This window comes from Aphelocoma coerulescens, assembly GCF_041296385.1.
Source record: "Aphelocoma coerulescens isolate FSJ_1873_10779 chromosome Z unlocalized genomic scaffold, UR_Acoe_1.0 ChrZ, whole genome shotgun sequence".
Lineage (NCBI taxonomy): Eukaryota > Metazoa > Chordata > Aves > Passeriformes > Corvidae > Aphelocoma > Aphelocoma coerulescens.
In genome coordinates, this window is record NW_027184085.1 from 42,034,014 (window position 1) to 42,178,192 (window position 144,179).

Below are 144,179 nucleotides of genomic sequence, written 5' to 3' on the forward strand. Positions count from 1 at the left end.
TAGTAGTATGACATCCTGAGGTATTGATCTGGTCTTGCCTGACAGTCTGGATAATTTTATTTACATGTACACACACATATATGCACGCATACATACATATGCATGCATATGACATGCCAGTATACACACACATATATTATAAAGCATAATGAACACATTGTGTAAACACAGCACATTCTGCATAACTACAGAAACTTCTATTCAACTCTGTTCCAAGCTTGAAATGGAACATGATTTAGATCTATAATAAAAAAGGTATATTACCTAATCCTTAGTGATAACACAGTAATTTCAGATTTACATATTTCAAAGATCTTTCGGGAAAATTTTTTAAACTCTACTAACATCGTTTATAAAATAACAATGTTCTTAAAGTGAAAACAACCCATACAAATTTTTAGAAGTGTTCCCTGCACATTCATGTCCAAGACTTGGAGGAAGAAAAAGCCAACAGAAAAAAAAAAAAGGACAAACAGAAAAAAAAGTCATTGTAATCCCACAAAGTAGACAACAGAAACTGTATTACCTTTAGCTGAAAACAACTCATCTTTTGGCTTATTTGCTTGCAATTTTTCTTTTTCTCATTTCTGGAGATAGATCTCTTTCTAAAAGTGTGCAGAAAAAGAACATCTTAACCACATCACCATGAACTTTATCACACCTTGAGTACACAGACTGCATCAGCCTCAGCAGACACTGAAGCCCTACAGCTTTTCAGCAGTGTCATTAGGTTCAAGAACATTCCACAAATGAGACATGAAAGGACATCTTATTCAATGTACACCACTCAAATGAACAATTAGTTTTTAAGTACATTTTTAAAAATTGCAAATAAATCCCCTCTATAATCTCAGCAGACACCCTTTCAGCAATTTTCTTGCACGAAAAAGGAGTAAGTAGACTATGCAGTGATAAATTAAGATTTCAGTTACTCTTTTCACTTCTCATCTATCAGTTGGGTTTGGTATGTGAAGTGGCACTAGTGCCAAAATGCCGTACTTTACTCCCTAAGTCTCCCAAAACCAAATTCCAAGTAGCATGATATTCTGCCCTCTCATGTGGTGATCACTTCAGCAACTGTGACTATGATTAAATGCATTAAAGAGCAATGACTAAGTAGAATATGAAGCAGCTGAGAATGATACATCCTGATGTTTACTATTCTAAATGCAGCTGGTTAAAAGCAGTTCTAGAAAAGCATTGATATGAATCTTGGTGTAGGACTATGACTACTTTCACACAGACTGACAGAATTTCAACAATAACTGGGCACCAACAACAACTGCAAATGTCATAAAAAGGTCCAATAGAAGACATCTCCAAGAGCACTTAATTGTATCATTACATAACCTTGGAATAAATAAAACACCTTTTTTTCACTACAGGTGAGCTACTCAAAAGCATTGAACTGACCAGAGCCATGCAGAAAAGCATGAAAACTTCATCCAAAAATTTAGTAAAATTACTAAGAATGTGAGTTACTTCAGTAATCTTGAAAATACAAACAGTTTACTAGATTAACGGCTAAAATTATATGTTATATAAAGTCACACATTACTTTCTGCATGAAACCCTCCAGGCAATTTAGTAAGTTGAACATACAAATGCTGAGAAGTTATCAGCTGAAGGTAATGAACCCACCTGTGTTATAACTTTTCAATATCCAACTCAGTGAAGTGAAGAAAAGTTCACTATCCACTTGAGCTCAGCAGCAACAGGAGGAAAAGCTGCTTATGTGTAGGGACTATGAGACAGCCATTCAGAAAACCAGTGGAGGCCAGGGCTCACGCATCCATGAGGTATTGTGGAGAAAAGCTTGGCTTCACCAGGAACTGAAAGAGTTGTGCCTAAATGCTTGAAGGAGGATTTGCCAGATTATACCTTTCGTAAAGAAAAGTCAGCCTCTACATGAACATTTCTGTTACAAGTAACCCTCTTGTGGAAACAGAGTTCTAAACTGCTATTTATTATGAGCACTGCAGCCATCATAACACGTCACTTAATAAACAAGACAGTAAGTGATTACCACATTTTTTGCTAAAATATTGTTTTTCCAGAACTACTTCAACATCACTCCAAAGTACCTTTAAAAATTGTCCTACTGATACTCACTTCATAATAATATTCAAACTGTTGACTTCAAAGAAGGAACTCAAGTTGCTATGACACTATCTCCTCCTGAGAAAAGGAATGCAGAGACCACTGTGACAGCAAAATTATTTTCTGTGATCAAAACTACTAGTTAAAGGCATGAATCTACACAGTCATATGCCACAGTATTTAAAGTTATTAGATGTTTTTAAAACGACATCCACAGAAACTATTTAATCACTGCTTGGTAGAAAAAGAAGCAGCTCAATAACCAGACTGTATATCAAAGTTATGCAACGGAAACTCATCAGCATACACTTAATATTTTTTTTTTCCTATTAACATAATTATTTCCTAGTCAGTAAAAATGAAAATGACATGTTAGCATTTCAAAAACACGAGAAAATGACCCTCTAGGCTTTATATGACTATCAAAACAAGTACCAGTACTTTATTTGCAAATTATTGTGCAAGAAATGATCGACTCAGCAAGTTTACCAGTCAACAAAGTGTGAGCTCTACCAGTTATAATCAATTTACATGTAATGATATGTCTAAATATGAATTTAAATGAGTTCTTGTCATTTCATGTTGATGAGCTGCTTTATCATCATAGAGATGGACAGTGACCATAGCTAATGTTGCAGAAACAGCAAAGCATGCACAAGTTTCATGAGCCAATGGTAACCCAGTATGAATAAATTTGTTTTCGTATAAAAAGACAGCCTTGGACTGCTAAGCCATGTTTATTTTCCAGTCAAATTAACAAAAATTCTTTCTATGAGTTATTTCCAGGCATTTGCTGTATATTCTGTGTCCACTGCAAATACACAGTATGAATCACAAGTTTTCTTACCTTGTAACCTAGCGCATTTCTCTTTCAATGTATGAAAAGAACTCTGAGGCCACCACAAAATAAAGAACCTTTCAATATCATCCCAGTTGTATATAAACATACATTGATAAAACTTGCAAAAGGAATATTCTGGAGATTAAGATAATTCTAGGTTCTATTACAGCACATTAGACATATCCCTGAACAACCATCTTTAATACAATCATCAAAAATTTAAAATAACTGGGGCAAGTGAAATAAAGTTCCTTCACAGCCGGCAGTGCTGATCAGATGAGATGTTAGAAAATGCAAGACAATGGCAGTTTTAACATACAAGAACGTATAATTAAAGGCTGGCCTCAAAAATGTCTTCATTTAATAGAATTAAATTAATATAATGGCAACAACTTTATCAAAAGGACACCATTAAGTGCTAAAGTGAATTTAATTTTGCTTAGAATAGTGTAAGACAAACAAAGCTTAACATTTTCTAAATGATAATCCTTTTCATTTCCCCTAGCTTTATTAGTAATATAGATATTCCAGTAGAATACTCAAGTATAATTTTTAGTGATATACAGAATCATTTTAATGCATATTTGGTACAATTTCTTATTTTTGGTGTTCAGTAGTTGCTTTTGTTTTGATAAAATGATACAGCAGATTTATGTTTAACATCACAGATACATTTTGTCTATGTAAAGAATTTACAGAGCTTTTTCAATTGTGGAATGGTATGTTTCATACATGTGAAATTTTAAAAATGCTGCATGAACCTGTGACTTTGCCAATACACAGATCAACCATCAGAAACTGTAATGAGCATGAGCTGACACACATTCCTATCTCGGCTTCGTACAGGTATGGACACATTCAAAATGTTGTAACATCTGTATGATTTGCTGTTACTTTGGTGATTGTGATATTCCAGGTGCGGATGGAAAGTGCACCTTAATGGTCCTCATAGAAGTACTTTTATCCCCCTGTATTTTAAAGGCATCAGATTCTTTTATTCTCCCTTGTAGCGAGGAGGTCTCTTCTCCTTAAATGCAAGAAGGCCTTCAATTCTATCTTTTGTTGGAATAGTCTGCAATGAGCAGAGGAACAAGTCATTACTGACACCAAAAAACAATACCAAGGAAAATATTTGCATACAAATCCTAGTTCTCCAATGCATCCAGGATGCATCAGAAAAATTAAAACTATCTAGTCAGATACAGGAATGTATCACACACTTCAAGGGGATGACATAAGGTTGATAAACAATTTGGGTGGAGAAAGAGTACCTTTTCTCCAAACAGATGAGTGCAAGAAATTCTCTAGGGTTTGTTTTTGAGGGTGGGGGGATTGCATGGTCTGAGTTTCTTGGGGTTTTTTTGGTTGGGTTCATTTCGGATTTTTGGGAGGGAAGAAGGTTATTAATCTGATTACCAAATGTCCTAAATAACCATATAATGCTGATGCTCCTATTTCCATCATAAAAAACTTGTCTCAAAGTCCACGAACATACAATTTCAGACACATCATTCCCATGTTTCACGGGCAAAGAGGTTTGTCTCAATTTTTTATTGGTTAGCACATATGCTGTTAGTGGCCTATGTCAGCTGAGTGTCCTTTGTGTTATTTCATGTTAAACCAAAACAAAGCAAAAGCAAGGCAGTCCTTGGACTGGCATGGTAGTGTATGACTGGCTAGGGGTATGGCTGGTACTGCTTCACTACCTTCACCATAACAGTACTGGTAGGGGACATGTTACTGTCCTGAACTACACCGCCCTCCTTAAACTCCTCACAAAATCAGACCAAGCAGATGGAAGGTTTAAATAAAACACCAAAAAGTTTGCAGAAGAAACCACAGAGCCATTTTGAGATGAATTTCCGCATGTTTCATAACAGGTACCAACAAAACCTGTTTTCTGTGTTTTTTCCATGTAATCATATTTACATACCTGAGCATAACAAGCTTCTTCAATTGCTAAACCTGTTACTAAGTCGACCTGGGGAAAAGAATACAATGTTTTTTAAAAGATTTTTAAAAAATTTATTATATATTATTTCCTCACAGCTAACAGAAATACTGTGTTTGTATATGCCACACACTAAAATACTTCTGCAAAGTTCTTCTACACTACTTTAACATAGAAATGCTACACTGACGTGGTGAGAGTGGTTAGTATTTCTGTAACAGAATCCTGATTTGGTAATACAGCTAGCATGCAATATACTCAAAAAATGTCTGCTCTTTACTACAAGTCATCTGGTTAGGGAAAAACCATCAGCTATCTGCACATTTATAATAATTTCATTTACTACAGGGGAAAAGATGAACTGCATGATTATTTAAAATTTTTTCTGAAACAATGTATCTTCAAAATGTCATATAAGAACAGTATGAACAAACTCAGCTTTAAAAGGATTTAAAATAGAAGAAAAAAAAAAAAGCCAGTATCTATCCTACATCATCATCTATTTTTAACACATTTAGTTTCTTTGTGAGCCGCTCTGAACAGTTGAAAAGGCTGATTTTTGCCCTCACTATCTCTTCATCTGTCTTAAGCACCATATGGTGCAGGATTCACTAGCTCTCCACTTGACCACTGGAAGGACTATGGCTATGCACCACAAGCAGTTTTCAAACGGAGATAAGCTATAGGATAGGTTATCAAGGGAAGCCATGAAATCTGTGCCATGCAAGTTTTGTAACAACAGCTTGGATGACCATTTGGCTTGGTCGGTTTTGATACAATACATCTTGTCTTGGGCCTCAAGACTGAACTAGAAATGAGCATTCAGAATCCATCTAATCCTATCATTCCTAATCCTATAAACACCTTTCAATCCTGGTAGCCAGATAACATAGCCCGTAGGTACCTTGGGTATTGAACTAAATCTTGAATTCCACCATTACTTGCTGTGGAGACCTAACAAACATACTCTTCATGCAATGGCATCTGAGTTTGGTTCTCAGGCCACCACTTACTGGCGTTATGCTTTGCTGAACTCAAATATATCACTAGTGGCTTTTGTGACTTTTAAGAAAAAAAGGACAAATTAATCTTCTTGGATTCAGATGCTACACGTGGTGTGATCCCCTATTTCTTGCACCAGATTGAGCTACCAGGTGGACTGGTGCAGAGCCTAACTTTAAGTATGAACAACTTGATGAACTCAGTCTTAGGATCTGTACACCTACAGTAAAACACATGTCCAGATGGGATTTTAAATGAGCTTTAGAGCTAGGTCAATAGTGTACAAAATGGAGTGGCAATTAGAATTAAACATGAAATCAAGCTCCAGGCACAATTTTAACACTAACCATTATTAAATTATTAAAAATAAATAATATGCCCTTCAGCTTTTAACTTTATTAGTTACTAAACACTGAGAGCTTGACAGACTTGACAGAGTATGACTTTGATCATTTTTCCCACCTGAGATTTGAAACACGATTTGTTCATAGTAGTTTCTGTTTACTTTCTACTTAATTAGCAGAGTGCACTTCTGAGGTTACTAAGCCTTTTTACAGAAATCAGCATCTCAGGAGTCTGAGATATAAAAAATTTACATTTCATTCTCATTCTTTAGAAAGTTTTCACCAAATAGACTTCGAAAGACTATGGCAAGCTAAAAAAAGTTCTAGAAAAATACTTTTACCACAGTACAACTGCTGCCAACCTGACTTCTGGCCTACTCTCATGGAAAGTACAGATCCTTACCTCCATTCCCTGATTGATAGCTAGTTTTGCAACTCTCATTGCTACGGGTCCCTAAAATGAGAGAAAAAGTTTATTCATATAGCATCAAAACCTGCAAGATTTGTACTTGAGGAGTCTGCACACCAACATTCTTATATTTGGACCATCTAGACTTTGGATTTTCACTAAATTTATAGTATATAAGTCAGATAGTAGACATTTACATCCAAACTGATAGTTTGAATATTGAGAAAAAATAAAAGTATACTATTTCCAAAAGAACCTAATTAATGTATTTGGTTTATGTTTCAAAGGTGCGGAGTGCGACCACATTTGTTACGCTTTATCAATTTCCTTCAAAACAAGGCTCAGAATGGCCACCTTAAGATACATCATTATAGGTCTTTTCAAGGTCAATCCTATGTCCCTACTATCACACAATGAAGACACGTGAAAATATGTGATCATGAAATAAAATTAATCGAGGCAAGCTTCAAACCTACAGTACACTATTGCAAAGCCTGCACTGGTTAAGTGATGACACTGTCCTGGGAGTGACTGAGATCCCCAGTGAGCAGAGGGATTTCCACATTCGCTTCCAATGTGCTGCAGAACAGCAAGACATCTTTGGGAATCATCTCAGTCCTGTGCCTATCCATCAGCATCAGCTTCTGGATGCTCAGGCCTGCTGATTTGGGAAAAGCCAAATGCTTATGAGGCAGTTCCAATAAGAAATTGTAACCATAAATCAACCTTCCAGAACCACTGTATGTTAAAATTTTTACTGTACTTTTCATTTTTGTCTTTCAATAACCACCATTAAATACCATACCTAAGATATAACATTTTACATTTCCAATGAAAAATTTTAGCTGTTACACTTGTGATCCAATAAAGTGGTTCACTAATTATTTTATTTTTCTGCTTCTTATGGATTTTCTACCTAGGACCTTTTGCTTCTCTTCTGAGGTGTTCAACAGCAACAAAGTAATCCATTACAATAACTGCTATACTAAAAAATAAAACCTGTATGCTATTTTTTTTTCTTGTTTAAAAGTTGAAAGCCAGAACACAAAATGAAAACACCGACCAGATCATGGCAAGATGAAGATTGATGGAAGTTTCTTCTTCACTATGAAATAATTAACACATAACACCATTCAATACAAGAGAGAAAACTTCTGATCGCTTGCCACATAACTAGCATGGCTTTTTGATAAATAATTTTGTGACAGTTCTCTTTAATAAAGCTGTTTCTTTTTCAGTCTTCTTATTTGGTAAAAACTAAAAACCAAAATCAAAGTTAAATTTGTTATACCTGAGGTAAGAATTCTTTCGCCAAAGCCAGTGCTCTTCTGTATGCAGCATCCCCTGCTTCATTCTGTTCTACCACATGGCTAATCAATCCTATTGATTTTGCTTCCTCACCATCTACAGTGCGTGCAGAGAAGATTAGTTCTTTTGCCAATGACACTCCAATTGTGCGAGGTAATCTTTGTGTCCCACCTAGAGTTTGTAAAAAGGGAAAATGCAACTATTAGTTTCCCATGTGTCTATACCACAAATGTAGATGCCTTGTTCATTTCAAGTGCTTTCCTTTTAAATTCCATAAACAATTACATAAACATACAGAAATTCAACTAGTACAAAGGCATTATTAAATACCTTCTTCAGTTTTTCAGACTACATCTAAATTGAAGTCAATTGCCCTGTTTCTTAGAAAGACATGTAAATAACTGAAAAGAGGTACTATTAATAGAGATTCTGTTCTATTACAGAGAAGTTACCTTACTCATATCAGCCAAAAGCCAAACAAAAACTACTTGACAGTAATTAACATATCCAAACCCTCTGCTTCTTTTCAACACTATATATTTTTATGATATAAGTCACCACCTTCAAAGAACTATACTTAGAATATATACCTTAACAAGACTGTAGTCCATTCTAATACTTGCACCTCAGGGACCATATTTATATGTAAACTAAACTAAAACCACTACTAGACAAGGTCTCTAAGAAGCCATGGTTGTGTCTTGTCTTACTCCTGCATTATTGTTGCAACCTTAAAGCACAATTACAAAAGCTAGGGAAGAACAACGGCAGGTTCAGATCAGCAGAGAAAGGCATTTAACTTTATAACAGTTAGCTGTCCTTAGCACATTAAAAACTTCTTTGACTTATCAGCATTTTCAGAAGGTCAGTAAGTGGTAACTACATTAACCAGACAAGAAGATTGCTTAGCTGGACTAACAATTAACTTTTGAGAACTAATAAACAACGAGAATGTAGGAATAATCATTATCAAAATGGAAGAGGTAGATTCAAATCACAGAAGCACATGTTTATGAATTAAAACAGTGGAAATGGCCTTTATCCAGGAGAAAGGTTTTGAAAATCACAAGGTCTACCATTTTAATATGGATCTGAAACAAATACTCAATTTATACAAACAGTCTGAAAGCAAAAATTTCTTTCCAAATAGTTATTTCTGCAAGAGCATGTTAATATATTCAAATATAAATAAATATATATTTTATATATATTCATATAAAAATACATGTATATATGCAAGAGGAATATTTATAGGAGTTGTTCATAACACTGTGCAAATGTGTGCCCAACTAACAAAATATATTCATTTCTACTAAATAATGGTGGATTAAGCCACCAGTATTTTATTCAAGCCATTCAGTTCTCTTACTGATGTTTCCTGAAAATACTTCCAATACATTTCTGAGATAAATAAACTGACGGCAAACAAACTAAAAGCTTTTGTGATATAATGATTCAGCTTTCAACTACTCTTTTTTTCCAAACCACAAGCCTCAGTACTACTATATTCCTTTCCAAAAAGCCAGATCTGCCTTTAAACGCCTTATATAATACAAAATTGCAGAAGGTTTTTTTCTGCCTTATGCCTTTCCAGAATATTAGAAGATGATGATCTATAACAAAAACAGATATATTTTCCAGGCAAAAACTGGAAGAATGAAAGAAATTATTATAACAATTCAAATAAAATTTGTAGAACAAAAACATTAGTAAAAACAAATAATGTGATGTTCTCTATGATCCTACAATGCTTGAGAGGATTTTAGCAAGACTGTCCTAATGGTCAAGGGCAACAGGCAACAGAAAGAGGAATTCCTATTCAGTACATTCTGCTAATTCTGCTAATTTTCTAAAGCTAAACCAGTGATGGTGCTAGGGGTAAAATTTTGCTAACAGCACAATTTAGAGACATTTTTCTGAAAGGGGCAAGGAATGCTCATACACTAAAGTAACCCCACACCATAACCCAAAAAACAGTACAAACCCTGAAGTATAAGCCTTCCCTTCAGCCTTGGCTTGCCTCACTAGTGACATTCATGGAGAATGACTAAAGCTGTATCTATCAAATTTATACCAGACCTACATGCCAGAAAAAAGTGAGCTGTGTTTTCAAGAAACTCACCGCTTCTGATACTGAGCTGTGCCACCACCACAAACATACATTTATTGCATTTTTTATTTAAATATTGAACATCTTTTAATTTCTCACCCAAATAACCTGTCACACTAATCAACATCTATTCTTACACACATTTTATGCACACATTGCAACATAAAAAATGTCTACCTTACTCTCCTTAGGAATATTTTAGTCACAAATTATTCCTTTCACCACAGCCATGGAATCTAGAAAAGCATCCAGTCTGGCTTTTGATTAAAGAAACCTATTTGTCTAAATCGTAAGATCTAAAACCATACAAGGCTGAATTTACTGACTCTTCATCTTCTGCTTCTTTCTTGCACTTAATTCCTAGTATTTTTCTTTACTTAATTATCTGCCCCTTCCTTTACTGTTTTATCTCTTCTATTACTGCTTTACCAGGAAATGCTGAAAACAAAGTTTCATTGAGCAACAATATTTCATAACTTTGACCAAACAATGGATATGTTTAAGCATGAAATAGTGTTTATAGATTAAAAAAACCTGTTCTTGCCAGTGTCTTACACAATAATGATTAAAGAGCAAAAAAAAGCAGACTATAGTTGTTTGGCTGCCTCCTACACTGAAAAGCCATTAAGCAGAGAAGCATACTCTTTGATTAATATTTACAGAACAGAAGCCAACAGTTCCCTGCATTGATTATATATATTCAGTAGTAGGGGTAAGATATATGCACACACAAAAGCTGTAAGACCAAATTAATCAAACGCAAACAACACACTAAAATACATCCAACACACCAAAGTTGCATCCATTTATGAAGAAAAGATGGAGTACACTGCAGATAGATGCTCTGTTTTGGTAATACACAAAGAACACATAATATCTGCCAAATATAATCAGAAATAAAGTAAGTAACACCCGGTCTTCAAAGACGTTACTTAAACTAAGGCATTTCATCTAAATTTAGTGCAGAATTTGATGGGAGAATAGTTGTTTCATCTTCACAAATTTAATGACGTTATTTCAAGGACTAGTGATCTGGTATTACTCATTGTGTTGATAAAAGTATTTAACACACAGTTGCAATGGTAATGTGTTCTTACCTGAAATGGTATATACTCAATGTCGTAATACTTGTAAATAGCATTTTTAGATGACACTAATTAATATTTAAAGTTTGTTTACAGTGAAAAGACAGTTAACAAAAGATTGCTAATTTCTGGTACAAAAACTGTTAAACAGTATTTTTTACAATTTAACAAATAGTTGATTTTGCATGAATATTTATTTACTGTCAGTAATTCATCAATTACAAAATATGTACACAACTGGTTTGAATTAAGGGAATTACGTGATAAATGCCCAAGAGTATATCCAACAAGATGAAGCAACGAGCTTACTGGAAATAGATTCATCATTCTGGCAGAGAATATCTACAGTCAGTAGTTTCTCATAGCTGACAGCACTGTCAAAACATATTGGAAAAAATCGTGTTCTGACAAAAAAAATCCAAACTTTAATTCAGTAATAATCCTGTTTATTAAGTCAAGTAAAAACCAGTCTTCCTATCCTATCCTATCCTATCCTATCCTATCCTATCCTATCCTATCCTATCCTATCCTATCCTATCCTATCCTATCCTATCCTATCCTATCCTATCCTATCCTATCCTATCCTATCCTATCCTACCCTACCCTACCCTACCCTACCCTACCCTACCCTACCCTACCCTACCCTATCCTATCCTACCCTACCCTACCCTAACCTACCCTACCCTACCCTATCCCATCCCATCCCACCCTACTCTACCCTACCCTACCCTACCCTACCCTACCCTACCCTACCCTACCCTACCCTACCCTTGGTTCTCAGTAGATTAATTTAACCAACAGGTTTCTAGCTTTCTTCTTTTAAAGAGTACTGTGCACGTCTTACATTTTATTAATAATTAGTGGTGAAACCAAAGCCTGTCATCCACAAACCTTCTAATTATTCAAGTAAAATGTATGCTTGTGATTTTTTTGCAGGAAACTCTAAGTATATTTTTCACTCTTCCATTGAAACTCATAAAAATATGGAGTGCAGAAAGCTGCTGTTCGTAATAATGAATCTTCAACAACATGTTCATGAAAAAACTAATATGGATAAAATGATTATTTTAGTATAACATTTTTCAGTCATGTTATGCTGTATTTTAAAAGTCTCTGTAACAAACATAGCTTCCACTTTTAAAGTACCTGCCATCTGTTGCTAAGTTAAGCAATTTTCAAAATATAAAACATGCTAAATGTCTAAACACTCTACCTAGATAATACTTAACACCAATTTTCCAAGAGACTATTTCCAAGATTAGGCCTTGATTCTGAGAAGTTGTACGTGTTTTAGTTAACTTAAATCCAGATATAAATCTTTATGGGCTCAGGCTTCCCCAATTTTGTCTCAGAAGAAACATGAAGAGTACTTGCCCAGCACAAACCAGAGAGCTGACTAACAACCAAAACCAGCTTAGACTGGGAAAGACACCAATACAGATGCAAAAAGAAGACGGTGAAAATGTGATGGAGAAGATAAGAAACAAAACATTATCTCTGCAAGAGGAAAAAAAAGCACTGAGATGACAAAGAGCGGGCGGTAGGTAAGGCCACTCTTACATAGCCACGTAAGTTATTGTTTGGAAAAAGACTGGAGATCTGAGGAAAGCCTGAGACAGTGGCCTGAGGTTGCCCCAGGGTCTGTAATGACTGAGAAAAGAAGTTTTTTGAGCAAGATTTCATATTAGGTTGCCCAAAGTGCTCATAGAAGTCTGGCTTGTCAGTCAAGCCAAAGAAAGCCCCACAGGCACACCAGACACAATTTCCCTAGCTGAGGTCCAAGAGGCAGGACGACTTGCTATCTGTGCCAGCCTGGCGGTGGCAAACCCCATCTCCAAAACAGCCCACTTAATTTGCAAATCAGTCCTTAACTTTCACAATCCGTTCTATTCATCTGCATCTGTGGATTGGTTTATTTAAAAATCTCTCTTGAAAACGCCTATACCAAACCGCCATGCGTGGGTGGCTTGAAGGTGACAGCTTGAATCAGAAGAATATAGTACTTGGCTTGAAGATGTACGAATGCTTAAGATGCATGAGAGGAAGTGTAAATACACTTTAAGAATTCACTAGCAGTTAAATAATTACAGCTTTTGTACTGAAAGATGAAATGGCCATGTAATTTAGAAAAACTAATTTATTTTCAAAATAAGTAATTGTCTTGTAGATTGAGAAAATAGAAGATGGTTTCCTAGCAGATGGCTGCATATGTGAAATGGATGAGACCAAAGAAATGCATCTGGAACCCAAAGTTTATAAAATGGACTCCACTTCAAAAGGGATTCTGCACCTGGTGTAAGGAGCTCACTCCACATTTCACTCACAAACACGGTACAAACAACTCCACTGTCAGACAAAATACTGTTTGAGAAGCACAGATCTGCATTACCCCCCCATGGACTCCCAGGACTTGCGGTATTACTAATGCCACTGACAATATGTCTTATTTGGTTTTAAACTGAAATTATTTGCGGAAAAAACCCCAGAAGTGCCAACAACTGTAATCTACTTATTAACTTCTACTTAAGTGTTCACAAGTGCAACTAGCATGAGCACACAGATATTCAGTAAAACCATGCGCCTTCCTATTACTCCATATAGGAACTTGGTATTTTATTTGAGGATGCATTAAGTCACCTTAAATGAAATTCAGAAGTAGATACAGATTAAAACACAAGTCTTCTTGCTGCAGATAGATATTAATGGCCCACAAGAAGGCATTTTCCAGTTTCAAAATTACACCCACACATTTATGAAATCATTACTCAGCTGTAACAACAGGTAGGAGGTTTAGACCAGTACTGCACTGTATGATCATACTTCACAAATCATGTGGGATTTATGTGTAATATTGAGTGAGAACTTTTATTTAACTTATATTTTAAATAAATAATTTTACTAGTCCATATTCTTAAATTTTTCATTTGACTATGACAGCTAAACTTCATTTAATGTGAAAATCAAGACAAGAAAAAAACAGACACAAGAAAAACTTTTGTCACTACCTAGAGCAAGTGAAAGAAAAAAAATAATTACCATGGTAGTATCCTATTTTTACTTATATTTTTAATGAGATCACAGTCTGAAATTGGGTCAATTACTACAGTTTTCAGTGGACAGAATTGAAATGACGAAACAACAAGCAAAGCAAAAAACTGACTAATATATCTGAAGTCTTCACTGCTTAAAAGCAAGTGACTTGAATGTTTTCCTCACTTCAGTGCTCTCCTTATGGAAATCTACCCTTTTATCCTTCCACACAGCAAAGAAATCTGCTAAACCTCCCAAACCAATTCCTCTTCCTTAACCCTATTCTTTCTCCTATCCTCACTACTATCAAATTAATCTGCTTTCAACTCCTCCAGAGTAATGGGGTTTTAAGAATTTATGTCTGAAATTATTCATCCCTGAAATTCTGTGACTTGAGCAGCACTAAAGAAAGGACAATTGGTGGCTAATATGATGGGAGCTCAGGGAAAATGGCAAACCCAACAAGACAGCAGGAAGACACAATCTCACCTAGCTCAGCTACCAAATCCCGAGAAGGCAGAGCACTCTCTCTACTGAAAAATAAATGCAAAATGAACTTGTACATACAAAGCACATTTTTCATCTGAAGTAAAATGTCCTCCCAGCCAAGGAAGCATACACTGCAGCTACACTGTACCTAGCCTAGTACTTAGGCTATAAAATAATGTCTACAACCATTTGTGGGGCAGTAAAAGGGCCAAACCCTTCAATGTTGGCATGCATTAATATAATAATATGCAAAGCAAAAAGGAAACCCTTCCATAAATTGGAACTTAAGATACATTGGTATAAACATTTCTGTATAAAGCCAGTTCCTGTGCAACAGTAGACCTACCCCAATAAGCACAAACTGGTATCTTAACACTTTATTGTCTGGGACTACTCAGACATTTTTCCTTAACTACAGCTCTTGCATCACCTTCTTGCCATTTTTTCATTCCCGAAAAAAAGCCCAGAAATCAATATGTGAGAGGAAAACAACAAAGAAAGAGACTAAATAAGTGATTATTCCCAGTCTTCAGCTGTCAGACAGTTAAAACAGTAAGGAAATGAAGTACATTAAGAAAACATCTTTTATGCTCCTCTTGCCTGCTGCTGTGACATAGCAATACAGGACAGAAATCACTGTTTTCAGCATGCAATGCAATATGGCTGTATGCAATGGCAAGTCTTTCCCCATAGATGGAGAAACTAGTGCTAATTATATTCTTCTGTCACCTAATCAGGCACATACGAGTTGGATTTCATGGACCTTTAAAGTTTAAAGGGTCAAAGAAATTAGACACTAATTTTGTTTTCCTTACATCCTACATCCAGATTCCAGGAAGAAAGACATTAGGAGCTATATCCACATGAGGTAATGAAGAAATGAGCCCACATCAATAGGAAGAGCTAGAAGAGCTGCCATGCATCTGTGGGGCCCTGCACTGTACTTATTAAAAAAATTACAAATATATTTTAATTAACATAAGTCATTAAGAATACTTTGTATAACAAATGCTAAGGTTCAACGAGATAGGAAGCACCACTCACTTCTCACTAGCTGGCCTCATCCTGCTCTTCAGGCATGACTATTCTGAAGTGACCAGAACCTACTGCTGAACACTTTGTGCTTCTACTTGTGGCTACAGCCCGGGCGCTGCTCCTACTTTCTGGATCTCTTAGGGCACTCTTACATGCAGATCCTTTGACTCTTCTCTGGCAGCAGTCCATCTGCTTGACTAAAGATTCAGTGCTAGTGCTCTCCCAAATCCTCAGCAGGTTAGGAACACTTTACTGAAGCCTGGAGACATCAAAAGCTCTATTACTGCCTAAGTCCTTCAGAGAACACATGGCATTTGAGCAAGAAACCAAAAAAAAAAAAATCTTTAAATAAAGGACACTTTACTCTTGAAATCTGAAAAGAATAATGGAATCTTTAAGAAAAAATGCTGAATGACAAGCCTTGTAAGAGTCCATTTGCCTGCAAGGCCAGAAATTTGATGAGCAAGCATGAACCCACATCACCTTCTTGGCCTCAGTCTCTTTTCTCTTTCTTTCTCAGATAAAATCATATTTTTTAACAGACTTACTACTTCTGTTTCATCTTAAGCCTGGGATGTGTTTCACCCTAGTTACTGCCAGCCTTCTTCCCTATCCAGACTCTGTTGTAACATTTATTCTTCTTGGAAGTAGACCACTGAAACAGCTCAGAAATAGAATGCATTTATCACACCTCCATTTTTAATCCTAGTCAAACAGGGTTGTATCTTACCATGCACATGTAATTGAAGGTCACACAGAGAGCTGTAGGTGTTCTGTGGAGATATCTGGTGGAATACCAAAAGCAAGATAAGCTTGCAATGTGTTAGCATGGCCCTTATGCCTTTTTATGTTACAAAACACAAATATGATTTGAGACAGTCTACTTTGCTATCTCAGTCTCTCTCATCTGTTTCCTTGTCATACATCTCTATTTCCTTAGGTGTTCTTAAGATTCTAAAACAACATTTCTGGTGAAACAAAAAAAAAAATTAATCTGAAACAAAACATTTTAGTTTTACACCTTGATTTTGGTTGACAATTAAGTTCAGCCATTGAACTGAATCCTCAGAATTTTAACAGTCCTACTTACACCTGAAAAAGTCTTATTAAAGTAAATTTATCCCTCCCTTCTAGCCTGTGCTTGTACTCAAGCCACGTACTATTTCACAGCAGTGAGAACCTGTGTGAAAGAAAACTCTGGTTGTTTGAACAGATAAAAATAAAATATAACCAATAAAAATTAGGCCATTAATGCAACAGTGATCTTACATGGTACTCACACTGAATGTATGGAGGGAGTATCCTTGAACAGAAGCAATTTTAGTTGTTTTGCACAGATAACTCCCCAGCGTTGGTAATAAGAACATCCTCTCCTTACTGGTTCAGAACAGAACAGAGGGTCAGGTGCAGCTGTGAGCTCAGGCTGCTGGGTTTGAGTCCCACAGATAGCCTCACCCTCCTTATTTGACTAAACACAGTCATGATCCCTTACAATACTCTGCCTGAGGTCATTGTAGCTCTCTAAATATGAGAGCAGTGGTGGTTTCCTGCAAACATGCTGAATGGGAAAGAAACAACTACTTCCCCATCAAAAATTAAGAAATGTTTTCTGCCAATATAAACTAACTACAGCTGATGCTCAAGGTACACATAAAGGAAGGGAAGGCATGGGGAGAAAGACATTTTTAAAGAAAAAAAACTGGGCAATTGAGCGTAGGGAGTAAGCCTGCAACTGCAGGGAATTAGAACAAATTATTGTAATTGGAAGCAAAGTTCCAAGTGACCCTGTGTAAAGCGCCTAAACTCCTTCTTTTTTTTGCAAGATCATCACTGTATTTCCCAGAAACTGGGCAAATAAGGACTTCCTTCAGATTGATTTTCCAGAAATGTCTAGAAAAAACTCTTAGGACCATCCAAATCTCTGTGGCCAATAAGTATGTTTCATCATTCTGCATAATCACAAAGCCAAGGAGCTATGAGGACCTCATAGGGCCCAGGATAGGAGGAAAATTTCACTCTATTCAAATGAACTAAGAAACTCCTTCTGTCAGGTACTCTTGATATTAGTGTATTGAACTAAAAGGTCAAAATTAACTTCCTTCATCCTTTTAGTTCGGATAAATCAAGTTTCAGCGCAGTCATTCATATTTCTTGATGCTCATATGCAACATAATGTCAAAATATGCATCAGGGTAGGCTTCTGAGAAACTAAATTCTTAAAATTAAAATAAAATTCCTAATTCTTCATATCTATGTCAAGTTCATTGCACTCTGTTCCAGTTTGCTTTACAGTTTCACAAAACTGTCAGAGCAAGAATTAGCTTAGAATTAGTCAAGAGAAAACTTAGATTAATTCAGTCATCTGATTAACACTGGCTTCCCAGATCTCACTTTCTTATTAAAATATAAAGAACATTAATATAGAGTTGTTAGCATAAAGTTACAATAGATTAACAGCTTTTGCTTTCATGATGAAAAATGGAGGTAAAGAAGGAAGAACAGAAATCCACTATTTCTAGAATTCACAGATTTGCAATAGTTGGCTCAAACAAATCTCCAGAGCCAGAAAGGTTCTGTGAAATAATTAAGGAAACAGTACTCCATAAATCATTTTGTTCAGCTTGCTTTGTGGTGAACTAACTTGTGCAGCTGTTCTTCTGAGGCAGACTACACAATTGCCATTTCATTTGTTGAATTTTCTGGATGCTGAAGAAAAATGCCAGACATAGAGTAAATTCGTTATGAGTTTGGAAACTATTTTTCTTTCTCATATAATACAGTCATAAATGAATATGAAATGGAAATAATTAGATTCTGTACTCCTATTCAGTAATGACAGATCTCCAAATAAGTAAACTACTCAATTAAAAACAAAGTTACACGATTCATACTGATACAAAAGATATATTCTTCATTTCCTTCAAATTTAACATTGACCATAGGTACACCAAATTTAGTGTTTTGTCTTACATTGGCCTGGTACATTGATGTGACTTACTTCACAATCATCAGCCTTGCGGCAGCTGAAAATGGGGCCAAAACAAAGTAGAAAGCTGTGCTTCAAAATCAGAGATGTCAGATATTTCATTCTATCTTTACATTATTCCTAACTGAGAAATCAGGAGATGGTTTAGTTGTGTTTTCCAAGTATTCTTCTGTGTTCTGTAACGTCATGATGGCAATCATACAATATAATTCAAATATTTCTGAACAATTGCATTTTATATGTTACAGGATAAATGATGCATAACTGTATTTTGTAGGAGTATCCTAAATTCAGTTACTGTACCTCTGAAACAAATACATTTGATTATCTTTTAAGCTTTATCAGGTGGTTTTGTTTATTCTTTTTAGTAGAAACAAAAGATTATCACGTTTGATTTTCTGTTTGTCAAAACCCTTAAGTAATTTATTATTTCTGAAAAACAAGAGTTTGGCCTAATATTTTCTACCTTCTACGCCTAAAAACTCTTGAGTAGTAATACTTCTTATACACAGAAAATGTCCACTTGTAATATCCATAAATGAGTGGTTAGGAGGGTTGCTACTTTAATGTATTTATTGAAACAAAAAAGCACTAAAAACTTGTATGCACTAACAAAAGCTTGCTTCCTACCCATTCCCCCCCCCCCCCTTAGTAACAGCTCATACTCTTACAGATCCCTACATGTAAAGAAGTGGGTTTCTTTTGACTGAACATTAAAATTTTCAAATTCAAACCAAACTGTTCTAGCAGTATAAAACAGCTTTAATATTTTCAGTTTGCTCTATATATACATATCTGTGAACAAGGGAAGTGAGATACATCAGAATCTGTTTTGCAACCTCTGCGGTCACTACTAATTCAAGTCCACTAACCACCATGCAACAGGTTAAATTGGCTTTTCTAACAGCAGAGGGGAGAAACCTAAGATGATAGAAACAGCAGATGTGGAAGTTTTAAATTTACAAATCTGATTACACCTGTTACAATTTACAAACTACACAGGAAAATACATCAGTGTATCACAAATGGACTAACGTGAGTTTATTTAGAAAAAGTAGATATTAACATTTTTGTTGATCACTTAACATTTTGTCTAAAAAGTCAGGACAATTAGGAGAGGAAGGAAGCTATTGTTTGCTTGATTTTCACCTTATTGACAAAACAAAGCTATTTATACTCCTTCACTCCACAGAAGTTTTGGAAAAAGCAAACCTTTTATCATCACCACTACCCAGTTTCCTCACAGATATACTACTGAAATCTATTTTCATAACATTCCTGTAAGATGAAGCATTATCCCCTTCATGTACTTTTATATGGAGAAATGAATAATTGTGTCCCCAGACCAGGCTAAAAATTGTAAAGGAAACAGGGAATGATGTTAATTTTACATGAGCAGGAAATAAAATATACAAAATACTGAGAATTGGATGATCAAAGAAGAACCATATATTTTATGAAAGAGAGGGTTAGTGAAAAAATGCGTCATGTTTCATAATGCTTATGTACGAAGGAGATAATTTCAGTCAAAAGGCATTATAGTGACAGTCAAACTTGTTACATTTTCGCTGATAATCAGTAGAAAAATGTGAATTCATCAGTAAGCGGAGTATTCCAACATACTTGTTTTCATTGAGCAGAACCCAGGCAGGTTTCCTCTCAAAGCAGCTCTGCTTCCTATCAGTTATTGTGTGTAACTAAGTTCACCAGACTTTTCACTCTGAGGAAGCTTAGCCAAGACGACTGTCCAGTCCCACACTGAAGGATTGGCAAGAGAACAGTTCTGCAGTGGAATGACCAAGCTAAATATGTTATGTTTAAGAAAAAAGAAGTACTAGGCTACCTGGACAGTTGGCTAAAGTATACCAAGCTCTGGCCAAAGTGAATGCCCAAGGCCATTAGCCAAAGGAAAAAGCTGGCCAAGAAGCCTGGCAGCTCTTCAAGGTTCTTCCAGTTGAGGCCCCAGAATCAATGGCTGCTACATCAGCAGCTCTAAGGCCCCATTTAAGACAATTCTCAGGATTTAGATGTGGTCTGGAAAATCTATGTATGAGGTAGAAAGGTTGCATAAATAGCTAGCCAAAAGTCTAGAAACGCACAGACTTCTTACAATTAATCTCTTACCCTTTTATTTCATTTGCTTCTTACTAATTCCTGCCTTAGCTTTACATGTCAAAAAATTTCCTACTCTCTTCTGTCATACCAGCTATCATTCTTAGGCACTTCAGTTGTCTTTATCATTCACCACAAAATGAAACAGGTTCAGTGCATTACACACAGCTTTGTTTCCCTCCTGGAATTATTGTCCATTTTGTCTCTCCAATCTGATTTCATTATGAGATTAAGTTTCCCTTCTAAGCTTAGCAGGTTAAAGTTGAAGGTTAATAACTTTCCTGAGTTCTGCAGATTTGTAAGAAACGGGCTGAGGCAGCATTTCACACCCTACTGCTCAAACTCTGGAAGTGAGTATGAAACCTGTATATGGGGATCAGGTAACAGTAAGAGTCTGCACAAGAGTAGATGTTAATTATCTCTGGCAGGAGGAGAAATAGCTAAATGCTACTTGGTTCAATTTTCTAGTACCCCCTGCAGGTTAATACAAAGGAGTAGCATTTGGCTTCAAAGTGAATGGCATATATATCCTGCCTAATTAAAATGAAAATAAGACCAAAGGTCTTTTATGTTGTTATTAATATTTAATAAAATATTTCTAGGCTTCTGTGTGAAGGGAATACCAAAGGGAGTTCTGACTGTATTTCACCCATCTCCTCAATTTCAGGAAATGATAGTATCTTCTGCACAATACCATAGTACCTACTATTATTGTTGGGATTATATTTAATAGTCTTCCTTGGTTTCAGTTTCCTCACATACATACCAAGTTATCCGGACTACTCACACTCCTCTGGTCAGGGAGATAAAATTGAGGGTTCATTTATTTTAGCTACTTCAAGTGCAAACAAATCTTCCTAAGATAAATTCAGGATTCAAAAATACAAAACTTTGTGAATTCTCTGAATTACGGTGTTATATTTTTCATTTTTTATTGCATTGTCTAACAATCTTGCACTTTATATTATTGTGCAATCAGCTTTCATTTCCCACCCATATTAATCTCCTTTGTATGAAACAATAGGGTAAGCAGATTATTACAGGTCTTATTTTTCTTAAATCAAGTGCTAAAAAAGTTCAAATCCATCTAAAAGCTAACATTTAATAAAAAATTCTCAGCAATATGATACATTTATATTACTATTTCAGGCAGTGCCAGTAGTATCACCTTTATTATTATCATATAAAATTTTCCAATATAAAATGTTGTTTTTATTTGAGCATAACCTCTCAAGTTTTTAAATAGCTCTTCCCCTTAAAAGTATTATAAACAGCCCAGCAATCAGTTCATGTTGCTAGGCTGGTCATAGGTTGTTGTTTTCTTAATTCCGTCAAAAAAGTTCAGCTATACCCAAGAATGAAAGTCATGGGAAAATGTGACTTGCTCAAAAAAGAAAGGAGAAAAGAAAAAGAAAGGAGAAGAGAAGGGAGTGGAATGGGGGGATGAACAAGAAAGCCTTGTTTTGAGTCACTCTTAACATTTTTACTTTGGAATACCGAGTTAAATTTGGCTTGACATTGGTAGCAGTGTCATTTGCAAATGACACAACATATTTGGGGAAGTTTCAGTCTTCAAAAAATTCTCATTATGAACTGCACCAGTATTTATGCCTATGAAATGAAAGAATATACAAAATAAAGCATGAAGAGCTGGATTAAAACTTTACAAGATATATTGAATACTTTTATGCAAAATTGCATCTAAGTAGCTAATTTTTTGGTGCTTCAATTTTCAACCACTTTCTGCCAAAATATATTTTACATATATCTGTATAATCTTCAAGGCACTGCCTCTGTTCCTGTTTTTTCAGGATCTGTATATAAGGAACTATATAAGGTATATAGTTGAGGAACCATATAAGGCATATTATTTTCAGCTGCAAAGGTCCTGGATTTCTCTGCTACTAAAGAGAACAGTAAAATTTTCCAACAGCAACATCAAATGCCATGTAGAGCACAGTACATACTGCAGTTAGGACTGCTGATGACAAAAGAGTAATATACTTTGCAGGATGACTGTATGGGAGCATTTTAAAATATTAGACTGATTTATATTGAAGTAAGGAAATTCAAAATTAATTAAACAAAGCAAGTTAAGTACATTCTAACAGAATCATTTGTGTTCACCCCAAAATCAACACAGCTTAAATAATAAATTTTGAAGCGACCCCCCTCTTTCAGCATACATAAGCCTTTAAAAAACACTAGCTCCATTCCAAAGTCTGTAAGGAACTGTGTTTTAGCAGACACAATCATCTCAGAATGTTCCCATCCAAAGGTTTTTGATGTACCGTTTGTCCATTTGGACGCCCTGTGCCCTGTCCTTTTTCCCATTTGCTTGCTGACTTATCGGCCCCAGTCCCCTCCTCAGTGTTACGGCTCTTTAACAGGCTTTTCTCTTCCTTACCTACTGGTTCCTTAAAACTTTATCCTTTAAGTTCCAGGATCACCTACTTTCCCCACCCCAAAAAAAAAATATAACTCCTCCCGAATTCCCATTTCTTCCCCAATTTTGCTTCCTGTTGAAGTACAGTTTCCTGCTAAAAAAGTCCTGAGCTGCCTCTTCCTTCCATACAGTCCCCTTGAGCTGTGAACCTCTGCTGGGCTGCTCTGCATCCATCCATATGCTGTAATATGGTGGGCATTGCAAAAGGGTGACCAAGAGCACAGGAAAAAGCCTGAGATTTCTGCCCTGGAGCCTGACTTCAGCCTCTCAATACAAGGAAAGTACTGCTCAGGCCTGAACAGAAACAAATAAATGTCATTGGGACGCAGCAGATAAATCAATAAATAGTATGTGAAGACTCAATTTTTTTGCTTCAGTCTTCAGTGGCAGCCTCTCCTCCCACATCTCTTAAGTAGACAGACCATAAGACAGGGACTGGGGGGCCAAAGTTCCTCCACTGTAAGAGATCAGGTTCATGACCACCTGAGGAACCTGAACATACGTATGTCTGTGGGACCTTATGAGATGCATTACAGAGTCCTGAGGCAATTGGCTGATGAGACCCTGAGATGAGATCAGTTGGTCAGAGTCTGGTGCTATTAACACCAAGATTGTGGGTTCAATGCTCATATGGGCCATTCGCTTAAGAACTGGTCTTGATGATGCTCGCGGGTCCCTTCCAACTCAGAATATTCTGTAATTCTCTAATTCTGTAGTTGCCAAACCACTCTCCATGATATTCAAAAAGTCACATCAATCAGGTGAATTCCCAGGTGGATGGGAAAAGGGGAAACAATGTACCTATCTGGGAATTACTGACCAAACAGCCTCATTTCTATGCCTGGGAAGGTCATGGAATGGATCCTCCTAAAAGCTCTGAAGCACCTGTGAGACAAGGAGGTGATTTGAGATAGCCAGCACAGCTTCATCAAAGGCAAGTCCTGCCTGACCAACCCAGTGGCCTTGAATGATGGAATGACTCCATCAGCGGACAAGGAAAGGGCTACAGCTATCATTTATCTGGACTTCTGTAAAGAATTTGACACACTCCCCTTAAACATCCTTCTCTCTAAATTGGAGAGATGGATTTGATGGGTGGACTGTTGGTGGATGAGGAATTGGTTGGACAGTCACATCCTGAGGACACTGGTTAACAGTTCAATGTCCAGATGGACATCAGTGCCAAGTGATGTCCCTCAGGGGGTCTGTATTAGGACCAGTGCTGTTTATTATCTTCAGCAAGGACACAGACATCAGGACTGAGTACACCCTCAGCAAATATGCCGATAACACCAAGCAGAGTGGTGCAGTTGACACACCTGACGGATGGGATGGTATCCAGAGAGACCTGGACAAGCTCAAGAACTGGACCCATGGGAATCTCATGAGATTTAACAAGACCAAGTGCAAGGTGCTGCACCAAGGTGCTGCAGAGCAAGCTCTGGTACCAACACAGGCTGGGGATGAACAGATGGAGAGCAGCCCTGGGGAGAAGGCCTTGGGGGTGCTGGTGGGTGAGAGGCTGGACATGACCCAGCCATGGGCACTCACAGCCCAGAGAGCCAAACGTGTCCTGGGCTGCATCCAAAGCAGCGTGGGCAGCAGGGGAGGGAGGGGATTCTGCCCCTCTGCTCTGCTCTGGTGAGACCCCACCTGGAACACTGCATCCAGCTCTGGGGTCCCAGCACAGGAAGGACATGGACCTGTTGGAGCGGGTACAGAGGAGGAACACAGGAATGATCCAAGGGCTGGAATACCCCTCTTATGAGGAAAGGCTGAGAAAGTTGGGGTTGGAAGGCTCTGGGGTGACTTTATTGCAGTGGGATTATAAGAAAGAGAGATTTAGTAGGGCCTGCTGCAATAGAACAAGAGTTAAGGGCTTTAAACAAAAAGAGAGTAGATTTATACTAGATATAAGGAAGAATTCATTTTTGTTTACAGCGAGGATAGTGAGGTACTGGAACAGGTTGCCCAGGGAAGCTGTCAATGCCCTACCATTGACGGTGTCCAAAGCCAGGCTGGATGAAGTTTGAGTTACCTGTTTTAGTGGAAGGTGTCCTTGCAAACTTTCCAAGGAATCTCATGTCCTCCTCTGAATATCTTAAAAGCATTCAGAGAGAGGTAAAGTCCACTCAAACTATTCTTTGTGGTTTTCCTTCCCTATACAGTATATACATTCCTCTCTATCATACACCCACAGTGTTGTTTCTTGCAATAATCTGACTTCTTTAGAGAAGAAACTGAACCACACAGCAATCTCTCTTCATCACACACAGCACTGCAACCAGAATCAGTGTCACAGACACTATTCTGTCAAACACCTCAACTCATATATATACTTATTTCATCATACCATTTTAATAGTGTCAGATAGAAAAAGTTAAAACAGAGTGAATAATAAGCATTTCTTTAATTTATTAAATTTAAACAGGAGATTACTTAACTTGTAGTGTACTTTTCAAAATCCATTTTAAAACACCCATGCCATTGAAACATTATAAAATCTACTTTGTTTTCTAACTACGTGTCTGTCTTTCCAAATTTAGAAAATCACAGCTGCAACAAATATATAATATATACACACATTATGCATATGCACATATTTGAGTCACTTTAAGATAGCATTACCGATTAGTTTTGTACAGAGTTCCTTCTGGCTTTCTGAAACTCTTTTTGCCAAGATGAAATTATAATTTTTATTGACATTCATAAACAAACAATGGCTTATGTTCAAAGCAAATTAGTGAACACTACACAGAGAAATGTAACATCATGTTTGCACTTGTTAAGAGCTATTACCCTTTGCATTTGCAAAGTACATCAGTGTTTGACATGAGATGTTAGAGATGCATAGATCTACATCTCCAGGAAATCAGTTGGTACCTTATATTCAAAACAATCACTTGCCTTAGCAATTTGTTGAATTGAAGCTTTACAACTTCTCACCCTCAACAGCATTACAGTTAAACTGACAGACTGCTTCAAAATGTGAACTTTTTAGACCACAAAATCATAAAAATTCTCAAATGCAAAATGACGAAATTCCAACTGGAAAACTGAAAATATGGCAACAAATCCTGAATATAATGAGCAATTCCTTTTCTGTCCTGAGCAATCCCTCAAAGAGTTTCCTCAAAAACCTTAATTAAAGGTTCACTCTTTACCACGTAGAGATTTGTGTCCATCTAAGTGTTTCACTTTCATTTCTGAAGCTGAGATATAGCAATATGCTCCAAAGCTTTGCTCTCTCAGTCAAGACAAAAATAACACATGCTAACGTCATACTTAAATATATCATGCCCCTAGTACAATCTTGACATATATTTATGTAAAAAACCCATGTACCTACTGGTATGGTAACCTTTCATGCTTGCATTCTGTATGTGTCATAGACTTTGTCAGCACTGGGGGCTTTCCAGTTATTTTATTATTAAAGCAAATGGAAATGGAAACTTAAAAGGGCAAGCTCGACATAACTGTGGGCATAGTGATGCATACATTAACAGGAGATACTAAATATCTTCCAGAACAAACTATACAAAGTGCATTTTCCTATTCAGTACAATCTGCAGCAACACAGTTTGATGATAAAATGTCATCCATCTGCATGCTTCTAAATGCTCCAATACCCTCCTGCATGTCAAACACCTTCTCTTCAAACTTTTAGCTTCTGTTGACACTTCATTAGGAAACATTTTGAAAATCCCTTTGATTTGAAATATATGCATTTTGAAACACAGAGTCTCTGGAAGGCTTTTAGCAATTCTCTCTTGGTTTTGGATATGAAGTTTATCTTACATATTTTAACTCTAGTTTTTGTACACTTGAATAACACAGAAGCCCACAATGGCAATTCAATGGGCATGCTAGAGCCTTGTTAGTCTCCTAGCAATTCATATATTGATGACATGGCTGAATTAATGACTTTAAGGCCTCCAAAATCCATTCCTTTGCAAAGCCGTGGCATACGATTTTTAGGCCGAGACATCAAATTAATCCAAACCCCCTGCTGCAGAACTAAGAAATCTTACAGACTCTACTATGAATTTAAGAAGTATACAGACTTTAGAAGGAAAAGATCTTAGTCAAGCAGCTAGGACACCTAAACAAATAATGGTGGGTATTAGCTCTCACCAGAAAAAAAAAAAGAAGAAATTAAAACAAAACAAAACAAAACAAAAAAACCCAAACCAAAACAACAACAAAAAAACCAATCTGTGAACCAGCATCTTTGGTGGTCTACAATATTTCAGTCCAATTCTGATTAGGAACTAACTATTTTTACTCACATCAGCCTTGCATGTCATTGCTCATCCCAGAGCTCAGTGAAATTGTACAAGAGTGCTCCCTTAGCAGCACAGCGTAGGTCAGGATGCTCAAGCCACACAGCTGAGACCCTGTTTGCACCGACGTTGAGGCCAGGAGTTGTGAGAATCCAGAACTCAGAGTTGTGCTGAGAAGTCTAAACATTGATGCATCTGGTCCAGTACCCGTTTTCAATTCTCTGATAAACTTGCTGCAGTTTTTTCCAATGGCACAGATAATTTCTGAAATCCTAATTTTAATTCTGACACATCATTACTTTCCCCACAATCATTTAAGATTTTTAACAGATACACTGCACATATTCATCTACTAATTACGTAAAAGCAGTTCCTATAGAAAATCAACAACTGAGAGGATATTTTAGATAGCTGTATATTATTTGCATTCTCTATCTGTCCAAGATTTTTCTTCTGGTCATTACTATCCTTGCTGTAGTGTATTTTATATATCTGAATGTAACTTCTAAAACTATTTGTATAACTCACAGATGAAACTGAATTGAAAAAGGATAGCTTTCCAAAAGTGACAGGACTAGAAATACAGAAACACCAACTGGAATTCCATAGCAGCAGACATCAGTACTTTATCATTCCCTCCTAATTCGGAAGTCCCTGACCAGGTGACTGAACAGTAAGGTTTTCGTCACCAGCTTCTTATTTCATCTCTAAAATTAACTTTCCAAAAAAAGATTTTTGTGGTACTTAAAAAAAAAAAAACCTAGTACAAGAGGCTTTTGACCTGCATACAAATAATTACACCCTGGGTTCAACCAGAAGCTGAAGAATGAAAGAGCATACTGAAATTTTTCCTTTGCTCTTGTTACATGTCAAATGCAATTTTCACAATAATTACACTGAGACTATGCTTTATTCTTTTATCACTGAAAGATCATCAGGAAGGGATTTCGATAATTAGTCTAACACACCTGTGCTTTAAGTAGATTACAGAAAGAACATGTATTTTAAAAGCTTTGAAATATAATATATCTGCTTTTAATTAAAAAAATATAATATTTTTCAGTTCGGGCTGATTATGAGGATAAGGTTAACCATTAAAAAATTAATTACTTGAACTGCAAATACAGTACAAAAGCAGTTTCACTTATTCCTACAGACTTCCCAACATGTAGCATCATTCAATAAGTTACTAAAACCATAATATTCTGAACCACAAGTGAGTAATCATACACATTCCAACACTGAGGATCAAAGCTAAAATTTTACTTTGTTCACCAGGAAGTCATCAGAGTGTAAAACTCATTTTCCTTCACCACATAAAGCTTGGAACTGTCACTGAACATCCTATATGTCTGTGAACTATTAAATCAAACCATTTGAAAGCTATGATCTGTGCCTTCTAAACTGCTTTACACCAACAAAGCAATTTGCCTTTTCAGATAAGTCATCATCTCATAAGACAATATTAGGGAAAGTGTTCTTTTTAGGAAGGGCATGATTAAATGGCTTTGGATGCAGTTACACTCAATTTAAAAACCACTGGACTTGCCCAATTTAAAACATCGATAAAAAAAAGCTCTGTACTCCTTCATACATCACACAAAATGTAAATACACAATTATTGCACATGATAAGTGCTGCAAACACAATAACATTATGAGAAAATTGTGATCAGCCCATTAAACTGGTTAGTGAGCCCTGAACTGTGTTAAACACATATCCATTACATCTACAAATTGCAGTAATTAAGCTTTCTACATTTTATTGCCATAAAATAACTCTTCATGAACAGTAAAACATTTTATAAATTTCTTTCAGTGAAATAAAATTAAATATACATTTGCTAATAAAGCCACTATAATAAGGACATTAACAGCAATCTTTCTAATTCTCTGAATTGCTGCTAAAAGTAAATTTACTCATCACAAAATGATTTACTGATTCTTTAAAAAAAAAAGCTACAAAACAGGTAGCTGAACTGGTATTCAAAGCTGCCTATTTTTTAATGGAATGTCTCCAATAATGACAAAAGAAAAGAGAAGGGAAGCTGCTTAAATACACACTCGAAATACCTGAATGCCACTCATAAGGTTTGAACAAGAAGACTTAACTTGCCTTTCTCCATTTTATGAACAGACTAAACAGAAACAACCACTCTAAAAATCAGAAAAAGGTTAATCTCATTTTACTGTACACTCTTCTATATAAATTGATAATTATTATATGGTTTTGGACTGCACTGTAGCTCTCATATTTCAGAACATACTTCTAGTATCACATTCCCACATGAGTTAGCAGGAGCTGCAATTCAATTATGGAACACAGTCAATTACTCAAGAGAAGAGACTTCAGCTTACTGAACTATTTGCTCAAAGATAGGTATTTCTCCAACTGAGTGCAGATGAAATTTCAGCAAGTCATCAAGTAAAAAAACTGGGCATGCAAAAAGCCTCACGATAAATTCCCTCCACAAATATAAATGCAGCAAATACAATGTCTCAAAGGAAAATGAGGAAAAACAACAGAATGTCAGAAAAGTGTATGTAAAGTGGAAGTGGGAACAGTCCACTTAAGAACAATACAGAAACGCCACCCACGTGAGCACAAGTGGAAGGGGAAGAGCTGCAGTTGGAAGAAGAAGAAAAGCTTCTCTAAGTATGTTAGCACCAAAATGGAACAAAGTAAATGCGGGGGTCTCTGGTGAATAAGGCATGAGACCAAGCAATAAATGACAGATAAAAGGTATGGCAAAGGACATAGAAAGCCTTAAATATTATTCAGTGCTTTCTTTGCCTTGTTTTTCATCATCAAGATCTGCTCCCTGGCCCACCAGAATTCCTGAGCATCGTGGTGGTGTCTGTGAGACTGAAGTACTGCAGACAGTAGTGGATGACTGGGTCAGGGACCAGATGAGCGTAACTGGACGTTTCCAAGTCTACAGGGACAAGATGGGATGCATTCAAGGGTGCTAAGGAAGTTGACTAATGTCATTGCAATACAAGTCTCTTCTTCTGAAGGTCACAGCAATCAAGTAAAGTATCCTGGAAGTCATTTGTATCCACAGGAGAGGAAGTGCCTGACCAAACTGACAGTAAGATGGTTGACTCAAAAGATAAGGGGAGAGCAAAGACTCTAATTTACCACGAATTTAGGGAGTTTTTGGCAGTCTACCTCAGTGTCCTTGTTGTTATCCTCAACTAGGTATAAATGAGAATTATAGAAATGATAGAAAACAACTCATCTCAGAGATACAAAGCAAAAGTCTCAGATGGAAAAAGCACAAGTGGCAGCAAATGAAATTCTAATAAAATAGAAGGAAAAAGGTCTTCACAAGGAGGGGGATCAAACCACAGAACTGGTTGGTCTGAGAGGCTAAGAAATTACTAATCTTTAGGATATACAAAATGGCAGAACAAGGCCTTGACTAACATGATCAAACTTTTAACAGGGAACTGAAGTATATGTCCTCAAAAGTGCCTGCCCAACCTAAGTTACTCTATCATTCTAGAATACACAAGAGAAGTTAATCTTACATGGTATCAGCCTTAGTCAACCTGACAGGTCCAGCTGTTCCAATAAAAAAGGTTATTACTTCTCCCAACATCCATGAGGTTGCTTCTACAACTGATCCCTGGACTCAGAATCAGGTTCTCCAGGTCTGCTGTAGTCAAAATTAGCTTGGACAGCTTAAATTGTAGCTCATTTGTAGACAGGTTTTTTTTTTTTCCTGTAAAAAAGAAGAATTTGAACAGGCTGTTCTACAAGTAGATCTAAACAGGTGATGACTTCTGGCAAGAGGGCGAGACATGGAGCTGAGGGTATGACAGTAAGCAGTAATCTCTTGACCCAGCTGCTTGTAATATGCTGACACCCTTCCATATAACTACTTAAATTGTTAACCAACCACATCAGGAAAAAGTGCATCATGACTAGGCTGCCAGAGCTAGCATTCAACAAAGCAACTGTTCTTTGTCAGGTAACACAGATACTCAAATAAGCTACTGTGAACGAGGTAAGGAGCAAGGACCAAGGGAGCAGAAAATCAAAAAAAATGCCTGAGTTTTGTCAGCATTTGCCTTACTGCCCAGAGAATCCACAGTTACAGGCACTGGCAATGATGTAATGGTCATTTTTAAAAAATGGCACTTAAATCATTCAATCATTTAACTATCAGGTCACTGTTACATTAGAATCTACAGATTCCTCTGTGCAAAATCAGCTCAGTGGCACAAGTTCTGAACAAAGCTTGTAACAAAGCAGGGGCTTAAGGGGAGGAAAGATCAGACAAATTCATGGAAGCAAAATCCCACAAGAGTTATTAAAAATATATAAACCTCATCCAGCTCAGAAAACCCTTAATCACAAAAACAGAGACTGGGAAAGTAATAAAGTGAAGTTTCATTTATAGACACTTGCCCTGTGGGAGACAAGACACGAGACTAGACAGACCTCTGGGGTATGCAATACAAGTTCTTTGGTTCTAAAGCCTCACTTGCTCAAATAAGCCCCATTCATAAGCTAGAGAATCATATGTGGAAACTACAGCCTCTACTCATCCTTGTACTTGGAAGTTTAAATTTGAGCTTATAGACTTCAACCAGTTCTTAAACTTCTCTGTGGACCAATCAACTGCTGAGGAATGCTAGACTGTGTGAACATCAGGAGATAAAATAATTAGCTCAAAAACATTTAGTCTATCACAGTTTCACTAGCAATGCAGTTTAAATTTTGTTTGATTTGAAATTTTATTCTTGTTTCAATATAAAGAAAAAAGACAAATTTATAGAATTGTAAATCTGTATCAGAAACAGAAGTCCTAATAACATCTTCATCTATGCCTTAAGGGAATCATTAAGGGATCAGACAGAAAAAGTAGACCATGAAATGTTTTGCACAATAACCTCAACTAGTAGAGATTCATAGTTCAAGCTGTATTTACTCAAGCAAGTGTACTCGTATTTCCTTTAGTAGTCACCTGCAACTCCTTTGCCAGTTCAAAACCCTTTTTCCACACTATCCCCACTGAGCTTCATTTGCATCATTAAACAACTATTCTTCAGGTCAAAAAAGGTTTGTCATAAAGATCAGAAGTAATGTACTGAGAGACTACTGGAAACAGGGTTTTTTTTCTCCACCTAGAATATCTTGGGAGTGTCAGAGGCATTCTTTCCTAGTCCTGTTGAAAGAAACAATGGGTTTAGATCATATATGTTAGTATATACAATTATCTTTAACACCTCTGCTGATCAGTGTATGAGGATGAAACTTCAGCCAATTCTTCATTCTCTAAATGTCAGTGTCTCTACTCTGTTTCTGGTCCTGACATTCCTCTCTCTGCATTTCTTGTTGACTCTACACTGCTTCTATTTGGTAGAAATATCAGTGTAATGCTTTTAGGCTTTTGTTTTATCTATCCATGAAGCCTCATTGTGTTCTGAGAGATTTAATCTGCTCTTTGAACTACAGGAGTAATTCCAGCCTCCACCATTCACTTCTCATGTTGTGAAACAAGCACCATTGTGCCTTCTTCCCTCACACACCTCATGCTGGAGAGTAGTCTTGTGGACCTCTTCAACTCAGGTCTAAAGTTTTCTTTTACTCAGTTTAAAGAAAACTGAAGAGACTGTTATCACTACTCAAACCATTACCTATCACACAGAATATTGTCTGTATCACAAAGACCATGGTCTCATGGGTTCCTTATATTTTGAAACAATATATTGCATCTTTTCTACATTTATACTTACACTTATATCGTAAATATTTTCCATCAGGAACAATCACCTTCCTCCACTTTATTATCCTACTACAATAGTAAAAATGAATGATACCAAGTAATTCTGAAAGTATTCTTTGTTATTACAGATTTTAGAAAATATTCAAAATTACTTAGTTCTATTCTTAGTGTGTTAGATTTACAGTTATCAGAAGAAAACGTTTTTTTTTTAATATAAAACAATTGGAAAACTCATTTAAATCTCTCATCTAAATACCACAGAGATAAAGTAGGACAATGATTTGGGTTTGGGGTGGATGATTTAAAAAAAAAATCATATTCAAAATTGAAGTGACTTAATGAACTTTAAAGTAAATGGCAAATTAACAGACTGCTGCCATTACATCATTGCAGAACAATTGTCCAGGTACAAATACGTAATATTTTTCCAATATGTAACACAACAGACTAATTCTACAGCACTGGCTTCATGGTATGAATAATATAATACCCAAACACTGATTCATATGACTATAAAACAAGAGGCTGATGTGGATCACAGTTCAATGAGCTTTTATTCCACTGAGACAAAGTGATTCATATAATAGACATTTTCTAAACTTCTGAGAAACTATGCCACATTAACTCTTCCATAAAAGAAGGATTAAAGTATGATACAAAGCCCTAACTGTCCAGAAGACTTGATATACAGACATTTGCTAGGGTCAAAGAAGTGCTCTAACACAAAAGGTATTTAGTAAAATCTAAACACTTTATCACTTCTCGTTCTGTCAGTCATTAAAAGACCTTTGCCTTTTTTTTTTGTTTATGAAGATAAAAAGAAACTGGGATTGTAGTAAGAGCTATTTGGGTTACACAGTCCCATTGGCTATGTTTCACTGATGGCCACATCACTGACAATGTTACATTTTTCACAAGCTTTACAGAGTTTTTCAGCTCCTCCATTTCAATATACAAGGTTTCACCTATTAGGTGTTCTGAAACATGAGAAAACACTTCTGTTGTTTAGGAGATGACTATAAATCCCTTTGAGCTTCATCCTTAACTGTCTTCAAAAATTCATATTTTATCTTTTCAGTGTGATAACTTTGTATGGTAACTGGTGCTGCCTGTTGAGACCAGGCAATTGCTTCTCCCTCATATCATTAAATATTGAATAAAATGTCTCAATCCTGAAGCTAGTGCAAAAATGTAACATCTCTGGCTTAGACTGATCAGTAGCATGAACATTTATTACAGCTAAAATGAAAAAGAACCAGATGCACGTTGTAACAATGGGAATACCACTACTAACATCCTGCATGCAATGAAAGCAAATACTTTTACTATAATTAGTGGTCTAAAAAAAAAAAAAAAGAAAAAGATAAAGAATGATGTTTAACGATCACCAGTGTCACTTCCACACCTATTTTAGGTTTGAAATGTTCAAAGGTAAACATTTAAAGAAATACAAGTACCACACAGCACTAGTCAAAACAGGCACTTTGCTAATCTTCATGAATGTTTAACTGTCAAGAATTGAACAAAGTCATTATTTATACTTCATCAATGTCAATAGAAGCTGATACTGGTCACTACAAGCCTCTGTTGTCTGAATCTATTTTCTTTCCTAGCGAACAGATACTTTGGTAGCTTACTCTTTTCCAAAGCACTTAATGAGAATTTTGGAGTCATTGTCATTTAGATTTTTCAGAACAGTTCCACAAACTGTTTCTAAAATAAAAAATTCAAGCTGGAATTATGTTAAATTAGTCCACAAAAATTAAATTTAAGGAAAAAAAAGAAAAAGAAAATTGTAGCTAGTGAATTAACTAGCTACAGTCACCTAAAAACATGAGTGTATGGATGCATGCATATGTATAAAACTCTGCACAAGGTAAAAACAGAAGTTATTTTAAACTCTTAATTCTTACATTTTCAATTAATTAAAATGTTTTTGGTATAGTACCAACCCCTTCAACACTATCCTTTATTTACATTTAGAATATTACATGAGCTGTTGCAGAATATGAAGTCTAAGGGAGTAGCAAGACATAACTTTATTCAGAGGCATTACAAATTTAAACTTTCACATATCAAAGAAAAATACAGCAGATTTTTTTATACGATCTGTCCTTAAAAGTGAATACTATTTCTAACTAAATCACAATATATTACACTTTCTTTTCTGCACGTATTACCTTTATGTAAGTCTTTACTACAGTCAAGTAAATAACCATTAGACTTGATCTTAAAAATCTCTTCCAACCTAAAGGATTCTGTATTCTAGCTTTCACTAAGCAGTCACTGAACTACTTTTCACCACCTCTACTTAAAGTAATTCAAAAGAGCAAGTACAATAAGCAGTAATCTGTAGAAAGAGCTAGGCATCCTAGGTCATGACCCTAAGTCAGGGAATGCTTGACGTTAGAGTAAATCTAAGTATTGAACAACTAAAATTACTTAGATACAGTGTAACATTATGTATACATCTTCTTTACTAACTTCTCCTGTAAATCTACATTTGGTTAGATTCATAAAAATACAACAACTATGTTATCAGATTCTACAAGTTTAACCTCAGTTAAATAGCCCATTAAAACCTCAGGTCCAGGTAGATGATAGAGTCCTTAGTTGTGTGAAATTCCATTCTAATTATTTGGAATAATTTGTATTTGCCTAGCATCACAAAGCAAGGCCAATGATACCAAGCACAGATAAACAGTATGGACTTCATAGTAGAGATATATATTCTTGTTTATTTTACCTGCAAAGTTCTATTGACAAGTTTTAATGAAGTTTCAGATGTCTGCTCTCTAAGCAGACTGAAAGTAGGAGATTAAAAGTACAGTGAAGACTAAAAGTACCTATTTTTTAATGTTGTAAACATGAACTTGAGCTAGAATAATTAAATAAGTAGATGACTTCTAGCAAGCTTCTCCATTTTCTCCAAGCTGTAGGATTTTCAGACTGATGAATTATTTCTTTGGTTACTTTCTGCTTCTGCACTATAAACTACACATATGATGCAAAACATTATGAAATAGCCTTTGCAACAACAAAACGTTGCCTACTGTATGAAGCCAGATTCCACCTAGTTTTACACTCAACAGCTTTTTTCTTCCCCAGAAAGACACAAAAAGGAGAGTGGCACATTATTGAATCAATCTGGATTTTCCTTAATCACACACTGTAAAAGATTGACTTAGTTAAGTAGAGGTTTGTAACTTTTTCAAAGTATTTGGAGTCTACAATACAATAAATAAGTCATTTTAAAAAAATCTTCCTAACATCTTAAGAAAATTATTTTGTAGAAATAAGTACCTTGCTTAACCCTGACTGTGTTCAGAAGTAGTAGATTTTAAGGTTTTGACCTAATCAGACACATACTTGATTATGAGGCTAAGAAACATGCAAATCAGCCTTTCACCAACCATTAAAAGAACTTAGTAAATCACAATAAAAGATGACAGAGAAAACTGCCAGACTGACCATGGAAATAACTAACAAACAAGTGCTGAAAATATTTGACTCATCATATGATGCAATGAAAATCAGAATAAAGCATATTATTTTTATTTTTTTGTGTAGAGAAACAAAACTTAGCAGGTCAACGTTCAAGAGGCAGAATAAAAAGCAACTTCTCACAAAAAATGTCAATGATTACTAAAAATGAAAATATCAGTCATATGGTGGTGTGTTCTATTTAGATGAAATGATATTCAAATGCAGTTAATTCTTGGGAAAAAATTTCCTCCTACACACATTCTTAAAGCTGACTTTTTCATTGTGGAAATGATTACTACTATTACACCATTTCCATATTTCTAGATTGCCATCCCAGTGACTGATGTAACTTAGTTTAATCAGACATTCGAAAATCCATGAGCTACACTGTGAATAGTTTACGTTCCAATATCCCACTTCTATGGCAGTGCAGGTTAGTCTGGAGTTATTTTACATTTCCAAGAATAGGCGAAAAAATCCCTACTTATACTTTACCTCACACATATCTGAAGATCAAAAATGAATCAGTAACATTTTTTATGCAAAACAAATTTTCAAGTTATTTAAAAATACTTTTCCCAACAACATTTTTCATAACCCATGATTATTTAAAACAAAATTACTATGTCATTATACTTTGCTAAAGCTGACTTGTCATGGCTTAAATTCTTCAAAGATATTATGTTCACCTGCTTAAATCTCTAATATAAGGGAAGTACCAGGCAGAAAAATCAACATAATCTCAACTTTTCCCCTGAAATTACTTCCATTTTAGTTGGCACTCCTTTGCCGAGGAAAGGGACAGTAAAGACTACGTATACAGTTGTGGAAACTGCCAGACCTCTTTTTCAGTAAATGTCAAAAGTCATGTTTGGTCATGTAGTCAGCCAACCAAACTCCACACTTTGTCTGTGCTTATTATTCTATTATCTATTCTACTAAAAATGTATCATTAGTGTCACTTTACAATCTATTCAGCTGTACACTAAAGATTCACTGTAAAATGCTATCTACATTCATCCTTTCAGAAACCTGTGATCTTATAATGATGTTACAGGAGTAAAAGAAGTATTCATTATATTAATAAGCATTCATTTCTCTCTGTGAGAAAAAAATCTACATCATCACACAGAGAAATGATGGATCTATGATTTTGAAAATGCACTTCCCCTAAGCTAAGTGCTTATTGATCTGTTTATGTAAATGCCTAACAGTAACACTGTCCCTGACAGAATTAGACTATGTACATATAAATAAGAGATATCATTCCTTTAAGCAAAGAAAATTTGACACTTGCATCAGTTGTGGGTTTTTTCATAACTGTTTAGTTAGGCATTCTTGATGGATTTCAGTCACAATTCTTCAGCCAATGCAGAACCTTACCTTTATCAATGGCTACTTCAGAGAATGAAAACTCTGCAGCAGCTACATCCTCGATAAGAATAAACAAATGAAGCAAAAAAACCCTCTAATTTTTATCCTGAATATCAAAACAAAGCAATTATCTCAATATTATTTTCAACAGATAACCTTTTAGTTAAGATCATTCCATACAGTCTTTGCATCTGCAGAGACACTAGACATGTGCTAAAAGAAAGATTCCTACTTGGTGTTTGGTCCTAGTTAGAAACAAACCCTAGAACAACCAACCCAACCTGGAACAAACACCCCAAGGCAACTCAGTCAGTAATGTCAGACACGCGAGAGTACAGAAATGTTCAGTTCAGGTAAACACTTCTTCAGCCATATACAAAACCTTCGACTCTAGAAATTCACCACCAATCTCAGAGTGTTTCTTAGTATAGTCTCTCTACAGTCGTGTGATACACTTTGAAATTAACTACTACAATTTGATCCTTACATCTATACCCTCACACACACTCAGATCAGAATTGGATACAGTGCTGTACTACGATGTCTCCCCATTCCTTTTTATATTTTCTGTCCTGCCTCCCTCTGGGTCAAGAATCACTGGATCTTGCGGATCTCTTGTTCCTTAAATGTGACTGTTTACAATAATCCCATTTTCAGTAAGATACAGACACTTTTAAAATAATCTCAAAACATACTTTAATTTTAGAGAGGAAAAGATCTTCAACTAAACAGCCAAATGCATCCCAACCTTAGCTGTAGCAGTACTTTACTGTTCTGCATCTATTTGTAAGGATAACTTCATTTTGCTTCCTGTTACTCAAGCTGGCTTCCTGATGTGACAGCTTAAGCCAAACTCCCTTTAGCAGCAACTCAGTAACTGCACACATCTCACATACCTTATCCTTGATTAAGCAGGAGAGCACTAAAGACCTGCAGCAAGGCTATTACAATAAATAGAAGAACATGAAAGTGAGTTTACTATCCACACCACACAGAATAAGAAGGTAGAAATCACAAAATCCGTTGTTTAAAAGATTAAAATACCTTCCTTTTAAAGACTAAAGTACAAATCATACATGTAATGAAAACTTTGGAGTAGAGGTTATTTCAGAAGTGATATGAAGTCCTATTACATCAGGAAACAAGAGAATGAAAAAAAAAATACCAGAAAAATAGCATGAGACTGCAATAATATTTTGTTCTTTGAGCAGTGTTTTCAGGAAATTCAACGATTTTTCCATTGACACATCATACTTCACAACTGTGAAGCACTACTTCCCTTTTCTATGTAAGAGGCAGGGGAAAGGAAAAAAAAAACAACCAGACTTAGACTCACATACACATTTCTTTATATTGTGCTGACAAGACGGTGATTCTGAGAAGTAAAAAATCAAAACTCAAAAGAACATATTTTTCACTGTTTTTTGATACTTCACTGAACTGCTAAAATCACAGAATCACTGAATGCTAAGTTGGAAGGGACCTCTGGTGATCACCTTATCCAATACCCATGAAAGGTCACCTAGGAAAAGTGCAGGACCATGTACAGATCAAGGAATTCTGAAGACCAGATTTTTCTAATGCAGTAGCTAGCTCCTGGATGACAGGATGAGCTAAAAGAGATCTACACAAACATGCTTAGCACTTACGGCACCTGAAAACCCTGAAACATGTAATAGTCTAACAATTATTTTATTTGGCCCACCAGAACAAGAAATTAAAAACATAGCTTTCACTGATATTCTGTCCTTGTTTTTTAAATAAACACTTATTTTCCTAGAGGAATAAATGTTGGGCGCTTGGGGGGCTTTTTTTTGAGGAGTGTTGGGGTGAGTTTTTTCAAAAGGAAACAATAGAGAAATTTTGTCACTATCATTGGTTCTATTACGTATAATCACTTCTTCTCTAGGAACAGAAAAGCATGTGTCTTTGCAGATATTCAATCATACCAAACTAAATTCAGGTTTCAAAAATTTAAAAAAAGGTATTGTAAAGATAAACTTTCAGTAAAGGCCAAAGTAAAGGATAGAGCTCTCTGATCTAGAACAAAGGTCTTGCCTAGAGACATTATGTTTGTATTGCAGGGAATCTCAGAGTATCAGAAAATCTGTACCTACAATATAGTCTGTAGTTACATTCCATACTCTAATTTAGGACACCTCTTTTACAGAACATGGAAACAACTTACTTGGGGTTTAACCCATTTTAAAATGGAGAAGCATCAGAACTGACAACATATCAGCCTTTTCCACTATATGGACCTTTGACATTTCCAAGACTACCTTAAATCCTTCTTAATTCATAAAGGCTTTTTTTTTTTCCATATGAACAATGAGTAAGGACAACAATGGCTCCTTCCTATGCTGCATGTACTATTATTTTTGTACTCCCAGTATTTCTTTCTTCCTCTCTATTTCTCACTTCAAGATTGAAGAAAAGAAAGTTTTTTAATGGCAACAGTGTTGTGCTGTGGGTGACCTCCTATTCTGTTGAAGAGATGCATATCCAGAAATCTGGCACGTCTAAAGTGTTCAGCATGAAGACTTTTGATCATCTGTAGTGGTTATAAAGCTAGCTAGGTATAACATCCTTTTGAGCAACTTAACTATCAAAATTCAGACACTCATTTCTGCCTCTATTAGCAAATCTTAGAGAAGCAGTAAGAAATCTTTCACTGCTATGGGTTCAGTCCTGGAGGAAGTGATAGCCCAATACAACTGGGTTAAAACTGTCTATTAATTTCTTCCATTGAAAGAACTTTAATGTACAGGCTATATATTGCCTTGTTCAAACTCATGGCAATTAGTACATGAATCTAGCATCAAACTTTAGGAATTTCAATAAAAGATCAATAGCTATAAGCTAATTTTCAGGCAGAATTATTATAGCAGAGAGCATATGGTCTTCAAATGACCACATTTCTCTTCCATACTGGCAGCAGTCAATTCTGTGTCAACTTTTTCTTTCTGACCTTTTTTAAATTTTATGTAAAATGAAGACTGAAATGGAAAACAAAAGAATAAATATATGAACATTTACTCTATTTTTATGACTTATTACTTACAAAAGAGTTGCTACAGTGTGATCTTTTATATACCAAAATTCAAAGGAAATTACTGGCTACAGTCATTCAACATACACTTACTAAATATTTATTCTGAAGCACACTTTTTCCTCTCAGATTTTATTTGGCATATTTACAATGGCTATGTGCAGACCTATGGTGTACCTCTGTACCTCCATGAGTTTGTTATCAGAACAAATTATAACCACATAATTGTAAACTGCCTGTTCCTTTCAAGTTAAAGAAAGAAAGAAAAAACAACAAAAAATCCAAACCCAGACACATCCATTTGAAAGAACATAAAACCAACTTGCTCTTATGTTCCATATTTTACAAGAAACTCCCCTTAAAGCCTTCTGTGCCTGAAGTCTTGTAACACCGAGATTATGCACGGGATTCAACTTAATACACCTAAGTTTGAAAAGTGCTTTTGGATGTCACAGTATCTGTACAGCTCCTGCACTGACAGCAAGCCCACAGAAGTAATCAGAGCCCCAGCCAGACATTCCAGGGCATAAGGACGCCATGTCTAGGGAACTGAATTCCACATGCTATCTTCTGCTGGCAAGAACAGCCTTCTAGGAACTGCCTGAAGGGAAAGGTTGCCTTTTGCTTCAAGGTATGAAAACTCAGAAACACTTGGGTCCTTTTGCTACTGTGCACCTTTGTCCTGACAATTAAGATTAACCTAGTTACTAGATGCCTGAATTGAGAATTGTCCAAACAGTTAGCAGGGTACACAGAGAGAAACTTTAACTTTGGCTTGCCTTGCCTCTGTTTGACTCCAGGTGTGGTAGCACTCTAAGACTCATCCAGAAAGAGGTTGGTAGAAATTATACAGAAAATATCAGCTTCCCAATCGAAGCAGCTATCCTTCCCCGATCTTTTCTAAGAGGAAAACTTCTCCATGTTCATTGCTACACTGAGACAGACTTCCACTACAAGGAAAACAGTGGGGAAGTCTGTAACCTAAGATGAACTTACCAGAATTTTTTCCTTCTAATTCCCCTAATATCCACCGAGCACCTCACTCATTCATACAGCCTAGAAGAAGTGACTTGAGAGATGTTTTAATTTTTCCTTCTGTTTAGCAGACATGTGAATTACACTGAAATATTAGATGGAATTGAGATTAAGGCACCTGAGAATGGCTTGATGATTTCGAAGGCAAGAGTTACAGCAATAAAGTCTTGTAGTGTACAGTGAAAATTCAACATATGAAATGTTCAAACCTGTGAACACTTTCAGTATTTTTAATTGGTTGTAATTCATTTGCTTTCTGCGAGACCTACTTTTATTCCAGCTCTGCTGGGAGAAGTATCACCTACTGACTCTTTACAAGAAACAGAGAGTTAAGACAGATAATTTTCCAAAGAACTTTCCCCAGTAAAAACAGGTAAAAAAGTGACCTCCTGACAGAAGAGGAGAACTGCACTTAGCATACGTTCTTGGTAAATACAAACCTTTGGCAAAAGTGCAAAAGAAACATATTTGAAACAGTCAATAAAGCAGATGCCAAGCTCAGCAAAATGTAAAAAACAGTGTCACAGTAATGACAAAAAAAAAAAAAAACAAACCAGCAAACCCTTAGCATGCCGATATTTTCAAGAAAAAGTCACACAAATGTTTAGATGGTTGAACTGCTCTATTTTATGCATCTTACAATACAGGTGAACTAGTGACTGAGGCTGAGGGATTTTCCAAACACACCAGTTTCAACGTGCCAAAACAACTATGAGTTTAAAAAGCCACAAAATATTAACATATTTCTCTATTTCTTGCTGAAACATAAAAATAAACAACCCGTCCCCCAAAAAACAATCACGTGATTCATGACCACACTATGTACTAATAACATAATAGCATAAGAACATTATAAACTACCAACAGAATTTTCCTAAAACTAGCTTAAAAATTAGTACAACCAGAAAGACTTCAATAGTATGTGTTTAAGAAAAACACATCTCAAACACAAGAAGATGTATCCAAATAATTTTCATTTCAATTACCTGGCATGAAAAACCAAGTATGTCCTGCACCTACGTAATTGACTAGATCAGAAGGTTCTTTCACATTGTCCATCTCCAGTTTTAGTTTTATGTTTTATCACATTAGAAAATGAATCACTAATAATTTACTTTGGTTTTACTCCTTTTTATTACAAAGACTTTGGGGAACAGTCAGCAGATGCAGAGAATTGAGAACACTTTAATTTACTGTCCCTTGAAAGAATCTGAAAACAAAGGAGACATCAAAAGATGCTTTGGACCAAGTCATCAAAATTTGCTAGCATTCCATATACTAAAAGACTGGATATTTTACAAAGCAGCCAGACCTTTCTTTGTTCCATGCAGGGAAATCATATAGTTAGAAGTCTGATAAAATAAATACCACAAAACAGTGGAATATGCAGTAGCTACTGCCCTTTATACAAGTCTCCATTGAAAATACTGGTTTTAGCAAGGGTCAATGAGAAAGCTCCTATTTTTTTGTCCTGTTTTGCCATTTTTTTAATTTAAAAAATGCATTTCCTATTAAATTCCAGAAAAACGAGTAGCCTTCAAATTGGACTTCATAAATTCTCTTCAAGCACTACAGAGGTGTACAATAATACTTCTTTGGACATTACAACAAGATGTTTGGCCCCTCTACAGAGTTCAGGTACACCGTATAAAGTTGGAATTTTCAAAGATACTCCACTTTAACATAAAAGTTCCTGCTAAAAAAGATCTCTAGTATTTTTCCATCCTCAAATGTTGTTAAGACATTTAAGCAAGACTCAAGGGAAAATGATATTAGAAATAAAAACAGCCATTCACTTACACCACCCTTCCAAGGCACTATGAAGAAGGGACATGTTTTCAACTGTCATTGTTCAGCCTTGGAAGTTCAGGCCACAAGTTTCATCTGAAACGAAAACTTCAGAAAAACCACTACTGATCATGAAACCTGAGACCAAAAAAAATGGCAACTCTTTCCATGTTTGCAACAGCACCGACAGCAGATGAGCACTATGCTCTGCTGTAAGTTCCACCAGAAATTTAGTATTTCAAATATCACAAGAAGTACCCAAACTCAGAAGCTCTTCAGCTGTATTAAATTACACCTCAGAATCCCTCAAAAAGACAAAAAAAATCGCCCCCATAACAAAAACAAACCAACCAAACAAAAAAAATCCCATAAAAACCTTTTTCATTATTAAGCTTTAATCTGTGCCTAAAGAACAGTTTTGTAAAAGTACAGAAAGACTGTCCCCATATATACCCAAGAGCAGGGTTTATTACTTGCAGTGATGATGCCTGATACTTTAATCAGAGCCAGCTTACTGCTATAGGCAAAACTGAATTTTTCAAGATCGTGGATTAAGGGACAGGATGCTGTGCAGCTTGTACCATGGGGAATGGTAAATGAGGAACAAGAGAAATATTCAGATCTAAAGTAAGGTAAAAGGCTCAGAGCTAGGATGCACACAGAGTGGGGGGGATCCCTGTAGAGCTAGGTTTGATGCTTCTCAACAGCAGAAACATAAAATTGAACATAGCAGCAGCATTGCTAGGAACAGCCAGCTGTGTCACTGTGCATCAAGAACTGTTTTCTGACCATTGAACCCTTCTCCCTCAATGGCAGCAGCAAGCTTTTCTCTCCAGGGCTCTGCCTCATGCAAAATAGGAACGGGCTAACAGCTATTTTGCTCTCCAGAGCAACCCACTGCCACAAGCGACTGCTTGCCGTGCCTGTGGCAAAAGACAACCCTGATTTCAACAAAAACATTGTAGAGTTGGGGATGAGAACAAACCTGAAACACCAGCAAGTTCAAATTACTAAGCTTCTTTTTATTTAACAACAGTTATATTAGAATGTGCTTTTTCAAAAAATTATTTATCATCTATAGATGTTGAATTTCTATACTTTTTCAGAGGTAACCAGACTAATTCTCAGATACACTGTTGTTTAACATGGGGTAAAACCACTACTTCAATCAGTTCTCTCTCCAATATTTACTAATTACATGTATTTACCTTTTGATTAAGTTTCTGGTTTGTTTTCATTAAAGTCAGACTCTTCTACATGATCAAAACCAAGAAACATTACATTGAACAGAAATCCTGCAATTGATCACCTGGTAGGGTGACCACGACTATTTCCAGACACTTCCTCAGCCTCTGTTAAACCAGTGACAGATTGCAGTTATTAACAGGTCAGTGAATAAATTAATTCCAGGGCACTGAAAATGATGCTCATGAAATGAAAAGTGGCCTTGCTGACATTGCATCACTATTTCTAGACAGTGTGCTTGAACACCAAATAAATCTCACAACTTGGATGAGTGCCAAAAACTAGTGACCTAGTTTCATTAGTGTGGGAAAAGACTAGCAATTGGTCCTAAGAGAGCAGATTATCAAAATAACTTCACACAAAAACATTCCATAAAGAATTTTCTTTAAATCAGACATTTTCCAATCTAACAAGTCACTGGAAATACTCTCTCCCTTGAAATCAGTCTGAGACCCATTAAATTCTAAAGTTAAAATGCACTTATATTACTCATGCTAACATCCCTACACATTTCAATTAAATAGAATAAATATTATCTTCTTTCCATCTCATTATCTCTTTCCATCTCATTCATAATAATTTAATACTATTTTAAATCAAAACAGCTTTTGCATTTTCAGTGAAAAATGTAACACTTCAGGCTTAAACAAAAAGTTTTACTAATAAAAGTAAGTCTATTTTTAAGCACACAGTAATCTGCTCAGTAATCTTCCTTGATTAAAAATTCCTTGGCTTCTCTTCAAAAAACACACTGAGTATAGATGAGCTCAACAGCTGTCAACATAATTTTTAGGAACTTACCAAGTATTGTTGCGTCTATACTAGCCCCCATTTATACACTCCAGCTGGTCCACAAGAGCCCCACTCCCAATCCTTCGCCTCCAGTAACATCTATATTGAGATGAAGACATTTTGAAGAGGGAATCTTAATAACAACGCAAAGATACTTCATCTTCTTTTCAACTTTCCAAAGCCTGTTGCTTTCTGTAAATTGCTTTCCATTCACTAATCCAGCAAAGTGCAGAAGGTAAACTGAAATACTGTAAGAAAACTATTATAGCATTGGTAAAAATCCCAGAACATTCTTTCATAAGTCAGACTTGAACATGACATAACTAATGCAATTCAATTAATTTCACCCAGCAATCCTGGTTACTGCTTACAAGTCCTTACTAACACGTGCCAATGACAAAACTGCAACTGTTCTCTGTGTGCTATGCGCAGTGAGGATCACTTGCGCAATGACATACACAAAAGGTCTAGAATTTAAAAGGATGAAACAATCCCTGAACATTTAATCTTCTCAAAATGTTGGGTTTTCTTTTATCCTCTGAATTCCCTCTGGATTCATGGCTACCAAAAAAATCCTAAAGGATGATCATAGCTTTTGTAGGCTTTACGGTGGCGAACACTCGTGTCAATGGAAATTTTAAGCAAATAATGTCATGAAGACTGGTGACTAAGTTTGGAAGGACATACCCATCATTTAAATTTCAAAAGTGCCGTGGGAGTATATGGGAAAAAAATAAACAGAAAAGAAACTCCATTCTAATTACTTTCTTCTTAATAGACCATTTAAGAGAATCAATAGAAAGTTTTAGCATCTTATTTCTTTCTCTTGAGTTATTAAAAACTTTTAAAAGTCCTTATGTTTGTATCTCCAACCTGTCTTGTTCATCTATCAGTAATCTCCTGATCAGTGTGCATCTTTTTGCACTCCTTTTTGTCTCCTACACCTTCTGTCTCTGTGTTCATGCACAACCTCTTTATAGACTACCATCCCAACTACATGTACAGGCTGCGGCAGTATCATAACCAGGTGCTGTCAACTGTAGACTTAATAAAGGGCAGGCACGGGCACAGGGGGATGCAACACAGAAGCTGAGTCACTTTAAACCACTTACAAGTGGCTTATGAGCTGTTTGATTCCAATTTATGAAGGTTGCTAATCTCACCCATCAAAATCATGCAAGTCTACTACACATACTTTTATCTCACAACTAAAATGCACATTTGGTCACCACTTCTACAGGACTGCTGAAAACTACCAAGTGATATGTAACATGATCAGCTACACGGGTTTGTATCCAGTGTCTCATCTTCACCATCTTGTACTAAACTGTGTCTATCGCTGTGCAGATTAACAAGCTTCTTAACACTACAAGGAGTATTTTCATCACTCTTTTTACACATCTCATTTAGTGACAAACCAAGAACTAAAATAAGGAGTCTATGTTTCTTGGGCTGTCAATGCAGAGAGACAGGATAGGAACTAAGTCTTTCAAAATTGCCTAGCTGGTATGAATAATCTTCTTTATTCCTTTTATTTTGTTGTGTTCCACTGCCCTGCCATGTTTTTCGTGCATATAGACTGGTAGTTTGATGATAATATACTTCTGCTTGATTATATACTAAAAGATAAAATTAGATTTTTTCCCCCACCACCTCAAGGTATTAGAAAATAAATTCCCAGCCCAGACTGAGTTGCTTATGCATTTTCATCTTCGTTCTTCATTGCTTCTTTAAGCTTAATAATTTTCTGTACTTCACCTGCCTATTTTCTCTGCCTCTCCTAAAACCCCTAAGGAGTTCTTTCTCCTTACCCCTTCTGCTACCGTAGAGATAGGAAGAAGAGAGAAAAAGCTGCATTAGTTTGTCAAATAAAGTGAGTAAGTGAAGCTGCAGGAAGAAAGGACACTACTGAGACAATATTTAATCTCTGACAATGAGCTGAAGTAGCAATGAGGCTCTTTAATAGAGGAGCTTTGAAAGTTAGTCAGAAAAGGCAGAGAACCTTAAAATTCAGAAATTATGACTATGGAAGAAGCTGAGCCTAGAAATATAAGCTCAGAATTTTTGTTTCAGCCCCTAGGCCACCAGAAGGAGTCAAGTCCTTAATTTGTCCAATATTTATTTCCAGAATGCAATTTTTTTTTTATTTAAAAAAAGACCAAAACAACGAAACTGCCAATTTTTAACAGAAAATTTCATGCAATTCTGTTTTCCATATCCAGAAAATTTTTATTTTTCTCAGGCCCCATTTTTCCCCAGAAACACCGGCTATTATTGCTTGTTTTTGCATAAGCTTAGAAATAAGATATTGAAAGAAGATAATAAAAAAACTTCATATGAAAGTGTGCCATTGGAAGTTTCTATTATGATTTTCAGTGGACAAGAGCACTTGAGATAGACACTAGGTTTTGGTTTCAGGACATGTTTGGAAAACAAAAAAGGTGGTCTTTTACAAAGTAAAAAAGGGCGGTCTTGTACAAATACTTTGTACAACTTTTTAAAGTAAGTCCAAACTTTGTGCAAGGGGAAAATCATTTCATCAAAGGCATTCATGAACTCGGATAGATCCATATGAGTGAACAGAAAACTCGTTTAACTGATTAGGTGCAAGTCTGTACACTGATAACTTTTTTATTTTAACTGGCTTTGAAGAAATATAAAGTTCCTTACCTAGAAGCATCTTAGATCATTCTTTTCTCTACTTATTTTATTCTTTTCATGTCCTCTTCCCCTGAGCACCCCAAGTGCTCAATAACCTACTTTACATCTATGTTATGAAACCTAATGGGAATTCTATTCATATTGTTACAGTTGGCCTAGACCATAATTTCTATTCAGTGTCATAATATTCTAAATATGTGGTGAGAAAAACCAAGCTGCAAAAGCAAAGTTTGGGTTTGCTTTCTTTCCAAAGCTTCACTCCACAGTTCCCCACAGTACCGAGATGGTCTGGAAAAGATACAAATGTGACAGTACAACCCATGCTCACTGAAATGGTACCTGAATGGGGCTTAAGTCTACATTATTTAAGGAGGATGGAAGACCAAATAACTTGTTGCATTTTTTTCATTTTTTCTGGCTGTCATTCAAAAATGAGCAATCCATCAATCTCACAAAACAATTTTCCAACTCACAAAAGCTTTCTTATATACCCATGATAATTATAAAAGCAATTGATAACATTGCTCAATTCATTGTAACAATGACTTTTAATAAAAACAGTATTCCGAAATTCAATCTTGATATAAAGAACAATGGCTTTATTCTCCCAAGACATCACAAAAATCTAAGGAACATTCAATCATTGGTAAGGTAAGATTTGATTTCTCCATTGGAATATCATACTGATCTCAGAACTTCTGTACTCTGCTTTCCAAGATCAAGAAAATTTCCCGTCTCTGCTCTTGCACTTCCTCTAATGCTCAACTTGGCTTCTGGGGCTTTCTTTTGTCCTTGTTTTACTTCCTTCTTCCTCTGCAGCATCAGGGGACAAACCTTAACTAAACACAGTATGTTGCACATGCAGTGCTGCTACTTAAGATACTGAAATTTCTCAAATGCCTGGCTGTTAATTCTGCTTTGTAAACAGGACATCTCCAAATTTAGGTCAGGAAGAAATGTCCTGCAATCTCTGCTAGCAGAATAAACCAGAATGTCAGAAGTGGTCCATTTCTTACACTGAATTTGACATTTCAAGTACTATTCTAAACAACTGCAGTCATCTAGGACACACACGATAGCCTTGGATACCTCCTTTTTCTGTAGGAAGCACTAGTTGAGTTTTTAATATGGATTTGGAAATGGCTGAGTTTTTAATACAGATTTGTTCCATGGCTAGCAAGCAAGGGGAAAAGGTTGCTCTGAGGATCCCTCTGCAAAGTTAAGTATTGGAGACACCTGTATCATGAAGGTACAGGGGTAGTTCGGACGACACGGAGCTCTATTATCTCTTTTGTAGGATGCTGCTACTACTCAGGAGGTTTTCTATTTATAAAAATGAAATAATTTTGTAAATAAAATTTGCAAGACATTAGTTTTATGTATGGAGCTTTTGCAGTGTTAGTATTGCAAGAAATTTTGCAGTTTTACCTCAACATCACCATTACAACTGATCCCAAAGCCAGGGACAAAATGAGTCACTTGATGAATATCAGCTTATTTTTATTTGAGAAAAGGAAACTCTAAGAACCACAATTCTCTTTAACTTACACAAGCAGAACAAATTTACCCCCCCTCTAGAAATATTCTATATATTGTGTTTAATTACTTTGAAGAAAACATGGATGTTAAGACATCTGTTTTCAATGCTATTACCAATTTTGCATTTCAGGCCATTTATTAAATACAACGCATGAAACAAACATTTAAAAAATTAATTGCAACTAGAGGTATTGAGACTTCAGATGACTGAAGAAAAATAGATAAATATTGTTAGAGCAACTAATTTAGGGTAACTAATTTATCAAATCATAATAGAATTGTTAAATGTTCAATAGTCACTATTGGACCACAGAGAAAAAAAATTAAAAGCTTCTCTTAATTGTAAATCAAGAAGAAGAAGATGCATCTTCTTGGTTCTTCCACGGTAAAAAAATTTAAGGCACAGTATTGATGAAATGCTGAAGATGCTGATTCAGGAGCTTATTTAAAACTGTCTTCTACTAGTATTTAATTTGTGCACTTTACAGTATTAAAACTCTGACACAGGATGGAGATAAAGAAACAGGAGAAGTAATAGAAGTCACAAGGGACATTACAGGCTAACTGAAAAAAATCCCCAGACTCAGACCTAACTCTTCACTTCGCATTTTTTTCCCAGTCAGTCAGTCAATTGTCACAGGACTAAGAGCCGAACTTTAAAAATTTAAGAAGACTCCTATATAGGTTTCCTTACATAATTTAAAAAAAAAAAAAAGGGTATGTAAAACCTCAGGACACTATATGAAAAAATTAAACACGGAGAAAAGAATAGGCTAGTGAAGGTAGGAATAAAGATGGACAAAAGAAAGGTACAGTATTACCCAGGTAGGATATATAAAGTCATACAAAATAAGCAGATTTTTCATTCCAAGTATGTCTGTGATGATGTACTGTCAAGAAGCACCTATATGCAGGAAAACTACACTAAATGTGGAGAAGCTTTCAAGTTCTACTTCAGACACTACCACAAACAGTAACACTTTAATTTTTTCAGCATTTGTCAAATGCTATTACTAATACCGGTGAAACTGAAATATAGAATTCTAAAGAATATCCTAGCAGTCCATTGTAATGTGCATTGGATTTCAACTTGAAATGTCTGACATTCAATTTAACCTTTACACTTGGCTGAATTGGACAACTACTGCTGCTAGCAAGAACACATTCTGTGTGAGTTTTTCACATTTGGAAATTCCCTTGACATCTTTCTCATCCAAAATAGAAATTTTTTTTCAGTTTTAAAACAAATACTGCAACAGAGACCATAAGGATGTTTTTAAAAGCAAAGAATTAATACTTTCATAGGTAAGGAAAATACACTATGATTACCTAAATCCACTTTTCATTCTTACACTGATTTTCTTCCTATGCAAAAAAACCTAGTATTTCAGCGTTCCTATCTCTTATTTTATAGTCTTGTTATCTGCAAGCACTATAATTTCTTCAAATACAATTTAAAGTCTAGAAAAACCATCAAAACAATACTGTTACCAAAGTAAGGGGAGAACACAGAAATGCTGTAATTTAATCTCTCCCTTTTTCTGTATTTTAAAGACAAAATCAGTCCAGTCTCATACATCTTGAAGCTTCAGCTTCACTTTTGGAAAAAACAGCTCAAAGCAACTTTTAGATGTAGAAACAATATATAGCTTATATACAAAGACTTTCTTAGAGACTTAACAGCTTCTTTTTGTTTCCTTTCTTTTTTTAAAAGTCTTCTTCATAAAATATGCTTTTCAACTGAATGCTCTCAAGGAAAGCATGATCCCAAGATTTATGTGCTTGGTTTTTATTTTAATATTAAACAGTGGAAAACAGTTTGGTAATGAAATAGTGGGATTTCTGGGAGGAGCATGGAAGAATAAAGGCAAAATGATAATGAAATTAACAAAGCCTTGCTAATTAAAATGCCTTTATAAACAAAACAAGCCAAAAAAAGAGTGGCAGCTTGCATGTATTGGCCTATATGCAGGCCAATAGACACAGTTTTTATCTAGCAAGATCAAATTACCTGCTTACACAAGCGTATTAATTTCAATGGAGCTCTATTTTTTTTTTTTTTTTGGTGGAAGCATAATTGTTTATGTATACCAATACCTCTACCTTACACCTAAATCTTTTGTGGAAATAAATTGCATAAAGAAAATGCAAATTATTTTTTATATTTATCCCTGTCTTTTCCACTTCTTGCTATCACAGAATACTCGCCCTTGTGCAACTAATATATCTCATTCTATTAACAGAGTAGAAAGTTTATGTATATTGTTTACAAGCATTTTATCTTCTCACAACAGATCTAATACTGAGTGGTATATAAATATGATACTAACAAATAAAAGCAGATCTGCCAGCAACGCATCATCTATCAATTCCAGGCTTAATATGACATCCATTGTGAGAATCTAGAGATAAACAACCGAATTACACCATGAAGTGAGAGAGTTTTAAAAAGTTACAAAGCAGAAAAACAAACTACTTCAAGAAACAGATGCTCCAAAAAAATTTTTGGCTAAGAAGAAAGTTGTCACTGAAGAATACTTCCTTTGCAAGTTGAGAGACATCAAAAACTACATTTAATTAGTGACCGATATTTGCACTTTTTTTAATGTCAGTTTGGGAAACAAAGAGAACAAACACAATTTTCTTGTGTAAAAAGACTCTTCCCACATTATTTTGAGTTCCTTACAGACACAGGATTACACAGAAAATAAGTTGTTTAAACAGCTTTTTAACTAAGAGATCAAAAAATAGTAACTCCTTTTAGCAATGAATAGCTTTTAGAAAAGTCACTCTGACTGGTAACAAGCATCTCCTTAAACTGCAAAGCTAATGCAGTCTAGTTTCTCATGAAATCCTGTCTCATACAAACTCATTGCTGTCCACTGAGATGAGTATTCTGACTGAAACATTATCCACAGCTAAGGCATACACAACAACTCCCTCCTGTGCGCTTTCTTTCATGCCCAAGAATAGGTTAGTTCATGCTGAAACCTTTTCATCTGAGGCCAATAAAATTTTCCCTTCATCTGGCCACCTACTTTTAATAAAATTCTAGGGACTGTTTGTTTTTGCAACCTCTACCCTGTAAACCACAAATTATACCACAACAGGCTAACAGACACCAAGTTCACAGTGAAGAAACAAGAAGAAGAGAGGGGATGAACAGACCCATACACACTCTGAAATACAATACAGCAAAAAGAAACAGTCTAAGAGATTCCTGGACTATGTGGAAGATAATTTCCTGACAGAGTTGGTGAGTGAGCCAAGAGGCCAGGTGCCCTACTGCTATTTGTGAACAGAAGGATGATGTTATGCTCAGAGGCCATCAAGGGCACAGGCAACCATGAAATGATAGTTTTCGGTTCTCAGAGCAGTAAGGAAAGGGGTCAGCAGAACTGCCACCTCAGACTTCCAGAAGACAGACTTCTGCTTGTTTAGGAGACTAGTTGATAGAATCCTTTAGGAGGCAGTCCAGAAGGGCCAAGGCTCTCAGGAAAGCTGGACATTCCTTAAGAAGAAAATCCTAAAGGCAGAGGAGCAGACCATCCCTCGGTGGCAAAAGAAGAGTCAACGGGAAAGAAGACCAGCCTGACTGAGCAGAGAGTTTTGCTGGAACTCCATAAAAAACGCAGAAATACTTAGGAGACAACCCCATGCAATGCTTCAGGCTTAAGGCAGAGTGGCTGGAAAGCTGCCTGGCAGAAAAGGACCTGGGGGTGCTGGCTGACAGCAGCTGAACATGCTGTGCCCAGGTGGCTAAGGAGGCCAATGGCATCTTGGCCTGTATCAGCAATAGTCTGACCAGCAGGACCAGGGCAGTGATTGTTCCTCTGTACTCAGCACTGGTGAGGCCACACCTCGAATCCTGTGTCCAGTTCTGGATCCCTACAAAAATGACATTAAAGTGCTTGAGCATGTCCAGAGAAGGGCAATAGAGCCAGTAAAGGGAGCACAAGTCCTGTGAGGAACTGCTGAAGGAGCTGGGATTGTTAAGCCTGGAGAAAATGAGGCTCAAGGGAGACGTTATTACTCCTTACAACCACCTGAAAGGAGGTTGGGGTCAATCTCTTTTACCAACTAACAAATACTTCAAGTTGTGCCAAGGTAGGTTTACACTGGGTATCAGGAAAAATTTCTTCACGGAAAGGTTGTCAAGCACTGGAACAGGCTGTCCAGGGAAGTGGTTGAGTTACGTGTAGATGTGGCACTTAGCGACCTGGTTTAGTGATGAACTTGGCAGTCCTTATCTGACTGTTGGACTTTATGAGCTGAAAGGTCTTTTCCATCCTAAATGATTTTACGATACGTTTTCCGTGTTGGTATAGGACCACTTGTGCAATGATGACTGGCAGACTCACCTTAGAAAACAAAAATCATCAATAATATTTCTACTCAAGTGACTTTCCCATCACCAGGTTACCAAGCTTTCTTCTCTGTTGCACATTTACACTAGTTCTCTTAATCTTGACTTCCTTACTAGAAACTGGGATGTACTTAAGAGGAAAACCAGAAAGATTTTCTACTTTTCCTAGTTCACATTCTAGCAGTTAAGCTTCTTCCATAATGCAGAAAACCGGGTTTAGATTCCCAAATGCAGAAGAATAATCCTGCTCCCTCACAACGCGAACAGCAGGTCTGTGAACACAGCTATTGTATAGAGGGAGGCACTGCTGTCACCCCACTTGGTCTTGCTATGCTGTCTGCCATGGATGAATTTTCTGAGGAGATTCAACCTGCTACAATACAGCATACTCTATAAATGCCTACTTGGTCAGGACCCTCAGCACACTTAGAAGGGACAATTAATTTTGGTTAGCTCAACTAACTGCTGCTCAAACTTAGCCTTTAGACAGTTGCAGTACATCTGTGCATATTCAAAAGCAAAATTTCTTGCACCTGGGAAATCTGTGTTAATACTGTTTGGTCAATAGACAGCATCTCACTGGGTCTTTTGATAACCACATTTCATTAAGAATGGAATAAACCATAACATACAACAAGGTCCAAAACCTAACAGTTGATATACCCTGGATCTGTATTTTAATACTATTAAATGCTAGTAACAGTCTTCTAACACAGCTCTTTGATTATAACTTTCTGGGGTTTTAAAAAAGCAAACCCTCACAGTACAAATATGTTTTTCAGAAAGCCTCAAACACCCACATTAATTATCACCCAAGTTAAAATTTTACATTTATCACATACTCCTGGCAGCTGACAGAGCAGAATAAAAACAGTGGCTTGCCATGTTATAGTTCAAAGAAGCAACTCAGTTTGTCAGCAGATTTCAGGTGTACTAGATAGCAGCAGAAATCTATGTAAGCCTCTTAAGAGCTACAGCTCACTCACTTCAGCTCCACTCCCCAGCTCTGTTTTGGCTCAGAGCAGCTTGAAATAAACTCAGAAAATACTCCATTAACCCATGAAGCTATGGTTCGAGTGTGTACATCTGTCTTCCCTACTTAAATGATGTATGCAAAATTCCTTCACTCATTCTTCACTTTCTGATGACAAAAAACATCATCAGTTACTATTTGGATGACAAGAAGCAAAAAGGGCTGAAACATTGTCACTGCTCAACAGGACTGATCAGGAAAAAGTTGTGATTAGCTCAAATACATTCAACAAAAATAGCTGTCAGAAAGGCTGATAGGAATAGGGGAAAAAATTCATCACTGAATGTACCCCAAACTGTTGTAAATTGAAAAGTCAGTGTAACAAGATTAAATCTGTCATATTTTCAAGGAGCTGAAGACATGCACCCGAACAATTATTTTAAGAGGAGATAAAAAAAAAGGATTTTTCAAACCTCAGTCTTTGAATAGCAGTAAAATATTCTGAAAGAAACTTATAATGAGACACTTAACTAGCATTTTAATGTAAGAGCACACAAGTTTGAAATATCTATAATTAACTGAAGACAAGGAAATGAGACAAAAGGTTGAATACTGAGAATATATGGAGAACTTGACCTGAATTTCTTGAACTGCAGAGTATGTTTCCAGTACTGTCCTACAGAATTTCTTAGGAACGGAGGGGATGGGAGAACAAAGAGTTAAAACTGACAAAAATAAACAACACCAATTTCTGCCTTTTTCTTCACTAGGACTTATTGCCAAGGCACATGATTTCATGACAACACCACTACAAGTAAATACATCTTTAAAATCATTTGCATTATTATCTTTATCTGCCACTAAAAAGAAACCAGGCATCAATCATAACTGTTTTCCTCATGTAAAATGTAGTTCTGACCACAGAAAGCACTGACTGAAATTACATCTCAACAATAACCATAATAATACAGCAATTGAAATTGTACAACAATTGTCCAGATTAGTCACAAGATGGGACAGTTTTATACACAAAGTTCATACCACTACTCCCATTATGATTGTTTTCACTGTTTTTTCTATGTGACCTGCAGTGGTATCCATTAGAATTGGATATAGTGCTTTCAAAACAGGTTCCACCCGTTAGAAAGAAAACAGGAGAAAAGAAACAGTATGAAGTTCCCTAGAACTTTCAGAAATTAAGGCAAAAAATCACAGGGATGCACTTTTTTCCAAGTTATTGCCCTTCTCCCAGAGCAGCAAATATCTTAACTAAAGTAGCAATGATTGATACATAAAATAAAAACAAAAGGTTTTGCAACACCTCCTTGAACATTATTTATTACATAACTTTCATTTACCTTGAGTCTAGGAAAAGCAGGTCAGCTGACCTTTCAAATATAAAAGAAGTTTTTGACTCAAAAAATCTTGGCAAGATAATACATTTTTTCACAGCTACACTTTCAGTTCTTAAACTCTTTACAACCAATAAACAAGCAGCTTGAAAGCAGAATTTGAATCCTAAAGTAGCAAATGTCATGTAAAAGTGGATCTTAATTCAAATAACTGGTTTTGTACACTGACAGTTAATCTTTTACTCTTGCCTGACCCCTAGCAAAATTATATTTATACCTTCAGGTCAAGACATAAAATGCCATTTACAGAATCCCTCAATGTTGACTTAGTTAATGAAGACTTTGTTTAAAAATATAATATACAGGTGACCCTCCCTGAAAATAAGAAAAACACTTTTAAATTAATTTTGGTAAATAATACAAGCAATGAGCCATAAAACATGCTACAATTCTTAATAGAAATACAAAAATAGGCAGAAATCCATAAAATATTCAAAATCTAATACTAAATATATATGTTATTTAGTTATCTGTTGTAGCAAAAGCAAAACATTCATACCTGCACCTGGAATGATTGCCAACTTTGTTTCAACTAGGCCCATTTTAGCAGAAGAGGCTAAAAAACAGAATGTAAAGGAGTTCTTACTATAATGTAGAGGGAAAAAAAAACAATGAAAAATACGTAATGATGACCTTGAAGTTTACTAATTAAATTTTCTTCAAAAAACTAAATAAATCACTTTTTAAAGCATTTGTTAATTTAAAAAACTTCAAATAGATTCTGATCTGCTTTTAGCAAAAAGATCCAACTACTTCCATCAAGGTAAATTCAGTACCTTATTAATTTTCACATAGGAAGTAAGCAATTATACTGAGTAACAGAGACTCGCTTCCAAATGGAAAGTACTAAAAGAGAATGGCTGTTATTGCTTAACATCTTAGAATGGGGTAGAATTCTGTATCTGATTATTTGAATTCTTGAGGTGACAGAATATTCTCTAAGGTCAAATAATTTTATAAATCCTAAGTCACTGGCAACTGCTCAGGACCAAGTTTCCATTTACTTTCCATCAACTTGCTTTACAGTTCTAACAGCTTATTAGCTCAAGGTTCCTCTTTTCAAGAGTTGTTGTCACTTTTATAATTTAATCTCTTGTGTAATAATACATTCACTTTTGCTCTTTCCCTGCATCCTGTTTAGATAAAATCATATCTCCATCTAGAGCACTTCAAATGCACAAGAATCAAAAAAAAAAAAAAAAAGAAAATAATTACATAACCCTTCAGGCAATACTGATAAAATTAGGGTCAGAAGAATCAAATAAACATTTAACAAAACCAGTCCAGCTAACTGGGTTAAGTTGCTTTAAATGAAACATTTGCAAGTACTTAGACAGGTTTCTGCTAAAGTCCTTTAAAATAATGGGTTATAAACAATAGTAAGTACAATGTCAGTTTTATAAGACTGTTGCCAACAGATGGATTACTCAAGCCATCTACAACACTAATAATTCTATATTCCACAGCAGGATTCAGACCTACCTGCCACCCGTATATCACAGGCTAACGCAAGTTCTAGGCCACCACCTAAGGCAGTTCCATCTATTGCAGCAATAGTAGGTACAGGCAGATTAGCTGTAAAAGAAAGTACCAATTAACACCAACCTCACAAAGAACATCTCCGGAATGTGATTTCATTACATTTTGCTCATTGCACAGTCATACTATGGGAATAAAGTTTCATAAAATAAACTGTGACTAAAAACTGATTGATTCATCAGCAACATTTTGGCAAAAAAAATGACTCTCCTTATCCCTCTGTGGCTGAATAGGTTAGCATGCCTTTCTCTGGCTTCTGCTAACTTTTGACATAAATCTGAAAAGTGAACTTCAAGAACACAGATATCAGAGCTAAACAAAGCCTTATACAAACAGTCCCAGATGAAACAGAGGTGTATGTATGTATGATGTGCCTGTGATGCTTTCACAACTAGAACCTCTCTGTGTCTTGACATTTCTAGACCACCACTAGCAATAGTGGCCACCACCATTGCCCCTTTTCTCCTGAGAATCAGCAGTTAACAGCTTAATAGAAGTGGGAAAGTGCTGCTGCCTGTTCTGAGCTTCCCCTCCCCCTCCACAAGCTGAACCCCTTTGTTCCAAGCACGGGCAAAACCAAATGTAACTCAAACTCTTCAGCAGTGTCTGATTGGCCGGTCACCCCGGGTCCGCCCCCAGTCGTCCCCTTTCTCCTTCTCCAAATAAAAGAGAGGACCAAGGAGGGGCCCGGCCTCTTTGGCTTTGTACCCTTTCTGCGAACATCTGTGTGCTTCTGTTTCTTTGAAAGCTCCTAATTGTGGGAATTAGGCAAGCTAAGAGCTGTATTTCTCCCTCTTTGCTTCTGCTGGTGGTATTAGATTTGCAGCTACCATTTTGCCGCTTTTAGAGCTGCTGAAATGCTGGATTGCCCGTGCTACCTCTCTAGGCTGCCCGAGGCTTTCTGAGGCATTGAACTACGAGCCTAGCCGGTAAAAAGCTGTAAGTGTACTTCCTCATTTGGCACCCAGCATGCTATCTCTGAACTCCAGTTCTGAGAGACTTTTAGGGTGTCCCGGCAGCTGTGTGTCTGCTGGAGTTAGCTCTGCTCGTCCTGATGTGCCAGCTCTGTGTAGCGAGCTGCTACTTTTTGTGTAACAGTGAGCCCAGAGCCTCAGCCTGTACCTCCCCCACACTACGTGGCGAGGGAACGGCTGGAAAGTAGAAGACCTCCTTCGCTTGTTCTTTTTTTCTCCGGACCTGCTTTCCTGTGGTAAATCCAGAAATCTGGTGAGTATTTCCCTGCTGGTTTAGGGGCTCCTGTCTTAAGCTGGTGCCGGTGCAAACTTTCTCTTTTTTTTTTTTTTATTTTTTTCCCTCCTTTTTGCGATTTGGGGCTGAGGGTTTGTGGTGCTGCATTCGTAATGGATCTGAGGTTTCTGCACACCATTGAGAAATATACTACCAAGTTCAAAGCTACCTTTCTTGTACTGGGCATAAATACCCTAAAAATCTAGTTCAATCTTTTGTACAATGGCTTTTTCAGTACTTTCCTAATCTGACCTCCGAGGACATGAGATCTTCTGAATTTTGGGATAAGGTGGGGAGAAAACTCTCCTCTCTTTGGCATTCAGGAGATGAAACAGTTTCAAAATTTTTTCCTCTCCTGTTAACTAAGTTATACTTTGCCAGAGAAAAAAGCAGTACATGAAAAGCCACTGCAAAAACCCTCTTTTAATTCCCTTACACCCTCTTCCAACCCCTGTGTCCCTGACCCTTCTTCCCCTACGCTGGAAAACACAGCTAGAGCAGACTGCTTTTCAGCTCAGAAGAGCCATCGTCCTCCTGGCTCACCCATGTTTCCTCAGCACCCTGCCTTGGATGGAAATCCGGACCCAGTTCAAGGACCTTTCCAAAACCTTTTCTCCGCTCCTTTGTCCCCAGTTTCTAGCCCTCATGTTTTAAGCACACATAAAAATCCCTTCACCCCTGATCTCTTTGTTCCCAGGGACAGCCATTGCCATGTGCTCGCAGCCCGGGAAAAAACCCCTCCCCCCAACCCTTTTTCTCTGAGTTTGTCTCCAATAATGGCAGATGCAACATTTTTTCATCCCCAAACTACACCTCTCACAATCCCTTTCTCCCCCATCCCACAAATCCCTTCTTGTCCCCATCCCCTCCCACTCCCATGTTGGAACCTGTCCTCACCCCCAACCCTGCCCCCACAGTGTCATGTTTCACCCCCCGTTCCCACCCATGACTCAAGTGCCACCCCTGCCTCCCACAACCCCGCCCCCAACCCCTCCCCTCCTCCCGCCGCATCCCCGCCTCCACTCCCTGCCCCTGCCCCTCCACTCCCCGCCCCTGCTTCCCACTGTCCCACCCCAGGTTCCCACAATCATGTGACTACCCCTCTAAATCTGGGATCCCATGACTACCGGGAAGTAATTCCTGCTGCTACTACTACATTCTCTCGTATTAGCAGTGGAGCTAACCCTGGCTGGACACCCTTTCCTTATTCTAATATTAAGGATTTATGCAAGGCAATTAAGGAGTTTGGTATGCACAGTAATTATTTTAAGAGCCTTTTAAGTGCTACTTTTGCAACTCACTTACTTGTACCTCATGATTTAATTACAATAATGCAAACTCTTCTCACACCTGGTGATTTTGTGTTGTGGAAACAACAATGGAAAATAATTTTATCTGATTTATTCCAAATTTTGTGGCAAACTTCAGACAATCACCTGGACTTTGGCAACAATTATATCACATGAGACCTTTTATCTGGTGACAATAATATGGCAAATCCCCAAAAACAAGCAATGCTTATCCCTCGTCCAGTTCTTACTGAAATCACATGTGCTTCTGAAAAAGCCTAACATTACTACCATCTCAGACTCCTACATCTCATTATACCAACATCACACAATCGCCAAATGAAAATATTATTCACTTTTATAACCGTTCGCACAAAGCTGTCTTTTCCCAGATCCCTAATCCTGACCTCCAACAAGCGCTCCTACTCTAACTGCTCCAAGTGAATACGAATGATGCTTGCAAACAAGTCATCCTCACTCTCCCTTTCCACCCAGCTCCGACTGTTGAATCCATCCTTGAAGTCTGTACAAAGAAGGTGCAGCTGAACACAGCTGTTCCCTTTTTGAAAAAAGTGGGGATGGTTGGGGAAGTTGTGGAGAATGCTATGGATACAGTGGAAACTCAAGGTAACCTTATATGCTAGCGTTGTCAGAAAAAGGGACATGTAGCTCGGAACTGCAGAACAATTATAATTGCTGATAAAAACTCTCCAAAGACTGTTTCCCCAGGTCAACAGCAGGGAAACTAGCGACTCAACGCGTCCTAACAGCTCCACATTCAGACATAAATAGGGCTGCAGACAAAGCAACTTGGACTTCTGGACTCAGGTTTAAGGTAACCTGTGATGAAACACACCATTTCAACAACAACAAACAGACTGTAATACCCGTCTCATTACAGAATGTGGACCACATTCATTGGGGACACTCAGGAAACACCTGCTGGGATAGAGGTTACACCCACACTCATGAAAGTAGATCAGAACGGGTGTTCTAACCTAATTGTACAAAGTATATAGCCACTGTACTTTATGCCAAAGGGTCAAGTCATTGCACAGGCCATTCCACTGCCCAAATACCTGCCCACAGATGGTCATATCCCAGCCACCTGTTGGACTGAGGTTTTGGGAAACAATAAACCTGTAGTAGAATGTAAGCTCTGTCACAGATCACATAAAATCAGTATCATGGGAATGACAGACACAGCTGCTGATGTGTCTGTCATTCCATTTGATAAGTGGCTTGAGCAATGGGAGTTACAATCTCAGGGCATCATACATGGGATTGGAGGTACCCAAATTGCAAAGCAGTCCAAAAACACCATTCAAATTGAAGGTCCTGAAGGACAAATAGCAACACTTCGTCCATATGTCCTAGACACCAAATTCTCCCTGTGGGGAAGGGATGCCATGTCTCAGTGGGGAACAAAAATTGATATCACCCCTAGGCATCAAAATTTTCCCTTGCGGCCGCTGGAGCAGAGTGCCAACCACAAAAGCTAACTTGGAAAACAGATGAACCAGTGTGGGTTAACCAGTGGTCACTAAAAGAAGAAAACTTAGAGACACTCAAAACATTAGTAGCTGAACAATTGGCTAAAGGAAATCTAGTACCAAGTAACAGCCCTTGGAATACACCCGTGTTTGTAATACAAAAACTGGGAAAGAACAAATATAGGCTCCTCCAAGATCTTAGAGAAATCAATAAGGTTATTGAAGACATGAGACCCCTTCAACCAGGTATGCCATCACCTTCAATGCTCCCACAACATTGGCATTTTGCTGTTCTTGATATTAAAGATTGCTCCTTTCATATTCCACTCCACCCTGCAGATGCCCCTCGATTTGCATTTTTTGTGCCCTCTATTAATCATGAAACTCCCATGGAACGTTATCATTGGTTTGTGCTTCCCCAAGGTATGAAAAATTCTCCAACTCTGCCAGGAGTATGTTGCTAAAATTCTATCTCCCATCCGTGCCAAAGGAGAGAAAGCCATCATCCTACATTACATGAATGATGTGCTGGTATGTGCTCCCAATAATCAGTATCTCGAGCAGACACTTAACATGGTGATTGAGGCCCTAGAGGCCAAGGGCTTTGAATTACAACCTGAAAAAAATGCAGAGAACAAGCCCTTGGAAATACCTCGGACTCAAAATCACAGAAACCTCTAACACCCCAACACCCGTCACCATTAATAATAACCCAAAAACACTAGAGGAAGTGCAACAGATCTGTGGGACAATGAACTATTTAAAGTCCTGGTTAGGACTCACCACAGAGGATGTAGCTCCTATTGCAAACCTGGTAAAAGGGGAAGGCATCCCCCAGATCCCTGACAGAAGAGGCAAGGCAGTCTCTCAAAAAGATACAAGAGCTCATTTCCACCAGACAAGCACACAGGTATCAGCCCTCCCTACCCTTTAAGCTTGTCATTCTAGGGAAGGTACCATGCTTTCATGGCCTCATGTTTCAATGGGACAAAGAGCAGAAGGAACCCCTCATCATAATTGAATGGGTGTTCCTTCCACTCCAACCTCCTAAAACCATCACACAGCTACAAGAACTAATGGCAAAAATTATTATGAAAGGTAGAGCAAGGCTCCGCACCCTGGCAGGATGTGACTTTGCATGCATCTACTTACCTGTAACAACTGACACATTAGATCACCTACTTCAAAATAATATAAATTTACTATTTGCATTAGATAGTTACTCAGGCCAAATCTCCAATCATTACCCAAAACATGGCATGTTTAATCTGCCATTCTCTTTCATCCCTCGAGAGATTCAAAGTAGAAAACCCCTCGATGCAATCACCATTTTTACAGATGCTTCAGGAAAGAGAAAAAAGTCCATGATCACATGGAAAAACCCAAAGATGCAAAAGTGGGAATCTGACATCAGTGTAATCCAGGGATCACCACAAGTAGCTGAACTAGCAGCTGTTGTTAGAGCACTTGAGAGGTTCAAAGAACCCCTTAATTTAGTCACAGACTCAACATACATAGCTGGAGTAACTGCTAGAGCTGAGCATGCTCTCCTAAAAGAAATCTCAAACAAAAAAATTTATTATTTGCTCTCAAAGCTAATTTATCTGGTTTCCCACAGAGAGCATTCCTACTTTGTCATGCATGTGAGGTCACATACAAACCTGCCAGGATTTATTGCAGAGGGTAACCATACAGCTGATGCTCTGGCTATGCCAGCAGACATAGTTCTATCAGCCAACTCACCAAAGCTCCCCCAAGTTTTTGAAAAAGCAAAATTGAGCCATGCCATGTACCATCAAAATATTCCTGCTCTTATCCGCATGTTCCATCTGTCACGGACACAGGCAAAAGCAATAGTGGCAACATGTCCCAACTGCCAGAAGCTACAGCTTCCACCACTGGGCATGGGAGTCAATCCCAGAGGCATTAATAGCGGTGAAGTGTGGCAGATGGACGTCACACATTTCCCTGAATTTGGGAGATTAAAATACGTTCATGTTTCTATTGATACCTTCTCTGGTGCTATGTATGCCTCTGCACATGCAGGTGAAAAGGCTAAGGACATTGAAAAACATCTTGTCCAAGCTTTTGCTGTGCTCGGTATACCTGAGGAGATAAAAACTGATAATGAACCTGCCTACACCTCTCAGGAATTTAAAAACTTTCGTCAGCAGTGGGGATTTCGACATGTTACAGGTATTCCTCACTCCCCAACTGGACAAGGCGTTGTTGAACGTTCCCATCAAACCCTCAAGCGAATGCTGCTGCAGCAATCAGGGACCACCAAATTCAACTCGCCTGTCCTCAGACTCAGCAAAGCACTGTTTACAATAAACTTCCTGAATGGCACCTTTGAGGATCCAAACCCTCCCATTTATCGTCATTTCCAGAACACCGGGAGACAGAAACTGAAGGAGAATCCAGAAGTCCTGATCCAGGACCCAGAGATTCAAAAAATCCAAGGACCATACAAACTTGTAACTTGGGGACATGGATATGCCAGGGATATACCCCTCAAGGACTGAGGTCGATCCCAGGGAAATGGGTAAAACCTTATGTCACTTCCTCAAAAATTAAGGAGGTTAAAACTGCCTCCTGGACGAGACGCCATAAAAGGGATCCTGATTCTGCACCCTCATGTAAACCCCCTACTGCAGATTTTGATCTTAATCACTTAAGTTAAGTAGCACTGTTTTGCACTCACATTTTGCACTGTATTTTGTAAATCTTCATCCTGATACCCCATACTGTAGATGTCCTAACTAACCCCCTGAGTTTTAACTGGGGAACTAGTTTAAAGACATCCTAGGTACTGTCAAGTTGTAGGGACGATAGATTCCAATTATGTTTTGCACTGTCGTTTTGTTACTGTTCTGTGCACTTGAAGTTACTAAAAGTTACAACCCAGCTTTAAAGAAAAAAAATAGGGAATTGTTGCTGCCTGTTCTGAGCTTCCCCTCCCCCTCCACAAGCTGAACCCCTTTGTTCCAAAGCGCAGGCAAAACCAAATGTAACTCAAACTCTTTAGCAGTGTCTGATTGGCTGCTCACCCCAGGTCCGCCCCCAGTCGTCCCCTTTCCCCTTCTCCAAATAAAAGAGAGGACCAAGGAGGGGCCCGGCCTCTTTGGCTTTGCACCCTTTCTGCGAACATCTGTGTGCTTCTTTCTTTGAAAGCTTCTAATTGTGGGAATTAGGCAAGCTAAGAGCTGTATTTCTCCCTCTTTGCTTCTGCTGGTGGTATTAGATTTGCAGCTAATATTTGCCGCTTTTAGAGCTGCTGAAATGCTGGATTGCCCGTGCTACCTCTCTAGGCTGCCCGAGGCTTTCTAAGGCATTGAACTACGAGCATAGCCGGTAAAAGCTGTAAGTATACTTCCTCAGAAAAGTCTTCAGTTTGACAAATAGATGCACATGCTGCCAGCACACATGACAGGCAGCACGGCTCCAGAGGCCTGTTGCAACCATGGCATGGTTTGTATGTAATTTATCATCAGTGTTCTGACCCAGGAAAGTCATTTAAAAAATCGCCTAAAGCACTGCTTTTCAGCTTCTGCAAATTCAAGTTCTATTCATCCCTCTTCACCACAAAGTTTGATAGAAAAATGCATTTTCATTTTAGAAATAAACTTGTATATTACAGTGTTAATTGTATTTAATGTAAGAGTTACCACAAGGTTTCCATTTTAAAATATACTTAAACAGTATTCCAGTAGTACATTGTTGCTACTAAAGTTTCAAAAACAGTGAAAAGCAATTCATCAGCTGGACACTTGGACGTACAGCTTGTTGAAATGCTAAACCAGCTCTTGACAGTAACAGCTTTTTCTCCAGATGTTAAAAAAATTTTTCATTGTTTTAATGTTTCAACTAACTGAATTCATTGACCAGTTCATTCAGTCTTAGCCAGAAATAGAAAAGAAAAAACTCTTCTCTCAACATATAAATGCAAGTGAGAGACGTACTTCCTTTTAAAATCTAGAAGGGTATTATGACAAAAAATTGTTAATTTCATTTATTAATTACAACTTTTCCTAGTGAACTAGCTAGTTCTAAATTTAGAAACTCTGCTACCTAGCTTACCTTTTTCCTGACAGATACAATTCAGATAACTTCATTTAACAAAAGAATCAATTAAATATTGGTGCACATCAGTATGACAATTATTATACAAGCCTGAAGTCTCTCACTGGGTAACAAAATACATAATTAAACAAAGGTTATTTTATCTGCAAATTGACCTGCTTTTATGACTAACAACTAATGAAAATCCAATTGTCTTTAAAAAAAGAACAAAAACTTAGCAATGCTTTTCAAGATTCTAACAGATGCTTTAAAACAAAGTCCCTAGGTTGCTGTTTTAGGTCATGATTAATAGTGATTATCTGAATCCATTTCAGTTTCAAAAGAGGCTACTGATTACTGTTTGCAAGAGCTCTTTCACTTAAAAGAGCTCAAGGTATCCATTTTACCTGCCATCTGCCACAGAAGGCATAGGAGACGGAGGAATAGTAGAAAAATCTGCTCTTTCTCTATTTACTTCTTCGTTATATGGAAAGGCAACTCTCATTTCCAGCAGGGCCAGGTTGCTGACAGAAACTTATAACCCTGTCAACACAACCAATTTGCCAAACAGTCTTGCAATTTTGCTAGCTGACACAGCTAGCCTTTCTCTTAAAGAAATATGCCTTTGCCATTGGTAAATAAAAAACAGTTTGCCTGAACATGAAGGCAAGGTCATTGTTAACTGCAGTTTCCAGCAGTTACTGCCTGTATGAATATTCCATTTATTAGAGACTAACAAACAGTATCTTGAGCACTATTTGCATGGCTTTTGCAGTACTCCTAGGCAGAATACTTTCCTAAGATAAGCAACTTCCGGAATTAGCTATGGTGCAATTCAAGTAGACTATTACACATGGAAATGAAAGTTACAGAATGAGTATTGCAAAACAGCGTGGTTTCGAGAATTACAGGCAGCATTCCTATCATGAAATAATAAAAATTCATAATTCAAGGGGAGAAAAAGCAGTTTCATAATGTATGTTAGAATCATCACTTCCCAAGGATATTAATGTGAAAAGATCACCTGGCATAAGAGTTGACAATGAATGAAAGGCAAAATACTAATTCCTTGTAATGACCTTGTGTGTATCTATTAAATGAATTTAAGAAATTAATCATTTTAATATGTTATTGTGAAGCATCACAAAAACTATCAAAGCAAAAAGTTAGTAATCACTTGCGATTGTAAACTGAGTTTCTAGGCTACTAGAACTTGTTAACAAGGGTAAAGCTTCTTGGAATATTAGTATTTTGTAGCATAAGAGGCACCTGATCACATTTATCTGCGTGACTTTAATGTACAAATGCCAAAACTGTTGAGCCCATAACAAAAACAGAGATGATGTTTGACAAATAATGCCTGTAGACTTAATTGAGTTGTATGCATTCAAATTTTAGGAACCATAAATTACACAGAGAGACAGGTCAATCTCCACAATGATTCTACATGACAAGGCTCGTTTGGTATGAGTGATAAAAAATATTTAAAGCTTTGCCAAGAAGCCTAGTGGCTCTATACTTTGACATTCCATATTTTTGCCACAGTTCAAATAACAAGATATAAATTTCAGGTAATTGTTGTACTACGACTCATTAGTACATGCTAAATTCTAGATGTGATACTGGTTTATCAGGGTGCAATCATGAGCTGCATAGTGCAATCGAAAAGGAATTTAAGATATACATAAAAGAAACAGAGTAACTAAATTAAATGAGAGAGTACAACACAGAGACAAGAGTAGACCACATATATAGAGAGATTAATGTTGTTAGAAGTAGTTAAAAAGGCTAAGTAATGACCAGCATTAAACCTTAGTAGAGAATTTCACTGAGTTACCATAGTACATCACAGTGTGGAATATGAAGGACACAAAATAGTAAGGTAGTTCACACAATGAATTCAGAAAGGATTACTTCACACATCTATTCTAATGTGAAACATGCTGCTTATTCTGTAAATACACTTCTATTCTGCATATATAAGACATCTTAAGCAAACGCCAATAGTCACATCCTAATGTAACATCAGTGCTTAATTATATTACAGAAAAATAATGTTGTAAGTACAGTAAAGAAATAGAAGGGTCCAATTCAGTTTATGTTATGTCAGCAACAGAGCCACATATAAGACAAAAACACATCCCTACATTTGAGATCCCAAGAGTAGAGAGACTTCTAGCTGAAGAGAAGACAAATGTGAATAAGCAGAACAAAATACATTTTATGTATTAGGTTGTTTGAGGAATGATCTGTTAGCACAGAAGCTGACAAAACCTGTAAAAAAGGATGTTTACAGGCCATTCAAGACACAATACAGGTAGAGTGACCAACAGGTAAACCGAAGAACTTCAATAAGAGAAAATAAACTCAGTAACATTAGAAAGCTAAACTAAACCCATAAACAGCTCAAAGAAAATAGAAAATACAATATACAGCAATATAAAGAAATTGACCTGCTTCCTTCTCTGCAGTAACTGGGAACCTTCAGCTCAACTTCAGGAATACATCCTGTAAACAGACATGTCACATGTAGTTTTAGATTAGGCTGACCAGCAGCATCTTGTAGTCTTGGGATACCTCCTGCTCTCCTGTGAATCTTCATTACTGAAAGATGTCAAATGGAGTAAGCTAAACTCTGCCACAATTCTGCCATGAGTACAGAATGTCACAGGAGGAGTACTTTGCAATTAAGCATACAAAAACACATGTAATGTGTTGGAAGCAATTTCAAAGAATCACAATTGTTCTGAAGCAGGTAATTGTTATTTCATCCTCAAGTGACTTTCCACATGATGTCTACTGCTGGTGACTAACAAGGGATTTCCTTTCTGCTTAGAGACTACGATACGACAAACAAGAGGGCAGCATATGAATACAGGCACCTGGTCTGAAGGACTTGACCACTAAATAGTTTCTCAGATGTGTACCTTAACACCCACACAAGCTGATTCATATTATTGCGGACACCAACATTCCCCAAATAGAAAGCAGAAATTGCCTGGAGTCTAGTGACCTGAATCATAAATGACTATTTAGTCTTCTGACTACTTTATTAAGAAAGTTCTTATAACATTACAGATATGTTACATAAGTGCTGGGTGGAAACTGGATTGCATGTGACACTTTCTTCATAACCCTCAAGCAGCTTTTTTCTATTCCTGCACAACCTCAGTTTCTCATTATTGACAAAAAGTAAGTGGCCTGATCAACTAGGAAAAATCTACTTTGCACAGTTAGCGAGGAAGAAGGAAGTATGAAGAATGAATACATGTAGTAAAACCATAATGGCAACAATTTGAAAGTACATATGAAAGTAGCTTTGTTTTTATGAAACATTACATACAGTAGATTTTACATAACAGGCAAAACCCACTTTCTTTAGATGGTGTCCAATTACTCAAAGGAAGATCTATCACGAATGCTGATCCCTTACTGTGAGTTCCTGAAACAGGCAGAGGAAGAATAATATGGTTATCCAGAATTCCAGACTTTGTGATTTGTGTTCCTGGTCAACTTGCATGGACTTGCCCAAACTGGTTAACTTTAAATATTTAACACCCAGGAAAAAAAATTACTAATTCAGAATATATCAAATTCAAAAAGACCAAACTCCTATGAGTGTCCTCCTTGCTTGCTCACTAAATTTATACCTGTAATATTTTCTGTAAGCAACTGTACCACATACGCATATAAAAGGAAAAAAAAAAACCTATTCCTGAGCTAGACAAAAGATTTTGAGATTTAGACTATTCAAGTGACAATGAAGTGTATGAGAATTGCCTATTTGTAGCTTGCCAGCTGTTACAATCAATCTGAAGAATACCTGCAGTATTCCCTTTCTTTCCCTAGAATACAGGAGTCATCATTAAAGAACTGAAGTCCAGCAGACATAGAATTCAGTTTCTCTTAAAAAGGTCTGCACTACTACTGCAGTAACACTTCATGATTCCTATGAATCAGAAAAGAAAATTCTGTGAAAGCCTCCTCAAGACCTAACAATGCACAAATTCTATCCAGTTCCTTAGATATAATTAACTTCTATTTTTGAAGTACTTTTTTAGGTAATTTAGGACAAATATTTTCAATTCAACTAATTATAGCAGTCAGAATTTGGTATCTACAAACATTCAAATGAAGACCCAGTTTAAAGCCTGCCTTTTTATGCATTTGATATGAAACATTAAAATGAAAGACAGTCACCTTAACTTCCCTCGTTATTCCTGTGTTGTCCTACACCTGGACAATGTTCAAAATGGTTCTTATTGTTCCTTTCTCATCTTAATTCAGTGACCTCTGGCAACCAATCTCCAGAAAAAACAGCTATTCAAATATAAATCAGAAGCTGGTCACTACCTCTAGTACCTACTGAACCAGATTCATAACCCTGACTTGTCTTTAATTATGAATGGAAGAATTATTGTTTCCCAGAATGAAACTGAAAAGAAAGTAGTGAGTATACTCTGCTTGCCTCAAAAACTGTGACCATCCATCTAAGACCAAAGTAGCTACAGAATTCAATTTTAAATGACAACACAACTGAGTTGCCACAGAACAAAGAAATAGATTGTCCAAGCTATTTATTCCACAATTGCATTTTTGATTATTTGACAAATAAGGTTGATTAGTGAACAGCTTACTAGAACAAGCAACTTCAGGGGGCATTTCCAGCAGCTCATTTTTCCTTTTGAATAATGGATTTCATAAAACATAAAGCCAAGAGGATGAATTGTATAAAAATATCCTGCATACTGTCAGTATTACATGGATTACTAGAGGAAAGTATGCTATAAATTGAGGAATAGATTAACAGTTCCACAATTTGTTATCTAACTCTGGCAGATTAAGGAAGTGCGGCAAGTATCTGCCTACATATGTCTGCAGCACATGAGAAACCCTTAAATCACAGAATGGTTGAGGCTGAAAGAGACTTCTGGAGCTCACCTTGTCCAGCCTGTCTGCTCAACCAGCATCACCTTGAACAGGTTGCTCAAGCTCATGTCCAGATAGCTTTTGAAGATCTCTAAGGAGGGAGACTCCACAACATGACTGGGTAAACTGTATCAATGCTCAGTCCCCTTCACAGTAAATAAGGACTTCCTAATGCTCAGGGAGAATCTCTTCTGTTCCCGTTTGTGCCCATTGCCTCTGGTCCTGAGACTAGACACCACCAGAGAGAGCCTAGCTTCATCTTCTAGCACCCTCCCCTTTAGATACTTATATGTGTTGCTGAGATCACCTCCCAAGCCTTCTCTTCTCTAAGCTGAACAGCCCTAGCTTGCTCAACCTTTCTCACAGAAGAGACGCTCTGGAGCATTCATCACCTTCAGGGCCTTTCACTGAACTTTCCAGTAGCTCTGTGTCTCTCACTGGAAAGCCTAGAACTGGCCATAGTACTCCAGCAGTGGCCTCAGATGTGCTGATGAGAGGCAAAGGATCACCTCCCTCAACTCCTGGCAATACTCATCCTAACACAACCCAGGATACCACTGTCCTTCCTTGCCACAAGGGCACAGTGCTGTCTTACATTCAACTTGGTGTCCCACTCAGACCTGCAGGGCTTTTTTGTGCTGCTACTTTTCATATCATTACCCCCATCATATACCCGGTGCATGAGATTGCTTGCATCTTCCTTTGTAGAAATTAAAGAGATTCCTGTTAGTCTATTTCTCCAGCTTGTTGAGTTCCCTCTGAATGGCAGCACAACCCATTGCTTATAATTTTACATCAGTAAACTTGCTGAGGCTACACTCTATCCCACCATCCACACCATTAAAGATGTGAAACATGACTGAACCCAGCACTGCCCCTGGGATACACACTGGCTAGAGGCCTCCAAGCAGACTTCATGCAGCTAATGCACAGTCTGCATCCATTCATTTAGCCAGTTTTCAATCTATTTCACTGCCTTTTCATCCAGTCCATACTCACCAGTTACTCTACAAAAATTTTACAAGAGATACTGTCAAAAGCCTTACAGTCAAGGTAGACAATATCCGCTGCTTTCTTCTCATCTAACAAACTAATCATTTCACTACAGGTTGTAAAACTGGTTAAGCAACATTTCCCTCTTCTGACTCCATGCTGACTACACCTTACGATTTTCTTGTCCCTTGTGTGCTCACTAGTAGTTTCGTTTCCACGATTAGTTGTCCCAGAACCTTTCCAAGGACAAAATTTAATCTAGAGATAAGAAAGGTCCCTCCTCATTTCTTAGTAAATTTATTTACATGTATTAACAATGGGGGCTTCAAATTAATAAAAAGAATGGTCACATGCCCCCAAAATGTTTAAATACCACTAAGTGCATATGTGTAGATAGACCCCATAATTGAAGGTTACCCATTAGGAAAGCAAGAAAGAGGAAAAAAAAGAGTCGTATCTTAATACTGAGAATGTCAAATATAGCATTACAAATTTTAGTCTTATTATTACAAAGAAATGCACTTATTTATCTTTAGTGTATATTTCAATTAACAATAGTTTAAACCTATATAATATTTCAGGTCTATGAGATGATTCCTATACCAGTGTTGAAAGGTTTGAGATCTGTTACTTTACAGAGTTTCTTTAGGAACCCAAAATCTCCCAGTTGTCTGGTTACCAGTTATAAAAGAATTTTCAAAAGGTCACAGACACAAATAGGAACTTTGAATCAGCAGTAATTATTATTTGAAATTACATCCTAGCTTGCATAATAATTGGGAATGGATTTTTACTTTGTTTTTAAAATAATTTTATATCTAAATATTCTTATTTTGTAACTCAGAATAGATTTCTCTTCCACCTCTTCACTACCCAGATTCTTGATGTCTCTTGGTGATGTGGCTCCTGATTACAAAAACTAAGATCTTTTAACATAGAAAAAAAAGAGGGGCATAAAGAGCATAAACTATGCCACTTGAGTGGCAAGTAGAGGCAGCCCGTGTGCAATTCTGGTAATTGGAATATTCTTTATACGAGGAACATTATAATCCCAAAATTACATTTAACATATTAAATAATTTATATCACAGGAAATCAGAAAAATAACTGCAATATAGCACTGTATCTTGATTTCAGTTTTGGGGACCTTTTCCTGAAACAACACTGTGATGGCAATACAACCTTTGTAATGACAGTTTTGTTCAGGCAGTTACCTTGCCATGCAAAATCTGTAATCAAGTCAGTGACTACAACAGTTTGCTTTCATTTTCAGTTGCAAGCTACTACCATCAAAAAAAGATTCTTCTATGGGGAAAAAAGCTAACAGAAACAAAATACTTCAACAAGTATTTTCATCCATTCTGTAACACTCAGAAAACCAACCAGTGTATGCAGCAACATATGAAAGTGGCTGAGAGAGACTGTCAAATCTTCCTACATGAACTTCGGGGTAAAGAAGATCGGTCAAACCATTTCTGCACATGGCAAGTAATTAAATGTTACAAAGCTTTACCTCCCATAAGTGCAAAAATAATGGCAAAATGATTATTCAATTAATTTCTGTATCTCCGTATGTTTCAAAAATATATTCAGCTGCATAAACGACCACACTTTAAAGTCTGGATACGCAATTCTGTGCCATACATTTGCCAGTTACAACTTTGAAAGGCTTTTAGATACACTCTAATTCCTGTGCTTTACATAAGAAGCTTACTAGTCTACAACTGTTGATAGACTTGTTTGAACATTACTGTCTTTGCTTTAATACCTTCAAAGTTCAGGCAGACAATAACAATAAAGAGTTGCATAAAAAATACATATATTTTAGTATTTGTAAAGAAATTTTGCTTTTTAATGAAAATGGTTACTGCACATTGCCTACAGATGATTATTAAGCAAAAGGTATTAATATTTCTTCCATTTATATTGACAATGGCTAAAACACCTCACTCAATCCTATTAATTTCCCAGTTTCCTCCATTAATCACTCCCTCTTATATACAATATAGAAATAATGTATTTTTGAATTGAAAAAAAAACATTCAAACTTTAATGGAGGAATATTATATTCTTTATTTTAAAAATTTCTATTTGCTGCTTTATTATGAACAAGTAGGAGAGACAGTGTGTTTCACATTCTTGATAATAGAAACTGGGAAACTAATGGGAATGAAAGGGGTGGTTTAATCAAACCCTTTAGCTACAGTTTTCTGTATCCAACTTTTCCATGATTTTCTTGTACTATATAAAAATCATTTGGATATTTCAATCATCTCCAGTGACACACTTCAGTTTGATAAACAGATTCTTCAGTTCTTTCATATTTACTAATGTTTCGGCTTGTAGTTTCATTCTGCCCTCAATAAGACAATAATGAAGTAAAACCTAGATGACAGAATCCACTTTCTGTGCAAATGAATGAAAGCTCTGGATAAAAGAAAAATGAAAATTATTTCTTGCATTTTTTACTCTTACTAAGTACATTTAAGAACTTACTACACAAAAACAGCACAGCATGTAATCAAGCAGTGAAGTTACAAAACAAAAAGGAGTTAAATGAATTCAGTTACATTTTTACATTCTACTTCCATGAAAGTTTTTTTTCTTTCTTAAAGAGCACACAAAATAAAACTCAAACTATAATCTCTATATAATGTACACACACAACTATATAGTCTCTAATATAATCTCCAGTTGTTAAGAGAATCAAATTGGATACGGTTTTCTTTTTTTTTATTGTCTACTTGTCTGATTTACAATATGAAGATAACACATACTCTATTATTACTATTGTTGTTTGACACGATACATTCCCCAGTCTAGTGCTAAAAGATTTTTATTTCTAAATTAGCATAATGTACCAAGTAATAGTTTCAAGCCACTTCATTCACAGAACACTACAGAAGAAACACTCCCTAACATTTCACAGTAAGCATAAATTTCTTTTTTTTAATAAGCTAGTTTAGTAATATCATCAAGCCAGTGCCTACCTAAGCAAAAGGTGTATTCAATACAAGACTTGACAATGCTAGTCTGCAGTTAAAGCCTCATACTTGGCCCAAGCAGTGAGCTCAGGATTTCTTTGGCAGAAGAGCAACATCATACTTTCAGTACCATGTCAAGAGTTGCTACTCTTTGAATACAAATTCGTTCAAGGAACAGAGCCAGAAACCAAGACAGGCAAAGCAAACAGCTAACAAACTATTCTTTCTCAGTCAGCGATTGAAACATGCAATTTCAAACCTGAACAGGGTTTGATATTTTCCATTAAGGAAAGGATAGTGTTCCCAGTGCATCAAACATGCACAGTGTGGCTCTCTAGAGAAGGAATGGAAGCCCTTGACAGCAAGTGATACTGGGAGGCCTGTTTTAACACAGTGCAAACTGGCTATGCTGATCTCAATAAACCATTTGAGCAAGCAGCACCCACTTTTTGGTACAGTTACCTTCGTGGAAGGAAACTTAAAGAGCCATGTTCAGAGCATAGTCTCTTGTCCTCACAGAACAACATTTGGAATTACCACCAGAAGGAAAACTAAACTACTGCTGAGGCTATGTTAATTTTTGTCATGGCTGCACAGCAGCACCAGGATCAGACAACACTTAGTCAAAGGCTATCTTAAATTAATTCAATATCAAGAGAAGAAATGAATCTATCATTGGAAAACAACCAAGAGCCCAGCAACCCTATGCTGTACACTTAAACAGGCAACATCATAATACAGTAAGCAGAATGCTGTGCTAAAATCTACCTTTCACAGTGTCAGCAACACAGAAAGACTGAGGCCGGCTGCTAACCATGGCTCTGCTGTAATTTGTAACCTGTAATTTGTCCTTTTTCAAATTTGATAGCTATCTGAAATTTCATTCAGATTCCCAGTAAATGCAACTCATAGCCTGTATCTCTCTTCCCTAAGAGAGAAATCCACAGTTCTTATCAAAGGATTTCCAAACTAGAGTACTCTAGCTTTGATGGCCAGATCTACTTCCAGCAAACACAGATGGATTTACCAAATTTGGTAAATTTTGAGTGTTCACTACTAAACCAGGATTCAAAATGCTAACCACAGCTCCACAGAAGCCTCAGAAATTCAAAGAGTAAAACAAGTCACAGCACCGACCTCATCAATGATAACTCTTGCTTATTTTTAAGCCTTCACAATGGGAAGGTGTGGTAGCAGTTACCAGACCAGCAAACAAGTGAAAACTTTTATAATCCTGATACCATTCTTGGGACCTCTGAAACCAATTTTTGACAGCTTGCATCCAAAACCAAACCATAGCATATAATGTGGCACCAAAAAATGCATGTATGCATGATCTTCAGTAGTCAAACTAGGAACTTTTTTTGAAAAGAGGGTGTTTGTCTGAAGGATGAACAAGTGCACTCTTTTAAGTAAATTAAAAGTTTGGTGGTGACTGAAAGCCAGACAGACAGAAAAAAAGGAAAAAAAAAAATCTGTTAATATAGAACTGTACCTGCTCTGAATAAAATAAAAAGCACACAATAAAAAACACAAACACAAGCAACTGACAAGGTGCTTTCATTGAGGATGATCTCATTCGAAGTGGACTATGTTAAAACTAATCATATCTGATAGAACTACGTATACGAAGTTACTAAATATCACCACTTCTTAAAGTTGTATCACAGCTTATGCATCAAAACTTATCAAATGTTTTTAATAAAGACCTTTAAGATTTTTTATAATTCAACAAGACCAACAGAAAACAAGTAACTTCAGTATTTTAATAAAAAATTCATTCTTAACTTAGTTCAGATCTAGGTTCCATCAGGCCATGCGTAAGGTGTTTTGTCTCCAAATGTGAAATAAAAAACAAGCCTGACCAAACATTAATTTTAAAAAGTAACCAAGAAAGTCAGTCTCCAGTTTTTATTCCCTGTTTATGGGATTTGGGCACTTACACCTACATTCTTTGGAAGAGCTTTGCTAATCAATGGTGTTTCCCACTTAATAGAGGCTGGGGCCAAATGTCAGCTGGAATAATTACATGTATTTGCTGAATTGAAATTCTTTCTACAGCTTCAGGTTTTATTTTTATTAAACATGGTGTTTTTATTGAGGAGTGTGGTTATTGCATTCAGCTCCATACATAGCCTCAGCCTCTTTTGCAACTGAAATCCCAAAATATAACATATATACACTATCACAGCCCTGATCCCACAGTCAGTATAAATAACAACATGGACTTAATGGGAGGCATATTATAAAATACATACTGAAGATCTAACCCACAATGATGGGGTATTTTTCCCCCCCAAAGCCTCAAAAACAAGGCTTCTGGAAATCATTATAATTTGACTTAATTTAGCCAGGCCTGTCTTGTGTGCATGGTTACAAGAGATCTATTAAAGCTTTTCTCTCCTAATTTCTTGAGGGTAAAGACAGACTTACATCAGTAATGAAGTGCTTCAAGGCAGAATATAGTAACAGACAAGTAGTCTTATAATTCTTACTATTAAAAAAAAAAAAAACAACACAGAAAAAAGTACAAAATACCCCAGACACACACACACAAACACAAACCCACCTCCACAATTCTGGTATAATTCTAGCAAAAGCAACCACTGCTAAAAATAGAGACTGTTTTGATTTTCCCCTCCCCAACTTAAAGCTCTAAGTGCTGCCACTAATGGCTCAGTTCAATTTTTTCTGCTCTTTTTTTATGCGTTTATTTTTAAACAAAGTCATATTTACTGCAGTCTTGCTTCTTCACCCAAATTTAGTAAGAAGTTACAAATTATTCCCATATAAACAAGTGCAGTATGCTTTTAATTTCCAGAAAATTCTCTTTTGTAGATATATTCCAAAATGATACCACAGTTTTCTACAAAACCACCAACGTAAGGATTTTAAATGTAATGAAGATAGAAACTACAGAAAGCCAAAGGACGTCAATTCTAAAAAGCTAAGTTTATCTGGCTGTTCAAGACATAATTAACCTTTACTGTATTTCATCTATAAAGGTAACGTAATGGTCTTCTTTCTGAAAATATAGCTAAAAAGACATAACTCCTTACTAGGTCACACATCTGAATACAAATGTAATTATCAAAACATGACCTAGTTCTGAAAAGCAAAAAGTAGAATATATTTTAAATGAGATTATAGTATTAAACTCAGATAGAAAAAAGAACAAAATAGGAGATTGGAAATATTGTTCCCTAGCTACATAACATTCTGCAGTGGTAAATATTAATTTGAAAACTGTTTCCCCTCTTTAACTATCTCACAGCATTCTAGTTGTTACCTGGCGAGAAAAATACCATTATTATTTTCAATATACAGCTTAATTGCAGTGACCAAATGCAAATACAATGTCCCTATAGTTCTACATAAATTACACTTTGTAATGACAGATCACTTCTTCAGAAGAATTAAAAAAAAAGGAACTAAGAACATCTGACTTGCCATAAAATTAATACTCATTTCTATTCAAAAGGGCATCACACAACAGGACTTCTCATGCACCCATCTAATCTAACCTCATATATATTTTTTTTCAGTACTGTCTACCATTATCTGATGTAGGGAATGACATAACAAGAGCCCCACCTGGGGTAACACATCCAGCTCTGGAGTCCTTATCACAGGACAGACACTGACCTGCTGGTGTTAGTGAACTCTGGAGTGATTCCAGAGGAGGGACACCAAGTTCATCAGAGGGATAGAACACCTCTCCTGTGAGGAAAGGCTGACAGAATTGGGATTGTTCAGCCTAAAAAACAGAAAGCTTTGAAGTGACATAATTGCAGCCTTCCAGTACCTGAAGGGAGCCTAGAAGAAAGATGGAGAGGGACTTTTTACAAGACCATGTAGCACAGGACAAGATGAATGGATTCAAACAGGAAGAAAGTAGATTTTAGGAAGATATTCTTTACTGTGAGGGTGGTGAGGCACTGGAACAGGCTGCCCAGAGAAGCTGTGGACACCCGTTCCATAGAAGTGTTCAAGGCCAGGCTGGATGGAGCTCTGAGAATGGTCTAGTGAACCTGATTGTTGTAAGGGGGATGGAACAAGATGATCCTTAAGGTCCCTTCCAACCCAAACCATTCTGTGGTTCTATGATTTTCAAACTGACCTGCAAAGACCCAAAAAAATGTTTAATCCGTCCTATAACTACATCTACTGTGGAAGAAGGGAGGGAGGGAAGGATGGAAATGGAGAGGGAGAGGGAGGGAGGGAAAGAAGGAGGGAGGGAGGAAAAGGGAACAAGGGAGGGAGGCAAAGGGAGAGAGGGAGGGAAAGGGAGGGAGAAGGGGGAGGAGGAGGCAAAGAGGAGCAAGCACAGAAACACTTGGTCAACCTAAGCAAAAAGTTTTAAGTATCAGGCAAAGGCTATCTCTTCAAATTCCTTCTCTTTTCCAACCAATGTCACGCATATCAAATTGCTAGTACATTCCCACACAAACTTTTGTATCTCAGTACTTCAGTGACCTTGATTCTCAGATATTAATTCCACTTGCTCACAATTCCATGCTTCTTTCTCGAGTGACTAGAGATCAAGGAATGAAAGCACTCACGCTGGTTTCCTAAACTTCAAGTAATTCACTGTAAGCCTTTTAGATAACACTGAAAATTTGCTTACATACTCAGTAGTTAAATACTCTCACAGGAATCTTAATGAAGATGACAACAATTAAACATTTTTCTCAAAGTATTTTCAACCCTAAGGCAAAACAAAGCATCAAATAACTGTGAATATTTTCCAGTCATTCAGTGAAGAATGCCAAATCCAAATATTCCTTCAGAATTTACAAATTTTCTCACTTAAAAATTTGAAAATAATCAATTTAAAATAAAAAAACCTATTTACTAATCATAGGAAAATCTTGAAATCAGTTGCCCATATTTAAACACTAATACCAGCTTAAAGTATTTCCAGTAACTTCAAGCCAAGGAAGGCTGAAAAATTATAACTTAATGCTCAGAAAGCCTCCCAAAATTCTTACAAAGTAAATTAATGGAGCAACTTGTTGCCACTTGCTTGGCATTCCAATAAAAGGAGAAATACCAGCATGACATAGAGTATCAGATGCAGGAAATTAATGATCCATTCACTTCTAGGTATTTTTCAGATTTCACTTATTTAAACACACTTATTGAGTGTCTACTTCACTTCAAAGACATGACATTCATTTCAGGACATAAGTATCTCCATGAATTACCTAATCAAAGTTTCATACTTCAGCGGTTTGTCATTTACCTAAAAAAAAAACCTGGTATCCATTCATAACATTCTGCCAAACCAAAATCTGACATAGTGTTCTTAAGGAAATACATCTAAATAAATTTTCTGAGTAATTATTTATTCCTCAGAGTTGTATGCCAAAATTTCAACTGACAGAATATGTTTCATATAGAAGTTAAATGTAGAAAATTAATTCCTTCAAACTTGGAACACTACACTATCACATTGGCAGCAACCTGTTGAAAAGTAGTTATATTTAAACTGATCAGCAGAGATGTAGAAATATAATTATTTGATGGTGAATTCGTAAAGTAAAACTTAGAGAAATTACTATCCTTAAAAACTGGTACAAGTTGATTAAAATCCAAAACTATTAACAGGTTTTACTACCCCAAAACATATTAAACAAAGTTTTAAAAGACCTTAGTAGCTAAATTTCTATCAGTATCTGATGTTTAACATGTTTCTAGAATGTATTAGACTGTAATAATTATACCAATCACAAGAATGCAAGAGGAAAAATGGAATTCTAAAGCTCCTTTATGTCACGGAACAATCCATCCTTTATGTAAACAGCAGGGAAAATCACCTCTATTACAATAGATATTTAACTTTTCTAGCATTCTGAAAAAAAAGTCCAACTCAACTTGGAACACTTTAAAAGAATAAATGCACCATGATTCATATTTATCAATATACTCAATAGTCCTTATGTGTTCCTTCCAATTAAAGATCTGTGATGTGATACTACATAGTTAGGGATTCTCTACCACCTGTCAAGAATTAACTATGCATGCTTACGTCATTCCTCTGATCTAACATTCTCAGGTTAAAGTTATAATAACATTTTTCAAGGGAGATGTTACTTACCCAATTCATTAATAGTTGCTCTTGCTCTGGAGACAAAAGAACTAACTTCACTTGAGTGCATTTTTGCCCTTTCTTTAAGGTCAGCACCTGTAAGTGACATTTCATATATACATTAGCAAGCTGTAATGTATTGTAAATACATTTTCAAAAGTTAAATATTTCTACACTCAGAAAAATTTTAAATCTACTTCTAGACAAGGAGTTTAAATTGGTTACATAAATTCTCCACAGATTTCAAGGAAAACATGAACTATTTATCAAGGAAAGACAAAACCGAAAAGCCCAAAACAAACAAACAAAAAAAGAAATTATCCATAATGAGATTTTCACTATGTATATTCTTCCCAGTGACATTTTGTTTTATTAAAATAGTTTATGAACAGTAGCATTTATGCTTATAGGTCATCTGTAGTACTCTTTTATTTTCCCAACTGTGTCACAAAGTCTGATAAATATGTGTTTTTCATACTGTACTCTTGTTATTCTCTTACTGGTAGATCATACAGTACATATGTTGCATGGTTTTACAATAACAGACTATATATATCTAAATAAAAATGCTGCAGTGGACCAATTTTTCAGCTCACTTTTCACCCATTCATTTAAATTTATTTTGGAATAAGTTACATACCATCATTTTTTTGTTCATCAAAAAAAAGCCTCAATCTGAAAATTTTTACCTATTTCTTCATGAGTATAAAAAAATTATTTTGTTTAATAAGCATACTATAGCTAGGCATGGATACAAATGTGTTTTTAAAAACTCATAGGAAAAACTGACATTTTCTCTCATGAGTATGTAAAAAAAAAGAGAAACTAACATCATCATCATCATCATAATAGCTAAATATAGAAGCCTATCTTTCTTATAGAGGAACAATACATAGAACAGGCAAAACTTGCATAGACACATTTGTTCTCCAAAGAAGTGAAACAGTCACAAGGCAACAACTTAGCATGTATTTTTTCCATTTGGTAAAAACTAACCTGTTGAGCTAGTCTCTTTGCATGACCAAAAACGCTAAACAAGACAATTTTTAAAAATGGGAAAAAAAAGGTTTATATTTCTCTACCCTGAGAATACTATCCATTCAGGAAAATGCACTGAACTCAGATTAAGTTAAGACTGTAGCTCAGAATTTTAAATTATGCAGTCATAGGCTTCGTTTCACCTTCTAACTTTCTGGACTTAACTCACAGTAGGCATCCTGACTCCCTTCATCAAACATAGTTTTAGACATACTTTTGTTGACAGCATTAGTTGTAATGCTAAACAACTCTAGGCTAGCTCTGTGAAAATCAGGATCTTAATCTGACATTTTCTGATGGTCATCCAGTTGTTGCTTTAAAGTACCATGCCAAATAATGCAGCTCTACATCTTTCCTTCTACTTCTGTCATAGCAAAGCTCCTCATTATGTTCTCCTTCTATGTATGTCAATATAAAAACAATGAAGCATCGGTCCTGGCTGTATTTGCATATTGCCTGCTAAGTAATGTTAAGCTTAATTTACACTATGAGGCACTTTGCCAAAAACTTCCAAACAACCTTCTATAATGTGCCCCAGCTAAGACAGTAGGATAGGCCAGTTGACCAGACAGTATAAAACAGGAATTACTACAGTCAAGCCTGCATTGCAGCAAAATTGCAACTGCTACCTTAGTAATTCACAACCAGTGCATGAAGAAATCTTGCCAGGAACCCGAAAAACAAACAAAATTTGCATCCATGAATCTGGATAGAACTCTAAATCATATAAAACTGCGAGCAATTTTCACAAATCCATTTATGTATACAGTTCTGGAGCTAAAAGGAGCTTTTGAAATGTCACGTTTAAGAAGTTAAATGGTAAAATTGCTTTAGAAGTCACATCAGCAAGCAGGTGGATGAAAAAATATAATTTACTTGTTATCAGTTAAAGTCTGGATCTAGCTTCTTCAACTCTGTTCAAATCACTGCCTATGTAAGAAACTGTATGCTTTATGAACAAAAACCTCTTTGGCTATGCAAACTGACTCAAAACTTCCACACACTGAAATCACTGGGCATTCCCTTGAAAAGCATTATAAAGAAAACAACTAGCATTACTGGTAAGAAAATCTTCTGTCAGTATAAGATTAAAGCAATTTTTAGGGTTTGATTTATTCAGACTAGAATACATGAATAGAAAAAGGGACTCAACCAAAAGAAACCCCAACCCTTCTAAAATAAAAATTACACTGCAGACTTCTTCCTTCAGTTAGAATATACATTTCCTTGAAGACATTTACATAAATCTATTAAATATTTAGCAAAAACCTTGTTTAGGAATGGATTAAAATATAGCTGATAATTTAAAATTAACGATATTGAATACTGTAAAGAAATTTCAAATACATAGCTGATCTTAGTGCCTTAACCAACTTTTGTGAACTAACATTTCCTTTTTTTAAGTGTTTCTCCCTCATAAATGTCAAGGAAACTGAAAGAGCCCTTTTGGTAGCCCTTTTTCTATTTTAGTTTTCCAAAGAATAATAATAGTAACTGAAGTTCCCTTCCTCAGAGGAAAGAATTTTAGACAGAAGCCATTCACTGCACTCCAGAAGAACATATGCCTTGGCATCCTCTGGGTCACAGAGATGGAACTGCCACCAACTTAATACTTTTGTTCCTGTTACAAGATTCGACTACTCGTCAAAAAATTATTGAAGAATTCTGACCCATATAGCAAAGAACTGTTCATATATTTCTTCAAAATCTGTTCTCAAGTCAGAAGGAGAAAAGGTTACCTTTCTGAAGCTAGCCATGAAGGAGACTGCAGGTTCAATCAGAGAGTTCTGCTCTCTCAGCTTCTGAAATCAAAGACCCCTCCTCTCACCCGAGGTTTTCTACTTCAAAGTACCTGAAAATAGTATTTGCTTAACTGCTGAGAGCAACAAAGTAGCTAAGGTTTCAAACCACAAAATGTCTGACACAACAAAACTCTGCAATTTTTCTATGGGCCACAGCTGAAATCTGTGGACAGTTTGACCTATCTGCTCGCCCATATCCACTCCCAGCAGACTCCAGAGGCTCTACTGTGGGTCCATTCTTCCCCACCACACTGAACACAGAACTCTCTAAGACCTCCTACCCAAGAAGGAAAAGGGCAAACCCAAGCTACCAGGGGGCTGAGGCAAACGAACTGCTGAAGTTTTGATGGTACACTGTAATTATATCCCCACATCCATCTGGTTTGTACTGGAACATGAATCATTGTTTTCTCCATATTAAGCTTCCTGATGTCAGTGCTTTGTCCCACTAACTGCTTTTCATCCACTCAGAACACTAACAGAAGCTGTGATTTTAGAAGTTATGCTCTCCAGTTCTCATCTCACCGCTCCCAACATTTTACGAACGACCTTTTGAAGATTGTAAAATGCCATTTTCAAATTACTAGCTGCTACTGCAGGACAAAAGAGAAGTCCCACAGTGAAAGACTACATTGACAGTACATCAACCACTTCCTCCTACAGCTGTATTAGGATTCAGTCAGGTACTCTCCATTTGTGAGTAAACTCTTCTTGAATTAACTTAATTCACAGAAGTATCACTTCAAAATTTACACAGCAAACTGGTTGGAGAGAACTTTACTGGATGACTTTCAATGAACACATATGTTTGAAAAATACCAGTATAAACAGCAGGCTTTCAGAGGTCAGCTGTGATCTGGTCTTTCCAGATCAATTCTGGAAACTGATGTAAGGAACATGCATGCCGTTTTAAATACTACCTACACTTGTATTGATGTTTGTCAATCCAAAAGAAAATCTCTGTTTGATTTTGATCCATCGCTTTCTAATTTCCCTCCTCCAACATTGGAAGAAAATAGGAAGGTTAGTTTGTTTGCCTTTCTTACCTTACTTCCCCTAAATATGAAAACCCTGTTGTAATAATTCTCTTTTGCATGGTTTCAAAGATTTGGCTATTCAATGGTTGGCTGTAGTACACTGTCAGTTGAGAGAATTATTGCAGCATGTGCCTGACTTCCACTTCACAATGATGCCAGAGAAAATGTTTATTTGAGAAAGCCAAGGGCAGTCCAGCAAGATAGGGGTATTGCTGTTATTCACCAGAATTTTTCCACCTACACATATGTATGACAAGGACGGCTTTTAACTCAGAGGACACAGCAAAGGAAACCAGCCTTTACAGTGATTACTCTGACCCCATGCCTCCTGCCTTATTTGGATATTTTCACAAACTTGCTAATCAGAATTCATGTCCTGTTGAAAAGCTATATGTTGTGTTTGTAAAATACGTTCCAACTATAAGCCTCACTTTCCAAATAATATAAATGCCTAGAAATCTTCTTGTATAGACTATTCTATGTGACCAAAACACATCACAAAATCTTTAAACTAAAAAAGCGTAAAACGTAATGGTTTATATATGACATTTAAAAAATTAACTTCATTCAATAAATAGTTCGTATTAAAAAGCAGGTATTTTAGAATGCTGGCACACCAAAATTAAACAGTGAAGTTATTCTACCAAGAGTCAAAAGGTCCTCGATGTGTCTTTTGTCTGAGAAGTGGAAAGGAAGTGACACATGCACAGGCATTTGAGGTAGAATAAAGTATTAAATTCTTAGTGCAGCAGTGTTATTGTGAGCTTGCCCTTTGATCTTACCAAACACAGATCGACCAATTCTATCAACACACCAAAATTTCAATAAGGAGGTGATACTGGGGAGTATCAGAAGATACTCTCTTGCATACTATATCCAATTCTTCTGCATCTTGTCAGTAAGAACTAAGAACATTGGAAACAGCAAAAAAACAAATGCACCACCTATCCAATCAAACAGGTTAAGGAATTTATGAAGGAAACAAAATGCTTTCAGCTAGAACTACAAAATACGTACTACCTCATCAACTAAAATGCTAAGAGTTCCTATGAACCCACATCTTATTCCCACACAATGCATTTAAGCAGACTATGAATTAATATCCACCTTTCTCCACACATACTGAATGAAATAAAATAGAGAGCAAAGGGCCAACTTTTACATACATTATAGATTAACTTATAACCACTAAAAAAAAACATCCATTAAGGTACATGGAAATATCTTTATTTAAAACCAAATGTGTCCAACTTCTGTAGAAGCCATTGCAAGAAATCCATTAGCAAAACACCAATAAACTTCTAGGAAGTTAGGAATACCCCAAAAGGAAGCTGTACATACATTTATGAGGACAACACTATAGTCAACTTACATTCAAAATGCGAAAGATTTATCAATATTTCTTTTTGTCCAAATTTCAAAAATTTCCTTAATAAAGCTTTTACAGCCTGAAATCTATTCAGGACAACTTAGCTCCAAATTTTGAAACTAAAATACCTCATTAAATAAATATATTTATTTAAAGATAGTGTCAAGTCTAACACAAGTAGAACTTTGTTAACACAGTAATAAGTTATGAGTATTATTCTGTTGATATATACTTCTGATTTATATCCTTAAAATCCTTTTAAAAATCCATGAAAGCATAATTTAAATTTGATCATAATAATGTTACCATGTAGATTAATGACTTTTACTTTGCTTTCAACTAACATTTTTCTGCATGTAAAGATACATGCTTGACAAATCACAGCACAAAACAATGCCAGTCACTACTGAAATCTCTTGCCCATGTAAAACACTTTATGCTTTGCAGACAATATATGCATGCATACCAATAATAATTCCATTGCACCTCCAGCTCAGCCAGACCCAGGATACTCAGATCATCAATCTGTAACCATTAGAGCTGTTACTGACTGTAATCTTGAACACAAATGAGTTCAGTCTGCTCAATCAAGAACAGGCAGAATGTGTCACAACTATTGACACTCTGGACCACATTCCACGAAGTACCAAAAAGAACCACACCCATTTGATAGAATAATAGACAAGTCTAGCCTGGATATTCTGTTTTATCTTCCCATATAAAATCTCTATAGGGATGACCTAGTCCAAACTTCTATCAAATGCACTGATGCCATGAAGATTTTTTGCCTTTTCTTTTATAATCCTGTTATACCTTTTACAACTTCGTTATTCCTAGTGCTTTTTGCCTACATTCTTGGACTTGTTTGTCAAGCTAAGAGACTAAACATTTTAGAAGCTTCGTAGCCAGAGATCAGTGTGCCCCAGACCCCAAGGTCTTCTCCAGAACACATTCTGTAAACCAAGATAGAACGATCCAGGGGAAGGTTCCTTGGGGAGGGGGGGCTCACTTGAGCCTCTCATTGGGGAATCTTTGATAGATATGCTAATTAGTAAAACCTATAATGTTATACCCAGTGCTGGGGGAGACAGATACTCGGCGGGGTGCATCTCGATGCACCTGGACGTGTACACCTAAGGATCCTTAAAAATAAATACCAAGGTAAAATCCCTTTTCCCCTTCTAACCGTGTATGACTCTTGATTTTAAGACCAGGAAAAGGCATCACACAGCCCTAGATTAGGTTGTCCAGGGTCCTTCCAAGTCTTTAATACTGTTGGCAAGGGAGATTCCACCATTTCTCTGGGAAAGTTATTTCATTATATGACTAATTCTTAATTAATCTTCTCACACTTCAATTTTTCTTTTTATTTGGACAGTATTGCCCTAGAGCAACCTGTGCCTACTGCTTCTTCTGTCACTGTATAAACTGTAAATAGAGTACTTTTCTCTGAATCTACCTGGCACAGGAAGACCAGTATTCTCTCCCCTCTCACCAACCTCCAACTCTCTAATCACCTTATGCTAGCCTATGAAGTGCTGAGTAGAATGAGCATATGCCTTGATCGGCTGATGATTCTCTTCCTGGTGCAGTTCATGACACTGTCTGTCTTCTTTATGCCCTATTACACCACTAGCCCATGTTAAGTTTGCTGTCCCCCAGAACCCACAAGTACTCTGCAGCAGACCTGCAGCCAGTGTGCTCCCAGCTTGTTCTGTCACTTAAGTTTATTCCATTCCAGATGCAGTTCCTATTTATCTTTGTTAAAATTCATGCAATTCTTGTTGGTCCAATTTTTCAGCCTCTCAAGGTTTCTCTAAATGAATGGTGGCTCCTCCTTCCCAGACATCTCCCTCTCCTTCCACTTTGAAGTCATCTGCAAACTCAGGGATGGTTCAGTCCTATCATTAGAATATTTACAAAGATATTGAATAGCACTACCAGACCCAGCAGACCAACTTCCAAGGAATGCCATTCCAAGGACCATTAACAGTTTGACTTTGAGCCACTAACATCACATTGCCCTTTGATCTTTAGAGATTAGACACTTTTCACAGTCTGTATGTCCAAATTGTATCTTACCAACTTGTCTACAGGAATACTGGGGTGATCATGTCAAGTGCCTTGTTAAAATCAAGGTACAGAGCATCCGTAACACTTCTTTCATCCATTGAACAAGTGGTTTTGTCACAGAAAGCATCATATTGGTCAAGCACAATTTACACTTGGTAAATCTGAGCTCGGTTTTCCTAGCCATTTTCTTTCTTGTCTTTCACATGCTGGGAAAAAACTTCAACAAACACTTGTTCCATGACTTCCCCCAGAAATGTAGTGAGACTGATGGCTCTGCAGTTTCCTCAATTTTCATTTTTGTAAATAGGTATAATATTTGCCCTTTTCCAGTCACTTAGGCCTTCAATGACCTTTCAAATAAGACAGATGGTGGACCAATTCAGATGCATCCCACCAAATCCTGTTCACGTGTATGTGTCCAACTGCTACAGCTGGACCTTGATTCAGTCCTACTCTATCACTGCTTTGCTGTTAACTTCGTTGTTGCTTCTTGGCATAGAGACTTGGGAGCTGACCTTTCCCATGCAGACCAAGGCAAAGAGAAAATGGAATACTTCTACTTTTACTGTGCTGTCCATAACTAAGCTGTCAGACCTGAGCAGCGGCAGACCTACATTTTCCTTGACCTTATGTTTGGTACTAACATACCTACAGGAGTTTTTCTTGTTACTCTTGACACCTTTTGCCAGTTCAAACTCCAGCTGAGCTTCTTCCATCCTAAGCACATCTCTGCATAACTAAGTGCTTTGGAAGTCTGTCCCATTTTCCGAGGTTGAATAAACAAAAATATAAAAAGGATATTCAAAAGATTAAAAAACAGGAAGAATTTTTTTTCCAGAATAAAAATGAATATTCAAATCTAATGTTTAAAAGGTACAGAATACACAAAATAAATTTAGAATGTACTGAATATGCTATACTGTATTCCCAAATATTTTCAAAATTTTAGATTCAAACTGACTCTAGCAATACTTATGAATCAGTTCATATTCAGAACATTAAGAAATGAAACATTGTCTCTTCAAGGATCATGTATTTTTGCTAGTGAGATACAAGAGATCTGAAAGTTAAGGATAAAGAGGGAAAAAATAGTACCAAAATAGCTACTAAACAAAGAACTGCTAGCAACTTGCTTCTGAGGATCAGCTTCTTTTATGAGTACTACTGAAAAGGAAGATCTTACAAGGCAGTACAACTTCCTCTACATTTTCTGTGCTCTGAGGTTTTAAATCACACATGCATGTAACAGGTAAAATTTATGTCAAAAGACCATGTCGTCAAAGAATAACCTGTAAAAGAATAATGTACTGTTGGTAAAACATGGCTTTGCAGACCTCCTCCCCCCCTTTTTCTTTTTTTTTTTCAGTTTTCTAATTCCTTAAGCATAGATTTAAAAAATTAAGATTCACATTAACTTTGCTCATGCTGCAGAATACCTGGAAACTTTTCAACGAGGAAAGATTCCCACAACATTTATTCTAAGTTTATTCAAACTTTCTCATGTTCTCATACATATTTTTCCTTTTTCATACATACATATTTTTCCTTCCTAATTATTTCTTAATTTGATGGTAAACAGACACGATCACCACTTCTACGTGGCAAACAGGACTTGGATCGCTACATTTTTGTGCATTTCTGTTGTGGTGTAACCCAAGCTGGCAACTAAGTATACCACACAGCCACTTGCTCACTGCACCTCACTTGCCAGTGGGATGGGAATGAGACTCAGAAAGAGAGCTGAGATAATGACAATTTAATAACCAGAGTAAAATAAGAATAATCATCTTCATAGAAACAACAACAGCAACAGATGTAACAAAAAAAGAGAGAGAGAAATGAAGGCCAAGGAGAAAAGCCACATGATGTGCAATGGCTCACCACTCACCCAGCCTACCCCCCAACAGCAATCAGCAGCTCCCAGCAACTGCCCCCAGTTTATAAACCGGGCATAATATTCCATGGTATGAAACACCCCCTTGGCCAGTTTGGGCCAGCTGTCCTGGCTGTGCTCCCTCTCAGCTTCTTGTGCACCTGCAAAGCCTTTGGATTATGGTAAGCACTACTTAGCAACAACCAAAACATCAGTGTGTTATCAACATTATTCTCATACTGAATCCAAACAGCACTGTACCAGCTACTGGGGAAGAAAGTTAACTCTGTCCCACCCAAAACAAAAACCATGTAATGATTCCAACAAAGATAGGAAACAAAAAACACAAAGGTAAAGAAATCAGTAATATACCACAAAATACTAAGCAAGTGCGTAAAATCTTCTCATATAAAATGGAGAAGTTCAAAAGCTACATATAAGTATTCAGAACTCAATTTTCCAGATGCACAAAATACTTAGAAACTCAGAAACTGCAAAAATCCAAAATGATTGAAAAGTAGTGTAAGGAAGTGCACATATGTTCATGGGCATTAGGAAGATATTTGAGTTTGCAACGTAAGGAACCAAAAAAGTAATACCAGAGCATTATCATGAGACCCAGCTTTAACAGTGAATTAATATACTAAGAGCAGGCTCTAAAGTGTGAAAGACCTATAAACAAAGAGTCACTGGCTGAAAACACAGACCTTGGCCCTATGCCTATCTAATTGGGTTATCTCTCAGCCTTTGGTACTGTTACACAAACACACTAAGGAGATTACAACATATTTTTCATAATTGCCTGTTAAATATCACTTTATCTAAGAAATCAGTTCACAATATATGGTTAAAGCACCTTTCCATAACTAAAGAGTAACCATCTACTTTCAATTGTAGCCATTTGCTTTACTAAACAGCAACCATCAATCCTGTTGAACACCTGTACACACAAATCTTTGCAAACACCACCTGAACTGAGTACAAAGGGAAATGCATTTACATATAATGATAATAAAAAGACAGATGTATTCTAAATTTCAAAACAAAATGAGAAGGATGCTCACTGCAGTCATTTTGGTTGACGGAAAAACAATTTGGCATGAAGGCTGCTATGTATATTTCATATATAAACTAATAAAACCCTTTTTTTTTCATGTATACTGTATATTCCTGAAGTTATCTAAATGTGGATATCTGATTTTTAAGCCAAAATGGATATTGATATTCTTCCATATAAGATCAGCTATCATAATTTATTAGCATGACTTGATACCTGCAGTTTTTGCACATATGCCCTCTGTGTCACAGAAGCATTCCTGAGAACCAAACTGTGAAAAACAAACAAAATGTCTGCAATTCCTATATATTTAAGCCTGTGGCAAGATGCCAGTCCTAAACATTCCCTCTGGTAAGATGGCAGCATTATAGCTCCACTATAAGTTATCTTACATATCTTGCAATAATTTACACACAGATCAGCATATTTGAAGCACTATCTGCTATATCAGTTCTCATAAATAGGATATTTCAGAAGGTACAAGTTCAGGGATAGAGGAGGGGAGGGTTGCCTAATTTTTTTTTCTTTAAGCTTTTGAATTCTGAGACTTGGTGAAAGGTCCAGGCACTATCTGCTACATCAGTTCTCATAAATAGGATATTTCAGAAGGTACAAGTTCAGGGATAGAGGGGGGGAGGGTTGCCTAATTTTTTTTTCTTTTAGCTTTTGAATTCTGAGACTTTGTGAAAAGTCCAGGTGCTAATTCACACAGGTTTCCACCTAAAATACAGGAATCCTGAATATAAACAACTAACTTCATATAAAAAGGGTCTACAATCTTCTTCCAATGCCTATGCAAATTCAGACCAGATACAGATTAAAGTCGGCTGGCTTTTTTTCCATCCTGTGTGTTCAGCTCTAAATTTAGACACACACAACAATATTCCTCCTGTTAACCTCTTCAGCTGCAAAAAAAAAAAAAAAAAAAAAGGCAGCTTACACCTCACATGTATTTCCTGAATTCATCTTCACTTGCAGAAGCAGGGAAAAAAAGAATCATTATAAAGATACAAACCCCACCTCTTTAAAGTCAATTTTTTCCGAAACACCAACCAGTTTTCTTTATGAAATTTCCATCATCCAGTAACTGCCTCAGTCACTCCCTAGTCCCTACCCTCTTACAGCCATATTACAACAAGACTTCTTGCAGTTTCCTCCATGAAACATTAAATAGACCAGTTGTGCTGGTTTTGGCTAGGGTAGAGTAATTTTTTTCTTTTCGGCTGGTATGGGGCTGTGTTTTGGATTTGTGCTGAGCACAGGGCTGATAATATAGAGAGGTTTTTTGTTATTCCTGAGCAGGGTTTACACACAGCCACAGCCTTGTCTGCTTTTTGCACTGCATGATGGCAAGGAGACTGGGGGTGCATCAGAGACTGAGACGGGACACAGACAGGACAGGGGACTCCAACTGACCAAGGGGGTATTCCAGACCATGTGACATCATGCTCAGGATATAGAGTGTAGTGGAAGAAGGAGGAAGGGAAGGACATTTGGAGTGATGTCATTTTTCTTTCCAAGCCACAGTTATACTTGATGTGGCCTGGCAAGGGCTGAACACCTGCCGGTCCATGGGAAGTGGTAAACAAATTCCTTTTTTACTTTTCTTGTGTCTGAAGCTTTTGATTTCCCTCTTAAACTGTCTTTATCTCAATTCATAGGTTTTCTACCTTTGACTCTTCCTATTCACTCTCTAATTCCACTGGTGAGGGAATGAGTGAACAGCTGTGTGTGCTTAGTTGCCAGCTGGGGTTAAACCACAACACCAGTACTGGTGGAAAAGTACAAGGATGGGACAGTTACATGTTACCAAATAGTAAATTACGACATTATTTTTGATTCTGTGCTATGTCACAGTTCTGCTGAGTTCTGTCAAGCTAACAAATCAGGATCCCCAGAAGACCGGCACAAAGGTTGCATAATTTTTGACTCTCAGATACAGAATCAATGGAGAAGATCCAGAAAGAGAAAAGAAATGGTGGTAGCAGTAGTGAAGGTCAGCTGGTAAGTGGCTGGGAACCACAACCACGGGCCTTTAAAACAATCAAATCATGACAAACCTGTGTGCTCCAAGCTTAGAATAATATCTCATAAAATATCCCAGCTAAAGGACAAGATTGTGAGCTTACAACGCACATCATGGTAAAGATAAATATCAGCATTTAATAAAAAACAATGTATGTTGCAATTATTATTAAACACAGAGCTTTTTCTTTTAACAAAACCACAACAACAGCAAAAAGGCTTTTTCCTATACAACTTGTATTTCTGTGTTATTATGTTATTTCCACAACAAGCATTACACAAGTACTTCTTTAGTCATTCTGGTAGTCTGAAAATTCAACTTCAACTTCCCCAAACAACTCTTCGTTTTCAAATTCAACCTTCACTAGGAGAACTTCTACATTAAACATAACTGAACTCTTACACAGAATAGCAAAGTTAAAGTCTGACAACCACAACAGCTGTATTTTTGCCCTATTATTTATCTCCAACCTAATTGTAGAATTATTAATTGTGACTTCTATTTATTCTACATCTTCCATAACAAAATCCTCTGAAGAAATCAGCACCAAAGCTATTTTTTCTAACAAAAAACTAAAACTAATTTACTTACTAGAATAATCATATATGGCTATTCTAACACCACTACTACTGAAAAAGATAGCATTAATGTAGTACCATGTCTCATTTGTATCAATTGCAATAGCTTTGCAGTAAAGTCTGCTAACATCAAATCCCTATAATAACAACTGACACACAGTTTTCTACCTTCTGATTCATTAGAAAGCATTCCCAAAACTTGCTAGTGGTGAGACTCTTCATCCTTCTTCTCAAACCTTTAAGGAATATTCAGACCAAATATTCTTAGTAAGTAGTACTAAGCCTTTCAACACAAAAAAACATATGAACACACCCAAAATTCTCAGCAACCTGTTTGCTCCACTTTGATTTCTAGTAAATTCAGTAATCAAAAAAAGACATTTCATAGCACTATCACAGATGACTGACTCAAATATTTTGCATATACTGTATATCTGACCATGGCAAGATGGGGTTTTAAGATTAAAGGAAATCGATACTGATGGGGTTATCTTTTTTGATTAGCAGTAAGTATAAAAATAGTTAACTAACAGCACACCCAGTTTTATGAGCTGTAAACAGAAAAGGAGGAAGTGTGCTATGTGGTAAAAAAGAGAAAGTCAGAATTTCTTCTAAAGAAGTCCTGAAGTCATTATTCAAGCATAAATCCTATTAAAGAAAGGAGGAGTTTTTCCTGAGAAAAACCACTGTTTGAACTGCTAGATCACTTGAATGCATTTCACATGGGTCAAAGTCTTTTTCTTCTTTTCCACTACCCTTCATCCCTTCCCTTGATTTCACAGGCATCACCCAGCATCGCTTTGGCTTTTTTTTTTTTTTCCAATGGTCTGTATTAGTCATGATGGTATGGTAGCTGTAAACTTACCACAGGTCAAGATTCAATGACACTGAATTCTGTGCTGCTATGCAGCAACTGATACTTTCAGTGGAACTTTTAAAGAAGCTGGTAAATAATACACACAAGTATATGAAACTACAGACACATTGTAAGGAATATCTGCAACAATAGTCACATTCTGTTGCCTCCAATTACAGAATGACCATTCTCTACATACATCAGACTTCAAACAAACTTGAAGAAAGACTTGAAGTAATGGCCTTTGAAAGATTATGAGGCGAAAACTGAGTTTGACTAGAAACTTTTTCAAGATACACTAGGTAAGAAGAACAAGGATTTTTGTGGGAAAACCCAAACTGGAGAAGAAGCACCTTCCTGGTTAAAGATATAGAGCTCAGCATTGGCCATTCTAGGTCTACTCAGAAAACTTAAATCTTGGGCCAAAAAAAAACAAAAAAAACCAAACAAATAAAAAACCAATGAAACACCACCATTAAAATGGCTGCCACTCCTGCACAAACATCTCTGGCTCACATTGATACTGGGACAGCACTCAAGGCCAAAGTCTTGCCTTTCTACACAGTAGAATGTGTTCCTCCATGTGAAACTAAGGACAAGTAAGTATTTGAGCCATGAACAGGAACATCTCTTGATTATTCTTTGTTCACACAAAACTCAGATATGCAAACAGCAGCTGCAATTCTATTTGTCAGTATACCAAGTTACGCAGTTCAAAAGCAGTACTTCCCCTTACTCCCAGTGTCCCCAAAGGCTTCAAACTGACTCAGAAAAATAAACCAAAGAGCTTGCAAATAGCAAAATTTTCCATCCATTGAATATATTTTCAGCACCAATATTGTAAACTCAATTCTATCTTCTAAGGACTTGTTATTTTAAAATACTTCAGAGATATTTGATCTCTTCTATTTTTAAAGACCATCTAATAGACTTGGCAGCAGAATTACTCTAGAGAAAGAAAGGAAAGGAAAGGAGATCCAACACAGGAGTGTTACCTGCCATCTGGAGGGGTTTAACAAATAAACAGATTGGTGATATTTGCACCCAGAGCTCAATCACTTAAAAAGCATGTCCATCCACTTGCATTCAGTAAGTTCCAGGTGGTAACAGGAACCCCATAAACAAATCTTAAAATAAAAAAATATTAATTTAGATCTAGATTTCTTATACCCTACAAAACCCTGATGCTTCACTATTAATATAAACTACATACATTAGATTGAAAGATGCTGAGGGAAATTGTAGACAATTACTTACCTATCTGTTGACAGACAACAGACAACAGAAATTTTCAGTTCCTTGAAGTTGCAAAATAAAGCTCAAATTCTAACTAAAAGTTAGATAGAATAATGCAAAAGCAGACATACAGGATGCTAAACTGGTAACTGGAACCAGTGGATAAAGAGATGATGAGGAACATAAGTGGTTTTTGTGGCAAAGTTATGTAACAAGAAAGAGCAGCGCATACCCTAAGAGAAGTTCAAGGCAAAGTCATTACAATCTTGGGGGCACCCAGTGAATACAACAACCAGAGACCCCTCTAGACAACCCTCTAGGATCATAAAAGGACTTCCAGTAGATGCATGTAAACCTGTTCTAGGAAAGGTGATGTTTATGTATTACCTAGGAAGTATGCTGTAATGAAGATGTATGATCACGATGGAATAAATACCCTGCTGTAAAGTTTCATGACACACATTCAATTAGAGGAAAAATCCTCTGAATGTGTCCAGAGCTGCAATAAAGAATGCCTGCTTTCTAATACTTCAAATTGTGTTAGAAAATTCATTCTTAGCCAATTTCAGTATCACTGAAGCTTTTTATCACTTATTAATTTTGGAGGAACTGCATTTTGTTACAACAGGCATGATCTGACTAAAAGTCACAGCTTTTCTTTTTCTTGTCTTATTAATTTGGTGCAAGACAAAAAAGGAGTTGCCTGAACTGTATAAACAGAAGTACCCATGTACTTCTATTTATTAAATCACACACATGGAATCAGTGCTTAACTAGGAAAAAAAGTAAAAATTTTACAAGGAAAAAAATCAAAGCAGAAAGTTCAGAATTTCTTCATTTTCATATTACCTATACTACTTTTACAAATAAATTCTTTATGTTTTAATAAATTTTTAAATGTTCAAACAAATGTCCACAGATTGCACATTAAAAAAAAAATCTGTGTACAAAATTCAAACCATTTTCACTACAGACAGGTATCTAAATTTTCCTACATCACTTCATGAACATATTATAAAGGTAATGTTACACACGCATATATATAAGCAACTCAATGCTACATTTATGTAAATTCAGTTAATTTTTCTCCTTCAACTTTCAAGCTGCACATTCAATTTAGATGCTACTGAAAAAAATCTTTTAGTGAAGTAAATATACAACAAAGGTATTCTTAAAGTAAACCAGTGTCAGCTGCAGGCAAAGACAAGAGAAGAGAGTAAAATATTTTGATTATTAGAAGCTTTTCTTCATATTTTTGACAATTAACACACATATATAGCTGCATTATACCCAATTCTAAGCCATTTATAAAAGCAGATGTGAAACTAACTGCTGCAAACATCTTAAGGCGAAAATTTTATAGATTCAGACATGTCTAAGTACCTCTACTACATAACAGTTTTATTCTTTTCAAAAGCAAATGGGAAAGAATTCTTTACCATGTAATGACTATTTTTGCCATGTGTTGCGCACATGTATTCTATTTCCAGCACACTACCACCAAGCACATGAGATCAGATTATTTTTGCCAGCAGGTTTTCTCTGCCAAGGATATAAATGGCTAAGCAAGCTCAGTTCCCTCACCAATAAAGAAATCAGGTGCCACAGGCACTTAGTACTCCAGAGAAACGCGTTAACTCATACCGTGCACTGTGACAATCTACCCCAGAAAACTGTGAAGAAAACTAGCATCCTTTCTTCACAAATCAATATGACAAATACCCACAGACGTGAAATGAGCATTTCAAATGGAAGAGACTACTCAATTTGACTTAATATTTATGGAAGAGATCTGGACCTTAGACACTGCAGTGGAAAGTCAAATGTTCAGAGATACATAACAGAAACTGAAAGGAATTAAGTTCCTCATCTAAGAACAAATGCATTTACCAGGGCCTAGCCAAATTTATCTTATCAATTTAGTATGATCAGGGCTAATCAATAATCCATAACTTCCTGTTAAAGTGATCTTCACATGGTTTTAGTCCCTTTAAAACCACAAAGTTTTAAACCATTTTACATGGATCATAGATGAGTGAGTGTAAGTTCTGACAAAAAAATGGATCTATGAGCACGCTTTGCTTTCTTTCAACTAAGATTTGAAGAGTGAAAATTACATGAACTAAAATAGCTAGACTCCACCACAGGCATGTTAAAACAGGTCTTGTATCATGAAATCTTAGCATTGTTTAGGCTGGAAAAGACCTTTCAGATCATCAAATCCAATCATTCACCTAGCCCTTGTCCCTAAGTGCCATATCTACATGTCTTTTAAACACCTCCAGGGATCTTGCTGGACTCAACCAATTTGTTCTACACCCCTACTAACCCATTACAATCACCAAACCATGAGCAACTTGCTATTACAAAAAGACAGATTTCTATCTAATACAGTCCTCTGTGTTTTCCAAGCAATTACATAAAATTCTATTTAAAATATGTAAAGTTGTCTTGGAAATCTAAAAATGTATTTATTACCAAGAGTGAAATTAATTTGAAAAGATAAAGTTCCTGAATTTTCTTAATGCCAGTTATGATACTAACCCAGCTCTCAAGACATCTGAAAAAAAGAAAAGTGAAAAATTAAAGGTTTTCATTCTTAAACAACTTTTTCTCCACTCCAGAATTTGATATTAAAGGCTTAAAGCAAAACCACATTGCTGATGCAGGTCTATAAAGAAAGACAGTCAAACAATATTTCATAATTCAGGAATATATCTCAAATTCATAATCTAATACCTAATATTCTAAGGTGCTGCAATTCCAGACTCCAAGAAAAAAATGCAGCATGTGAAGCATTGAGAATAACAATACCCATAAATCATCTCTCAAAGTTTGTGTAACTGCTAACCATGACAAGTTAGAGGTACTGAAAGAATCTTTTTCCAAAACCTGGGTTTCTACCAGAAGAGGGCTAAAGGTACTTTTGGATTAAAAATAGCTAAGGAGCAACTCCCTAAATACCAAGTTCTTAATTAAGAATTCACCACTGTATTCTGAAAATAAAATGGGGGAAAAGAATAACCCTCTAGGGCTGCAACACCTGTCAGAACAGGCTTAAAGTGACTTCAAGCATTCCTGTAGCAAAGCTAAAAAGGAGTACAGTAGCAATATAGCAATGTTGGTATTCATTACCATACAGGACATTTTTGGAACTAATCCAGCTAATGACTCCAGATTTCATTTTTCATGTCATACAAAGCCATAGTTTTGTACTGCTTGACTGTGGATAACAGGTAAGCCCCCACCCAGTTGCCTTCTCACTGCATAGCAGGATGGAGAAATGAAAAGAACCACAAAAGCAGTGAGGAGGGGGACCCACCTTGCACGCTGAGATAAAAGCAGTTTAATAAGTACAAGGAGAAAAAAGAGGAAAACAAATGATGCAAAAGCAGTCATTCCCCACCAGCAGACCAATGTCTCTCCAGTCCTGAGCAAGGTCTATTTTGGAAAAACAACTACCCAATTTTACTGCTGAATGTGATGTCATATGTTACGGAATATTCCCCTGCTCAATTCAACTTGGCTGTGCCAGCTGTGTCGCGCCCCAGCCTCTTGCTTACCCTCAGCTGACTGACTGGCACAGTGAGAAGCATAGGGGACCTTGATGTTGTGCAAGCACTGTACAGTGACAACTAAAACACTGGTGTCTTTTCAACACTGTTCTGGTCACCAATCTGTAACACAGCACCATATGGGCTGCTACATGAAAATGAACTCTAAACCAGACATACCCAGTACAAGTTTTAAAGATAAGACCACTAGTAATTAATACATTTGTTAGTACACACATCAACCACAGAGAAAAAAACCTCAAGTACTTCAAAATAGCTACAGAGAGGTACAGAAATCTGAAAGCTGATATATACAAGGTTATCAGAGGACTCATTTCAACTGCCCTGTGGCTTCAAAGAGCTTAGTTTAGATATTCAGTCAACAGTTATCTAGTTTTAATACACCTGTAGGACACAGACTATAGCTTGCTTAAAGATGACAAATTATACCATACTAATATTATTTCTGAACAGGAGAATCTCAAGAAGACTTTACTCACTTCCACGGAAACAAAACTGATCAGATACAGCAGCCTCCCCACTAGTCTACCCTACCAAATCAAAGACTTCAGCAGCACTGAATTCCACAGTCGTCTCACTTTGATCCACACACAAACATCAGAAGCACTCTGGTGACAGTTACGCAAGTTTCCAGTTAAATCTTTCTTTATGACAGTCACCTACATATCTCTAACATGTAAGCAATTATGGGAATTTTTTACATGGTGTCATGTATGTCAATAATCTTCTAATTACATGCTTCAATGATACAAGATAAAAAAGGAGGAAAAAAAAAGCGTGATGCATGTCAGTACCTATACATGGATTCAATACAACTCCCAAGCAGTCCTAAGCAGTGCCACAAGGACTACATTCCAAAAGTCAAATCCAACTGTAACAAGGATATGAAATACAGGAATTCATCTACTTATGCAACCTAGAAAACAAGGGTTTGGATAAACCTGATAGAAATAGTATAGAACAATTGTTTTTAAACCAAAAATTAAAAGCATTGCACTTGCAGCACATACATAGCCATTAAAGATACATTTCCAGGCAGCAAAAGCTGCAACAAGCCAGTGACATCACCAAAGACATCTGTGGACCAAACCCCTGAGAAGCATATTAAAAAAAAGACAAACAAGTACAGAGGAAAAGCATTTCTGATTATTCTCTAAATACTTATGTAAAAGATTTTATATATTTTATATTCAGAAAGCAGAGCCTCTTTATTAGAGCAAATGAGAAGTTGTTCAACTACCTAGAGACAACCACTGCAGAACACAGTTTCCCCAACATAAATGTTCTGCATCCATCCAGTAATTTTTTCATATTAATTTAGTCTGTAAATCAACTCCAGAAAAGATTTCACTATTTGAAAACTCATTATAACATTACAAGTAAGGTCTGTATGTGTGTTTCTCTGTTCTGGGTACTCAGGTGAGGTACCCCAGTGAGGTACCTTTCATTGATTCATAATCATCAAGATGTCACTTTTATTTAAATCCTGGGATATCCCAGATATTCACCGTTCCTGCCTATGTCAAGTTTGGACAGCAAGTCACTACAAATGTCTACTCTGGTGACTTCTGTATCATTTCTGTAACAATCCAAAAGATCTAGAGCATTGTGTCAATTTCAAGCATCTCAAGAAACTTTAGAAGTTCTCCAGTTGTTCAGGATCCTACTTGATTTACTTATTTGTAAGCTATACGGTTATATTTATTTTCATTCATTAAATGACTTTCAGTCATTTGGTTATAAAAGTCTTAGCTGTGAAGTTAGACTCCAACCCACTATTTACCATTATAAAAAGCAAGCTGTACCTCCCAAATTTTTACTCCACATAATATAAACAAGATGTAGGAAGGGAACTCAAAAATGGCCAACTGTTTCCTTCAGACATTTGTCTCCCTAGGTTTTCTATACAGCTACTCAGAGGATACCCTGAGCACAACTCTGACTGCCATACACAGAATCCAAACAAATAAATTTCTCTTATCACCAATATATTTATGCTATATAACTACTTCTCCAGACATAACAAATTACTTTGTATCTAATATTTCAATTTAACAATTTTAGACATTCAAATTGATCAATTTTCCCCATGCTTTTATAATTTTTAATGGCTTTGGTAAAGTCATTCCGTTTCTTGTTACCCTCCTCTGGATAAAGAGCGAACCTAATACCACTACCTCAGAAATATATATTTTACCTCGAATTTAGCAAACATTTTAGGTGTCTTTCACTGGAAAAAATATTTCCAGAAAATACCACATTTGTTGTGTGCATTTGTTGCAATGGACTAAAAGCCTAGAACAATTTGTTAAACTATTAAAACAGAAAACATTTTTAAAATATTATTTTGTAATCAGTAAGTAAAACTTACAACACCCTCACTATGTTCTCCAATAGCCAAAGATACACCTTAATTCTGCTTGTGTACTTCCCAGAACACATAAGCCAGCTGAATGACACCAAGTATAGTATAGTCTTCTGTTCCTCAAAATTAGTTCTAAAGAAAGATATCCATGGCATAAAATAATCCCAGATTTCAAGTACCTGAAGTAGGTGCTGTATTTCCATGTAACTGTATTAGAGTCCAGCCTTTGGTAAATATTATACTAGTAAAACACCAATCAATCAAATTAGGTAACTCTCTACAAAATGTTGATTCTGTTTGGCAAAGCTCACTACACAACCAGAGGACCAACTCAGACAGATTTGGATCTTTTTAGTAAACTTTAAGTAATAGCATGGATCTCAACTTCAAGATGGCTTCAACTCTCTTGAGGAAGGAAAAAGAAGAATGCTTGTATCATTGGAATAAATAAATCTTTACATTTCCATTTTTTATCAGATGTCACAAGCCACAAAAGAGAAGGAATGGTCAGATATTCTGTTTCATCAGCTTCAAAAAGCAAATCTCAAAATTGCATCAATCAAGGAAAAATACTGCTAAAAAAGATGACTCTCTAGCTGGAGCTCATAATTTATCCTTCCACTTATGGCCTGATCTAAAATTTGTTTTTTATTTTGTGCTCACAAATCACAGTGAGCTATGGTCTACAGCTCATTCAAGACCAAAAAAGGAAGAAAAATGGCATGGAAATATCCACATCTAGCACCACAGCTGAATACATTCAATTACCACAAACTTTTTTTTTTTTTTTTAAGTTTTATGCTATGGCAATATTAGCTACGAATAAAGTTGTCTCTACTTCCACTAGACCCTTAGAAATATTTGACACAGGAGACAAGTACACGGTGGTTGGAAGTACTTTCAATTCAAACTGTCTGTATTCAGTGAAAGAATGGAATCCCTCTGAGACAGAAATATAATGTTTTTATAAATTGCTCCTGGTACTAAAAGAGTAACTAAACTGAAGTTGTCATTAGAGAACTTCAAAACTAGAGGACACACAGTATTTCATACACAACTCTTCAGAGCACACAATAGAGGAAGAGAGAGTCATCTAAACAGATGTCATGCACAAGCCTTAAGAAAAAAATCCTGCACCTCAAGTAAGGGATGGAAAAAAGAACAAAGCAGTTACATATTTAGTCTTTTCTGCTGAAGTTATTCCACTTTAGCTTCTGTACCATACTTATTATACAGCTCTGGTCACTACTCACTCAACTGGAGAGAAATCTTTCTGACTACTTTTATTTTAGACCATTTTTTATACAAGAACCTCTGAGACTTTATATAACCAATCCACTCTCAATTTCACAGCTCTTTAAGAATAAAGGTCTTGCCTCAATCTTACTTTGAAAAATCCATAATAACTGGATGTGGTAGGTTAACTTAGGCTCTCTGCCAGTTCCCTTCCTCAGTAAGACAGGGAAGAAAATACAATTAAAAGCTCATGGATCAAGATAAAGACAGGGAGATCACTCACTTGCTACCATCATGCACAAAACAGAATGGACTTAGGAAAGATAAATTTAATTTATTGCCAATAAAAGATAGATAGTGAGAAACAAAAACCAAAATAAATCCATCTTCTCCCCACCATTCCTTCTTCCTTTTTTCCTGGCTTAACTTGATTACTAACTCCCCCATCTCTTCCCACTGCTGTGCAGAGCAAAAGGGAGGGGGAATGCGGCTTGCAATTAGACCGTAACACTTCATCCCTGCCACTCCTTCCTCCTCACTCTTTTTCCCTGCTCTAGCACGGGATCCCTCCCAAACAGACAGACTTTCCCAGGACTTCCTACAGGAGACATAGTTCTTCAAGAACTTCCTCAGCATGGTCCTTTCCACAGGGCACAGTCCTTTAGAAACAGACTTCTCCAGCATGGGTCCCTCATGGGCCACAACTGCCAGAACATCTGGTCCTGTACAGGCTGCGCTCCATAGGTCACAGCTCTTGCAAGGAACCTGCTCCTGACTGGGCTCTTCATGAGCTGCAGCTTCCATGAGGCGTGCCCACCTGCTTCAGCATGGCATTCCTCATGGCCTGCAGTGTGGATATCTGCTCCAGATTGGTCTTCCATGAGCTCCACAGTGACAACCTGCTTTGACACGGTCTTGTCCTTGGGCTGCAAGAGAATCTCTGCTTTGGCACTTGGAGCACCTCCTCCCCTTCCTTGCTACTGATCTGGGTGTCTGCATGGCTGTTCCTCTTGCATTTTTTTTTCTCATTCCGCTCTCATGGCTGCTGCACATGGTTCTTTACAATTTCTAATATATATGTTATCACAGAGGTGCCACCAGCATCACTTAAAGACTCGGCATTTGGCAGTCAAGGGTCTGTTTTCGAATTGGCTGCAGCTTGCTCTGTCGAGTACCAGGGCAACTCCTGGTCTCTTCTCAGAAAGGCCCATGTGAACTGAATACATTGGTTTAAAAGCTCTATTCCCAACTAGAGAACAACTCTCAGAAAGTTGAACAAACGAAAACCAAGGTCTATAATTTTCTCAGGTAAGGTATTGCAATGATCAATGAGAAGACAGACAAGTGATTCTTAGCTTTAAATTTTACAGTTGATTAGATGCTGATTTGAAGACTGTACTGTTAAATAGTCCCACCCAATTTCCTATCACATTCCTTGTACCTGCTTCCTCATCAGGAATGGATCAGTCTTTTGGAAATTAAAAAAATGAACATAGCTAGATTTTCATATTCTTACTGAAAAACTTCCTGGAAAACTCTTATTTGCATTTTTTAGCACTGAAAAATCCACTGTCATTCCAATTTCTTCTGGGATTTAGTATGTGTTGCCAGAGTAGAAGGTAGAGGAGCATTTGGAGTTAGCTGACTGAGGTAATTCCAAAAGAAAGATTTTTAAACCAGTTTTTCTTACAGGGATTTTTTTCTGTATATAGAGGATCAAACCAAAATCCTAATTGCACTCTTTATTGGCTCAGTTGTTCAACTTGTGCTCTAGATAATCATGACAGGAATTAGCCATTCCAGAAAGACAACAACAAAATTAAGAAGCAAAATCATCTGTCGAACAAATGCAAGCTGTAGAATCCAAAGGCAGCAGATGACTGTGCACACACTCAAGACAGAGCTGCTGCATGGCTGACCAACCCGACGCATTTCACGTCACTGATGTTGCTCTAGGAGAAATGCAACTGTCACTGAGCCTAATAGTCTACAGGCAGCTAACATCACTTGGAGTCTGAACAGTGGTGAAAGCTTGGAATGAGAAAGAGAAAAGAACCCAGTTACAGCCTTCATCAAAAGGCATTTATTTGGGGGAACGAAAAGTACATATAGCAACAGAAATATTCAGAAGACACTAAAACATTTTCATGTGTGATCTGAATGCTCAAGAGGGAAGAGCAGAGTAATACACAAACTCTCTTCTCAGTTTCTGGTGCAGGCGCTGGAATCTGGACAACCAAGTATGTTCCAGGAAAGTACACACTTTCTCCTTGCTTGTTTAACAGAGACTGCAAGAAAAAAGGAGACTACACCCACAGTAATGCCTCCCTACTACTCCTGCTAGTTCTACAAAAATAAGAGTAGGTCAAGTACTTGAGACCTATTATGAAACTCCTCTACTCTTCCACATCAAAACCCCATAAAACAAAGAAGTCTTCAAGGATCTGCGCTACCCGGCTTGTCTGCTTCATAAACTTCTGCCAGAAAAACTGCACCAGCTGGAAGTGGCAGCCAGGAATTAGACTCCATACAGCCAATTTAACCCTGGAAACAAAATTCTGATGCAGACAATTTATGCCAACAGGAAAAGCATTTGGGTTGGCTTTATGCACACCACAGATTCAAATGGTGAATTTTTTCTGGCAGAGAGATTACTTCTGCTTTTCCAAGAAGGGAACTGGCCAAGCTGCAGCAACTTTTAGGTCAAAGTGGTTTAAAGAGCTCAAATACCCAAATTTTTCAAACTGACTTGAAAGCCTATTACAACAACAGCAAAAAGTTAACTGTCTGTATGCTGATACGTCTCAAAGATTTTTGAAATAAGGTCTCCAAAGAACATTTTTCAAATACATCAAGCAAAAATTTTTCCAAAGCTCTCTTTGTACGCACACATATACAAAGCAAATAACCCGTCAACCTCACAACCTCTATTTCATACAGTCAGATCACTTTGAAAAAACAATACTGAAGAGAGACTGCTCTGAACACTTACACTCTAAACAAAGTCACTACAAAAGTCTCAAAAAGTTACAAGACCTTGCCCCAGAAAGCTCTCCTAACTCTCTCACACAAATCAAAATCCAGGAGCAGTGTGTTCCTCTAGTCCTTCTTCTCCTTTATGAGATACTAGGATTTTTTCTAGTATCAACAGATGAGTGATGTATGCAGGGAAACTGACAACAACTCACACATGAATTATTAAGAGAAATGATCCCTGACTGGATTTGGACAGTGAGGTTTAAGCAACTGTCCTGGTTGTTCAGGCACCAGAGGAACTACCCTGAATGGTAAATCAGTAGCAAGGGGTTTTATTTAATAGCATGAGTTGTTAACTGAACCAACAGACTATGGGCCAGTAAGTTACTGCCTGAGACAAATACATGAGGAGTATGTTTTTTCAAAGCCTTCTTGACAGGACATGAAAAGAGGGCTGCAGGAACATGACAGCACCAAGAAAAACAACAGTACAATGAACAGCAAGTGAAAAGTTGGAAGGAAAAGAATATAAAAAGCATCTTTCTTTAATCACTATAACCAGCAACATACAAAACAGTTTAAAAAGGGAAGAATATTACCTGATCTCAAACATCCATAGTTTTCAATTGCAACATATAGCATAATCCCTATTTCATGCCATCAAATATACTGACAAGAGTGGGTGAGGTGGGAAAAAGTAGAAGAAAACAGGAGACCTAGAAGCATGCAGCAGTCTTCAGTTTCAGCCAAAACATTTCCCAAGGTAAATTCTATTATAACTAGAAGTTCTATAAATATTATTTTAGCTTTTATTCAAAGCCTTAGAAAATTGAACAACAAAAGCTTTAAGGTGCAATATTAGCCTGTTCAACTCTTCGGACCAAAGCCATTATCAAATACTATCCGAAAAACCAAAAAAATTACTCTTAAGCAGTGTATTTTATTTGTACCTTTTCTTTTGACCTCATGTAGTTAAAATCAGAAGAAGCTCTAAGATTGTCTCCAGAATTACCCTGACTGAGCAGGGAGGTTGGACCAGATGACCTCACTGAAGTCTCTTCCAACCTTATCCATTCTGTGAACATACTGACACAAAACTAGGTTTTGCAACAACTTGTGGATACTGCCTCCTCTCTTCCTCACAGTACCATATCACCCAACACAACTATGCATTCTTACTTCTAGAAATATCCTGAAGATGAAAAGGCCTAAAAATCTGCTCACAAAAAGTGCCTCAGCAATATCACTAATACACATACGTTAAAATTATATTAATAATGAAAAATCAAGCTATTCAAACTGCCTATGTGAATGTAATTTGGCCCCTTGTGTGAACACAGCACAGCCCATGACTACTTGATCACAGACACTTTACCCATAGCACACCAGCTTTATTCCATGCATAAGCCTATGCCCTCCTCAAGAATGGAACACTGTCGGGAAATAAAAAGATCCCTGAACAGCGTATTCACCTGCTTTAGCTGCAGAATGGGGAAAGCACTCAGCCACAACTTACATAAGCTAGGACTGGTCTCACATGTTCACTCCAGAAAAGCCAATACTTCACTTATTTGGTTTCAGATGGAGAAAGAAAGGAGCCAAGAAGTGACTCAGTGCCAGAGCATTTCTAATGGAAGCACAAGAAGCCATCATAGATGTAATTACTCATAGACATAGTCTATGCATAATCACAGACATCCTTAACACCAGACACGCAAGTCTTTGACTTCTGGGTGTCCCTTTTGATCAGTGCTAGAGCACTAATGAGGAACTTTCTGCACCCATGGATGTATGAAGTATTAAAAAGGAGACACAAAGAAAAGAGTAGGTAAAGACTCAAAGTGAATTTTTGTGCAGAAATGAAAGAGTATGTTTTCTGGCACATCTCTACATTCTTTTCTACAACTCCATTTTTGTCCCACTCCCATTTCAACACGTGAAAATTCCATAATTTGAAATCATACCCAAATCTACATTAGTCATCAACAGAGTTTAAATCTTTTAATCATCCACACTGTTACTTTGTGAAAAATGGTTGGATGTCATGCTTTGTGGACAAGGCCTTAGAAGGAAACAAGACACTTGGCTTGTGGCTTTCACAGTTATTTGTTGATAGCTAAGGAATGGCAGGATTTAACGATCTTAGACTTCATTCCACACATAAAAGGGAACTACATTCTAGGACAAAGTTTCCCAATATGCGGTCTGTAAAACATCAGATGGTGGTCCAAAAAATAATCATAAAAGTGTATTTTTAAAAGCATACATTCCCTTACATGTTAGCAAGAAAACATTACTGAGGAAATACAAAGAAATAAAAACATCCCAGGTTTAGCCTAACTAAATAGCACTATAAGGCATACGAAAATGTGACATTTCACAAGATGATCCTTGCATTTTTTAAGGAAATTAAATGTTCTTGAAGCAACACATTATCCTTTAACATTTAAGTTTGAAAACACTTTCTTCTGTTCTACTGAATTTCCTGAGTCCCCTCCAGAAAATGCCTTCTTTACATCCAGTATGTTCCTCTCTTCATCTTACTTCCCTAAGATGTTAACCTGTTTTATCCAGATCTCACTATGCTTCCTCTATTATTATTCTCTTTAGAGACACCCATTAAAGTCACCTAATGAAGCAACCCATCCATCCACTGTGCACTTTTTGCCTATTTTCATTAACAAACTCTGCCTCAAGTATTCTGGTTACCACTGTTGGAACATTCGTTATTTCACTTCTTCAGCTACAGCAATCTCCTCTCTTAGGAACCTCATTTTACCCATCACTTTTTTAAAATTACAGACACCTAGTTCACACCCTATCTCAACTGTCTGGTTTAAGATTCAGATATAGCCACCTAGCCCTTGTCTTTCACAGTCTTCTTTTCAGGATTAATTTTCTTTCCTAATGTCCTTATATCTTCTTTATTGTTATGTGCTAATACATACTCTGAATTGCTTGATTTTTTAAGCCAGACAAACAAGCACCAATGACTATGTTAAATCTTAATACCAAAAGAGCTCTGAAGAGACAGCTAACAAAGAATACTGGAGATGTACTTGGAGCTTATATGTACAATAATAGTAGCATACCTGAGATAGTCTCCCTCAAAATCAGTATTTCTGCTCCCCTATTTCCAATATACCACTACTACAAAATTCAAGCATGTCAAATAAAAACATCGTTAAAAAAACCCAACAGCTATGTTTTTATTTCAAGTACATAACATTTAACTTGAAACACCATTTGCATGTGTTGCTCTGATACTACATTCTTCATCAGTTTAAAAACTACAGTTTTTAAACCTTTTTTTACTGAGATGACTAAAACGTAAAACTTCTTGATTTAAAACAACATACAACCTTTAAATTAAATATGTTAATTAATATATATACATTTAACCTATGTATATGTATTATAAGTACTGAATTATTATTCCCTTTTTTCCAAGACAAGTATTTTCAGAAGTCTTGTAAGTGACAAACTGTATCTGTGTGAGAACAGACTTACTAAAAGCAACAAAAAGAATTTTAAATGCAACTAAGAGTGCTTAGGTATGTTACATATTTTAAAGGTTGGAAAAACTATTTTGCATCTAAAACTAAAATAATTATGTTATTTGGGGCTATCTAGCATAACTAGATAAATGATCATAAAAGTAAAATTTCAGAACTGATCTATTTCTTGACAGTTCTATTAATATATTAGAAACAACAAACTGTTTTACTTCTGTTTCCTGTTTTCAGATTCAAATGGATTTAAATTAAATTTGAATAAAGTAAGAACTGGTTGAAACATTTTTAAATAAGAAGACTATTCACTTGGTATTCACAAAACATACTGCTGTATGAATTGATCTTGACATGTCAGCAAATTCTGTTTCCCAGCATCTGGTAGTTGAGAGCTTTTGCTTTTCTGAGCAGTTTGGCAAGATGCATGTAACTGTTGGATATGTAGGCTGTGGTGTGTGCTTTTTGTTTGGATTTGTTTTTAATTTGAGAATACATTCAGCCTGCAGTAAAATGCATATTCATAATGAAATTTTATGTTTACATATGTTTCTTTCATTAAAAGTTCAAGTTAATGCGTTTAAATACAGGTTTGATACAGCTTTCTACAAAGCCTCTTTACATGGCCTCTAAAATTATTTGCACCTTACTCTGACATACTTGCAAGAGCTTCTAGATAAATGAAATTATTTTTCACCATCATGGTTAAACTATTATATATTCTGAAATACTTTATGACACAGAAAGAATAAACCCAATATTTGATTCATGGTAGCAATTGAGGAAAATCATACAAAAATGTTTTGCTTGCTACTGAGATCAATACATAAAAAAGACATGTTTCCTTGGAATCTGGGCCTTTTTTTTTTTTTTTTTTTAGTGCAATAAGAGAATACAGATTTCCAGCTTCTCAGGAAAATTAAGTTTGCATACCAGCACAGAATATCCCCGGGACTTCACTCCGGAATATAACAGTTCGTACTTTCTTATCAGATTTCAAAGCATCCACAGCTTTTGACATCTACAGAGAAAAGGAGGAAGGGCAATAACCAAACTCTTTTTAAAGTGCTTCATTCCAATACTTCACCTTTATACTAAAAACTGTTCTTTTCACTTACCATTTTTACAAGATTTTTGCTAAGTGCATTCTTGGCATGAGATCTGTTTAATCCAAGCACCACAATTCCTGGAGGGGAAGAAAAATAATATCATCGTTAGAATGTAGTAAAATATGTCTCATCTATGTAAGTTATTATTATTTTGAAATTATGCAAAAGGCTTTGAGGACTGCAAAAAAATGCTAGTGTAATCACTACTGAGTTTCTGAAAGAAAATAAACTGATCTATACTTTTCAATACTCAACAGAAATTACAGTTACTTGAGGAACAAAAATATGGCCCTAACACCTTTATGTGGAAGCAGTCCTTAGCAAGGTTGAAAGTAGAATTACACATTTTATGTTTGTACATGAAGTGCTGACATGTAATCAGGAAAGATGCTTATTTGGAAAGCACATTTCCATATTTAGAGATCCTGTCTCCAGAGACTTCTTAAAACATGAAGTGCTATCACAGCAAAGATTAGCAACTCCTATACAGGTAAAAGGAAGTCATAAACAAAGAAAGAATGCCACCAATGGGAAGCTTGTATTTTTGTTTAAAAAGGAAAAAATTCACACAAAACTTCTCTCCTGAAACACAAAAATCAAGCTCAATGCTTGGTACATGGCTCCAAAGACACATTCACAGCTCCCTTAGTCCAGTTACAAATCAATTGTCTCACTGACTGATTACCTGCGCATTGGTTCAAATGTTGCAGCAGAAACAAAAACTGTCTTTATTTTGCCCCCCTCACCTTAACAGGCATGATTATCAAACAGGAACATTCTGAAAAGTTTATTTTGTTAATGCCTGAGTTTACCATGGCTATAGCAATCTTTTAGACAATTACTGCCTGAACCCAACACAACCACCCAAGTTCCAAACACCAGCACACAGCCCTGATCCTTCCCTGGTAACATTTTATCAATCAGGACCTTTTATGCAGAGAATGCAAGTATAAGGGGAGAAAAAGGACTAGGGCATGGACCAGGAATGAAAGGCAGAAAGGGAGCTCTATCTCAAACAAAAATGCTCACAATATTGCCATCAACCTACAAGATGAAGAAAACAAATTCCAGAAACTCAGTATTTGCCCAGGTGATTACTACTTCACCACTCAGCTTTGAATGTACAATCTATACATAATCTTGCTCTCATAGCCTTCCCTGTCACATCAGTGCATACTGCTTCTTCTATTTCCGGAAAACCTGTCCTCCCTAAGGACTGACCCATTAGTGTTTGAGCTCCCTTCCTCTGCTTCCTTCTGCATGTATGTGCACACACATGCACACAAGACAAGATGGAAAAGAGTTCCTGTTCCTTCTGCAGTTACCAATTTGAAGACAAAGTCTTCCATTTGCCAGCTACCACTCTCAAGATTCAAATAAAAATGGCGTCAAATGCAAGTAACAAAGCATACCTCCCTTTCTTGCTCCTAAGGTACAGTCAATTGCTAAGTATAGATACCTCCTAAAAGTGGAGAGGAGCCAGGACAACCCAAATGACCTTCACTCCCTTGTTCTACAAGCCTGAATTCCCACATGTTTATCCCTATGGCTGGAGGTATTCATACAGGGCCGCCTGCAAAGGTCATTATTCAGCACTTACATAGGAATCTGTTTATGTTCTGTTAAGCAAAAAAGGAGTGGTGCTGTAGCACTTTTCTTCAGCTGTTACAACTTCTTCTCCAGGAGGAGGATCGCTCCATATTCAAATACTCCATATGTTCAACACAAGTAGATTAGGCAAAAGCAACATCCCACGTTAAAGCAACAAAAAGACCCTTCACCCTGACTTCACTTAGATTTTCAGGCACTACAAATACCATGCTTGAATAAACTAGAGATGCTATTATCCCAAACCATACTTCAGTCAGGAAATAGAGTCCTTTTCAGAAGCATGTTATACTTAATGGTAACGACACTTGATGACACTTGAATTTTTCTTCTCCCCACTGGAGCCCAAAGACTGCTACTCCACCACCACCAACAGTGTATTCAGAAGGAAGTTCCAGTTAACATTAAAGCACTTTAAATATCTTTGCCACAAAGAAATGATCCTTGAAGACGAATCATACAAGTCGATTTATCTTAGCAGCGCTGTATCAAGTCATAAAACCACCACTTCTGCTTCTTTCTACAGAAGTAAAAGATAAAGATGGCACCCACGCAGCTGTTCTCTTTTAAGAAAGAAAAAAAATATTAAGAATTGCAAGAGGAAAGTATAAATGGTTTGCAAGGAACACCAACATATTGCAGTGACATATACAAAAGACATTCCTTGCAATCACATTTGAATCAGTTTTGTTCTGATATGCCATTACTACAGGACCTGAGCATCCTGAGGATGGAAGGGACCTTAAAGATCATCTAGTTCCAAGCCTCCTGCAGGGACACCTTGCACTAGACCAGGTCGTCCAGAGCACCATCTAACCTGGCCTTGAACACCTCCAGGGATGGGATATCCACAGCTTGTCTGGGCAACCAGTTTCAGTCCCCAACAGTAAAGAATTTAATCTTAATATCTAATCTACACCTGCTCTCTTTCAGTTTAAAGACCTTGTCCCATCACTACAAGGCATTGTAAAAAGTTCCTCTCCAGATTTCTTCTAGGCTCCCTTCACGTACTGGAATGTGACAGTAAGGCCACCCCAAAGCCTAATCTTCAGGCTGAACAATCCCAGTTCCCTCAGACTTTTCTCACAGGAGAGGTGCTCCATCCCTCTAATCATATTCATGGTTCCTCTGTACCCACTCCAATAGGTCCCTGTCCTTCCTGTGCTGGGACCCCAGAGCTGGATGCAGTGTTCCAGGTGGGGTCTCACCAGAGCAGAGCAGAGGGGCAGAATCCCCTCCCTCCCCTGCTGCCCACGCTGCTTTGGATGCAGCCCAGGGCACGTTTGGCTCTCTGGGCTGTGAGTGCCCATGGCTGGGTCATGTCCAGCCTCTCACCCACCAGCACCCCCAAGTCCTTCTCTGCAGGGCTCCTCTCCATCTGTTCATCCCCTTGCCTCTGTTGATACCAGAGCTTGCTCTGCAGCACCTTGGTGCAGCACCTTGCACTTGATCTTTTGTTAAACCACATGAGATTCCCACGGGTCCAGTTCTTGAACCTGTCCACGTCCCTCTGGATGCCGTTCCATCCGTCAGGTGTGTCAACTGCACCACTCTGCTTGGTGTCATCTAAAAATTTGCTGAAGGTGAACTCGATCCCTTCATCTATGTCATCAGTGAACATACTAAATCACACTGGTCCCAGTATAGGCCCCTGAGGCACACCACTTGTCACTGGCATCCATCAGGACCTGAGCCATTGACCACTGCACTCTGGATGTCACCAACCAACCAACTTCTCATCCACTGAACAGTTCACCCATCGAATCCATCCCTCTCCAGTTTAGAAAGAAGGATGTTGTGGGGAGCTCTGTAAAAGGCTTTCCAGAAGTCCAGATAAATGACATCTTTAGCCATTCCCTTAACCACTGATGGAGTCACTCTATCACAGAAGGCCACTAGGTTGGTCACGCAGGATTTGTCCTTGGTGAAGCCATGCTGGCTGTCTTGAATCACTTCCCTGTCCTCCATGCGCCTTAGCACAGCTTCCAAGATGATCTGTTCCATAACTCTTCCAGGCACAGAGGTGAGGCTGATGGGTCAGTAGCTCCCAGGCCCCAGCTTTCTGCTCCTTTTAAAGATAGGTACAATGTTTCCCCTTTTCCAGTCACCTGGGACTTGACCTGACTGATGCAACTTTTCAATAACACCTGTTAGATTGTCATCTGAAGCATTTAACCATGGTTCACTCTTCCTAAAGCACACACACATACATATGCTTTCCAAAATGCTTTAAAATAAACTGTTTGAAAAATCTACTTGTAAAAGAAAAGATATTAAAAAGTAGTCATTAATAAAAATAAGTAGAAATTAGTGGTGGTAGTAGTAGTAGCTTTGCTGGTGTATCTGTATGGTATCAAAAACATGACAGATATACTAAGAAGGAATAAGCATTCACATATGCTAAACTCAATACTAATCTGATAGTTTTTCCTGGGAGTCATCCCCACATTATTTCTGGGACACACTTCAGCACATAATGTGCATCTATTAAAATCTACATCTGCATACTGAAAACTAACTTCATCTTAACTGGTTAGGATCTCCAAGAGACAATGATTCCCAGTGCTGTCTAATATAAGCAGCAGCAATATTCCTATATACTACTTTCCCAGCCCACCATTAGAGGCGAAGCATATACAAATGTACAACATGTTCTCTACTTGCAAGTTGCCCATGTTAAAATAGAAAGCTGCCTGTGGTATAATTCTCAATGTTCAAGAGAAAAAGAAAGAAAGTCATGCATAATGAAAGCAAAAAATGACTTTTAGTGAAATAAAGATACATACGTATCTGGAAGATAGCTTCAAAATATCAGTAAATTCCCAGAAACATACTGATTTCATAGCATCTACTAAATTTAATACTTGAATATAGTAAAGAGATTAGATACTGGTTTAACTACTGCTTAGACCAGCACCCAGGAAATCTTACTTTCTATAATGGTTGTTATCTCTTTCATGTTGTACTTTTTAGGGATCAAAACATTCATCCTCAATGTTTGGTAGAAACCCATTTAAATGGTTACTTAAAAACAAATCTTGTTTTTAAACCCATATTAGTAATTTTGTCAGAGTTCAAAAGAGTCACTACATCTGCAAATAAAGTACTTGCAGAATTTTTTAACATTTATTTTTATTTTACTATTATTTATTTGCATTAAATACACACTCACACAAATGTAATTTTCCATAATTAAAAAAAACATTTTAAAAAGTCTGAATTAGGCTTTGAAAAATGGAAGGAGAATCAAAGTAAGTTATTTTTAACTTGTTTCACTTAACTACTCAGATAAACCGAGGCAGACAATTGGACTTAGAAGTTTATTATTCTAGAGTAGTTTCTTAAACAAAACAAGAACATATGGTGAATATATCATGCACAATTCTGCTGGCTTTCATTAATCATCTTATCAAGAAGTATTTAAGTGAAAAATCACACAGATGTGCACTAACCAGTACTTTATAAAAGTACCAAAACACTCTTCAAAATCCCCTATCTGCGCCTGTTTCATCTCTAAATTCTGCTTTAACTCTTTTCTGAACTTCTTAAATTAGTAGATCTCACCTAGTCAGCCCCGTTTTAAACATAGCAAAAGAAGGGAAAGTTTTTTCCTATTTATCAGCTAGCTATCAGTTTCCAACCTCTGAGCGAACAACTTCAACCAAGACTATATTTGGTTTTGCCCATTCCATGTACATTAAAATTCTAACCAATGAAGACCAAAGCTGTCTTCCTCTAAACTGAACTAAAAACAGCTGAGAAATTTGATCATAAGAAGTCATTCTAGTGTAAAATCTAAATTTTATAAATATTTATATCACATTTCAGCAAGTGACACTGCAACACTGAAGTCAAGACTGGAAAGGTATTTCTCCCAATTGCACCTATAACTTAAAAATCAAAAGCACTAAGTTCATTTAAATTTGTAATGGGACCACTAATGCAACTTGGCTAAGAATTCTGAAATATCAACAGCTGTAAAACAATTCAGCCCTAGTGATGATCAAATAGAATCTCAAATAAAGTAAAAGATATATACTTAATTAAAAAATACTAAGACACTGACAGTCATCTTTACTCACAGAAAACTGACACTAAGAGCTTCACAAGTTACAACATGTGCAGCATATACAGGTATTTTTCAATCACATTCTCCAAAAATCTCACTCCTTTTGTATTCTAGTTCAGGTCAAATTTGGAAGCTGGAAAGACTTGAGTTAAAATTTCAATAACTAGCCTTTGCAAATATAATCTTATTTTAGTTTATGTTTAGCAACTTCCCAAGACCTGGGGTATGCAGATCACATGGAAGTGATATGAAGCAGAACAGTCTGTACAGGCAAAGATTAGTCTAGTGCTACAAGACATGTGCCTGTACGTGAGGCAGGTACAGCCAGTTTTCCTTCCTCCCCAGTATTTGCAATACATCCTTCTCTGAGCTACATGGAAACACTAGGCATGTGCAGGAGCACAACCACAGCATCAACAAGCATGCGTGTGCCATAAAAGGTAGTCAGAGAACAGGGTCTGATCCTGCGTGGAGTCAAGAAGAATGTAATGGGAGAGCGTGATGAGGCCGCGGGACACCAGAGTACCATGTGGGAAAGTGTGTAACGTGAAATAGTAGGTCAGTGGCAGGGTAGAAAAGAGCAAGAAAGACAGCAGGGGTGTTTATAGAGCTGGTGGACTCATTCAGCAGGGATATTACATACTGTAAGATGATAAATATAAATGAACTTGGCATACAAGGCGAGGAGAAGGGTGTGTGGTAGCACTACAGGGAGGAAGCAGAGCCATGTTTCTTTTGCGGAAATGTTGCCTGCTCTTTGTGCTGCTGAAGAAGGCATATGAAGTTTATGTCTCCTTCTGGCCTACTTCTAGATCCTCGTTATTATCTTTTTGTAACAAATAGTGTTTGCTTCTGTGTCCTTCTGAAAGTCAATACCAAAGAAAATTCCTTCTGCTGAAGAGAATACATTAATTAAAAATACACCAATTGAATCCTTTCTTACGATAGTGACAGTTGCTTTAACATTACAAATACTTTCTCCATGTTTGGGGGCATTAGGCTGCATATTCAGTACAAAACACCTTTATAACATTACAAAAACAATGACTCCTAGCTGATTCAACAGCTGGAACACACTGCCTAATTCTATGTTTGTTGCGTAATAATAGAAATAAAAATTGAGTACTATATAAGATCATGATATTTTCTACAACTTCTTGGTAGAGCACAAAACAAACAAGGAAAAACGCTCTTCTAACATTTTAAAAACTCTTCATTGCTCCTGTCTTGTCTCTTCCTTGACTTAAAATAATCCCCAAAAAAATCTGAATGGAAGTTTAGAACTAATAAGAAGTTCCACAGTTGGCTGGAAAAACAGGACTAAAGTAGTACATTTTAAACGAAGTGGAAAGAGTTGGGAACAGAACTACAACTAAGACAGAAGAAGATGATTTCAGGATCAGATTAGATCATCTTTACTATCAACCCTAAATAATGACAAAAACCTGCCCTCAGATGAAAGCACAGCAACAGTCTTCCCTTGAAAAAAAAAAGAATAATCTTCTAAGCCTCATACTAAAATTCAAAGTTTTAAAGTTACCTCTCTGTACATGTATACAAATCTATGTACAGACAAACTCAACTCATGGGCATTTGCCTGAACTGGCAACAGGTCTGAAACACCTGAGGTAAGATGCTCAAAGACATAAACTAAACTGTGCATCTTGGTTCCAAGATATATTCTCCATATAAAGAGATTCATGTGCTGCAGATGATCAAAACTCTATGCTATGGCCCTCTCCATAAAAGCAGGTTTTACATCATGGCTATAAAAGTAAATCCTCAGGAACAGAGCGTGCATGCACTTCTCCACCATTCCTAGCCCTGCTGCATTCCCTTCCTGGGAAGGAAGTGACAAACACCAAAGGAAGTGGAATACCTCCAAATCTGGTGAGCACCACATCAGAAGAGGAAGTACAAAGTGTCTGTGCTGTGATACACTGACTGCAAGTCACTAAGGGCGACAGATTTTCTTTCTTTTTTTAACCAGGTGAGTTAAAATAAGACTCTTGGTATAGCTGAGTCAAGGTGAGTAGTTGACAACACTAGAAGCAAGGAGGAGGATGAGATGGTTATTAGGAATGTGGCATGAGATCAGAGAATACTGAAGCCACACCTTCCAGCACAGAAAACCTCAGTCTAAGTTCTGTGCCTTTCTCTGCCCCCTGCACACAAGCACAAAACTGATGTTGGAAGCAGCATGACTCTAGCAGTTTGTTGCTAAACTTCATTTTCTCAAATCAGACTGGCCAACAGATGCCAACTCAGAGAGGTGTACCTCACAAACACAGTACATATGCTGCAGTACTCTGGAAAAGAGGCGTGATGCTGTTGACACACCTCAAGAACAGGATGTCACCCATAGCAACCTAGACAAGCTCATGAAGTGGGCCTGTGTGAACCTCATGAGCTTTAACAAGACCAAGTGCAAGGTGCTGCAACTGGGTTGGGTACCTCTGATACCAACACAGGCAGGGGGATGAACAAATGGAGAGCAGCTCTGGGGAGAAGGACTTGGGGGTGCTGGTGGGTGAGAAGCTGGACATGACCCAGCCATGGGCACTCACAGCCCAGAGAGCCAAACGTGTCCTGGGCTGCATCCAAAGCAGCGTGGGCAGCAGGGGAGGGAGGGGATTCTGCCCCTCTGCTCTGCTCTGGTGAGACCCCACCTGGAACACTGCATCCAGCTCTGGGGTCCCAGCACAGGAAGGACAGGGACCTGTTGGAGTGGGTACAGAGGAGGCTACCTCTTCTATAAAGAATGGCACACCTCTCCTGTAAAGAAACGCTGACAGAATTGGAACTCTTCAGTGTAGAAAAGACAAGGCTTTGAAGTGACCTAATTGCAGCCTTCCAGTACGTGAAGGGAACCTACAAGAAAGATGCAGCAAGACTATTTACAAGGGTATGTAGTTACAGGACACGGTGGAATAGGTTCAAATTGAAAGAGAGTAGGTCTAGATTAGATAATAGGAGGAAAAGCTTTACTGTGAGGGTGGTGAGGCACTGGAATAGGTTGCCCAGAGAAGCTATGGATGCCCCATCCCTGGAGGTGTTCAAGGACAGGTTGGATGGGGCTCTCAGCAAACCTAGTCTAGTACGAGGTGTCCCTGCTCATGGCAGAGGAGTTGGAACCAGGCAGTCTTCAAGGTCCTTTCCAACCCAAACCGTTCTACGATCCTCTGAAGAGCCAAGAGGGACCAAGCCGACCCAGTTCTGCCACTGCCACACCGGCAGCTACCAGCACCCCGCGACGCAACCTCGGCCGCGGTGACAAGGAGAAGGAGGAGCCGCCGCTCTCTTCCCGCCCCTCGCAGCCAGGCAGCTCCCCGAGGGCCGCCCTCTCCCTGCCCCGCAGGGGTCACCCCGGCCACGCCGGGGCACCGAGTGCAGAGCCTCCTTCCCCTCGTTACCTTTGTGCTCATCATCCAGGTACCGGACGCGCAGCTCCTCCTCTTCCTTCGCCTGGGAGCCGTAGCTCCTCCCGGCCGAGGGGAGAGCAGCGGCGGTGGCGCCCCCCCACAGCGGGGGCGCGCCGTGGCCAGTGCGGCCGAGGGCGGCGGAGGTCGTGGCGGCTGCGGCTGCGAGCCTGAGCCGGGCGCGCAGGAGGCCGAGCCCGCCCAGCGCCGCCGCCGCCATGGCTGCTGCCGGCGCCGCTTCAGCCTCTCGCGGCCCCGGCTCCGGTGCCGCCGCCCACGTGACCGGCTGCGGCACGCACGGGGCGCCGCTCCCCCTCCCCGCGCCGCCGCCGCCGCCGCCCGGGGCCGCGGGGAGGGGACGGCCCGGCCCGGCCCGGCTCGGCTCCGCTCCGCTCCGCTCCTGCGGCGGCCCCATCGCAGCTGATGCTCGTGTCAAGAAAAGGCTCGCCAGGGGAGATTGAGACTTGACAGGAAACCAGCCACATCCTGGGCCGCATCCAAAGAAGCGTGGGCAGCAGGGCGAGAGAGGGGATTCTGCCCCTCTGCTCTGCTCTGGTGAGACCCCACCTGGAACACTGCATCCAGCTCTGGGGTCCCCAACAGAAGAAGGACATGAAACTGATTAAGGAGGTCCAGAGGAGGCCATGAAGTTGATAAGGGGGCTGGAGCACCTGCTCTACAGAGACAGGCTGACGAAGTTGAGGCTGTTCAGCCTGAAAAGAGAACATTGTGTAGAGACCCCATAGCAACCTTCCAGTATCTGAAGGGAAGTTCATTTGGAACTGTGGTGATAGGACAAGCAGTAATGGGTACAAATTAAGATGGGAAATTTAGGTGAGATTTTCAGAAGAAATTCTTTACTGTGACAGTGGATGAGACAGTGGAATAGATTGCCCAGAGAAGCTGTGGGTGCCCCAGCCCTCACAATGTTGAAGTCAAATAAGGCCTTGAGTAACCGGGTCTAGTGGGAGATGTCTCTGCCTGTAGCATGGGAAGGGGGTTGGGACAGGATGATCTTTAAAAGTCCATTCCAACCTGCTGACATTTTATGATTCTGTGACTCTCACACACAATAATACATGAGTTGCATGGACAAATTTCTCATTGGTAAAAGCAGATGTTTAGCTTCATCAGGGCGTCATGATACTGGTGGAAGTTGTGCAGCATGTTTATTTGCAGTGAACTTGAGAACATCCCACCTTAAAGGCAACATGCTCCGGCTCTGTTGTGCTGTGTGTGATGGTACCAGAATGAACACTCATGAACTCTGCAGCACTTGCTTCTTCCTCCACATCACAGCCGTGGCCCAGCCTCGTTGTGGCATCAGTACTGAACAAAGAAAGGAGCTATGGTCAATAACAGAAACCAGGCAGCACATGGTTCTGTGTGCTGCGATAAAAGGCTGCTTGGATTGGCTATCCTACTATTTTGGGGCACTCAGAATTACCGCTGTGTTGCAAAACTAAGAGTCAAATTAATATGCCTTGGTGCTTAGAGCTGGGTTTAGGTCAAGCAACACCGCCATGGTGTCTGCTTGCCCTCCATGCACACCAACAGACATACCAGCATGAAACAACTCAAACAATAAAAGCAGTAACAATGGACGTAGGAGGTAATTGCTATGTTTTGTTCTAAATTCACATGATTCAAGACTGCTATGATCTGTTTCAAAACCATTGAAATTTTAGCAATCCATGTGTCAATACCCTAACAATTTAGTTGAGACAGAATATGCATTAGATATAGAAGAAGTTGACTTGATTCTTTACCCAGGACCTGGGAAAGGTTGTTATAACTGTAGTTAATGTAGGTCAGTAATGAGGCTCTTAAAAGCTGTGAACTTTGTCTTCTTCAAGGTTTTTTCCTTCAAATTAGGCCTTGAGACCTGAAAGCATGCCTTTGAGCCACCCCCTGTCATTTTCATAATTCAGTGTTAGTTAATCAGGGGAATAAAACTGTACTGCTTCTGAGCAGAGACTCAGATGGAGCCGTTTTGGTTGTTGTTTTGGAAAACTAGCTACTGCATTCCTTCATGCGGTTGCTCAGCAGCTCCTCCATGCCTTCCTTCTGGAGAAATGAAAGTCTAAAAATAATGTCCTATTTGTTCCTTTGGAGCACCATGAAGGGCATATGTGTGTGCACGGGGAGGAATAGGCAGACTATCGCCTTGCATTTATTATGTTTTACTATTTAAACAGGGTGATAGCTTGTGATTCACAGGCCTTTCCAGTAGAGCCCACAGTATGCTAAAGACTTCCAGTAGAAAGAAATAAAGAAATTTTGTTTGCAGTTGAAGAACATTTTAGTTTATGAGAAGGAATTTTGAAACATCATGTCCAATTACATCAATAGAAACAGAGAGGCAGCACTATTCTAAAAGGCACAGGAGAAGATAAAAAGGCATTAAAAGCAGAACTGGATTCACTGCAGCATTGCAATGTTGCCTTGAAGCTGAAGGCAGATGTTTGGTCATATGCAGTGGTTCCCAGACTGAAGGTCTAGCGAACACTTTTCTGAGCAGAGGTCAGTAAGTGCAGTCAAGCCAAGAGATTCATTTCCATTGTAGAAACACCCAGTCATTTTTAAAATGAAGAATTTTAGAAATGCAATTTTCTTTTACATGCCACTGTCTGATTTTACTTTCTTTGTGTAAGAAGTGAAAAGAAAGTTTAATTTCTACTTCTTTTTCCTCTATTAATGTGTAAAACTGCATGATATGATATGCATATATGTGTATTTTATTGTGGTCATTTAATACTACACTGCATCTTGTAATACTGTATATCCAATTCCTCCCATTCCCTGACATGAAAGCATAATTCAGGACTCAGATTAAAGAAAGTTTTCCATGTTCTCTTGTTCTCTGCTTTTTTCAATGTTGTTTACTTCTAGAACACAGCTTTGGGGTCGAAGTAGTACATGGAAAGGTAAACTATGTTGACATGGATATTATTATTTAAAGATATTTCCTAATTTTAAAAAAGTGGAGCATCTGGAAGACAACTGTAAGTTACTACCTAAATAACACATCACAGTGCTTGGTAGCCTGATTGCTGCTACACACAGAAATCCAAATATTGATACTTGGTGATGGCTAAAATAAATTTATTTTAATAAATCTTGACTCAACTTCCCTTATGTCCACAGAAGCAGTGTTAGTATGAAGGAAAATAGAACCAGTGTAGATGGAGAGTAGCTCACCGAATTCTCTGCACTCAGCTGTAACTTTTAATATGGTACCTCGGTCATAATCTAATCCAGGGGGAAAAACTTGAAGATCCTTCGCCCTATTTAATGTTACATTTGGAGTTGCTTTGGAAAGGCCATTTACATCAGGTTGCAGGTTCTCACAGTGTACAGCACTGAAACAGAAAGGTGAAATGTGCAGCCCCTTTTGTAGCTTAGCTTACAGCTTTTGTTTGATAATATAGTCTGAAGGGGTGTGTTGGGGCTTCGGTTAGAACAGTACTCTTGCAACTTACACAGCACAGTGCAGAGTTGCATAAATTGGGAAACTGTTGATGTGACTTGTGGAGAGAAGTTTCTTTACAATAGTATTCTGCATGCTTCGGCGCAAGGCACCTGCCATGGTTCATTTTCTAGAGGAACAGTCTCACTGTTAATTAGGTATAACTGAAGCATGTGGTCTCTAAATTTTAGATCTAAATGAAGTACCTAAAATCAAAGAGCGTGAAACTACTTGTGGATGTTCAGTTAGGGATCTAGTGAAAGTAAAAATGCTAATAAATAGTTTGAAATGAGACAGAAAAATAATTGCATGTGTATTTATATAATATGCAGTTTTACAGTGAACAATGAAAGGGTTCAGACAGTATATACAGTGAAGCAGGAATATGGACAAGGAATCTCAACTAGTTCTAAGCTGCTTTAATTTTCTCACATTGATGCATGTAGATGAGGTGAAACAAATAGTTTCATTTTCTCCGGATGAGCATATCAGTGTCAATTGATAAAGTGAAAAGGGAACATATTTTAGAGGAAAGATGTAGCACCCAATTTTGGCTTTTCAAACTAAGTCTTTTGTCTTTCTTGCAAATTGAAAAGTAATTGCCTCTGTAAAGGGACTGTGATATTTGAGAGTGAGATGCATCAGCTACCCGTCCTCTAAGTTGGTTTGTAAAGGTTGTTTCAATTTCACACCACCCACCAGAAGCATTTGTCTCTTCTAGTTTTCACATATTTGCTTTTTATTAGCAGCAGGATTTTTCTGATTATTGTGTTTTGCAGTTAGTACACTTGCCTTTCCAATCTTGATTTTTAACTTTTTGTAAAACCTTTTTGATCTTTTAACACTGATACTGATGAAGACATAACCCTTGATGCTATGTATTTATTATTAGTAAGCATATAGCACACACAGCATGTTCCCTTTTTGGCGCTGAGCCTATTCAATATGTTTTGCAGGCAGCTGTTTCCTTGGATTGTCTATTTTCTTTCTTCTCATTGCAGCTTTAAGACTGTAATGCCAAGATATAAGATGTTTTTGCAGCTTACTTTTTCTCTTCAGGAATTTCTCTTACTAAACTTAGTCTGCTTGGGTACACTTATAAGCTTGCTTACCTGGCACTTGTTACCTGGCTCCAGCACATGTTATTGAGAACTGTAGCTATGTGTCACTCATGTCTTGGAGCACAGAGCAGATTCTGGCTTTGAATTAATGTCAGCCCCATTTATTTGTGCATATACTCCTTCATCTTGAAAATGGAGACAGCTGCATTGGATTGATATAGTGGAAAAGTGCATGGCATATGTGAGCCAATTACAGGGACTTCTTAAAATCCTACTTCCCAAAATTGTCTGCCCATTCTCTTCAGATTGCAAACAAGACATAATGCTAAAACAATTACAGGAACACAAACATGCTGAGCAAGGCCTCTTCCATGGGTAAATTGGCACTAGCAGCCACAGGGATAGAGCTCTGTAATACTGGAAGATCAGACGCTAGGGAGGCCCTTAGGTACTTAAAACTGGAATTGAGCCGATATTTATTAAATAAAATGTATAGAATGCTTTATTTTCAGGCAGGGTGCACAGTTTATCCCAAAAGGACATGAAATAAAGGTATTTATGAAGTTAGATATAAACACAGATATTGGAAACAGAGAATTTACAGACAGTGAAGATTGTTGAAAATTGATATATTTGTGTCTAGTTACAACTCCCAAGTATGTGCATACTGATGTGTCTCCTTTTGCCAAAGCTTTTAAAAAGCTTTGTCGTGTTTTCAAAGTAGTTCAACACATCAGAAATTTACTGATCCAGCTAAATAACTATGCATTCAGGCAAACTGCAAACCAACTCTAACATCATTGAATACTTTTCTTACAGTGAATGCACCCTGTTCTATTAAGATTGTTAAAATAATTTATTTTCTTCATGATCAGGCAAACGTTTGTCTGAAGCAATACTCCCTTTCCCTAACTACATCCTTCTGAAGAACTCCAGAGCAAACAGTGATGTTAACTCTGCCTGAATCTTTGCTTTGGCAACATGCAGGGCAAGCTATCCCGTGGTATAGATGGGCCAGTAAAAGCTGCACAAGAAGCACAGAAACCAGGGAGAACACAACTAATGTAATCAGCATTTGATTTAAGGTATTTGACATGAAATTCTAGTAGAAAATGGATTTCCCAATTTTATCAGAGTACTTTTATGTATGGTAAAAAGCCATCAGGGCTGCTGCTAAGGAGGCAGTAAAACAATCCTGTCAAATCTGTGATATCAAGAAGGATGAAATAGAACTAGGTATTAGCCCACAGAAGGAAGCATTTTGGAGCAAAGAATTCCTATCTTTATCTAAACAGTATCTAAATGCAGAGAATTGGGTTTTCAACTACGCAAGCATTTGGTGAAATAAAAGGGGAATTCATTTGAATAACATTTTGTTTAAAAGTTTTTTTAATTAAAGTAATAAAGGACATTTCAGTAGAACTCTCAATGAAACAAATCTAGAATTTCTGTTACCATTACAATCAGGAGACGAAAAATATTTTAGTACTTCTGTCCTCTTGTAATGTGATTTCTAGTGAAAAGAAGTTGTCAAGAACTTCTGCTCTGTTTGAAGGCAATATATTTGTCATAAAAGCCAGCTCACTGTGAGGAGCTAAGAGAAGGCTGGTCTTTTATGCTCAAGTAATGTAAAACATGTAACAGAAAAGTGAGAAACACTGCGCTACTGTTAGTTGCAATTCTTTGTTACTCTTCATGAGCAAGCCAAGAGTTAAGATGTATGTTACATTTCTGAATAGCATAATTACGTTTCCCTCCTTCTGTTCAGCTATTTTTTTGGGGGGGAGGGGGCATTTGTCTAAACACAAAACTCAGCTTACAGTCAATGGACTGCAGATAATACATGAAGTTTAAGGTATTGTTCACTTTCTTGCTAAAAACTGCAGCATTTTAAAGGAAGATAATTGCATAGTTACTGCTTGAAAAATATGATGCATTATGCACAAATTATTCTAGAAATGTAAGCTGTTATGATGTAAAATGTATTTATGTTCATTACCTTTCCCTTTTAGTCTTTTATGATTAACAGTATGTTGTGCAAAGTTTTATTGAATATATTGCATTCTTTCTAAGAAATGCTGCACATTGATTTTCATGGGGAAAATGTTGGAATCTTTTTTGGTCTTCTATTCAATTTCATTAGACTAGATTAACTTTTACATTCTAGCCTTAACTATATTTTCCTGCTTTCTTTATTCTTTACATACTGATGCAATTAAGATACTCTGATAAGTTGAATAAGCATTTTCAGGGAAAGCCTATTCACTCCTATATAGAATTCTTCTAATGTCACAAAGAATCTGCATGTCCTTATGACCCGAATTTCCAGGAGAGAGCAAAGGTTAAATAGTCACAGTCTTCACATCTCACATGGATTCAAGAAGAGATGAATTGGGAAACTACATAAGCTAAGGACTCTGTTTTGTCAAAATTAATTCATCATAACCTTACTTCTGTTTAATCACCCCAGTGTAAGTCACTTGCCTATGTAAAAAAGCAGGATCCTTAAGATCAAGAACAATGAACCTAGCAATTGGTATATGAAAACAAAAGAAAAAGATGTGCTGAGTGGCTAGCGTGCACTTATGTGCCTGGTCACAGACTCAATACAGAGTTATTCACCAGTGCCAGTGAACAGCTACTTCCAACACAGCATTTTTCAGACTTCTAATTTCTTAGCATTTCTTAGCATCCTTAAGGAATTAGTTTTTGTTGATCCTTAAAAGTAGGATCTCATGTAGGAATCGATTTTTGCAATTCTTTAAAATTAAACATCAATTAAAGAGAATATATATACAAAAAAATATAACCTATTTGCAAAGTCATGGTCAATATTTTCTTTCTAGATAGTCTATCTTTTTGTGTATGTCACTATATGTCTGGAAGGTGAAATTATAATCCTGTTCCCTTATGCCTGGTGAAGTGTGTTTTACCTGCTGAGCAGAACACAATATACTGTGTCAAAGACTTAAAAAAATGTAAATCAGATTTCTAGGACTAGGCCAATATGTTAAACTAATATTGCCCACAGCCTTCTGCTTCAGAAATGGCCTATAACCAGTAGCTTTGCAGCATATGTACAGTTTCAACAGTGTACCTGAAAAAAAAGTTAAGAATACGGTTTTCCTCTTCATCAGAGTCTTTCAAACATGCTATTTTCCTGTGGAAGATGCAGTCTACCAATAGGTGAAAGAAGTAAAAGTATGAACAAGAATGAGGCATCTCCATGTTCTGAAACAATATTTTAAAACTACTTAGTGAAAGAAGTTCCCAAAATGTTCAGAAGAACTAGAACTGTGAGGACTGGAATATATATTTAGTACAACTGAGTATATTGAGACAGTTCAAAGTATTATTCTTAATCCATGTATTAATCAGACTCTAATTATGACTTAAGATTGATATTTTTTTGAAAAGGGCGTATTGAACATCCTTGGCATCTTTCTACTATCTCATCTGGGCACCCTCTGCCAGTAAAGCTCACAAGGAGTATGCCATACTTCTCTGAATTCATGCATCTTGAGCAGAGCAGGGCTAGCCAATCCTTCCAGTACCCACAGCACAGAAACTGGGAATACCACAGCTTCACCACAGAATAAAACTTACATCGTTTTCTTTGTAGTTTTGATACCACCACAGTTTCTGGGTCCTCAGTGTTACTATGAGCCTTGTCAGTATAAATTGTATGCAGTGTAGGATGAGGTGGGAACAAGATGGAACCACTGAAGTCAGTTTTGACCTTGGAATGTGATTTTTTTGTAAAATTTCTTAAGCAACTTGTAGCTCTTTAGTCTGGAAAACAAAGACTGGAATTTTGACCCAATAGAAATCTACATCCATATGTATATCTGTATTATGCTCAAGGTGCTTCATAATAACAGAATTCAGTTACAAGGAGTGCCGTTTACAGAAGGCAGAGCTTTTCTTTTTCCATTACATAAATTGGATTGTGCTGGACTAAAAATATTTTTTTTAAATAAGTGGTTTTTTGACTTATTATGTTAAACATGTAGAATTTCTTAACATAAACTTACTAAGACAAATTAATCTACAGTCGTATTTCCCAACAGTTGCCTGTCTTCCAGTTTTTCAAAGTTAAGCCTGAAATGTTCCAAGCATGATTTTCAGAGGTGATGAGAGTCTACTACCTCTACTGAGCATATGTAGCACTGCGAGAAGTCATGAAAACGCACCATGTCTTGAGTTAAATATGCAAGAATAAGACTAATGAATGTGTCTGAAATTTTTGGCAATATCTGAGTCCACAGAGGTTACATCAAATATTGTGAACATCTGAAATAAATAACCACAGTATATGGACTATCACACAGAACTGTAATGCTAAAAAGTGGAAGTGTATTCAGCATTTATATTCCTTTCTCCACTTTTTTAACAGAAGACCATTCATTGAATCTAGTGAAATCTTTCTTGCTCATGGTCTTGTTTCCCTTTTACTCAATGCTGTGTTGAATTCATCATAATCCTGCATTTAAAGCATCAGTCTGTTGCCATGCAAGTGACTGATGTCACAAATTCAGTTAGAACTTCATGACATGATCAAATATTTTTAAAAAAACGGACTAGAGAAGAAGAAAATCATTGTTCAAATAGCAAAGCTTAGGTAACAAGCTAAAAGGAAAAAGTACACAGGGATACATAAAGATTAAGTTGATTTGTTACTGAAGTATGTTAGAGGAAGTTTCTCTTTCAAGTACAGTGATGTTTTTAGAGTTGTGTGTAAAATATGTGTACAAGTGTATCATAAAACCAACCTTGAACTATTACATATACCAAAGCAGAAGTACACAAAATAGACACAATAGTGAACAAGAAGTGAAGAATGGTGAGTTTTTTTAATGTTAACAATTGCAAAATAAATACATTTTAATTAAGAGTCGGTACATATACTTTTATTCATTACTGAAAAAGTTAATTGAAGTACCATTTAAAGATTTATTCCAATTAATGTTGGTATGTTCACGAAATGACATTTCTCTGAGATCAGATTTTGCATCTTTTTTTAGTCATTTTTACTCTATCCAAGTCTTCAATTACATGTGTTGGCTGAAACTTCTTACTGGCTGTATTATGTGGTCTGTCAGACTTGTCAGTTACAGTATGTCTTTGAGTAAAAATGCACTTACAAGATGCTTAGTGGCACCAAGTGAGCTACATTCCCATTCCCACCATAGAATGTAACCAGCTGTTATGCTTTTGCTAATAGAAAACTAGCAACAAAGGTGAGAAACAGATAATTGCTAACAATTTGAAGACAGCAATTTTGAAAGAAAAAAATTAAGGATTTGCTGCAGCCTTCTGAATATAGTTGTTCAAATACCACTAAGTGGCAAAGCAATTTGTTTATTCATAATAGGACTAAACAGCTTTGTGGATAGGATAAAGTGTTTAAAATATATTGTTTCCCTCAGAATTCCTCTATTGGCTAGCTTAAGATTGTTTGCTGCTCACATTGCTTTTTTTGGCTATCCCAGTCTAAAACTGTCCACCTTTCCTCATGGAGGTTCCAAAAGCCTGCAGAGCCCAGCAGTGCACCTAGGTGTCATAAAAATTGGGTGTTGAAATATTCTCTATCATGATACCCAGCTCACTTCTTGAAAAATTTAGCAGTAAAGTTCACTTTTTGCATCTAAGATAACTGATGAACATACTGTTTGTACAGAGTAACAGTGGCAAAGTGCTTACATTAAAGATATATCATACAGGCAGGCCTTATAAAAGGTGCAGGTGGAGATGTAGAATGTAGACCCTTTTTGTTCTGTCCCTTTTCTAGTAGAGGTACAAATGCCCAGATCTTGCCTAAACTTGGAGCCAGGAAATAGTTGGAATGTGCAATTTGGTCTGAATAGACGGAGAACAACCAGCTACATATGACCTGGGAGATCTAACAAAAAGGACTAGATATCCTCGTTTTCTGTTCTGTCTTGAGGTTGGATTTTTGTACAAGATGAATTTATAAACCCCTTCTTGTACTCATTTTGTGTGGTATTTCAATACTTACCCTATATTAGCAACAGCTGCATGTCTAAGACACCAATCCAAACTTTACTGGAATCAATGGAGGGTCTCACTGAAAAAAAATATTGGCCATGTTATAAAGTTGTGAAGTCAGAGGTTGCTGATAGCTAACATAATCCATCTTCATAATAACAAGGAGTTTATGCTACCTAAGCTTATCTTATTAGCATTTAATTGGAAGCCAGGTATAAACTTCTTTCAGTCAGCACTTCATTAAATTTACAAGCATTCCCACACACACTTGTGTGTGGGATGCGGAGTAGATGAGAGACATTTGACTGCTTGGAGGCTGACTTTGGCACAGAGCTATTCACCCAGACACACTCTTTCTTTTCCATATTTGAAGAGCAAAAGCAGAAAACTATTTCATGCTATACAACAATGTTGCCTACATTTGTCCCCCTGTCCACATTATAAAAGAGTTTACACATTATAAAACAGTTTGCAATTGTAATAAATGTAGCCATTCAGACTAAGATTTGCCATGGTGAATACCTGCCTCAGACTTTGTCTAATTTGAAACCTGAATGGCCCAGTCATTTCTAAGGTTGATTTTTCAGGAAATTAATTGTCTTGAAAGATATGCCAGCTAGCCTTGTTATCTCCATGTCTTGTTACAGAGTACTACGCTTCGTCAGTGACATCACTGGAATTCCAAGGATGTGCCTTTTCTGACTTTTCATCTTTCTGCCAAAGAAAAGATGGATAAATTGCAGTATTTCCATCTTGAAGGACCTAAAATTTAGAAATAAGCCATATTAAAACACAAGTGTGTCAAGAAAAGTGGTGCCATATGGTAATATTGAGGCAGTATCATAGCAGTAATTAAATCCATGCAAATATCTGCTAAATATATTTGGAACCTCTTTTAAAGCTACATTTTCCATATATTGACTATGAGGACCAAAACAAGGTACAGACTGTATTAATTGATGCTTTCTTCCCCTTGGTGGAACAATGAAGTGTTCTAAAGTAAGAAGTTACTCATTCCAGCTATGCAAGATTCTCAAAAATAATATGAATAACATAGTATGATCTGTTAGCATCAGTTCAGGTCATGTCCTCACATAGAAAGGTTGCCTGAGCTTAGACATAAACGGGGAAAACACCTTTTTCTTTGAGGTGGCACAGCCACCTATATGACAGACATCAAGGATGGAGGGAAAATAATTAGGAAACTTACTCAGACTCTCAATTTCTGTTGATCTGTAAGATCAATTAATTGTCTGGGGCACCGGGATTCTCAGTCATAAAGGACTTGTGAAATTTCTCAGGTAATTTGTAGGTAATGTTTTCCTGCTTTCGTCTGCCTCTCTAACAATACCTTGTATACAGGAATCATGGTAACAAGATTTCCATGAGGCCAAATGGAAAGAAGTGAATGCAGTCTGATCTCAAAATTTCCCAATACCACTGCAAGACTTATTATGAAGGGAGAGAAACTTTCTCACCCTCTCTCAGGAAAATGCCAAAACTGACTGTAAGACCTGCAATTTTCCCTCCTAATAAGCACTAAAGATACGCGAACAACTTTTCATAAAACTGAACTTTCACCTCTGACATATTTGTTTTTCTCTTCTTAATGACAAATTACACAAGCAAAATTACATGCATTTGCTAATGCTTTTTTCCCTAAAAGGTTTCATAACATGCTCAGATTCAATTCCCCAGTTATGCCCTAAAATTGCTGGCTATTATTTTTGTTATGCTATAATGCTACTGAATTATTTTCTTTTATATATGTAGGAGTTTCCAAAGATTTCCAAAGAAAGTAAAAGAAAGTAACTCCTTTTACAAGATTTGGCAGACAAACAACAAAACATTATTGGCTAAAAAAAAAAAAAAATCTGTCTTTTAACTGACTAAACAGAAAGAATATATATTCAGTTTTTATCTACATTGGAAATTTTTTCTACAAAACCCCGTAAATTTTTGAATTTGGTGTTTTAAATGAAATCAGACAAGTAAAACTAGAGTATTTTTGGATAATTCATAAAAGATGACATTTTTATTCATTCAGCTCTAAGAAAAAAAATAGTATAAAACCTCCACGATGTTTTCAGATGAAGTTAAAAGTATTTAATATGTTTCAAGTGTTAACACGGTGAAAATCCTGGTACCACTGAACTGTATGGCTATATCCCTACATTAGGGGCAGGGTTTTACTTTATTTCACCCTGGAAAAAAAATTCCTCAGTTTTTTGTATATCATTTTAATCTGAATTATGAATATTTCTTCTGCCTCCTCTGCCTTTAAGCTAATTTAAGTGTATTTTCTCATTAACCATGTTACTAGAAAGACATAATGCAATTCCAATTGTCTGCATTTGGAAGTGACTGTGGATTTTAACTGCTTTAATCTGAGTACATAAAAAGGTCTTAATTTTAGAAATTTTAAATTCCTCAACCTGAGAAACCCATGCTCCTTAAAAAGTAACGTAACTGAAAAGGGATGACTCATAAAACCAAGGAATGATACTGAGGTCTGTGTTTACAGTGGTACACAGTACAGTCAGAAAGAGAAAACTTGTATTTAAATTGTATTAGGAAAAATCTGATTTGTGTCACTGAAAAAAAGTAAGGGAATTGCTACAGTATGAACTGAAAAATCCAATAATTTGACAGTTTTTAGATTATCCTGGAAAAATAGTGAAGAGTGTGTCCTTTTGCATTGATGGTAGATGTGACAACTGGATTTTTCCAACTCTGGTGTCTGTCATTCATTATCTGAAATCAAAGTAAGGAAAAGGGTCAGAAAAAAAAATAATCTCTAGTCATAGGTATTACAAATTCCTTGTCTTAAGAATTACATTTTCCTAAATAATTCCTACGTATTTCTGCTACTACAGCCTAATTAATATTTCAAAAACATCTTTGTTAGACTGTACAGATTTTTCACATTATAAATGTGAGATATCACAGATTTCTATCTATCTGCATTTTTTAAGTAAATCAGGTTTCTTCTTAGATATGTAGGCAAATTTTCATCCAGTGACCTAAAGCTTTTTAAAGAGATTGGGTTTTCTTACCAATATAATTCTTATTGCTATGCAATAAAATAATAGTAGCAATGATTTGACATTTCAAACAGGAACTGATGAGGTGAGATAAGTGTTTAATTAGGTAGGAGTGTGATAGCAACTCTAAAAGATAATGAAAATAATTTATAAATCTAATATTCTCTTCAAAAAGTCTGATTATAATAAATATGTAGAATAGAACCACAATTCAAAAAGCATTCAGGGAGCAGAGATAGCTGAACTACTGTCTGACATTTTCCTGTATTATAAGGGAACAGTAAATTTTCAGCAGTGGCGGAAGTCAGACCCAGAGCAAATCATAATGGCTCTATATGTATTTTTACACGCTATGAAAAAAAATGCCATCCAATGATATTAAACTTCACTCTGTAAGCTTTTACTTGTAACACTAGTGATAAACTACAAAAAAACCAAAGTATATTTGATGAACTGGAGATGGGGATAAGAGTAAAATGCTAACATCTAATGAAAGACAGTCAAAAATACAACCATCTTGCCCCTCTTAGTAAGGACTGGGAATATTCCTTTTTTTACATACCAGTGACTTCCATGGCATCTCCACTACTACATATCATTTGGTCATATGTTTATTTTTATGTAATTCTCTGGTGAACAGGGAGTTGGACTCAATGATCTTTTTGTGTCTCTTCCAGCTTGAGATGTTCAGACTTCTCTGAGTCTATGATATTGCTGGCAGTGGTAAATCCACATACAGCTGAGCCTGTTTTCCCAAGTAGGGGCACATATAGTTTGTATAACTATAGATAACTGCATGAGTTCCTTGAAAATTATCTAAACACTGGTTTTTTTATTGTACTCATAAAACAGAAATCTGATCAGCACTATTCCCAAGTACATTGCAAATACTGTTTTTTATAGATGCATTGAGGCAGAGAAGGTTCGTTGAGATAAGCAACTAGGGCAAAGACAGATTACAGAACTGCACAAAGGTTGGTCTAAAGGAACTTCAAGAAACAGACCTATTTATCCCCTTTCCCAAAAAACTAACATCCTGACAGATCCTTGTCTAAGGTGCCTTTAGCAAGGTAGACTTCATAGGCCTCATCATAAGTGATCTGGTCCAGCACTTTTCAACACATTCTTAACATGAGTTGTTCATATTGTGCAGTTCTAACTTTTCTTGCTTTTGTTGAAGCCTATTGCTTCTCATCTTACTGCCGCTGAATAGACACTAATAATAATCATTGCAGCAACATTTTATGTACATGAATATTCTTGTCTGTATTACTCCTTAGTCTTAGTTCTTTTTTCAGGTTAATTAACCTCAGTTTTCCCAGTTTTTTGTGTAAGTCCTGCATTTGGTGAGCTCCTTTTCATGGCCCTGTTCTGAGTTCTCTGCTATTGTTTGGGTTTGATTTGTGTTCCTCTTGAAAGTAGTGTCCAAAACTGAAAGAACCCAAAGTCATAATAATGCAGAATTTCTTTCTGCATCTTTTAAACTATTCCTCTATTTGTATGTCTCAATATGCTTGTCTTCCAACATCATGATCTTGTTAACTCATGATTGACTGGTGAACCAAGTCACAGGTCAGATCCATGGAGGCTTGTTGTGAGGCAGTTGCTGCTCATCATACAATTGTGCAATTGAACGTTCTTGTCCGAATAAAGTGTTGTGTGTTTACTGTTGAGGATCATCCATTCACTTGCATATCCTTTTTCCAGTTTTGCCAACACCATTTTCAATTTTAAACATCTTTCACTTTAGACCATCTCTTTCAGCTTCAGATTGTCTGCAAATTTAATAAGCACATTATTACAGTTTTGTAGTTTTACTGAAAATATTTAACATTGGAAACTAGTTGCAGGCTACTGAAAAATACCATTTGCTTCAGGTTTTGTTTAGATAAAAAAACTGATGATTCATTGTGAAGTATTTTCATGTAAGTACTTTTGCGTCCCCAGTTTAGCAATTTCATCTTGAGCACACATCCCTGGCCTAGTATGCATCTATCATATGAGAAAAAAGACCCTTACTATAGTGAAAAGATATACCATCTATTTATTCTTCCCTTCCCCATAGCCAACAGGGGGGCTGTGGTAGAGTACAATAGATTAATGTGTTCATGATGAACTCCTGTGTATTTTCACCCCCTTCCTCACTGACTTGGTAGTGTTTGCAAATAGATTGATTAATAATTTTTCAGTTTGCCTCCCATTTTTAAAAGAAGCAGTCTATTTCTTTTTTTTTCCCTAGGGCTTCACCCAATTTCTCAAGAATAGCTGCTACAAATTCTGAGATAACTTCAGATGATTGTTTGAGAAAGAATCTCATCAATCCTCAATTTGAATTTTTAGTGATCCACAGGTGAAATACTTTGGTGGCTGCCAATTTGAAAGCATCAAGCTCACTGAAGTATTCTCATGCTGTCCCGTACAGATACTGTCTTGACCTCATGCTTGTCTTAATGTTGTTAGAGAATACTAGTCCGAAAATACAAAACCTTTGAATTTTGTGTGCCTTATCTATCAATATTTCCTCTTCTTTTTCTTGTTACAGAGCAGCAGTTCTCTTCCCAGGCTTACCGTGCTGATGTTCTTGTTCCTAGTGATGTATCTCATTCATTTTCTACCTCAGATCTCCGTATATGTTTACATAAATGAAACTAGTTTCCACCTTCTGTATGTTTTGCTTTTCTTGGTGCCAGTGAAATCCATCATTAAGCAAATTGCTCCCTTCCTGTATTTCCCTACCTTGTGTCCTTACTATCAGTGCTTTACCAGTTCTACTAAAACTTCTGCTTCTTTGACTTGATGTCCTGATTTCTGCATTTTTTTCAGTTTGCTGATTTCATGCTACATTGCACCATCTTTTTAAAAAGTAAGTCAGCTGTCACGTCATGGTCCATAAGACACTTTACTTTGCACTCTCAACAGTCTCAAACTCCTTGGTGAGAATGAAACTTTAAAGCTCTTTCACTACTGCATACTTCTCTGTCTGCACCAAAACATTATTACTAATGCATTCCAAGAACTTGCTGAGCAGTCTGCATACTGTTCTGTAACTTCCCCAAAGTCACACCAAATTTCTGCAGAATTTAGCTGAAGTTACCTCTGTTAACCACAGAACCTCTTTGTCCTCTGAAAACCCAAATAAAGGTAATCATGTATTCCTTGATCTAATATGTACCACACACACTACGTCACCAGATCCACCTGCCCCTCCCCACAATTTGGAGGGTTACAAGTAGAAATCTTCTTCACATGTTTGGAATTATTTTTGCTTCTTCCACACTATCAGCCCTTGAAGATGAATGGTAAGGGAACATAAGTAAGAAAGCTTTTGTCAAGCCTAAAAGGCACAGAGGTTTTTTGGGCTCACCTTCTTCCTGAGACATTTTGGGTACAAAAAGGAGAGTACAGTGCAAAGTTTAGAAAACAAAACCCTTAGCTCTACATCCATATCGTATGTTTGGTAACAGCAATATGAGACAGAATACAGTGTTCAGTGTATATTCATAGGTCTGATCCACATGTTGTAATGATGGCATAGGAAATTAGACCAGTTGGTTTTCCTTACAGCTGGAATATGCCTTATTTTGTAATTCTTACAATGAGAATTATGAGATTATAGACTCTATGATTATTTTCTTAACTATATATCTTATTTTATTCAGTAAGACAAAACTTTAACCTGGGTTCTGAGAGATTAGTAAGTGGGCAAAATCCTCTAGTTAAAATGTACTCTTATTTATAATGTACCCTTAATGTTCCCTAAATTTTTGGCTGATGATTGAAATGCTTTTTGGATAATAATGCATGCGACTTTATCTAGTGTAGGGTATTTTTCTCTATAAACATCTGTGAAACAGAAGGGATGAGACTTTCTCTTAAAAATTGTGGGAACACATAAAATATACAGTACACTTCCTGTTATAGAAGGCTATTTATTAGTCTAAATACTTGTGCAATATTTGGCAAATGATCAAAACTAGTTTCCCCTAGTGTGTTTACAATGTTCTAAATTAAAAGCAAAGCCCATTTTCAAGTGGCATTTGTCATAGAAACTGAAATGTTTCTCTCATGCTGCGTGTAGTTGGACTTTCTACTTGACAGCGTAAGCTCCAAATGTTGAGCACAAAGTTTGCAAAAAAGTTCTTGAGAGAATTAGACTTGCCATCCAGCAATTCGTTTTATAAGAAGAACCAAAGGAGTCTTTTCCCCAGTGTAGGATCTTAATTTTTTTCTATGACTGTATGTTTACTTAACTTTCTGCCTGATGCTGTACTTAATCAGCTACACTGAGGGAAATTCTTTTGATTTCATTGCAAATTCTATTGCTCTTTATCCCATATTAATGTTCTTTCCCATAACCTTTGAGTGGTTAAATGGTCACAGACAAGAACAGAAGAGCTCCCATTTCTCTAGTGAATGCTTCAAAAATGTACTAAGACATAAATTTAGCAAAAATTTTGAACAGACACTGCTTCTGCATCAAACTCTGAAAAAAATAGCTTGGAGAGCTACAGAAATGCACTTTCAGTGAAGCAAAAATTACTCCCCACCATTTTCTTTTCAAATCAGGTTCAAAACCTGATGGAACAACAAACCAGTCGATTAATTATCATTATTGTTAATAAAGAGGTTTGACAAGTTTGAGAGAAAACTGGGTCAGTTCATAATAGCAGCTTTTGAGTGTATTTCACCATTACCTAAGTATTCAAAAGCCATGCAACACTTAATAAAATGTTGCACAGGAAATATGTGCTTGGATCATGTTTCATGTTATAAATAGATAGGCAAACACATACACTGTATCCTTTCCAAGAAAAACACCTCCTATTCCAGTAACCTGTCTCTCTTTTCATATCTCAGATTTAGTAATCTTTTTAGTGATTTGTAGACTACCCTTGGACTTTCAGTCACCCTTGAATTTAAATAAAAACTATTGGCATCTGTACTTTTAGTTCTGTTCTCCTTTACCTAAGTACTTTAATAACCAGGAATAGTACTGACAATATCAGACAGTCCTGCACTTCAGGAAAACCACCATTTGCCATATGCAGTCAACTGCTCTATGGGTATTTTAGGACTGTGGCTTCAGCTAAATCAGGGATACTTGAAAAGAGAATGAGTAAAAAAAAAGCATGTCTATGCAGCCTCCTAAAAACAAATCTGCCTTTTGTCCAGTACCTTTCTAAAGAGTACCTGCCTCTTTAAGGAGCATATTTTGCTTCATGTTCTAAAGGATTCAATTGGGGTTTTTCCTATGAAATAACTACGACATAATTAACTAACAATTCTTGGAGCCAAGTGTTTTCAAAGATGTTGCAGAAAATAGTTCTATCAAAGTTAGGCAGACAATCCAAGAAAACAGCACTGAAATCTAATTATTACACCACATTGTGCAAAGAAAGGCTTGTATAATAGATAACAAATATGTTCCAAGCTGTCAAACCACACTTACAAGATGAAGAATATACTGTTGTTGCTTTGCCTTTTACATTCTCCCCATTTCCAGCAGCCCTATTACATCACGCGGAAAGATTCTACCATAAAAAAAAAAAAAAATTCTTATTGAAGGCTGGATCTCTTTCATTTTATCTGATGTAAATCCAGTGCTGCGAGAAAATTTATGCAAAATTAAAGAATAGTAAGGTATTAGAATTTGGATGATCTAATTTCACAGGTGTTAGAAGAAAATGTGGATGGAAAGTGTTCAGTGTGACACACCATAATAGCTTGATATTGGGAGATATAGTCTGTAGAACAGGAATAAACAAGAAGGCCAATTTTCTTTCAGATCAACTCTAAATATTTTAGTTTTTAAATTTGACTAAGATTACTCACTTATGCTTAGAACCCATAAACGCTTTTTGAGGAGAAGCTGATAAGAACCATAAAGATAGCAGAAGAAAGAAACATTTCAAACTGAGCAAGGATATTGAAATCAAGACAATAGGCCTTGGCTAAACTGAGATTTTAATCAACAGTTGCTCATGGGACTGAACTAATGACTGTGGTTTCCTTATTTCAGGAGATAGCTTCAGCAACCTACAGAAAATTTGAGCATCTGGAATCTAAACCAGCTGCAATGGATAGGAAAGTGAAACAGCTTCAGGTAGGTCATTACTGGTACAGACAGAAACTTTCTGAGATCTGCCCATGGGAATTGGAGAGGGGGAAGGAGAGAAAAACCTCTTAGTCAATAATCGTGGGACATGTGGAGATCACTCTGGAAAGCCAGCAGTGTATTTAAGTCCATTGTTACCCTGATAGACTCCAATGTTTTTTTAAGAAAAAAGGCCACTTCCAGTCACTATTTGAAGACATGATATGTACAAGTGATAAAGAGAGAGGAGACTGGTGTGTAGTCTCTGGAGTATTTCTGTAATCTCTTGAGGCCACACATGAACAGAAAGAGAATATTTTCCTTAAGAAGCTTTATCACATGGATTTAAGGTGAGCAGGATTATCAGAAGAAAAATAAAATTAGCAAAAGCATGAAGTGAGCTAGTGAGTGAAATCATCAGATTCGCAAATGTCACATGGACAGATTGAAACAGATAGTGATAAAATGGCACCAGGAGGCTCTCAGACTTTTCTTAGTACTCAGATTCCTTGTATAACATCCTACTTGTAATCTTCTGAGAGCCACCTGACTTTTTGTATAATCTGACATGATACTTAACTGTTTATTCACATCAAACATAACACATGAAAGAGAAGTTTGTAGCATTTTTAACAAGGGCAGTTTCCTTCTCAACCTGCACTTGTTAAGATGAGAGACATGAAAAAAGCAGTGGTTTCTGAAGAATTCAGACTGCAGAAGTGGTTTTCTTCCCTCTGAATGTAATCTACAGGCCACACTTTTGGGTTTTTTATATGTAGAGAGACCAGTGCACAGTTATTACATGAATCATAGACAAGGTACTCAGTATAGACAGAGAAAATTCCCTGGTGGACTCTCAGATACAAGCCATTCTTTTTGATTTCCATGTATAATATCACTGTGTTGCTAGGACTTACAGCAAAATTTATTGTTGATACAGAAATTGATGTGGATTAATGTATAAACCAAAAGACCGTACCTCCCTTCCATACCCTTTTAACACTAGCACGGATAAGTTATTCTATAGGCAATTAAGAGAAATCTCTGGATTGTTAGCCCTTGTCCTTGTGGGAGACTTCAACTTCACAGACATTTACTGGAAATACCATACTGATGTGACAAGTCTGTCCAATTCCTGGAGCTGCTTGAAGATAATTTCTTGCCACAAATCCTCCAACTAGAAAAGATGCCCTCCTATACATGTTATTTGTGAATAGAGAAGTACTTGTGCATGTGATGGTAGCTGGTTGTCTTGGCCACAGTGATGATGAAATGGTTGTGTTTAAAATTCTTAGTGTAATGAGAAAAAAGTTCAACAGTTTCTACTATATATTTCAAGAGAGCAAATTCTCAGCTACTCAAGTAGCTACTTTGCAGTGTTCCCTAGGAATATGCTTTTGAGGCCTCCATGGGTGCTGGTCAGTCTTAAAGAACCACTGTTGAAGAGTTTGGGAGTAGGCCATCCCATTGTGTCCCAAGTCAAGCAAGAGGGCCAGAAGACCAGCTTGGCTTAGCAGGGAACTCCTCTTGGAACTCAGGGAGAAAAATGATTGGATGATATCTAGAAGTAAGATCAGAACTTGCAGGAAGATCACAGATGTTCACAAATAGAGGAGATAGCATGCAAGGCCAAAGCCCAGTAAAAGTTGAAAATGGCTGGTGGTGTGCTCAACAAGAAGAAAGGACTTTTAAAACATGTTAATAGCAAGAGGAGACCCAAGGAAAACACGGGGCCTGCACTTGTTGAAGATGGTCCCCTGACAAATAGGAATGCAGAAAAACTGAGGTATTAAGTGGGGGGGTTTTTTGCCTCAGCCCTTAATAATAGTAGTAGACCTCAGAGTTGAAGGACCACAACTGCAGGAACAGTGACTCTCCATTTGTGCACAGAAATTGTAAGGGGCCAGCTGTATCACCTGACTGTTCATAAGATCATGAGACCTGGTGGGATTCATCCCAGAGTACTGCAGGAGATGTTGGATGTGACAGCAGGACCCCACTCAAAAGTCATGCATGTCTGGAGAGCTCCCTCCTGACTGGAAGCTGGCCAGTCATTACAATTAGAAATGTGTGAGGGAAGACACAGGAAACTACGGATCTGTGAGTCCAACCTCAGTACCTGGAAAAATTATGGAGAAGATACTACTGGTAATGAAAGGCATTTCAAGGAAACACAAGCATCAGGCGCAGCATCGGTTCACAAAGGGAAGCCCTGTCTGACTAATCTGAGATGCTTCTACAGTTAGCTCACTTGCCTAGTGGGCAAAGAGGAGGAGGTGGATGGGGCTTTCCTGGATTTTCATAATGCTTTTGATACTGTCCCTTAGAGCATCCTTTCGGACCAACTGTCCAGCTGTGAGATGAGCAGGTGCACACTGTACTGGGTGAAGAACTGGCCTGTTGACGTACAGAAACATTTCCTTACTGAGAGGGTGGTTGCACATTGGAAAAGACTCCCTAAAAAGATGGTTGATGTCCCATGCCTGACGTCCCCTGGTGCCTTAAAAGGGGGCATTTGGACAATGACCTCAATAAAGGGCTTTAGCTGTTGGTCAGCTGTGATCAGGTGATGGAACTATATGAGACTTGCATGCCCCTGCCAACTTGAACTATTCTGTTCTCTCCTAATTAAGAATTTGTGAAAGCTGCTGGACCAAATGCAACCAGGAAATAAAAACCTTCTCGAAGCTGTTTCTACTTTGGAGATCTTTACTGTGTTTCCTATTGTCAATGCTTTCTCTTCCAGGACTTCAGCCAGCATCCCTTCACGGGCTTGTGACTGTTGTGCTCTGGGTTATGGCCACTCAGGATTTGAAGACCTCCAGGCTTACAGATCCCACAATCTCTCTGGACAACTCACTTCAGTACTTCATGATTCTTATTGCAATTTTGTTTTGATTCCTCATCCCCAGTTTGAAACTCACTAGTTTCAGGAGATGCCACCATCTCTCACCCTCCCATGAATCTGTCCCCACCCCTTTGATGGGGTATGTCCCAATCCTCAGAAGCACTGGGCTGTGCTGTGAGATGTTGTGGGAGTGTGTTTGATTTGGTTTAGTCCGGGTCTCCCCTTTGGTTTTGTATGCTTGTAAAATCCCAGTTGGCGCCCTCCCTATTTTATGGAAATTACCCTATGTGTCAGTTTCATCTTCTCCCAGGGCCCTGCCAGTCACTCTGGCACCCCTCCCAGGATTCTGGAAAGATCTAGCCGGGGGGCCAGGTGATTGGTCCTGGGAAAGGAGTCCCTCCCTTCCTCCCTTACAGTTGGTTCCCATGTGTGTCCTTCGCCTTGTTTGCCACACCCTCCCTTTCCCTGATTGGTTATCTTGTAATCCCTCCCTTGTCACCGCCCCTCCATAAAACTCCCTCACACAAGCGTTCTAGGCTGCTCAGTGCTGGGCACCCCTAGTAGGCGTGGTCTCGTGTTTGGAGGTCCAATAAACCCGCTGGATTTTACCCAACGCTGAGCCTGCTTCCTTTCTTCCACCACCTGCCTCTATCGCTACGGTCCTGTGGAAGGACCCACGAGCCAGACCTCTGGTCCCTTCGATACCGGAGGCTGGCCCCCGCAGCCTGCTGTGTCCAGGGCTGACCGGGCTAAGTCGAAACTGCTCCAAGGGGATGCAGAGGCAAGATGTCCTGACACCTTGTCTGCTCCATGTTGAACCAGCCCCAGCCTCACAGAGCATCTTGCTTTGAAGCACGGAGCCTCTATTTGTCAATCTGACTCTGGGACCCCAAAGAGGATGCAGTGTCTGGATGAGTTCTCATGCATGCTGAGCAGAGGGAATCACCCTTGTGCCTACTGGCTAGAGAGGACAGATAGGACAAGACGTGCCAGAGCAAACCAATGCTGCCTGTGAAATACTGTGGGAGAAAGCAGGTGAGCCCAAAGGGCTGGCCAGCAGTGTGGAGTGTGTGGAGAGCCTGTGGGACTTTGTCCTGCAGCCTCCCAGGGAGGCACAAGTTATTGCTGAGTGTGCCCTTGTGCTGCATGGGTCTGGAGATGTCTGTCATGGCCAGAGAAACTGGCAGGATCCTAGGAAGACACAGCCAAGGCCTCAGTGACTGT

The 144,179-nt window shown here is 37.3% G+C and overlaps 1 protein-coding gene across 2 annotated transcripts; it reads right to left on the reverse strand.

Annotated features, from left to right (window-relative positions):
• Positions 1-1,950: 1,950 nt before the first annotated feature.
• AUH (AU RNA binding methylglutaconyl-CoA hydratase) lies at positions 1,951-120,695 on the reverse strand. Of its 2 annotated transcripts, XM_069001741.1 has the most exons (10): positions 120,425-120,693; positions 111,344-111,411; positions 111,159-111,246; positions 81,629-81,715; positions 58,474-58,566; positions 57,491-57,547; positions 7,939-8,126; positions 6,642-6,692; positions 4,875-4,922; positions 1,951-4,013 (listed from the first exon to the last, which is right to left on the reverse strand). In XM_069001741.1, the coding sequence occupies exons 1-10, from the start codon at positions 120,648-120,650 to the stop codon at positions 3,936-3,938; spliced, it is 984 nt and encodes a 327-aa protein (XP_068857842.1). In that variant the 5' UTR covers positions 120,651-120,693; the 3' UTR covers positions 1,951-3,935. The 2 variants fall into 2 exon arrangements, with proteins under 2 accessions (XP_068857842.1, XP_068857843.1); XM_069001742.1 differs by lacking the exons at positions 57,491-57,547; positions 58,474-58,566 and having other exon boundaries at positions 120,425-120,695.
• Between the last annotated feature and the right edge of the window lie 23,484 nt (positions 120,696-144,179).

Excerpts from the sequence above, each read along its gene's own strand:
- AUH (XM_069001741.1), bottom strand. The coding sequence starts at position 120,650 with ATGGCGGCGGCGGCGCTGGGCGGGCTCGGCCTCCTGCGCGCCCGGCTC. Across the intron at positions 58,567-81,628 it reads AGCAACTATTAATGAATTGG|CTAATCTGCCTGTACCTACT; the intron begins GTAAGTAACATC and ends TTTCTTTTACAG. Across the intron at positions 6,693-7,938 it reads CGAAAGAATTCTTACCTCAG|GGACCCGTAGCAATGAGAGT; the intron begins GTATAACAAATT and ends CTCTCATTTTAG.